This window comes from Rattus rattus, chromosome 4 (genome assembly GCF_011064425.1).
Source record: "Rattus rattus isolate New Zealand chromosome 4, Rrattus_CSIRO_v1, whole genome shotgun sequence".
Lineage (NCBI taxonomy): Eukaryota > Metazoa > Chordata > Mammalia > Rodentia > Muridae > Rattus > Rattus rattus.
In genome coordinates this window covers 13,745,079-13,889,257 of record NC_046157.1, presented here as the reverse complement: position 1 = coordinate 13,889,257, position 144,179 = coordinate 13,745,079, and the positions used below count along the sequence as shown (strand labels likewise).

Sequence of the window (144,179 nt, the reverse complement as noted above, 5' to 3'; positions counted from 1 at the left end):
ACAGGACTGGTTGACAAAGAACAGACATCCTCATTTCTGCAGAGGTGACAAAACTCAGACGGTGGCTGGCCATGGCAGCACATCAGGCATGGCGGCACATCTCTATGACCCCAGCGCTTTGGAGGTAGTCGCGGGAGAGTCAGGAGTTCGAGGTCAGCCTAGGTTACATAGTGAGACCCGGTCTTCATAAGCAAACACATGGGCAAGAGCTGCCGCTTAACACTGCACTGTTCTGCCATCTTGCAAATCTCACCGGCAGCTTGACTCTAAACAAGGCCAGCCCCTTCCTGATGCTCCTTAAGTGACTTGGCTTTGCGATTCTGAGAAGTTCGTTACGTTTCTTCAGCTCAGACTGCGACATTAACCACGAGGAAAACAGGACATATCCCGATCCATACATTGTATTTTAAAATCTTTATACCAAAATAACCATGTAAATTGTCAAGAGAGAGCAAAGCCTTTTTAACATGTTTATTACTTTATCTATTTATGTGTGCATGTGCACATGTGTATTGGCGTGCTGGTGTCATGAGGCACATGGGGAGGTCAAAGGATAACTTGTGGGAGTCGGTTCTTTCCTTCCCTCACGTGGGTTCCAGAGGCTAAACTCCGCTCACCAGCCTTGTTACTAAGCACGTCTACCTGCTGAGCCAGGCCACTTGTCTGAAATCAAAATTCTTGTATATGGTTCAGCTACACGCCTTGCTAATATCCGACCACCACCCTTAGATTAAAAACTGACAGGGATTTCTGATTCATCCTAATACATTTTAAAAGTAACACTTTGCCCCCAAGGAGGTGGGGACTTGAATTAGTGGCTTTTCCTTCCTTTTTTCTTTTCTTATCTCTTTTCTTTATTAATTCCTTCCTTCCTTTTCTTTTCTTTTCTTTTTAATTTTAATTAATTCACTTTTATTATTTATTTATTTATTTATTTGGGTTTTGTTGTTTTGTTTTGTTTTTGAGACAAGGTCTCACTCTGTAGCCCCTGTCTGTCCTGGAACCAGGTCTGTAGACCAGTATGGCGTTGAATCCAGTGATCCACCTGCCTCTGTCTTAGGAGTGCTGGGTGAAAGGCTTGTACCACCCCGGTCTGGCAGACTGGTTGCTTTTCTTGTTGCTGTGACTAATGCTTGAGAAGAGCGAACTTAAGGGAAGGAGGGCTTATTTTGGCTTTTAGGGATAGAATCTATTTTGCTTACAAGGCATGGCAATCGAGTCGGAGGCAGCTAAGCACATCACCTCTACAATCAGAGGTGGACTCTACACACGGCGCAGAGAGGAAACAGAATTTGGCTGCAAAAGCTCAAGGCTCACCCTCAGGAACGCACTTTCTCCAGCAAGGCTCTAGCTCCCAAAGGTTCCACAGCCCTCCAAAACAGTTCAGCAAACTGGGCCGCTAGGCTCCCATTTGACCTTCAAAACTCAACAGGCTGCTCTATTCTTAACCGAGGCATTGGATTTCTCTATGCACGGACATTAGGGATAGCTCAAATAAAGGTTAGAGGGGCAGCGTTCTTCACAACACAGTTTTACTTAGTGGAATCTGGAACGACCGTCTCTAGTTCATGTATGATCACATTTCAAATTAACACCTGATTCTGAGGGTCTAGGGGACATGGTTTGTCGTAGTGTCCTCTTGCTGTGAAGAGACACCCCAACAACATCGACAGAGTTTAACAGGGAACTTGCCTACAATTTCAGAGATTTAATCCATTTTTATTACGGTGGGGAGCATGGTGGCATGGTGCTAGGAAAATATGGTGCTGGAAAAGTACCCGGGGGAGATCTACATCATCAGGCAGCAGGAGGAGACTGAGACACACAGGGCATGGCTCCAGCATCTAAAACCTCAAAGCCCGCCCACAGTGACAGACTTCCTCCAACAAAGCCACGCCCACTCCAGCAAGGTCACACCTCCTAATCCCTCTCAAGCAGCACTACTTGGGACCAAGCATTTAAATATACGAGCCTATGGTGGTCATTCTTATTCAAACCACCACACGGTTGCTTGCTATTTATTTATTTATTTATTTATTTATTTATTTATTTACTTACTTACTTATTTTCAGTTCTCATAATGTCAGCATTTTCTGGGCCATTCGCCTTCTTTTTTTTTTTTTTTTTTTTTTTTTTTTTTTTTTATTAACTTGAGTACTTCTTATGTACATTTTAGTGTTATTCCTTTCCCGGTTTCGGGCAAACATCCTTACCTCCCCCCTTCCTTATGGGTGTTCCTCCCCACCCTCCCCCATTGCCGCCCCTCCCCCCCGACAGTCTAGTTCACTGGGGGTTCAGTCTTAGCAGGACCCAGGGCTTCCCCTTCCACTGGTGCTCTTACTAGGATATTCATTGCTACCTCTGAGGTCAGAGTCCAGGGTCAGTCCATGTATAGTCTTTAGGTAGTGGCTTAGTCCCTGGAAGCTCTGGTTGCTTGGCATTGTTGTACATATGGGGTCTCAAGCCCCTTCAAGCTCTTCCAGTTCATTCTCTGATTCCTTCAACGGGGGTCCCGTTCTCAGTTCAGTGGTTTGCTGCTGGCATTCGCCTCTGTATTTGCTGTATTCTGGCTGTGTCTCTCAGGATCGATCTACATCCGGCTCCTGTCGTCTGCACTTCTTTGCTTCATCCATCTTGTCTAATTGGGTGGCTGTATATATATGGGCCACATGTGGGGCAGGCTCTGAATGGGTGTTCCTTCAGTCTCTGTTTTAATCTTTGCCTCTCTCTTCCCTGCCAAGGGTATTCTTGTTCCCCTTTTAAAGAAGGAGTGAAGCCTTCACATTTTGATCATCCGTCTTGAGTTTCATTTGTTCTAGGCAACTAGGGTAATTCAAGCATTTGGGCTAATAGCCACTTATCAGTGAGTGCATACCATGTAGGTCTTTCTGTGATTGGGTTAGCTCACTCAGGATGATATTTTCCAGGTCCAACCATTTGCCTACGAATTTCATAAAGTCGTTGTTTTTGATAGCTGAGTAATATTCCATTGTGTAGATGTACCACATTTTCTGTATCCATTCCTCTGTTGAAGGGCATCTGGGTTCTTTCCAGCTTCTGGCTATTATAAATAAGGCTGCGATGAACATAGTGGAGCACGTGTCTTTTTTATATGTTGGGGCATCTTTTGGGTATATGCCCAAGAGAGGTATAGCTGGATCCTCAGGCAGTTCAATGTCCAATTTTCTGAGAAACCTCCAGACTGATTTCCAGAATGGTTGTAGCAGTCTGCAACCCCACCAACAATGGAGGAGTGTTCCTCTTTCTCCGAATCCTCGCCAGCATTTGCTGTCACCTGAGTTTTTGATCTTAGCCATTCTCACTGGTGTGAGGTGAAATCTCAGGGTTGTTTTGATTTGCATTTCCCTGATGACTAAAGATGTTGAACATTTCTTTAGGTGTTTCTCAATATTAGCATTCCTCAGCTGTGAATTCTTTGTTTAGCTCTGAACCCCATTTTTTAATAGGGTTATTTGTCTCCCTCTTGGTCTAACTTTTTGAGTTCTTTGTATATTTTGGATATAAGGCCTCTATCTGTTGTAGGATTGGTAAAGATCTTTTCCCAATCTGTTGGTTGCCGTTTTGTCCTGACCACAGTGTCCTTTGCCTTACAGAAGCTTTGTAGTTTTATGAGATCCCATTTGTCGATTCTTGATCTTAGAGCATAAGCCATTGGTGTTTTGTTCAGGAAATTTTTTCCAGTGCCCATGTGTTCCAGATGCTTCCTAGTTTTTCTTCTATTAGTTTGAGTGTGTCTGGTTTGATGTGGAGGTCCTTGATCCACTTGGACTTAAGCTTTGTACAGGGTGATAAGCATGGATCTATCTGCATTCTTCTACATGTTGACCTCCAGTTGAACCAGCACCATTTGCTGAAAATGCTATCTTTTTTCCATTGGATGGTTTGGGCTCCTTTGTCAAAAATCAAGTGACCATAGGTGTGTGGGTTCATTTCTGGGTCTTCAATTCTATTCCATTGGTCTATCTGTCTGTCTCTGTACCAATACCATGCAGTTTTTATCACTATTGCTCTGTAATACTGCTTGAGTTCAGGGATAGCGATTCCCCTGAAGTCCTTTTTTATTGTTGAGGATAGTTTTAGCTATCCTGGGTTTTTGTTATTCCAGATGAATTTGCAAATTGTTCTGTCTAACTCTTTGAAGAATTGGATTGGTATTTTGATGGGGATTGCATTGAATCTGTAGATTGCTTTTGGTAAAATGGCCATTTTTACTATATTAATCCTGCCAATCCATGAGCATGGGAGATCTTTCCATCTTCTGAGGTCTTCTTCAATTTCTTTCTTCAGAGTCTTGAAGTTCTTGTTGTACAAATCTTTTACTTGCTTGGTTAAAGTCACACCGAGGTATTTTATATTATTTGGGTCTATTATGAAGGGTGTCGTTTCCCTAATTTCTTTCTCGCCTGTTTCTCTTTTGTGTAGAGGAAGGCTACTGATTTATTTGAGTTAATTTTATACCCAGCCACTTTGCTGAAGTTGTTTATCAGCTTTAGTAGTTCTCTGGTGGAACTTTTGGGATCACTTAAATATACTATCATATCATCTGCAAATAGTGATATTTTGACTTCTTCTTTTTCGATCTGTATCCCTTGACCTCCTTTTGTTGTCTGATTGTTCTGGCTAGAACTTCAAGAACTATATTGAATAAGTAGGGAGAGAGGGGCAGCCTTGTCGAGTCCCTGATTTTAGTGGGATTGCTTCAAGTTTCTCTCCATTTAGTTTAATGTTAGCCACTGGTTTGCTGTATATGGCTTTTACTATGTTTAGGTATGGGCCTTGGATTCCTATTCTTCCAGGACTTTTATCATGAAGGGTGTTGAATTTTGTCAAATGCTTTCTCAGCATCTAATGAAATGATCATGTGGTTTTGTTCTTTCAGTTTGTTTATATAATGGATCACGTTGATGGTTTTCCAGATATTAAACCATCCCTGCATGCCTGGGATGAAGCCTACTTGATCATGGTGGATGATTGTTTTGATGTGCTCTTGGATTCGGGTTTGCCAGAATTTTGTTCAGTATTTTGGCGCGATGTTCATAAGGGAAATTGGTCTGAAGTTCTCTTTCTTTGTTGGGTCTTTGTGTGGTTTAGGTATAAGAGTAATTGTGGCTTCATAGAAGGAGTTCGGTAGTGCTCCATCTGTTTCAATTTTGTGGAATAGTTTGGATAATATTGGTATGAGGTCTTCTATGAAGGTCTGATAGAATTCTGCACTAAACTCGTCTGGACCTGGGCTCTTTTTGGTTGGGAGACCTTTAATGACTGCTTCTATTTCCTTAGGAGTTATGGGGTTGTTTAACTGGTTTATCTGTTCCTGATTTAACTTCGGTACCTGGTATCTGTCTAGGAAATTGTCCATTTCCTGCAGATTTTCAAGTTTTGTTGAGTATAGGCTTTTATAGTAAGATCTGATGATTTTTTGAATTTCCTCTGAATCTGTAGTTATGTCTCCCTTTTCATTTCTGATTTTGTTTATTTGGACACGCTCTCTGTGTCCTCTCGTTAGTCTGGCTAAGGGTTTATCTATCTTGTTGATTTTCTCAAAGAACCAACTTTTGGTTCTGTTGATTCTTTCTATGGTCCTTTTGTTTCTACTTGGTTGATTTCAGCTCTGAGTTTGATTATTTCCTGCCTTCTACTCCTCCTGGGTGTATTTGCTTCTTTTTGTTCTAGAGCTTTTAGGTGTGCTGTCAAGCTGCTGACATATGCTCTTTCCTGTTTCTTTCTGCAGGCACTCAAGCGCTATGAGTTTTCCTCTTAGCACAGCTTTCATCGTGTCCCATAAGTTTGGGTATGTTGTACCTTCATTTTCATTAAATTCTAAAAGTTTTTAATTTCTTTCTTTATTTCTTCCTTGACCAGGTTATCATTGAGTAGACATTGTTCAATTTCCACGTATGTGGGCATTCTTCCCTTATTGTTATTGAAGACCAGCTTTGGCCGTGGTGGTCCGATAGCACGCATGGGATTATTTCTATCTTTCTGTACCTGTTGAGGCCTGTTTTTTGACCAATTATATGGTCAATTTTGGAGAAAGTACCATGAGGAGCTGAGAAGAAGGTATATCCTTTGCTTAGGGTAGAACGTTCTATAAATATCCTTAAGTCCATTTGGCTCATGACTCCTCTTAGTCTGTCTACGTCTCTGTTTAATTTCTGTTTCCATGATCTGTCCATTGATGAGAGTGGGGTGTTGAAGTCTCCTACTATTATTGTGTGAGGTGCAATATGTGTTTTGAGCTTTAGTAAGGTTTCTTTTACGTATGTAGGTGCCCTTGTATTTGGGGCATAGATATTTAGGATTGAGAGTTCATCTTGGTGGATTTTCCTTTGATAAATATAAAGTGTCCTTCCTTATCTTTTTTGATGACTTTTAGTTGAAAATTGACTTTATTTGATATTAGAATGGCTACTCCAGCTTGCTTCTTCCGACCATTTGCTTGGAAAGTTGTTTTCCAGCCTTTCACTCTGAGGTAGTGTCTGTCTTTGTCTCTGAGGTGTGTTTCCTGTAGGCAGCAGAATGCAGGGTCCTCGTTGCGTATCCAGTTTGTTAATCTATGTCTTTTTATTGGGGAGTTGAGGCCATTGATGTTGAGAGATATTAAGGAATAGTGATTATTGCTTCCTGTTATATTCATACTTGGATGTGTTATGTTTGTGTGCTTTTCTTCTCTTTGTTTTGTTGCCAAGACGATTAGTTTCTTGCCTCTTCTTGGGTATAGCTTGCCTCCTTATGTTGGGCTTTACCATTTATTATCCTTTGTAGCGCTGGATTTGTAGAAAGATATTGTGTAAATTTGGTTTTGTCATGGAATATCTTGGTTTCTCCATCTATGTTAATTGAGAGTTTTGCAGGATACAGTAGCCTGGGCTGGCATTTGTGTTCTCTTAGGGTCTGAATGACATCAGTCCAGGATCTTCTGGCCTTCATAGTTTCTGCATGAAAAGTCTGGTGTGATTCTGATAGGTCTGCCTTTATATGTTACTTTTGACCTTTTTTCCCTTACTGCTTTTAATATTCTTTCTTTATTTTGTGCGTTTGGTGTTTTGACTATTATGTGACGGAGGTGTTTCTTTTCTGGTCCAATCTATTTGGAGTTCTGTAGGCTTCTTTGTATGCATATGGGTATCTCTTTTTTTTTTTTAGGTTAGGGAAGTTTTCTTCTATGATTTTGTTGAAGATATGTACTGGTCCTTTGAGCTGGGAGTCTTCACTCTCTTCTATACCTATTATCCTTAGGTTTGATCTTCTCATTGAGTCCTGGATTTCCTGTATGTTTTGGACCAGTAGCTTTTTCTGCTTTACATTATCTTTGACAGTTGAGTCAATGATTTCTATGGAATCTTCTGCTCCTGAGATTCTCTCTTCCATCTCTTGTATTCTGTTGGTAAAGCTTGTATCTACAGCTCCTTGTCTCTTCTTTTGGTTTTCTATATCCAGGGTTGTTTCCCTGTGTTCTTTCTTGATTGCTTCTATTTCCATTTTTAATTCCTTCCACTGTTTGATTGTGTTTTCCTGGAATTCTTTCAGGGATTTTTGTGTCTCTCTCTATGGGCTTCTACTTGTTTATTTATGTTTTCCTGGAATTCTTTCAGGCATTTTTATGATTCCTCTCTGTAGGCTTCTACTTGTTCTCTAAGGTAGTTCATCATGTCTTTCTTGAAGTTCTCCAGCATCATGGTCAAATATGATTTTGAATCTAGATCTTGCTTTTCTGGTGTGTTTGGATATTCCATGTTTGTTTTGATGGGAGAATTGGGCTCGATGGTGCCATGTAGTCTTGGTTTCTGTTGCTTGGGTTCCTCAAGCGCCTGCTCTCGCCATCAAATTATCTCTAGTCTTACTTTGTTCTGCTATTTCTGACAGTGGCTAAACTGTCCTATAGGCCTGTGTGTCAGGAGTGCTGTAGACCTGTTTTCCTCTCTTTCAGTCAGTTATGGGGACAGAGTGTTCTGCTTTCGGGCCTGTAGTTTTTCCTTTCTACAGGTTTTCAGCTGTTCTTGTGGACCTGTGCCTTGAGTTCACCAGGCAGGTCACTTGCAGCAGATAAGTTAGTCTTACCTGTGGTCCCGAGGCTCAAGTTCGCTCATGGGGTTCTGCCCACGGCTCTCCTCGTGGCAGCAACCAGGAAGATCTCGCCCGCCTCTTCCGGGGCCTCAGTGCACCAGGGTTCCAGATGGCCTCCGTGTTTTCCTCTGAATCAGTAATGTGTGCAGAGAGCAGTCTCTTCTGGTTCATGAGGCCTGTCTGCCTCTCTGAAGGTTTAGCTCTCCCTCCCACGGGATTTGGGTGCAGAGAACTGTTTATCCGGTCTGTTTCCTTCAGGTTCCGGTGGTGTCTCAGGCAGGGCTCCTGCTGCTCCTGGGCCCTCCCCCACAGGAACCCAGAGGCCTTGTACAGTTTCCTCTTGGGTCAGGGATGTGGGCAGGGGTGGGCAGTGTTGGTGGCCTCTTCCGCTCTGCAGCCTCAGGAGTGCCCACCTGACCAGGCGGTAAGGTATCTCTCCCACGGGTTCTGGCGCCATTCGCCTTCTTGACCTGCACTATGCATCTCCCCTCTTCTCTTTCACAGCTCCTGATCTACTCAGCCTTGCTGCTTTTCTTCACGTATCCAGAGTCTAATCGTTGAAAGAGCATTCAAGAATCCTCGTGGTTTCCTGTATCCCTGAGTGGATTTCTACTCCTGCTCCTCTGAGTGAGTGGCTCAGACAGGCTTTCTTAAGGGACTAGAGGAGAAGCCATGGTGGTGAGGGCAAATGTGAATTTGAAGTGAGACACCCATTATCTGAACCTGATTGTCCCACAATGTTCATGCACTGAAACATCACACGACAGCCAGAAGTAAACACAATTATTGTGTGCCAGTTGAAGTGTGTGTGTGTGTGTGTGTGTGTGTGTGTGTGTGTGTGTGTGTGTGTTTTCTTTAAGGGAAATTTTAAGAAACCTGAAAACCTTTTCCATGTTATTAACATCTACATTCTCACGAAGCTTTTACCTGCCTAATGAGGAAGGTAGCACTTTAGGCTTTGGGTCTCAGGTTTCCCTCCTGAAAGATACAGGTATTAAACTGGATGGCAAGACTTTTTCAGCCCTCTAACGTACTACAACTCAAGGGCATCCATATATGTTTTCAAAGCTAAACATAAAATAAAAACACGTCAACTGGAACCACTACCAATGGTAAACATTGGCTGTTTCGTTTGGTTGTGGGACCAACACAAAACATTCTTTTTAAATATTCATATATATGACTATATAGTCACTTATGTATAGGGTGTGTGTGTGTGTGTGTGTGTGTGTGTGTGTGTGTGTGTGTGTGTGTGTGTGTGCTGGGTTTCCAGCCACTTTGCACCAATCATTAATCCACAATAGTCAATCAATACAAAAGCAAGAAAGGTATTTTAAAACGCAGTAAGGGACATAAGATGTAAACATGGTAGGGCATGTTTAAAATTTTACAACAAAACAGTTCATTTGACTGCAGGAAGATATCTGAAGACAAAGAGTCATTTGGGAAGTAGGTGCCAGGACCTGTCTTTTCTTTTGCAATCACTAATACTCACCTGGAGCAGAAGAAACCTGACTCACTAGCCTACACCATATTTGAGCATCAACTATAAGCAGCAGCAGTGTGCCCAGTCAGCAGGCTTCGACTTGGGTAAGTGGTTGGAGGGAAACTTGGTGGTCCTGTCTGTGGAGTGTGCACACTCATAGACAGTTGGTGAGCTCTGGGATCGGAGTGAAGAGACACCGGGTAAAGACACTCTGACTACTGTCTTTATAGTGTACCAGGAATCATCAAGAGAGAGAGAGGTGGCCTGTCTCCGTGGTTTCCAGTGTATGCAATGAGTCGGTTACTGCCGGAAATATGTTAGAGGATAGTATAGCTGTAAGGGGAAGAGAATTTTGGTTTCAAAGCTTTGAAGATCACAAACACTTCATTTTTTGATATTGAGACAGGGTTTTATTGTGTAGACTCACAGAGACCTGTCTGCCTCTGCCTCCTGAGTGCCAGGATTAAAGGTGTGGGCCACCACTGCCTGGTGCCTGGCACAAGTTTATGTGATGAAGTTGAGGATGTAGACAAGAAGATGAACTCCCTCCTTTTTAGTCCTCTTACGAAGAGACTTGTAACTTATTTTGCAGAAAGTGGCTTGTTTGCATATGACAAATGGAGGGACTTCTGTGGAAGGCACTAAAACAGTAGATGTTGTGACTTACACATAAAATAAACGACTGCCCATAAAATAAATGAATAAATAAAAGCAAATGTAAAGGAACAAAGTACGAGGAAAGAAGGACACTGTATCTCAGATTGTAAACGTTTCACCAAGCTGAGGGCTGTTTTGTGTTCGTATGTGTGTTTGAGTGTGTGTGTACGTGTGTGCATGCACGAATGTGTGCTTGTGTGCACGTTCGTACGCCTATGGGTGAGTTAGAGCCCGCCCAGTGCCTCTTCCATTGAGAAACTGCACCATCCTTACGATGCAGCTTACTCGGGTCACGTGGTTAAAGAAGGTTGCGGCATCTAGTTTCATTTTGCTATGTCATGTTTTGCAGAGAACCTGATCCTGGCCTCTGCTTCCTGGTCCCATGGACTTTGGGGGATGAGCACGGAAACCGGACCTGTCGGGGCTCCCAGTGTTATCCTTCCAAATCCCCCTTCTTTGGGCCCGCATTCTCTGGAGCCCACCTAAGCCTGGATCTGTTGCTAGGCATCTTACTGCTACGTGGGCCGGGAGCCGCTGAAGCAGCTGCTAACACAGTATGCTTACCTGAGCACCCATCATCAAGTCACGACGGAAACTTTCCAAGTAAATGAGCCGATATGCTTCTCCGCTAACGACTTTTGTTTCAGCTTTTTTCTTTTTCTAAATCTGAGCTGTGGCCGATAATAAAGTTTTCAAAATTAAAAAGATCCTACTATGGCTCCAGGTGTGAATGCTTCAACTCCTCACCGCATTACTATTCTGTGTTCACGGACACATTGACAGCTCCTAAAACAAATTACGGCTCCTTGCTTCACTTCCGAAGCCTTCCCAGAAAGGGTCCACCTTTCCTAGTCCAAACACATAAAAATGACAACTTGTTTTTTTTATGTAGACGTCTGGTTTTGGTCCGTTTGCCTTAAGCATTTTCCATCTCTGAAAATCCACCCATATTATCATCACCCTGTGGGAATTATTATTACTCTGAGGGCAGGGACTGTGTCTCACAAGCATTAGTACAACATCTGCGTCTGCACCCTATAGCTTGCAACAGTTCAGTACTTAGCATAATGTGGACTCCATAAAACACTCAACCAATGCTTGTTGAATTGCATTTCCACAGTGATATGTCTATGGTAAGCAGACCACTAATTCTGAGTGGGCTCTTTTTTTTTTTCTTTCTTTCTGAGAGAGAGGGGGGAAAAACCTATGTAAACAATTGAGGATTGAATTTACAACTTGCAAAAGGTGCTGAATTCACCAGAGGCTAGCACTAGGTCACTTTTTTTTCCCCTTAAATTTCATTTTCAACACTGTCATAACTTGGGTAGCAATTCAGAGAGGTGTCTGAAAGTGGTGCGTCCTGTGACTTCCCTATAACTGAACTAAGTGGTGAGGTCTTTCCAACGTGAAGTGACCCCAGTCTTCACAGCACAGCTACGGAGAGGTTGGTGCACACCTGTTTCTCATTCCTGCGGACACACACTACTACAGAGTATTCGAGAGAGGAGTACAAGGTTCCTATAGTCCATGGAGTTACTGCTAGCAACTCATGGATGCCCGAGTCACATTAAAAAAAGACAAAAGGCATGAGAGGCCAGTGAGATGCCATGCAAGCCTAATGGCCTGAGCTCTGGGAACCCAGATAAATGTGGGAAGTGAGAACCAAATTTAAAAACCTCCCTCTGAGTGCTATGATGCATGTGTGCATGCTTGTGGACACACACACACACACACAGCACAATCAGGCATACACATAGACACAGGACGCAAATATACATACATATAGACATATAGACACACACAAACACAAACAGGTTTGCACATATACACAAGCACATAAACACATGCATGCACATACAGAAAGTCCAAACAGACAGACAGACAGACACACACACACAGCACAATCAGGCATACACATAGACATGGGACACAAATATACATACATATACACATAGACACAAACACAAACAGGTATGCACATTACACAAATACATATATACATGCATGCACACACAGAGAGTCCAAACAGACAGTCAGACAGGCAGAAACATACACACACTTATATATGTGCTAATAAATAAACTTTTAAAAACAAATATTAAAGAAGACCTGAAATTAAGAAAGGCATCAATCTCTTATACTTTTAACTTACGTCTTATTATTTCTCCATCTTTGTCTATGGCTTCAACAACAACTTTGTACCCAGGAGGAGAAAGTAATGTTCATTCTGTAGGAGAGAAAAAATGAGACTCAGAGAAGCCAAGAAACTTACAATTCACAACTAGCAGATGACAAAAACAGTCTTTCCTCTAAGCCAGCCATGTCCCCTCCCACATGGCTCATCCACTGTGTCTCCCCGCTCTCTCTGAGACGACCAGGAGGGCAGTTCACAGTGTAGTGGTGAAGACCACAGGCTTCCACTCAAGGAGATATAGGTCAAAGTCCAGGTTTGGTCTTTACTCTGTGGTTAGAATTTCTCCTAAAAACAAGTGTACATCCTCAGATATGGTCATCAGCACAGATGCAGGGTCGCAGAAACCAAGGAAAGATTGCCTGGTTGGTGCTTGAGGGATAAGAGGGGCAAAAATCACCTGCAAAAAGTCCGACTTCATGGGGACCAGTGTGGCGTTTTGCCTTCTAAGGTGGCACGGTATCACAAAGTGTGATCAGAAAAGATATAGGTACCTCTTGGTCCTTAAATGATGCTGTAACTGTCATGAGGAAATTGTGCAAAAATCTCAGGTGAAGTGAGTGAGGATACAGGCCTTGGTGTGGCCATCCCAGGGCTGTGGCTGCCTTCCTTGGGACATTGAGGTAGGTTCCCTCAATAATCACGTAAGAATAAGGTGAAATCTGATAAAGAAACTTGTCCCTTGTTAGGATACTCTGTCCTATACTCTCAAATGGGACATTCATTTTAAAGGCCCATGTGGTGGTTTGAATATTCTTGGCCCAGGAAGTGACACTATTAGGGGGTGTGGCCTTGTTGAAGTGGGTGTGGCTTTGTTGGAGGAAGTGTGTGACTATGAGGGTGGTCTTGGAGACCTTTCTCCTAGCTGCTTGTGAGACAATCTTCTCCTCTCTGCCTTCCAATCAAGACATTGAACTCTCAGCTCTTCCAGCGCCATGGCTACCTTGACACTGCCATCTTCCCACCATGATGACAATAGACTGAACCTCAGAACCTGTAAACCAGTCCGATTTAAATGTCGTCCTTTACAGGGATTGCTTTGGTCATGGCGTCTTTTCACAGCAATGGAACCCTAACAAAGACAGGCCATTAGCCTTACTGGGTAGCTGTCTCTCTCCACCATAGTGCCCTCATCTACCCTCTGTCTGCCCTTTTGAGGTGCTCACAGACCTTGTCCGGTGCCGCTTCCTGTTCTGATGTTGCTTTACTTTGTTTCCTGTTGCTCTGATAAACACTGCAATACACCAATATAAATTGGGGAGAAAAGCCTTAATTTCAAGTACACATCTCAGGTCAGAGTGCATCACTGAGGGAAGTCAAGGCAGGAAATCAAGTGAGATCAGAGGCCACAGAAACATGGAGAAAAACAAACTACTAGCTTGCTCTCCAAGGCTCACTTATCTTGCATTTATATCCACCCCAGGCTGGCCTGCTTAGGGATGGTGCCACCTTTGGTGGGCAGGACACTCCCAAATCAATCATTAAGAAAATGACCCACAGATTGTCTATAGGCCAATATGATGTAGGCATTTTTTTTTTCAATTGAGGTTCCCTCTTCTCAGATGACTATAGCTTGTGTCAAGTTGACAAAGCAGCAATTAGCCCGTGTACAATGGAGTGGCAACTCTGATCTCTAAAATGCGGTCCCAACAGCCCATGAGTGTACAGATTTTTCTTACAAAATTGTGGTAGGCTTAGCATTAAAATGGGATGACACACAATAAATCTAAAGCTTTGTATAAATGTGAGGTAATCTTACTCCAAGCCTCTAGACACAATCATCTTTGGAAGAGAATTAAGAGCATCACCACAACAAGACAAATGGTAGCCGGTCACTGAGCAACTTGAACTCGGCTGGCCCTCAAGTGCGCCACGTGTCTGTTAATGTGCGCCCCTAGTGACAATCATTTATGTAATACCACTGATCAATAACCTCATTTCTCGACGGTCTCCCTTTTATTAGCCTCTTTGATAGATTTAATTAAAGTAATGCATTTTATGAGGAGATAGGAAGCCGGGCATTCGATGACGTCACTTCCTGTTTGAGGCCTCAGCTTCCCTTTGATTCTGTGAAAGCAGGATGGGGAAGAGATAAAAGGGTGCGATTTGCTTCTGTTCAATTCATGATGCTGTAAGCCTGAAAAAAAAATCATTCTGGAAAATGTCTGGCTTCCCAATTTTTTATCTTATTTTTTAATTACATCAAGCTTTTATGTTTTGAATGTCATAAAAACGTTGGGTCACGGTGAACACTCATAGCTGTCTCATTCCTTGTTTAAAAGGAAATATGAATTCCGATATAAGCAAAAGAATGATTGAGTTTAAGGCAAGCATGTCAGGGGTTGGTCACAGCGTAAGGAGAAGTGGTTGACTTTCTAACCGTTTGCTAAGGAAACAACAACTATTCCATTAATTGGGGTGGACGTTAGGCTTTGAAACGAGATCATTGAAAAAGAGAATATACCAATAGGGTATTACAAAATTATAGTGTGATTCCCGTATTTCCTCTTTACACCATCCCCCTGAGCACAGCCATTTAATCATTGCACATGCCTGTGTATACACGAAGGCACAGAACTTGCGCACAGTCGGGCGGTACACAAATCGCTGAGCATCTTGTTTGAAGAATCAATAGCCAAGTGTTCGCTAAAGTCAAAGCCTCAGTCATTTTTTCCTCTTATGAAAGGATAACGGAATTTTTTTCAAAGGCAAAGTCGGGGCTGAAGGGATAGCTCAGTGGTTCAGTGCATTTCTTTGGCAGAGGACCTGGCCTTGACTCCCAGCACCCACACAGTGATTCACAAGCCTTAGTAACTTTGGTTTCACAGGACCCAGTGCCTCTTTCTGGAATGGGGTTCATGCACATTCATGTAGAAAAGAAAACGATAAAATAAAGTCTAAAATCAGAAATAATTTTATAAGATAGCGAGCGGCAGTGAAACAGCAGAAACCAGGTTGCTCCCTCCTCAGGGTTGGCCAAGCTCAGTTTGAAAAGCCCTAGCAAAACTTGTGTGAAGAGACCCTCAAAATGGGTCTCCGCGCGACTTTGGAAGCACCTCCTCGCTCTCTGTTTCATCAGCAAACCGCCTAAGGGATGACTATTTGATTAACTGTAGAGTAATCGCGGCTACTGAGCAACCATTCTGATGAATGCTCTGCACATTCAGTGTTTCTATGTTCGCCGCACATTTCCTGACTCCACAGTTTTGCTTAAACCACTCCCTCCCCTCAGGAATGCGGGCCACTCTCCTGTTTTCCCTCCCCCGCTCTAATTTTACCCATCCCCCAAGGACAAGGTGGGTGGTTTCTACGTATGTGTTCAGCTTTTTTCTTAACCTGAAAGGATTGTTTCTTCTTCCAAATCTTCAGAGCGCTCTCTCTCTCTCTCTCTCTCTCTTCTTCTCTCTGTCACGTGTTTTGGTAAATGGCGTAGCTCCACCTTTCCTTTAGGGGACAGAGAGTATGCATGATTCATCTCAGCACTTGCAATGTTTTTTTAGTAAATGGTGCGATGGTAAGTTACCAGGTACGTCGAAGCTGGGCCCAAGAATTTGGTCAAACATTAATCTAAGTGTTTGTTGGATGAGGGTTTTGGAAACATAGTTAACATCTATAATGATTTGAATTCAAGGCAGTTACCCTAGATGATGGCTCTCTCAAACATTTCTGCTATGATCCCCTTTCACTCAAAACATTTTTACGTGAGCTCAGGTATACAAAACAGATATATAAGTCAAGCCTGTACGGATCATAAATTACCAAGAAATTTATTCTAAGGCGACTCTTTCGTATCCATGTAATTTTACCATTTATGAAACATGAAAACAGATTTGCATAGCAATGTGATGGTTGTGCGTGTTGATTTCTACATAAAGAAGTAAATCTTGGCTGAATATTTGATCCTGTAGGTTGTTTTTCAGAGTTAATTGATATTTTGATTTTACAGTCATCAATGCTGAGAACATTGCTTCTCATAAAAACAACACGGCAGAAAGTGTGTTTAGGGACATTTCGGAAATTGTTGGAAATTCTGCCTTAATCCCAAAGCAAAATTCATTTTCACAAGCTTTCAGGAAACCCAAAGTCAGCTGATCAAACAGCAATTTTTAAAATTAAACACTCCAGTCAATCCAATCCCATCCAAAGATACACAAATATGACATTTACAGGCTGAGCCATGGTGGCTGAAAAATATTAAAAAGTCTTTATTTTCTGTAACAAAGCCATTGTAAGAGCAGAAAATTAACTATGAAGTAAAAAACGCCAGAGTTCCTACTATGCAATGGTTGCCAATCTGAGTCCAGGTACTTAGAGCGAGCTCTGTCTGTGTTCCCACCCCTTGCTCAAAGCCTCTGCCACCTCTCCTACTCTCTTGCAGCCCCCTTCCTCGGTGAGCGTATATTTCGGACAAAGACTGTGAACTGGGATCTGCACAGGAAAGAGAAGATGTGATTTTTGTTTTTCTGGCAGAATCTGGATTAACTGTGGACTATAATACTATCCTAAAGTATTATAATACTAAATACCCATCCACTCTCCTGCAAGTTCCACGATTTTATTTTTCCATAAAGCCAAATAAAATCCGATTGCCACTATCACATATTCATTATGTATTATATCCCGGCAATGGTTTTAACGTCTGAGTCAGGGTGTTTCAGGCAGTTTGTCCTTGTTGCTAGGTGTGAAGGCACGCTCAGTGCAAAGTGCTTCTGTGTGCTCAGAACCAAGGGGGAAGTGAGGTGGAATGAGGTAACCTTGGCAAATGCTACCACAAATACCTGGGATTTAGTATGTGTTTGATTTTGAACTTAGTTGTGGTTGCTCTGCACTCAGAAACACTTCATTGTCATGGCACCCCATTTAGTTACACATTCCATGTAGGAGTGCAGCTCTCAGTGTGAAGAGCTAGACCTACACAGTGTAGATGGGTCATTATCCAGTCAGCTGATAGGTCCTGAGGACAATGCCTGAGATTTGTGGCAGGGATCACACAGTGTGCAGAGTGGCTTGAGTTTCCAGCCTGCCTCCGCCCCGTCAGTTCCAGACTTACCTGTATACCTGTTGGATTCGTTAGTCCTCACAACTGAGATGAACCAACTTTTTAAATAAATAAATAAATAAATAAATAAATAAATAAATCGCTTCGGGTAAATGTATATTATTGATGTGGCTTTCCGGAGGACCCCGTTAAAGACAGAGGTAGATTTAGTAAAATATACCAATTTGTGATTAAACAATTGACCTGGCGTGTGGGATCCAGGAAGACAAGAATGTCTTGTGTCCTCAATGTCAAGTAAAGAGCCTGCATATGATACGGTCTCAGTAAGCATTTGTTGCAGTAAAGAGGCATAAAAAAACGAATGCTGTTGCACTCGGGAGGCAGAGGTAGGTGGATCTCTGTGAGTTCCAGGCCAGCCTGGTCTACAGAGCAAGTTCCAGGCCAGTTATGGCTCCATGGGTTTTGTTATTTGCTTTGAAGATCCAGCCTGCTTCCCTCTTTGCCTGAAAAGCCATCTTGTAGCTAAGTCCAGCTAGGTTCGTGATTAAACCTGTTCCTCAAGGATTAGGCTATGCCTCACCTGTAACCTGTACCACTGGTACCTGTACCATTTGTGCCTGCCCTAGGAATGGCAAGCATGTGTGTGTTTCAAGAAGTTAATAACCGTCTGGCAAACCTGCCTTTGTTTCAAAGGTTGTTATAGCTTCCTTAGTAGGATGAACCATTGTTCCGACTGTCTTGTTATCACTACCTTGCAGCCATGTCTTTGTTTCAGGAGGTCCTTATGACTAACTTGCTGTGCTTATCTTCTGCTCCTGTCTCTTGCCTGCCAGCCCTGCCCCCATCCCAACCCCAATTGGAAATCCCCCATCCCTGAGCTATCAAAACCTTGTCTTTCTCAATGCTGACCTCCTCAACCCCACCTTGGCGGGAGGGGGGGAACGCAGCTCATGTGCACAAATAAAAACCTTGCCTTAATTAATTTAGGCATGATGATTTGGGCTGATGGCCTTTCTTCTCCCACCCTTGGGACTAACAGCTTACTTAAAATTTGAAACACGTGTTGACCGAGTGCTCGAAAGCTCGCCCATAGACCCTCAGATTGCTGGCTTCTGTTGTGTAGGTATTGCCTCTGAATTAAAACCTTCCTTCCTATATGGAGAAGGATAGCTCCTGAGATTCCAAGAAGCTCTGGAAGCAACATGATTCATGGGGATTCTCAGGCTAACATTACAAAGGCAGGAAACACATGCTGGAAAAGAGACTTACTGCAAACTGACCAGAAAACTCCATAGATGCAGCTTTCACAGGTAGTCGCCCATATCAAGGGGGGCTTTTTTGGTGATGCAACTGCTTTTGAGACACCCATGGCTTTGTAGGCATCCCCTCGGCCACGCTCAAGTAACCTCAAGGGACTCATTCATTCATCAAGTTAGAGTTGGGCAGTCAACTGTTGGTGCCCTATCTGGAGTGAATAGACATTTGTGCTTCCCCTGCCCCCAAACAGCCACACAGCTAGTGTATAGGAGGGAAACAAAAGCAAAAAGCAAAAAACACCACGGTGGCTCCGTGTGTCCCCAGAGGCAAGTCTGTTCTGTCACATGTCCATCTGTAAGATGGACCTGGATGTACTAAAGTTTAGGACCTCTTCCTCATTTCTTCCTTAATGACTTCTGCTCCTGCCGGATCCTTAATTTTGCACCTGGATTTGATAATTGATGCATTCAGGCGTTACTTACTGTACAATGGTTTTTCTTTCTTTGTGAATCAGTCTACGATCAAATTAATACCTAAGCTTGCTCCCTAGCCTCCCCCGCCCCGTGTGTGTGTGTGTGTGTGTGTGTGTGTGTGTGTGCGTGGGCGTGTGAGTTTGTGAATTGCTCTTCTCAAAGTACATAAGCCACAGGCCAGATTTGCCAGGACTTTTACCACATCTAGGTTGCGAAGGAATCCGCCTCAGCTTCATAAAAACATCCATCCTGCATTTGGGCTTCAGAACACTAACCAACCATTGCTTTTAATTTCAGGGCCCAAAATTTACAACTGTTTTGTAGCCTTTTGTAAATTCTCCTAGGGTCCTTCCTTCAGTTTCCTCTCACCTTGTGGAGAGAGGGGTGTCTGGACTCAGGTACACCTGCTGTGCCCCACAGGGTCCTGAGGCCCCATTTGCAAGCCCAGGACTGACCTTCAGAGTGAGTATCAGCAGCAAACTTCCCTCATCCTCCCCACCCCCCACCCACAGTTGAATTAAGAGGCAATTAGCCAGGATGTGCCAAGCAAGGGGGGGTGGTGGTTAATGCACTTGTAGATTCATTTTGCTTTGGTTTCAGGCTAAGAGTAAAGATCTGGAGGGCGGGTACGGCAAGGAGGGAAGTCCAGCTATGGATCATCAAGCTCTGACAAGGATAGTCTGGGGGAAATAAACAGAGGAAAGGTGTTAGGAATGTGTAGGAGCCCAACACTGTGTTATCTGTCTTCACGTGTTAGAGGTACAGTCTGAGTGTCACGCCCAGTGACACCTCATTCTCTTCATTTACACAAGAGGACAGGGCGATTGGGTGGGGAAGGTTGTCCTATGATCATGGAACCACCTAATGCATAAACCTGGTCTAGAACGGACACCTCCTGACTTGCAGATCGCTGCCTTTGTTTGAATTTATTCATTCTCAGCGTGTATGCCGGCTCCCCTGCCTCTTAAAAGAGGAAGGCAAGCTTCAATAAAATGCACAAAATGGTGTTCAGAATTAGACTTGGGACGTGTGCTTTTCTTCTTTTCTGTATTCTCATTCTTTCATTTCAATTTTTTCTCTTTCCTCCCACTATGAAAAACAAACAAACAAACAAACAAACAAACAAACAAAACAGGGAGAAATGCATAGCATGTGAGAGCAAAATCTTCATGTTGGTTTGTTCCTGTTTGTTTTTGCTTAGACAGTGCTAAGAGAAAACTCAGAATTAGAAGGCATGGTCCAGGAACTATATTTATGGCTGTGTTTGATAATGTTGTTAGAGCTAAAGGATGTCAGCATTTCCTCAAATGCCCTCTCTCCAGGTCTTGAAACTTGGAATTGAAAATGAGCTCTGGACCATAATGCAGCACACCAGGTCTCAAATGAGGCGAGACAACTCCTTCTATTCACAACTGCACTGGGCATTGTTGGGGTAGGAGGAAGCCAGGGTTTTCAATAAACTTGTTACAATGTGGGTTTAGAGAACCTCCCTTTGACAGGGGCTGGAAAACAAAGCAGGTATTTCTATGATTCCCTTGTCAGCAGAATAGATCGGTTCAGCCAACTGCCGACTGACCACCTCTGTCATAAAGTGAGTTCGTGAATGTGCTACGGGAAGAAACTCTCTTTTCCCCAAGATCCTTTCTAAATACAAATCAAGGTAGGGTGTGTGTCTGTATGTGTGTATGTGTGTATGTGTGTGTCTGTCTGTGTCTGTCTGTATTAATATGTGCATGTGTGTATATGTGTATATGTCTGTGTATTGCATGTCTATATATGTGTATGAATGTATATGTGTGTATGTGTTTGTATGTCTGTATTTATGTGTATATATGTGTGTATATATGTATGTGTGTCTGTATTTATGTGTATATATGTGTGTATATATGTATGTGTGTCTGTATTTATGTGTATATATCTGTGTATATGTCTGTATTTATGTGTATATATGTATGTGTGTCTGTATGTATATATAAGTGTGTATATGTGTGTATGTGTATGTCTGTATTTATGTGTTATATGTGTGTATATATGTAAGCATGTCTGTATTTATGTGTGTATATGTGCATCTGTGTGTCTGTATTTATGTGTGTATGTATGTTATATATCTATGACTGTGTATTGCATATCTGTATAGTGAATATATATATATATACATACACACACATATATATATGTGTGTGTGTGTGTGAATGTCTGAACATGTGTGTGTGTATTTATGTGAGTATGTGTGTATATGTCTGTTTGTATATGTTTGTATTTATGTGTGTATGTGTGTCTATATTTATGTGTGTATATATATGTATGCATTTCTGAGTATATTTGTGTGTGTCTGTGCCTGTATTTACATGTGTGTGTATGTCTGTGTGTCTCTCTGTCTGCAAAATCTAGAGAAGACAACACAGGACAGAATGCTTGATCCTGAGGTTCTTGTGAAAATGGCTGCCTACTGCCGAGTGTCTAGTGCAGTGCATCATCTAAGTGAGGTTCGACCTTTCAGGAAGGTGGCTCTCAGTTGTCCTGTACTTGAAAGAGTATGAGTCCTAGAGCAGGAGCTTCTCCGTGCTGAAGGGCGCTTCAGGGACGATATTCTGGCTCCTCGTCTGCTCAGGAGCCTGCAAAGGCGTATTAGCACAGCTCTGAATACATGTCACGGGGAGCTCACTCCTCTGTCAGGCAGTGCAGGATGTCATACAGGTGAAGCAGGTACAAGATAGAACGAGGCCTGTCATTGGACAAGAAGGAAGGATGGGCAGGAGAAAAGTTTTAGAGAGAGGAGGGGATTGGAGGAGGCAGGAGAAGCAGCAGAGAGAACACAGAGGCCGATGCTAAGATTCCTCTCTGCACATTTACAGGTTGTTATGAATGTTCTTAAGGGATGGATGTGTACAGGGCTTTGATGTTTAGGTGAGCAATTATATCTTATCAATTGGATCAGAGGTTATTGTGTTGTGTGTTTTTTCATGTGGTGATTTAAGTTCAAGAGAGTTTGTAGTGACCGGAGACATTAGGCTGCCATGGAATTGGGATGTGTTTGTCTGGCATGATGGCAGCCTGCCTTGGGAACTAGATGGGTAGAGAGATTGCTGCCAGGCTCAGAGAGAAGCCATCAGCAGTGTGATAGGGGATGGAGCAAAGCAGGTGAGACACTTTGCTGACTGAGATGAAGATGTCTACCAGATATCTTGGGGCACTGCGGTGCCGGATCTAGTATGGGGTAAAAGAAAGCTTTTTTTTTTTTTTTTAAATAATGTTACAGCAACAAGGCAGTATAAGTTCTTTTATTTAGAAAACCCTTCCATGCCTCTAGCTTCATCTCTGAAGCACATTTCTGTGCTTTCTGTCCACCTCTCCTGTTTCTGAACTTCTGACTCACACATGTATGTGAAAGAATAAAGATTTTAAACTATCCCCCACTGACCCTGCTGTGAGGACAAGTGCACCTCACAGCAAAGAATAACATAGCATGTTTTGGGGATGTAGCCTGGCCATAGTCACCACAAACCATCTGGCCTCGATAAGCCCTGACTCAACAGTCCTGAGGAAAACGAGAACTAGGGTCAGCTCGCCCCAGGAGCAGGGTGGCCTAGAGTTGAACTGAGCCCAAGTTACAAACCAATGAAATTGCTTTGTGTGACTGTTGCCAACTACCTATGTAATTTTCCCTATAAATACCTTCCCCTAATTGGGCTCGGGGTCGACTCCTCTGTCTCCTGTGTGAGATACGTGTCATCCCCAGAGCTCTGGTTCCTCAAATACACCTCTTGTTCATTACATCAAGACCAGTTTCTCGTGAGTTCTTGAGGGTTGAGTCGTCTTGAGATTTGAGTGGGGGTCTTCCCCATCCCGGTGGTCTTTCATATGCACACACGCAAGCTCACACACACACACACACACACACACACACACACACACACACACTCCAAAGTAATTTCCCTTTACTTCAGTAGTTGTGCACGATAGAAAAAGCTGTACATTTGCACTCTTCTCATGGCAAGGTATCATGCTCCCCTGAGGACATTCAGCAAGCACTCAAAAGTAAGACAGCCTGTGTGCTGCCATAGGAGACCTAGAATTGGGTTTCTGAGGTAGCTCATGGGCTAGAAGATGATGTATATAACAGTGATAGAGATTAGTTGGTCATGAAGGCACCCCAATTTTGTTGTTTGTTTCTTAAATGTCCCCCAGTAGGTCACACATGCTGACCAGAAAGCCCCATGGATAAGGCATTCATGAGTTGTGATGCAAACCAACGTGGACTTCTTTTACGTGCAGCTGCTTGAGACACCCATGGCTTTGTAGGGGACCTCTCATTTATGTCACCTGTAAGGAACCCCAATAAACGTATTGGTTATCTGGGAAATGCATGAGGAATCTTGAAGAGATGGGGTGCAACTGGAGCAGAAGGCTGGGCCCTGCTCCCTGTGCTTCCAGTCTGCCTCATATGACGACCTCCCACTGCTGCACAAAGCGATGTCCTTAGACCACAGGCCCACGTGTGCTTTTCCCAGAAGTTGTTCTCTCAGTTATTCCGACATGAAAGTAAGCAGCACAGCATCTATGTGCAAAGACTATACCCAGAGCCATTTATAATTGTCTGCAATCAATCTCTCTGCCTTTCTCCCCTGATGTGTAGAAGCGACGTCAAGCAGGTTTCACTAGGAGAAGAAAGAAATAAAACCGACATAATTTTTTTCCAAGTTATTGTGTCAATAATTCATTGGGCAAATGGCCTATGCTTATATTTTAAAGTAGGTGGATGGGAGTGGGAGACCACAGAAAACCACTTTCGCAGGCGATTCCTGACTGGGCAGGAGACTTGCTCAAGGGACAGGGGTGGGGGAGTGGGAGGGTGTCAGGTAATGTATCAAATGCTAGGTAAAGTATTTGCAAGCTCCAAGCTGTAAGAGATTACTAGTGCTTTTCTCTGTGTTCAGTAGTTGCCACCAGCTGAGACAGGCTAGGCTGACTCCATGACAGACTTCAAATTGGCAGTTCAGGAGATCAGCCCTAGGTCTCTGTTTCCAAGAACTGGGCAAGTCCAGGCCCCACCACCTGGCCTGAAGCAAGGACAATGGTTTAGCAGCAGTTTCCAGACTTACCCAGCAACAGTTTCCAGCCCCCCACCCCCCATTCCCCAGCAGTGGTTCTGGAATGTCCCTGGAGGTAGAGATAGAGGTCACCTACAGCTCCCCTGAATTCCTCTAATGTGCTTTAAATCAGGCCTGCGAGCTCACCGGTGTGTCTCCATCTTGGAAATGGGAGACCCCAGCATGCTGAACTCCTGCAGACTAACATGCTCTTTGCTTTTGTATACTGCTTGAATCTGGGGAATCATTCTTCAGTGAATCATGGACCCTTGCACCACAGAGCCAGTGGAATTTGAAGGAAAGAATGTGTATTGGGGGGCCTGAGCAGGCTACTTGTCTTTACTTAAAAATCTCAGCATTTACTGAACACCTTCTTGTGCTTTGGATTCTGTGTGGTGACTGGGGATGAAATACATACTGTCATCATGCATAAGACAAAGACTTTATTTATTTATTTATTTATTTATTTATTTATTTATTTATTTATTTTCTTATGACGGAGACATGAAAGACGCCTTGGAGCCGAGATGAAGCCTGAGCAACGAGACTGTGGTAGAAAATATGAGGGCAGTGAGAGGTGAGAGACACGTCCAAGACTGAGGTGAAGGGGAGAGGAGTTGGAGAGCCAGAAAGGGTTGCCTTCAGGAAACAGCATGGCAGTTCCGGCGCCATCTTGCTGAGCTGTAACTTATCTCAAAAAATGGGAATAGTAACCGTAGCCCAGAGTGACAGTCTTTAGCAGGAGGTGAAGAGAAACCGGCTGCTTTTCCTCAGCAGTGTTTGGTTGAACCGCGATGTCCTCCACCATGTAAGGAGTGTTAATCAATGCTATCCGCATGCATTTCGATTTCGGCATCCGCATTCTAGAGAGTTTGCACCTTTTCCTGCGGTAACAGCTTCTCCCTCTCCCTCCTCTAACCCCAGTACAGCAGGAAGAGAGATTGAAGCTACAGGCTGGGGTGAAAGTTGTACAGTTGTAGAGGGTTTTTCTGTTTGTTTGCTTGTTTTGTTTTTCATGGCTAGATGGGCCCATAGATACATTTGACAAAGAAGTGGAGGAGGGTGGGCAAAGGCTCATGGGAACAGGAGCACAGCCAAGGGGGTGGAGCTCACTGAGCACCCCGCCCCCTTACCCAAATCAAGTATTAGGGAGAAGCTGTAGCCATATTTTCGGTGGGCAGGGGTTTTGTTGACCATACAGTGGCCTGTTTCACCAGAGACAAGCCTGCCTAGTTTTTCCCAAGTAGAGACTTGACTGCTTGTTTCGTTTTACAATAGTTTACAGCATAGCTCCCGGCACTTTCACGTGTATTGAGTCATGGCGAAGCTTCCTCTTCCCCTGTCTTATCTCACTCCTTCTTCCCGTCCCTGGCTTTCCTCAGGCACTTCCACCCTCAGAGTTTCCCTTTCTCTTCCTCATCCCTTGCTGTTTCCTCCTCTCTCTGCCCTCCTATCTTACGGCCTCTTCCCTCTCATGGGCTCCTTTCTAGCTTCCTGGCCTCTATACACAATCATCCCTGTGTAAACGCAGACATCAAAATTAGAAGCTAGAATCCATACATGAGAGAAGACATACATTTCTGAGCCTACACGATCCTACTCACGTAATACTTTCCAGTTCCATCCATTTTCTGAAATTTTTGTTTTATTTTTTCTTCTTTTTTAAAAAGTTTTTTTAATTATTCATTTTATTTTTAAGAATTCTCTCTCTCTCTCTCTCTCTCTCTCTCTCTCTCTCTCTCTGTGTGTGTGTGTGTGTGTGTGTGTGTGTGTGTGTGTGTGTGTGTGTCCTGGCTCACCAGGAATGAGTTACAGGAGGTTGTGAGCCACCTGATATGGGTGCTGGGTCTGAAATCGTGTCCTCTGCAAGAGCCATGTATACTTTTAAAGACTTTACCTTTAGGTGCATTGTTGTTTCACCTGCACCCATGTCTGTTGGAAGGTGTCAGATCTCCTGGAACTGACGTTATAGACAGTTATGAACAGCCATGTGGGTATTGAGAATTGAACCTGGATCCTCTGGGTCATTGAAAGAACTGCCAGTGAGTTTAACCTCTAGGCCATCTATATCTCCGGCCCTGCAGTATGCACTCTTAACTTTTGGGCTATCCTACCAGTCCCTTTATTATTATTCTTTCTTTATGGCTGACTATAATCCCATTGTGTGTCTGCACGTTTTTATTATCTACTCATTAGCTGATGGACAGACATCTCAGCTGAGTCTGCTATTGTGTCTAAAACACACAAATCCAGAGGAGTCTCTGTGTTAGGATATAGTGACCTTTACATTTATATCGAGGGGTGGTATAGATGGGTCCTATAGTAATTCTAATTTTAGCCTTTTAAGAAACCTCCACACTGACTACACCAACGTATACTCCCTCCAACAATAAATAAGGACCCCTCTTTCTCCACAGGACTCACCGGCGTCCTTGTCATTTCTTGGTGATAACCATGGACGGATTTTGTAAATTCAAGAGATTGAGTTATGGCTGGCACGCTCTTATAATCCCAACTACTCAGGAGGTTGAGGCAGGAGGATTACCATTCAAGACCTCTCTGGGGAAATACCAAAGCCTTCTATCTCACTATAAAGCATACAAATAAGACTGAGACTATGCCTAGCTTTCTGTAAGACTTTGAGTTCAATTCCCTGTCTCGAGTAAGAGAGAGAGAGGAGATGGGGAGGTAGGGGGAGGATCGTGCATTAGTTACGTTCCTGTTCCAAAATACACGATCGTGGCAATTTATAGAAGACTTCGCTTATGGTTCCAGAGGGCATGGTCCAAGAGTAGAAGGCTCACACCTTTAACTGAAAAATTGAAGCAGAAAGAGGAGAGAGAGAGAGAGAGAGAGAGAGAGAGAGAGAGAGAGAGAGAGAGAGAGAGATGAGAGAACTGGAAGTAGAGCGAGGTGATATACCGACATACTCTCAGAGCTGGTCCCTGGTGATGCATTTCTTCCAGCAAGGCTGTACTGTCTAAGCTTCCTCAAACAGGGCCAACGCTTGGGAACCCAATGTTCAAATACTTAAGTCCATAGGGAACATTTCTCACGGAAACCACCATAGGTTGGTTTAGCTTTAGCCCTAATTATGCATCCATGATATGAAAACATAAACAGATGATTCCAAACTTCATTAATTCCTGGTTTATTGGTATTTAAGTCTCCTGTGAACTCCCCAAGGGTATTTATGTTCCCTCCTTCCTTTCTTCCTCATCCTCCTTAGTCAGGATTGTGTAATTGGGCGGAGACATCCATGACCCCTGACAATAGGGAAATGCAATAATTACTAAGTTTGAAATTAGTATGAAAAATACGGACGGTGCCGTTTCCATCCACCACAGAAGACTCTTTCCCAATGTTCTGATTTTCCCACCTACAATATAAAGATGGCGGTGGATGGACTCTTATCTTCCAAGGCCCTTCTGCCATCAACCTTCTGCCTGTGACCTTTGCTTCTCGTTTTTCTGTACATATTCGCAAATCATAAGAAACCTGGGTCATTCCCATTTGCTAGACTTTTACTGAACAACTGCCTGGCCAATGGGGTGGCGGGGGGGCGGGGCGCATCTCTGTGGCCTAGGCTGCTATTTAAATCCCTGTCAGGCCAGACAAACTTTGGTTAAAATTATATTCCGTTGCTTCATCACGTGAGCGTGAAGCTTGCTATTTTTAATACACACTCGGCACAATCTAGCTATTCATGGCTGAGGGTTTACTACGAACCCTCACAAACAGCTCCAGAGAGGCAATGTGGTCTCTTCCTTGAGGTGCTCATGACAACAGGAAAATGGACAAGCTCCCTTCCCCAGTGGGAAACATGGAGTTCCTCTGGTTGCTTTGAAGCTGGAAGTCTGCTTGAGCGTTTACTTAGATGGTAGCCCTCCAGTCCTCTGTGCTCAATTATTACAAGGCTCACATATTAATGACTTGGATAGGAACCTTTCTTCCTCTTCACCTTTTCCGGTTCCGTTTCTTCTCTGACTTCCTATAGCGTGCATAGGAGATGAAAAAGGATGCACGAAAACAGTATTTAATTTGACTTAAAGAACAGTCCGTCCATTTATAGTAACTCTTAAGCAGTGATGGAATACGGGGGGTGGGGCATGGGGGGCTGACATTGCCCGGAGTGGTTGCTGTCACCTAAACAATGACCCCTGAGACTTTACAGGATGATGTCTGTCCACTCACATACACTAATTAAGACCACAACATGGCTTAGCTTAGCGGTCCATACCTGTAATCTCAGCACCCAGGAGGCAGAGGTAGGAGGGTTCTGAGTTCCAGACCAGCCTTGCTTCCAGAGTTCTATGGCAGCCTCACTACATAGTGAGTTCAGAGCAACATAGTGAGACCCCGTCCTTAAAAAAAAATCACGGAAAAAAAAAAGGGACATAAAGAGGGGTCAGGAACTATTAAATACAGCTGCCTGCAAAAGCGAGGACATAGTCTCCTAGGACGCAGAGGACAAAACATGATCCAGAAATACATTCCCTATCGTTTTTTTTCTCTAATTTTTTTCTTTTTTGCAATTCAGAGATGGTTGTGCCATCCTGTCACCGATCTATAAGGCATTTATCATTCAGTAACATTCTCGGTATAAATAGGTTCCTTGGAGGTCTATTATTCATGGAATTCTGATCTGGCTGACAAGAAAGAAGTGTCCACAATGAAGATCCCATGCATGGGCCCTGCCATTCGAAAGCACCAAGTTCAGAGGTGGTTCCCACTGAGAGTGATTTCTGCTGGGAACCTGATGACTTCTACGATGGAGCCGTCGTAAGAAAAGGCAGAGAGAAAAGGGAGGAGCAATGACTGACTGCTGGTTTTGGAAACTAGGAGAGAAAGATGTCTTGGCTATTTCCTATAGACTCTGCCTCTGTGTCCTGTGTTTTATGTTAGGGACTAGGGGTCCAGCATGCCAGGGGTACAGTGTACGCCAGGAAACACACAATGTGGGACTTGCAATAACAAGGAGAAAGCAAGCTGGACTCACAGGGGCCGCATGCAAGCTTCCGTGAAGAGTGCAATAGGGTTTCAAAGAAAGAACGGTGGCTGCTCAGCTATGGAGGCAAAGGTTGAGGCGGTCCTGGAGAGGCTGTCATAACAAGGAAGGATGGGGTTGGCTTTGGTTGGGCATACAGCTGAGACCAGAAAGGAGAGACAGAGAAAATTCCAGAGGTGTCAGTGCAGATGTGTGTTTTGTAAAGACCCTGTGGGAGGGGCTGCTTGGCAATTAAGCGCACCTGGGTTGTAGAGGACCTGGGTTCAGCTTCCAGTATCCATAAGGCAGCTCCCATTTGTCTGGAATGTCAGTTCCAGGGGACCTGATGTCCTCTTGTGACCTCTGCAGGCACCAGATAACAATGCAGTGTATGTACAAGCAGGGACACACACACACACACACACACACACACACACACACACACACACACACACACTGCGCGCACGAGTGCACTCACACCTCAACCCTAAAGTTTCTACCAACAGCCAAAGCTGATAAAGCTAATCGCTACTTAACATGTCATTCCTTATACTAAATGCTGGTCATCCAGTCTTATCGCACCTAATTCTTAAAGCAGCCTATGACGATGTAATTATTATCCTATTTCACACAGGTAAGTATGGCAGAACCTGGATGTCCTTTCTAGGTCTTACAAAATAATGTGAGGTTTCAGTGATGAAAATTCAGGTAAGAAAATTAAAAGGACTCGATAAGATCACAGGCTGGGATAGAGGGCAGTTAGTTCACCATTGTTTCTAGGGGTCAACGGGCTTCCTTCAGTGTGTGAATCACGTGAACATTAAAATCACATCTGCCATTCGCTGTAGACGAACTAGATCTGGACTACAGTAGTCTTGTCGTGAAAGCCCTAGTTCCAGTGGGGACGTGGGTGTGGGTGAGGGGCGAGTCCTTGAACTCATCCCTGTCCACCAACATCCTGTCATTTCGTTCTGGCTAACAGTGAGTGCTCAAATTCTATTAGCCAAATGGGAGACTCTTTCCCTTTCCCACTCCCATCTTCCTCAAACCCTGGGGCAATTCATTGTTTTCCTTCCCCCACATCCGCCTTTGGATCCCTATCTGTCTGAGAGCAGGTTGGCTCTCATTAAGGCACTGTGTGTAAAGTTGAATCAGTTGTAATCCAGGCAAACTAATTACTAAGGGCAAAGGTAAGGATACTTGAGTGGTTAATTGGAAGTGCCTAGACGCGGCAGGATTGGCATCCCTTCTTGATTCTCTAATTTTACCATTCTTGGCAATCTAGGCGACAAAGGACAGAAGGTACATTTTATATTTTTCCACCATCTAAAGGTACTGAAGTTCTTGGAACGGGCGTTGGAAACGCGCCCACAGACACGTTCTCGCCCGGGACACCGCCCTAAGATCAGAGTAGGGAGACTCCTTTCTCCTTGGATGCGCTTGGCAAGCCCTGCCCCTAAAGAGGGGCGGGGGCGGAGGTGGAGAAAGAAAGCATCCACACCACGCGCGTCAGCCGGAGTACGGACTGGCAAGTGATCCGGGCGCGCGAACCTCTGCCATTTATTTATTTATTTTTCTCCCCACCGGGTGCGCTGTCCCTTTAAATGGGAATGCTGCTGCTGGCTCCGTAACACCGGAGCCGGCAGCTTGTTGATTTCGGCGCTGGTGAATTTCACATTGTTTCCACTTCACTTTCCTTGCCCCGGGGGAGGCTCGGGTCGGCTCCCGGACGCCGCCGCAGATCCCGGGCAGGGTTCGAGGAGGCCAGGGGCCCGCAGCGGCGCAGCAGGCGGGGGCGGGAGGACCGGGGGCCGGGGCCACACGCTCACCTCGCCGCAGTCGGGCTCCTCCCGCGAAGGAGCGCAGCCGCCTGGAGCGCAGCGCGGCGCGGGCCCGCCCAGAAGCCAGCCCGCCCACGGGCCGGGCTGCCCAGCCGCGCCGGGAGGCCGGGCCGGGGGGGGGCGGGGTGGTGCCGCGGCCGCCGCGGAGCCGCCGCTCGGCGCGTTTGCATGAAGATGGCGGCTCCCACCGCCAGCAAGGCAGCCTCCATGGGCTGCAACAACAAGCCTGCCTTCCCGGAGCTGGATTTCAGGTCTGGAGCTCGGGTAGAGGAACTGAACAAACTCATCCAGGAATTCACCAGGCACGACCAGCGGGAATACGACGACCAGAGAGCGCTGGAGATCCACACTGCCAAGGATTTCATCTTTTCCATGCTGGGTAAGGAGAACCGGGAGGATGTGTGAGTATGCGTGTGTGCGCGGGTGTGATGGAGCGGGTGGGAGCTCTGGTCCCTGCTCTGGCGTTTGCCCGGGGTGTCACCCCTGGTTCCGTGAGGTCCCCTTTCCTCTCCAACGCCAGCGCAGCCGCCCCCTCTGTTCCTGCCTGCTGCGCTGGACGCGGGGTGCTCCTCCTTCCCGATCGCCCGCTCTTTTGTTGGTTTCTCGGCCCCGGGGCTGGCGGGCAGGTGAGGCGGCGGCGGGATACGCCTCCGGGCTCAGGGAGTCTCCGAAGCGGCTTGAGCTAGGTGACACCGGGTGCCCTGCAAGCCCGGGCGGCCCTGGCGGAGGCCGACCCGTGCCGGAGCGACAAGTTGCTTCTGCCGTGGTTGCGGCGCGGCGCTGTCACGCCGAGCCCGGGGTGGCCAAACTTGTTGGGTGTTCCAGAGTAACCCGCGGAAGTAGTCCGGGCGCCCGGAGTTGCCTGCAACTTTGATTTGCAAATCGACTTCCCTTCGAAAGGGTCGGAAGCATTTCCGGTGCTTCTCCCGGTTGTTGCTGAGCCTGGAATTCCTAATTCCTTGCTGGAACATGACCTAGCTCAGAGCTCTGGCCGCGGAGGAGCGCTGTCCCCCTCGTCTTTGTGTATTGTCCTACTGCTGGCTAAGAGGTGCTCAAGTTTCCCACTCCGAGCAACCCTGGGTTAGAAAAATTTCCCCCACCGTATTCCCCGGCTCTTCACCTACCGGTCTGGAAAGGTAAAGAAAAATAATGGGTTCCAGGGATCCAACCCCATCCCTGGCGTCCTGCAGTGAGATTATTGCTTCTGAGTTGTAGAATGAGCATCCGCTGCTGGGAGCCTCGAGTGTAGCGCTGTCGTGCAGCAGTGGTGGCCCCGTGGTTTACATTCAGCAGGGCTGGACCGGAGGAGCCGTGCTCCAAAGGTTTCCACAGTCAATTTTTTCAGATAGTGATAAATGTGATTGACAAAGGCCTTTTAACTGCAGGACAGAGTCCTGCATTCTCTTGGGCTCTCACGAGATTGTAGCCGGCCCACTGTTGCTGTTTCTCCATGGGGGTACCTTATTCCCTCCAGATTTCTTGCCCCTCTAGCTCAAATCGAAGTGATACAGATTGAACGTGATCCACCGGTCCTATGAAGAATTAGGCAAGTTGGAGGGGCCGTGTTCAACACTGGAGTATGTTTTCCTTCTGCTTCTCAGCCCACACGTGTATTCTAGGTATTCTAGGTGGTTGAACGATCCTTCTTTGGGTGTTTGACTGTTTAACTGAATTATTATTTTAATTCACTATGTGGTGGGAGTCAGCGTTCAGAAGGGAGGAGGGTAAAAGCCCTTCCTTACAAAGCCTCCACATCTTAGAACCAAACCAGTGATTGTCAGGAAGACAGGGCATTGGGGTGGGGGTAGGCACGCACGCGGAAAGCTCAAGGCAGTTATTTAAGTTGCTTAACCATGGCCTTTCTCTTTGGCATAGCCAACCACTGCCTGCCATTATGGCATAATAGCCCCCCTTGTCCGTGTCTAGAGATAGTGGTGAGGATGGTCGTGGATCAGACAGCGGGAGAGTAAGATAGAGAGAGTAAGTTTAAATGCCTGACTCAGTGGGAACTTGTGCACCGTCCCCCTTAAGACGATCCAGTGAATTAGTCAGGTCTAAAGCCATATACAAAGGGTAAGTTATTCCAGGGCACTTGATTTATGCATGTGTTTAATGTCACCAGCCGCACCGTGCTGACAGGTAAACACGATTTGCTTCTCTTCCTTCTCAGTCCTTTGACCTTGGAAGAGTTGGTTGCTATCTCTCCCCTGGGACTTTGGCATTTTCACCTGCCGGGCGAGAGAGACTTCAGGAGTGTCATCTAAGCCCTTTGCCCCTCTGGATAGTACCAGGCAGATGGCAGTGAGCTTGCCTGTGTGTGGTGCTGCATTCATTTTCGAATCCCTTGGTTTCCTTTAATGAGGTGCTGGCTTTTCTAGACCAGTGAAGGTTTGGCGACAGCCAGGGTCCCCATGTGGATTTACTTTTTTTCTAAAGCAGATTTTCGCTTGGCTTCAGAAACAAAATCTCTCTCTCTCTCTCTCTCTCTCTCTCTCTCTCTCTCTCTCGTACTCTTTCTTTCACTTGCTATGGCCTAGAGTCTTTCGTGAATCTGCAGAGGAGGTGTCTGGATGACCCCCAAGCTTGTTAGGGTGTCACTTGGGTGGCATCAGGCCCTGGGTTTAGGGAGTTGTTAGGGGGTAGTTCTCCTGGCATTGTTCTGTCTCTGTCTGAACTGCACCTGAGGATTGTCCGTGGCTTAAAAGAAAATGTTATCCTCTCAGTCAGGATGAAATGGCAAAGGCGCTTGTCCAATCTCTTTATGGAAATGGGGATAATGCTTCATCTGTGCACAGGCAGTTGGGGACCAGGGTTGATGGCTGGGCAAGTCCCTATCTGTGCCACTACAAGGTCGTTAGCTTGGACCAAGGCCCTTGTAGCTTCCCACCTTTTCGTTTTATTTAGTTGTGGGGCAGGGGAGGTTCTGCAGATGAGTGAAGGAAGCAGACAGTGTACTCACACCCCCAGTACTTGGAAAGCAGGATCTGCACAGGCTGAGCCCATTGAGGGTCATGGAAGACCCTGGGTTCTATGTGCAGGGAACCCAGTTCCTCTGGAGGCCAAGCATCAGCTGGAATCAAGTATCACTTCTGTTTCTCTCGACCTTGTTCTTTTAGGAGAGCGATTGCTGTTATTATCTAGTTAATATCTGAGAGACCGGAGTGTGTCGAGAGGCTGGAAGGACATAATGAACGCCATTTATCAAAATTCATAGGAATCGCCGGAGTTCATTAATGTTTTAATAATATTTGATATTTGCATGCTCTCTCTGCTGGATCTTTTGTTACCTTCATTCCCTAGTGAAGTCGGACGGGAGAGTTGTGGTCTTTCCGTGTGGAACATCCGTGGAAGAGAAGGTGTGCAGGAGATGGACAAGGCACTTGATGATTTGTAGTCACTGACAGACAAGGGTTCAGTGTCACGGCCTGGTCACGAGCGTACCTGTCACTTGCTGACCACCTTCTCAGGGCAGGAGCTCCCTGGGGTCTTTTTGAGCAGGGGCTTCATTCCCAACTCACAGGCGAGGGTGCTGAGAGTTCGTGGGATAAAGAGACACAAAACACGAGTGGTTGATAAATAAGTCACAGAGACTCATACACATTCCTCTGCTGCTTGAGTGCATTAAATGGGAAAGCAAAGGATTCGGGGAAGAGAGAGCTTTGTTTTGAGAAAGCACTTGTTTCGGGGTTTCTGCTGCTGCTTTGAGCTGAGAGGAGCCTTCACACAGAGGCAGCCTCTGCAGCGGTTGCTCGAAGCACTCTGAGCTCAAGTGTTTTATCCCATGACAAGATCACCTATTTGAATTCTTGATTGGGAAAAATCACGGCGGCTGTCGCACAGACTGTAGCTCTAGCCCCACTCTGCCCCTTGCTGGCTGCGTGGTATTAGTTTTGTAAATCTTTTATACACGGGTAACAATGACGCACCCTTTCAGCATGACTGTCTGGAATGCTAGCTAGAAAAGAAACGTAACGTGGTTTCATTTATTCATTATTTATTTTGAAGAAGGGTGCTGTATTAGAGAGCACAGTGAATCTCATCAGAAATCACTCCTACAGCTTCACTTCGGAAAGAAGTATGGCGTACAGTTCGCAGTAGCCTTGAGGGTATTGGCTGTGGCCGAAGGGAGCACGGCTAATTCCAACACTCAACTTTCGTCTGTCAAGCTTATCATGTGTGCCTGCTATGAAGTTAGCCTCTTTGCCTCAGTCTGTCAGCTCCTGTATTCCGACAGTCTTAGGATGTGTCCCGCCCACCTATTCTGAAGATAAAGCACAGGTCGTGCAGATGATGGACCACTGAGGGGTGCAGAGAGGACAAGCTTGCCCTTCTGCCAGGGTCACATAGAGCTTGAGTTCTCCCCGGCTGCTTGTTTGCTGCTCTGTTAGACTCAGGTGTTTTCAGTGCAAACGCCTGCCTCCCTTTTACTTTCCTCACTCTTCGCTCAGACAGCTGGAGGGACCTACATCCTGGGGAGTATTCCACTCACTGACCTGCGTTGCCAGTAAGAGCAGGGCGATTTCTCTTGGCCCACTGGTTGCAACTGTCTGTCCTTTCCTGTACCTTTTCTCTCCCCTCCCACCCAGCAAGCTCTGTCTGCCTCGGCAGGAATCTTAGAATAAAACAGGGAGCAAAAACTCTGAGAAATGCCCATGGGTCTAATTTGACCCCATCCCTCCCTCAACCCCTGCATTGGACACTGGCTCTAAGAACAGGTTGTCCCCAACCAGCCCAGTAAACGCCATGTGGCCCCTTCAAAGTGCTTCTAAGTGAGTGCTCCTGACCCTTCAAAGTGCTTCTAAGTGCTCTGGGACCTGCCACGTTTCTAGGCCATCTATAGACCTCCTGAGGGGCTCATTTGGAAGCAGTGACTTTCTGATCTATGAATGCGCAGTTCCCCCCAGCAGCATTTACTGCAGATGTCGCCATAGCAGACCCCCTGTGCTTGGTTTAGTGTTGTATTCACTAATGTGCTATTCCCTTATACATTCTAAGATGGTTTCTGGTTTGTTCTGTTTCTGGAAACATCAGAAAGTTAGGGCAGCAGGGCCCCTCTAACCTTTTTTTTTCTTTTTTTTTTTTGCTACATTCAGTTGGTTCTCAGCAATGGACCTTTCATCCTCCCTAGGCGAGTGTTGGGAGCTGCTGTGAGTCCCGGGTCTTATGGTACCAGTGCCATCCTTGGACACTGCACGGCTCCTGATTAAGCTAAGCCTCTTTTGTATTCTCCCAGCCTATTAGAGTCCCTCTTGTCAAACTGAGAACTTGTCATCTAATGCTAAGCCCTTTCCATTCTCCTGGGGGAGCTTTAGAAAAACTCAGACTTTCTGGTCCCATTTCAAATGTATTGATTCGGAATCTCCAGAGATCTCCAAACTGGGGGTTCATCACGTCTGTCTGTCTGCCTTAAAGCCTGAGGTTGTTCATTATCTGTCTACTAGAACTGTCCCCAAGCGTTCTGAGTGTCTTCCTGGCTATCTTTGGAGACTAGATCCATGCTGCTGAGTCCACTGAGTATAAAACCTCAGAAATTTGCCCAGGTTTACCACCAGCAAGTAGGCAACAGAGCTGCAATCAAAGGTCAGGCCGGTGCACAGCTTTTGACTTTAGCAAGGGCCAACTCTCCCGCACTCACCTGGGCTAGGGTCCCAACGTCTCCATCGGGGCTTCTGGAGTCTCGCTGTGTGATTTTGGGCAAGGCTTTTTTGGAAGTTTGGTCTCTAAGAACACACCACATGGGGTTAATGACTGCACCTACTTCCTGTGTTTGATCGCTTTGGGATCGGGTGTCTTTTGTGCAACCCAAGAGAAGGGAAATGTGGAGTTCTGTTTTGTAGTTTCGTGTCTGGGTGACCCTGTGTCTTCTAGCCTCCGCCAGTCTTCTTTCTGTCCGTTTTCTATAACTGGAACACAAAAGCAGCAAAGCCATTCTGCCTGCTAATCACTAATGGTGATTCCACGTACACTCTACTAGACATCGAGTTTACACCCAGCTTATACCTAGCTTATACCTGTAGGTACTTACGTGCGTGATACCGTCTTTGTATGACAGAGATTCTGTGGTTTACTAATTAAGGGTGATGAACCTCTGGCTTGTGTGACCTTGAGGGCGTCGTCACCTTTCAGTGTATCTCCTGTCCCACGTTGCAGGTTCTGTGCAGACGATTCATGTTTCTTTTTTTCTTCCCATCTCTCGAGTTGCTTTCTTGATTGGCTTCCTCCTTGGCTCCATGGTAGCGATTAATGGGGAGTCTGAACTTGAATGAGAAGAAAGGACGTCTTTATTTCTATTAACCTCAACCACTATAAATACAGTTGATAAACTATAGTATTATTAATAAGTAGCACCTACGTTTTTGTTGCTAATAGAAATCATGGGTACTTTTTTTTTTAAATTTTTTTTACGTGCATTGATATTTTGCCTGAATGTTTATCTTTCTGAGGATGCCAGGTAGATGCCTTGGATCTGGGAGTTATAGACAGTTGTGAGCTGCCTTGTGGGTGCTAGGAATTGAACCCAGATCCTCTGAAAGAGCAGCCAGTGCTCTTAATCACTAAACCATTTCTCCAGCCCTTGTATTTTAGTTCACAATACAATGTCACATGTATTCCCGAAGGAAGAGGGCCAGTGAGATAACTTAATGAACCTGATGACCCTCGTTCAGTTCCTGGCACTCACATGGTCGAAGGCCAACTTGCTTCAAAAGTTGTCGTCTGACTTCTACATGAATGCCGGGACACGTTCATGTAGGCACATACACAAAATAAATACAGACAATAATCACCTACTGTTGTCTCACAATAAAGGCAGACACCTGCCTGTTATTTATTTTATTTATTGGGTTAACAAAGACTCACGTGATCTGTCTTAGCTTTATTTTAAAATGTGTATTTTAACGCTGATCTTTGAAAATCCCTGTAACATTGCTGAGGATGTCTTCATTTAAATGCACCGTTCTTGCCAGGCAGGTGGGAGCATACCAGTGATCCCAGAACTTGGGAGGTAGGAGAATCATGAGTTCGAGACCAGCCTGGGTGATAGAAACTAGCCTGGTCCAAGAAGTAACACCCTGTCTCAAAAACCTCCGAGGTAAATGATACATATGGTTCCTCACAGGAATTCATAGACTAGGCTGGACTGTAAAAAGGATCTATGCTGTAAAAATAGTTAAGGATCCCAGTTGGACATGTTGCCTGTGCTTAGATAAAATCTTCAAAAAAGGAAATGAACTCTTTTCTGCAATTGCTGCAAGATTATTCTCATCTGTCAGGCCACAGTCAACCATCTCTGGAGCTGTGAGATCTTGGTCTTACTTTCTTATGTGGTAGAGGAATGTAGGTGACTTTGTCTACGTAAGACATTTCTGTCTTCCTTAAGACGTTCCCAAGAGCAGCATAAGAAAGGCCCAGTGCGTCTGCTGTGACCACTTTCCAAGAGCAGCGGGCAGTGCCTTGTAAACTCACGGGCATGGGTCCCCTGTTATGGCCCTTGGTTTTTCTTCTCTGCGTCTTACGGTGCTCCTGTACTGGTCCCCTGTCGCTGCTGGTGGTTTGTACTAGTTATCTTTCCCGGTGGTTTATCATTTATGTTCCAAACGGTTATATGCTTCCTCTGGGACTCCAATTACAGCCACTCTTTGTTATAAATGGACTATTTTCAGTCAATAATAATTTATCTTTGCACAGTGAACGAAGTGTTTTATAGACTGCAGTCCACGTTCTTGTATCGTATCACAGGGTTAGGCTAGGCCTTCGTGAGAGATTGTGTACGATATAGGCAGCTTTCACCACCATTTGTGCACGAGGTCACCAAGACGAGGAGACAATGGGACTTGATTCGGGGTTGCAGGTTCAGTTGTGGAGTAAGACTCAGTCCAGCTACTAGTGTCTCTCGTTGCAGGGTATAGCAAAGAGCTTACAGGGCCTTTGACCCTCAGACATCTTCCACAGGTTTGGGGACAATTCTGTCTTCTCAGGCAAAACCAGGGCCACAGGTGTCATCCACCTGAGGGCCTCTCGTTTTCCTCCTGAGCTGAGGATTTGTTCTAGACAGCTTAGCTGAGAGTATGCGCTGGTTTAAACCCCGTGGCCATACATTTTCCTGATCGCTTGGCCCTGCTCAGCTTTTTCTTAAGGTCCGTGGCACTGTTTGCAATGAACTTTGGGTAAGTCCTGTCGGCTCAGTGATCGGGTAAGGACAATTCAAAATTAATGCTATCATGTGAGGTCCTGTCTCTCGGGAGGAGCTGTCTGTGTTTCATCCTCTTCAGTGCCCGTTTGTGAATTCCCTCTGCACAAGATAGAGAACCAGAGACAGAACCACTGTAAATAAACAGGTGTAAGGAACTGCCACTCAGTTCGTTTTTTATGTTTTTTTTTTTTTTAATATTTTTTTCCTCAGTACAGAAGACTTGATTGTTTGCGAGCTAAATGGAGCCCAGAGTGGGAGTTGGTCTAGATGGTGTTTGTTTTTGTTTCTTCTAACTAGGGTTTGAATGTTTGCCACGCACACACAGCGGATGGCGCTAAGCGTTCATTCATTAATTCATGGTTGGCGTGGCAACCACGTGCTAGTATAGCTACTATGGTCTTGCAATTACCGTGTGAGAACATCGAGTAGTGTCTACGAGCAGCGAGGCTACCTCTCAGGCCTCTGTTCCCTGGAGGGTGGAGGGGACTGTGATTAAACTTGCCAATGCATAGAGATTTGATCATAAAGAAAACATAGCCGATCACCGCGAGGGAGATCTGGCTAGACAGAGAGCAGGCGATAAGGAAGGCTTCCGTGAAACAGACAGAGCCAGGCTGCTTGAAGCCCGGGCTCAGGTATCTTCCAGAAGACAGAACAGCACAAGCATTTTCAGGGCTACTTAAATGACAATCAATCTTGCTTCATTTTCTGTAGGTGGAGGCTTTCCAGGTGGGACCACCCTTGGCCAAAGCTCTTGTTTTTGACATGGAAATAGTCAAGATGAGGGGAACCTAAAAATTTAGGTTACAGGGCCTTTATGATTGCTTATTGGTACCATTCTGGAAACAGGAGCTTGTAGCTTTATAGCCCAGGAGAGACTTGAACTCGCTGTGTAGCCCAGGCTGCTGGCGAATTTGTGGGAATCAGCCTCCCTTGTGGCGAGCCTCCAATTGTCAGGATTCCAGACTTGTAGTAAGTACCATGCCCAGCAGGACAACAGATGTCAGGGAGGTCCTTTGCGCTCCTGTTATTCTCTGATTTCACTTCCGATAACCCTAGGGCTAGAAGAGAAGAAACCCTGGGTTGGTTTGTGAGCACTGCCCTGTCCCGGGGATGGCAGTGAGCCTTTTGTTTTTCTCTAGTCCTCTCACATTTACAAAAATATCCTCACATGCAGGTTATCCTCCACCTGACTTACCTAAATTCCCATGAAACAGGAGGACAATTCTCCCACTTTGCTGAAGGTCATGGACCAAGGCTAGGGGGAGGGGAGCATCAGACTCTAGTCCTTTGAAGAACACCCGGTTATCTGGCCTTATATGCCAGCTCTGTCCCAGGCTGTCTTGGGAGTGTGGAAGGGTGCAGGCTTCTGGATCCCAGTGAGGTCAGAGGTCAGAGACAGCATAAAGCCCAGAGCCTGTGGGGTCCGCCTGGATCTTAGTCAACTTTTAAGCACTTTCCTAGGCTGCTTCAGGAACGCCCTTCTAGCAGCCACAGCTGTCCCTAATAGCAGCTGCGTGTGCAGCTCACGTTGTGATTAATGAAGGAAGCTCAACAGTTTGCTCTGGAAACAGCGCCCTCGCTGAGCACAGCCTGCTTGCACGCAGGCCGCTTCTGGTTTTGAACAACACGGTCCAACTGGCGTACGATGCGAAAGGGTCTCACATCCTTGCTGTGAGAGGCAGGGTCCATCCGGAGCAGCGGTTTCCACCCTTCCTAAGGCTGTGACCCTTTAATCCAGTTCCTCAGCGGTGACCCCCATCCATTAAATTACTTCATCGCCACTTTATAACCCTAATGTTGCTACTGCTCTTTAAAACATCTGATGTGCAGGATATCTTAATATCGGACCCTATGGGGGAGGGCGGTGGGAGTGGTGGAGACCCAGAGGTTGAAAATGACTTGTCTAGAGCAAAGCGGGTGCCCTGAAAGGCCCTGGGCAGATTGGATGGTGAGGGGACAATTCTGTGGGTGGAACAAGGCTCACAAATGATATCCAGCCCTCCCTGTCAGTCAAGGAGAGAGTGTGTGTGTTGGGGGCAGGGTGAAAGAACCCCACTGTTTCCCGTTTGGCTGCTGGGTGGTTTCAGAGCTTGAGTGTGTATTGGTCTCTGGATTTTAACAGAGACCTCTGGCTTCATTCCCAGTGCCTGGCGTGTAGGTATGGGATGGGGTCTTGCATTTGCGGTTCTATACGTCTGGTCAGGGACCGTACTTTCCAGAGCTACTGCTTCAAGACCCAGGGTTGATAGCATTGGCATGCTTGGGGTTTTTTAATGAGAAACACGCAGCTTTTTAGATACTGAGAACAAAGTAAAACTTTAAAGAAATACAGTGAGGGGCTGGAGAGATAAGAGCACTGACTGCTCTTCCAGAGGTCCTGAGTTCAATTCCCAGCACCACACGGTGGCTCACAGACATCTGTAATGGGATCCGATGCCCTCTTCTGTGTGTCTGGAGAAAGTGACAGTGTACTCACATACAGAAAATAAATAAATCTTACAAAAAAAAAAGAAAAGAAATACAGTGAGGATTGAAGCTATAGGTCAGGCAGTATGTGAGCTTTTAGTCAATCCTCTTTGGACTAAATATATTAAGAAGCATTTGGGCTCTCTGCTTTGGAGACCGAGAGTATCTGGCCACATTGGGGCAGAATCGTGTCCCCGTGTGTGTGTGTGTGTGTGTGTGTGTGTGTGTGTGTGTGTGTGTGTGTGTTCATCTACCTTAGCTTGCTGTCCTGCTTTTCTTTTAAAATTGAAATTCTAGTTGTGTAGCATTGGGAATCATAATAACCGCACTAAATAATGTTTACTGTGTCCCGGGCACAATTCTAAGTATTTTGTATTTGGTTTTTATTGACTAAATCAATACTTATCATGCTGCGAGGAAGGTAGTAGTAACCCGTATTCGCTCATAAGAACTCCGAATCGAAAAGCAGTAATGCCACACATTACCAATCTATGGATGGACTGGGGATTTGAACCTGAGAAGTCTGTTTCACGCAGAGAACAAATACGTTGCTGTGATTTGAATGGGTTTGGTCCCCATAGACTCATGTGGTTTGAATGCTTGGCCACAGTGAGTGGCACTACTGTGCGCCTTTACGAGAGTTGCCTTGGTCATGGCGTCTCTTCACGGTTATAAACCCCTAAGACAACTGTGCTGGGGGGTTTTTGTCAACCCAGTCAAGCCAGAGTCATCCGGGAAGACGGAACCTCAATTGGGCAAATGTCTCCATCTGACTGGCCTGTAGACGTCTTAATCTTTGAGACTTATTAACGGTGGAGAACTCAGCCCACTGTGGGTGGCGCCCCCCGGGGCAGGTGGTTCTGGGCTTTATGAACGTGAGGGCTGAGCGAGGCCTGAGAAACCACTAGGAAGCAGCATTCTTCATGGTCTCTGCTTCATCCCTTGCTCCAGGTCCTGTCTTCGCTTCCCTCAGCGATGCACTGCAGCTTCCAAGCCGAAATAAATCCCTCCCTGTCCTAGTTGCATTTGACCACGGCGTTTTTCAAACTAAGGCATAAGCTTCTTTATTTTATTTATTTATTTTTCTTTGTGCGTATGAATGTTTGGCCTCCGTGTATGTGTGTGGATCACACTTTAGGCCTAGTGCTGGCAGAGAGCAGAAGGCAGCACCAGATCCCTTGGGACCGAGGTTAAAGACAGTCGTGAGTTACCAAGTGGATGCTGGGACTTGAAGCCTAAGTCCTCCAGGAGAGCAGCCATCGCTTCAGCCCCAATATACCATTTTTCTTAACCTTTTTTTTTTTCTTTACAAAAACACAGTTAAAGAAACCTTTCTCACGCAAAGTGGAATCCACCGAAAGATTCATGCTATTTAATATTTCGTCTGGTGGCTGGATCCCACCCCCAACCCCCTTCGTTTTACAGTCATGGAGACTGAGGACCACAAGGGAGGGACTCCATGACCTTGTGCTCCAGCTTCACTTTCGGGTAGAGCGGGAGATTCGCAGAATGTTGGGCCAGAGCTGATGCAGAACCAGGCGCTTGCACACAAGCCAGTTGTCTCTGTGGAGTTTGCTCCCTAGGGAAGACTGCCTGGCTTTGAAGTTGTTTCAGGAGGACTCTGCTTCAAGGTAGGGGACATTTCTCTGCTACAAAGCCTCCTTGTGCTTTGAAGTTCTCTTAGTAGCTCTTAGAGGAAGGATGCTCAAAAGAGAACCTCATGGGCAGAGTGTATTTTGGTCTGTCGTGTTTGCTTTGGTCTTTTGGACTGTTCCCCGTCTCCTCGGTTCCTCTGAATCCTGTGCTTTTACAACCTGAACAGTTTTCATAACCGGGATGGATACTTTGATCTCAGAACAGTGCAAATGTGGGGTAAGGAGGCCTGGCTCGTCTTCCCTATGGTTGGCAGAGTGGGCGCTCCATAGGCTGGCCTACATCTTGGGGAGGAGGAGAGGGTACACTACTCTCTCTTTGGGTTGGTGGTCTAGGAGTTGAGTCCTGAGGATTTAGCACGGTAGGTAACAGGACGGAAAAAGTTAGGAAGCAGTGAACCGGAGGTGGTCCTGAGACTCGTGTGTGGACCCCATCACTGTACTGATGGACTTAACTCCAGTGGTGGATTATGACTTCTTCAAGGCCAGGCGATAGCAGCACTGTGGATGCTCTCAGGGAACACTTGCCCCATTGTTTCCGGTGCTTTGGAATCCGTAATCCATTTGATTCTGGTGTTTACCACCCTCGCTTTGCAGCTGAGGGAATCAGTGTCTTGAAGTCAGGTGATTAAGCCCGCACGTAGGGCTTCTTTATTCCTTCCCTACACCTTCAGGAAGCTATCCCAGGGTCTGTGTGGTAGAAGATGGACAACTCTGGCTCGTGACAGACGTTCCGGGGCAGGTGGAAGTGAGGAGTAGCAGGTAAAATGGAGAACAGAGCAACTTTGCTGTTCTAGGAGCTGGGGCGGTCACAGTCCTGTCTCTTGATGTTTTTTGGCTGCCCTCAGGACCAGCATTTCTTCGAAGCTGTGGTTTTATGCGTTGAATAGCCTTTTGTGTGAGACGTCATCCTGTTCCCAGGTAAGAAGGTGGACTCTGGCTAACTGATTGCTATAAGCCCTAAAGAAGTCAACTGGGCTTCTGGTGCTGAATAAATCAGGACAGTTTTGTGAGGGTCCTTTCCCCACACCAGTAAGTTTCACTCCAGATTAGAAGATTTAATGAGGGTATGGTTAAAATTAGTTGGTCCTGGGGTGATGGGGAGCAGATGATTTTCCCAGTGAAAGGTTGATGGCAGAGTTCTGTTTAAAAGCACACTGTAATTTTGCAAGTAAAATTTATTAGCTGAATTAGATTTCATGTGAATGAAAGGATCTGTCCCCTTGCCCCTGCCCTGAGACAGGGTTTCTCTGTGTAGCTTTGGCTGTCCTAGAACTCACTCTGTAGACCAGGCTGGCCTCAAACTCAGATATCCACCAGCCAGCCTCTGCTCCCTGAGTGCTGGGATTAAAGATGTGCACCACTAACTCCTGGCTGTTGTGACCACTTTTGAAGAGAGCCTAGTGCCTTTTTAAAGTCCATAGCCTGCCTATTTCCCCAATTGTATGGGCCTGCGTTTGTACATGGTCTTGTCGTAAAGCACTGAATATATTGGTCTATGCCACCGAGTCCTGGTGTTGATGTCAGCTTGACAGAATCTGGAATGACATGGGAGATGAGCCTCTCCGGGCATGACCCTGAGAGATCATCTCAGTTACATTAACTCAGACGTGGGAAAACCCACGCACTGTGGGTGGTACCATTTCCTGGTCTAATTCCAGGCAGTGTCAGTCGTGGAAAGGGAGCCAGCACTGTCCTGTGTTTGATGCTCTGCCTTTTGACTGAGGGTGCAATATGACCCCAAGCTCTGGCTTCTGTGATTTCTCCACCATGGTGGCTAACTGAACTGTCAGCTGGAACAAGCTTTTTCTCCTGTAGGTTCCTGAAGAATATTTTATCACAGCCACAGGCAAAGAAACCAAGGCACAGTCCTTGGGATGTTGCTTTCTGCGGTCTTGGCATTGATGATGTCAGACCGTTGGGCTTAGAATCTGCAGAGAAGCCCGACCTATCCCACAAAACAAAAAAATGTGGGTGGCCTTGAACCACAGATCTTTCCCAACAAAGTAGATGCTCATGGGAAAACTTCGTTAAATTTCTGTAGCCATTCGGTTTCTGTGTGATTTTGTTTGGGGTAGCCCAGGCTGGCTCAAATTTCTGAACCTTCTCTCCTTCTCCGTCATCCTTATTAGTTCTGGGATTACAGATGTGTACCACATGTGTGACTGGCACAGGTGAGAGAGGCACTGTATGAGGTACTGAGTTTCCTTGTATGACGTTTAAGGTAGAAACTCAGCTCAGTGCCTCTCCCCCAACTCTAGTTTCCCACGCATCATGTACTCCTACACTCAGGCTTCAGGAAGTGAGATTTTCTTGAGAGGCGGCCACTGATAATCTCATAGGTCCTAGCTGGCCTGAATTTCTAATTGTTTGTGACCAGCGTCTGATGTTTCCCACCACCATAACATCTCAAAGATGTTACATGTGTAAGCTTTTGTTTCTCTTTGTCTGTCTGGAACACAGTTCAGTGAAGAGTCGAGAGGGCCTTAAGAAATCTTGCTAGTAGTAGTAATGATTTTGTTTTTGTTCTGAATGTGGGCCGTTTGATGTTTGCCGTTGATGACTACCTATCCCTCTATACCGGTTCCAACAGTGGCCCAAGACACCCTAATGTGAGGAAATTTCCCAACTGTGAAAGACTGATGTTCAGATGATTGCCTGTTGACGCAGAACTTTGGCGACTAAGGAATTGTGCTGTTGCTAAGTTTTGCTAATGGGAACAAGGCTGGCTTGGCTGATTTGGTTTTTAGCTGTGGTTTAGGCAAAACCTGTAGTTCCTGTATTAAGTTCCGTTATCTGAGGTAAACAACACCATGGTATCCATCCTTCTCTGCCTGGACAGGAGGGATAGGGTTGTCATGGAAGAGGTGGGGGTGTGGTGAGAAGGGAGAATGTGGCCCTGGGGATAGGCAGACTGGGGATAGGATAGTCTGCCTGGGGACAGACACTGGGCGAGTGTTGGCTTCATCATTCCATAGCCTGTTGTAGGTCCTAAAGATTTCGAAGGGCAAAGCTAAGCGTATAGGCTTGTGTTAAAGACAGACAGTGATTCTGTGAGTATTACCTGAGGTACACAGGAAGTGAGCCACTTTCCATGCAAGGGAATCTCCATATTCCCTTCTTTCAAGCTGGGATCAGTGTTGCAGCCTGAGCACAAAGGAGCGAGTGCTTGGGGTCTCCTCAATTCTCTGTGGAAACATTTGTTAACACATTGTTGGCTACACAGGATAGAAACGCCTCCTGTCTTTTTGTAAATAAGAAAAAGCTAGGTGATTTTCAAGGATTCTTCCTTTCCTTTCCTTTCCTTTCCTTTCCTTTCCTTTCCCTCCTCTTCTCCTTCTTTCTCTTCCTTTTCCTCTTCTTTCTTTTCTTCTTTAATAGTTTCTCAGACATTTCCCAGTGTAGAATCGGCCGGTCGAGGACCCTTATTCTGGCTGTTCTAGCAGCCTTCTCTGGGGCCTACAGGATGGAGAAGTGCCTCTCCGTCTCACTCAACTAGATTAAAAGCTCCTTGCCAAGGCTTAGGCAGCTCAGTCAGCACAAAAATGAATACCTGAGTTTGAATTTCCAGAGCTTACGTAAGAAGTTAGCCCAGCGGCACAGGCCTGTAATCCCAGCATCGAGGCAGAGATCCTGCAATCCTTGGAGCTTCCTGGCCCCATGAGCTTAGCCGAATCTGTGAGCTTCAGGGTCAGTGAGAGACCCTGTCTTAAGAAGCAAGGTGGAGAATGTTTGAGGAAGCCACCGAAGGTCGACGTCTAGCCTCCACAGCCATGGATCTGTGCACTAATATCCGTACCGCACATGCACATGCATGAACACACATGCATGCCACACACACTGACGCATCTTGGCCTCACTGGGTTGGAGGAATTCACATTAGCTGATGCTTATGTTAATACTTTTGCTACCACAGATGACAGAGGGACAACTCAGAGGAGTGCTGGGTCTCATGTGTGATTGGATGAGGAGATCTCAGCAGTGCTGGGTCTTGTGTGTGATTGGATGGGGAGATGGAGCTCCCACCCAGGCTTCCTGTGAAGCCCTGGATTGCCCTGGTCCTCTCCAGGACACCAAGGAACTGCTCCGTTACAGGGATTCAACTGAGGTTGCCTGGCTTGAATGGCACACGCCTTTCACAGCCGGACCAGTTTACCAGCCCCTCAAAGAGGAGATTTCATATCTGTCTTTTCTCGGTTGTCATTTCTAATCCTTGTGTCTGACCAGGTGAGGAAAAGCCTAATGCTGGTCTTTCCCTGAAGGAATGGCTGTCGTATGCCTGGGGTAACCTCCCACTTGGTATATGTGTTAGTTCCTTTTCTGTTGCTGTGATTAAAGCCATTCAAAGGTGGAAGGATGTTTTAGGCTTGTAGTTACAGAGGGATAGAACCCCTGGGTGGAGAACGTGCAGCAGACAGGGAAGGTAGAGTAGCAGAAGGAGGAAGCTGGCCAATCACATGGCATTTGTACTCAGGAAACAAGAGGGACCTGACTGTAAAACCTCAAAGTCCACCCTCAGTGATGGGCTGAGTCTCTAGCAAGACTCTTCTTAAAGGTTCTGCAACCTTCCCAAATAGTGCCCTCCGCTGGGGACCACGTATTCCAACACGAGGAACCTGGGGGTGGGGTGGGGTACATTTTATAGTTAAACCACAACAAAATGCATGTTGCCATTGTTCAGGTGAATGGTGGAAGATGAACTCTGGGGTGCCTGAAGACAGGAACTTCCTAAGGGATAGGTCAAGGGTCGATGGGGGGTGGGAGGCACACCTTCAGCTCTGTTTCAGAAATAGTAGAATTCCAAACTGCATCTCAGAAAGAATTAGGCGACACTTCCGTTTGTATTACCAGTAAAACGTTTGTAGAATTCTAGGTCTGTACAAGCATATGTGTGCACAAATAGCAGGCTCTCTCTCTCTCTCTCCCTCCCACCCTCCCTCTCTGCTGTCTTCCTTTCAGGGGAGGGGGTGAAGATTTCAAAGGGAAAATAGCTGTATGCTTCTCTCCAGGACAGGTCAGATAGAGGGGCTGTGCAAAGGGCTGGGAAGCCGTGCCCTGTTTGACTCCAATCAGGAGAAGAGAGCCTGACAGGGTAGAATGGGGACTAGGGTATTTCAGAACAAAGAAAACAAGCCCTGGGGTTGGTGGGGATAGCCTGGGCTATCCCCTGAGCAGCATCTGGGTCTGCTGTTTCTATAGTGCCAACAGTTGCTAGGGATGTTCCGGGAAAACCAGATTTTCCTCAGAAAACCACTGGGTTGGATGCCAGCCAGCCACTTCCTCTCTGCAGCCCTTAGGTCCCCTTCTGTGCAAGTAGGAAGCTCTGCTTCCCTTCCTGGTCAGTGATTTAGGATTCTGTAGACAGTATGTTCTCTCTGGTTAATATGACGGTTGTTAAGTATAAATATAAATAAGATGCTAAATTCCCGGTCTGCGGGGAATTTTGTTGTGGTTTGACAAGCGGGGATTCACTTTCTATGCTTATGGTCTCATTTGAGGAAGTGATGACATCACACACAACACACTTCCTTGATGGCCAGTGACTCAGCTCCAGGAGAGCCCAGGCCCTCATTGGGCAACCAGTACCCTGGTTGCTGCTCTTGGTGGCTTGATAGCTCTGGGCCATGTTTGACAGTGTGTTAATTGCACCCAGGATCAGAAGTCACCGGGAAGGCCCTGAGTCCTTGACACTAGCGCTGACAGCCAAATATTGTCCTGCAAATTAAGTAGGACACCAAATGGAGAATTCGTCTTAATCTTCTTTAAATACTTACTGCTCTTTTGCCAAGGTTCCAAGTAATGCAGTTTCTAAGGTTCAGAGGTGTCTGATACAGTTCTCCCCCTCTGTACCTAATTCTCTGCCCATTGTGTAACTCTATTAGGAACATTAGGGTAATTACAGAGCTGTGTTCCGCTTTTGGATTACTGTTATATTTGCCCCGAGTCTGTCTGTGCCGGTCGTATTAACAAGCATTGACTAAGAATTAAAGAGACTCTAGAAACAAGATGCCTGAATTAAGACGATTTAAGAAAACCTTTGTCTTTCTTCTCGGGAGGTAGCAGGGTGCAGTGTGGGTTTGGAGGCCCAGTGTCTTAACGGACACCATCTCGAGCCCTAGGCCCTGGAGGATGTGACAACATGCTGGGGGAGGATGGTTGTACAAGCACAAGGTAGAGCACTCAGAAGTGACCTGCAGGGATGGGCGCAGTGCAGTTCCCAGTGTGGGCACCCAGGGGCTGCTGCAAGAGCCTCCCTATGCTCTCAGGAGTGTTTCTGTGGAAGGAGCGTCATGCGTCATGTCTGAGCGAATGATGGCTAGCTGTGGCATGAGTGGTCTACATGGTGCTTTAGTTCTCAGTCTTATAAAATAAACGGCGTTTACGTGTTTTCTTACTCTGCACACTAAGCAGAGAAGGTACAGACCACGTAAATGTTAAGCCTGAAATCCAACTAGAGGGTGACTCGTTAAACCTTTCGGCTTGAGTTGACAGCTTGGGAAGTTGATCTCATGTTCAGTGTCTCAGGTTGGGCTGGGCTTCCTTTCACCTGTGCAGCAACAGAGCTTGGAGTGTCGTAGCGGATCCGAGAGATACTGATGCTGAAGTAGAGTGACCCTGTAAGCACAGTGACCCTCGCTATCCACGAGGATGGGTTCAAGAACCGCAAAGACACCAAAATCTTCAGATGCTCAAGTCCCTTCTGTAACGTGGTGTACACTTTGCACGTAATGTCCCCCTCCCCAACCCTCACCCCCAGTGCTTTATCCTCACGTCATTTAATAGTAGCTGTCTGTGGAGCGGAGGAGCTGGTTTGATGAGCAAAGTACTTGCTGCTCAAGCGTGCGGAGTTCCATTCCCCAGCCGCCGTGTGAGTATTGGTGACGCAGGAAACAGACATAGGAACCTTTGGAGTTCTGAGTCAAGGAAGCAACTCTGCCTCCATCTATAAGGTAGAGAACAAGCGAAGAAGATGAAGGGTGGCCTCCACATGCATGATGCACACTCATGTGTGTGTATGCTCATCCCTGTGCTACCACACTTGAAAATACATACATGCGTGTATGTATGTCTCTGTCTCTCTCTGTCTCTGTCTTTCTCTCTGTCTCTCTGTTTCTCTGTCTCTCTATTTCTCTGTCTCTCTATCCATCTCTCTATTTCTCTGTCTTTCTCTCTGTCTCTCTCTCTGTCTCTGTCTTTCTGTCTCTCTGTCTCTGTCTTTCTGTCTCTCTGTCTCTGTCTTTCTGTCTCTCTGTCTCTGTCTGTCTCTCTCTCTGTCTGTCTCTCACACATGCACACACAGACACACACAGACACAGACACAGACACACACACACACACACACATACACGTGAGTGAGGAGGTGTGAATGCTGATGGTACAGGTTCAGGGCAGATACAGTGTTTGTATTTTTCATATGTGTTGGTCCCCACTAGTTGAATCCGTGCATACAAACTCTGAGGATACAGAGGGCCAAGCGTTAGCCTGCCAGCGGTTATTCCGCTGATGAGGCAGGGTCCTGGGCTTTTCTTGTCTTAATATCAATAGAATTAACAAGAGGGAGTTTGATTGTAAACTGGGTGCTGGGGGCTACGTTGGTGTGGTACTACCCTCGTGTATTAGAGATGTTCTGCAGCTAGGGAGTGCCTCTTATCACCCCGTCTCCCAGGCATTGACCTATACCCCTGTGCTGCTTTCTCTTGATTTTTGGAAACAGCAAAAGTCAGTATTTCTTGTGATGTTTTTCTTGCTTGTCCTCTATTACATCTGGTATTCTAATCCACATGTCAGGAGTCGGCCATCTGCACCCCTGAATGTAGCTTGCAAATCCATCTTGTTTTGCCCTCGTTATATTAAATACAAATACATGATTGAATGTGATGGTAACATCTAAAAATCCGTGAGCGTATATGAAAATGTGCATTTATGGTTTATCATGAAAAATTACGGCTGCGCGGGCCTCTCTCGATGTTCTAACACCAAATGGCTCCCTGTAGATTGGAAATGTTTTTCCTCTTCTACTCCTAATTCCAAGTCCCTCGGAGGGTTACGTTAGGAAGACAGAGAATAAGCCTTGGAACAGGGAAGACAATTGGTAAATGTATACAAGATGGCAGCTTAGGAGGCAGGCTTAGTTTGGTGGTTGGGTATTTCCTTTTCGTAAGGTGACTTTCTTTCTTGGCATTTGCAGATAGACATGTTAGACGTAACTCTGTTATACAGGGGAAGAAGGGTAGATAACTTGTGTTATCTAGCGTTTCCTGAAGCAAGCCGTCGGTTCTAATGAGTTGAACGGGACGACGCGCGTACTGAAGGCCCTTGCAATGGTACCGAGTTTATAAGTTACTAGAGGTATTTGGAGATCATTGTCACGCATGGTTCTGATTAGCCTTCTCAACTGTTTGAGTTGGCACCGGTGCGACAAGCCACTTACCCTTGCTGAGACTTTGCTGTACTCACACACTCATGTGGCTAATCCCAGTGTCCTCTCCAGTGTCTGGCTGAGAGCGGGCGCCAGTATTGACGTTGAGCACATAGGGAAACGTGGAACTCATCGAGCGCTATCGAGTGGATGTGTGTAAGGGGTCCAGCGGAGTGCCTTCGTGTTTTACAGTTTGCTGGAGTTGTGTTCCCTATTGAAAAGATACTGTTTCTGTGTGCTCCAGGCTCAAATATGGGTGACAGGCATTGTTTGTAGGGTTAGTTCTGGTTTCAGAAATAGCCTTAGTATTTGTTAAAACCTGCCCTTCAGAAAGGAGATGCTTCTGGATTCCTTCCTTGCATTTCGCTGAACTACATTTTTATTGCTCTATTTTGGGAAACTCTGTGAACTCGGGATGCGAGAATTCGGGGCCTTAGTTCTTTCAATAGAAATTCTTGGGGCTGAGTTTGATCCTAGAAGTAAGGCTTTTCTAATTATGGGGGGCGGGGGCAATTCCTGTCATGGTATTTTTACAGTCATGTTGTGTGCTATCCAGAAAGTTCACTTACGTCTTTGTACTTGGAACGCACAGTTTTTACTTCCCCATTAAATAACTGGAAATATATTTGGCTTGGGTTTGAGACGTCTTGACAGAAGCCCCTGGAAGGTATTTATGGAACTATATATAATCAGCCTGTGATAAACTCCAAGGCCAGAGCAGATGTGTTAAATTTACCTACAGGCTGTAGCTGTTAGAAAATGCTTTTAGGACTAGTCATAAAGAAACTTATTTATTGTTTTAAAGAATATTGCCTATTAAGTGAAGATTAAATGTAAAATTAGCAGTTCCGAGCCAGCTGACTTCTCAGAATAGCTACTGAATTCTTCTGTTAGAAGCCCAACTTTGTAGGTAACTGCATTCCGGCCATTCCAGACTCTATCTCTGGAATGGGCCCTTACATGCTTCCGTGCCTTAGTGCATATTTCCCTTCATGCATTGTATGTACGTGTCTTGTTATCACTTGCCAGAAGGATGATCTCTGCTTGCACAAGTGTGTGTGTGTGTGTGTGTGTGTGTGTGTGTGTGTGTGTGTGTGCACAAATAAATAGATTAGGGGGATACATAGGTCAATAGGTTGATAAATTAAATGAAGATCGATCATGCATACCCATTTAGTAAATTATACAATATTAAAAATCTTTAAAAGTTTCTTTCTTGGCAATATTTCCGGTGGGAATTGTGTGTCGAAGGTGGGAAATTGTATACATTTTCCCCACACTACTTCTGGTCCTAGCCGCCTGCTTCTCCACATCTGTGTGAATGCAGAGGTCTCGGGTTCTCCCTGGCACTGTGGATGGCTTTAACGTGCAGTTCTCAGCAGAGAATGGCATTTGTATGTCATTCCTGTCAGGTGAGTGAGGCCTATGCAAGCCTGAACAGGGACGGGGCCTGGTGAGTAGGGGTGAGGTAGTGTAAATGAGGTGGTTCCTTAGGGTGCAGACTGCTCACCTCGATCCTGTGTGAGCTCACCAAATGTGTCTGAGGGGAACAGGGTTGCCTGCTGATGGTCTGAGAAACTCAAGTTTTGACCCTGTGCTCTGAGCATGCCCAGTATAAAATAGAGACACCTCTGCTCAGAAGACAAGTTAAGTCCACCTGGGGACTGTAATTCTTTGGGAGAAATTATTGTCCTTAGCAGGCAGTTTTTTTCCAATGGGTAGAAATACTTGATTTCTTTTGAAGATTGCCTCAATTAGAGCGTTCATGCTTAAGTAAGTTTTATTTCTTCATTCTGTGAAATGTGTTGGGTCTTATGTTACCTTTTCGTTATCTTGACAGAACCAGGGTTTACTTAGCCTCACACTTGCTGAGATTTTAGCCTGCGGGTAGCTTGCTCCATGGCTGAGGGCGTGAGGCAAACGTGAGGGTAGGGCCTGGTGAAGAAAGCTCAGCGATCAGGGAGCAGAGAGCAGCAGGCGTTAGAAGCCGGATGTGTCCTTTAGAATGTGCCTCCAGTGACCCACTTCTGCCCTCTTCACTGCCCCTCCTAGGACACTTATTATCTCCTAGTAATAAAATCTAAATGCGCCCCAGTCAGTGACTTACTCCATCGGCAGGGTCAGAACCCTCACTCACAATTTGGCCATCTCCAAAAAGCTCCACCAGCTGCCAGCCAAGCCTTTGCTTGCTTTAGGGAGTTGGTATTTAGACGGGAACCACAAAACTTCTCTGAGATAGTTTGCTCTTTCAAACTTCTTTTCCTTTCTTTTAATCTCCTCACAGTCTGTTAATGATTCGCAGGACTTATCCTGGGCGCTGAACTTTGACTTTTGGACGCGCGTACCAGATTAGGTCATCACGTACCAGATTAGAAGCAGAGTCTGTTTGGTCAGAAGGTCTTATTTTTGTTTAGTGAGTTTAAATATAGGAGGCCAGCCCCAAAGGAATGGACCTGATGCTAGGGTTGTTCCTGGTTTTCGTGTCCTGCGTGTGGTCTGATGCTGTGCACAGTACGCCACGGCAGTTTCCGTCTTGCACAGACCACTCTGTCGCTCAAAGTAGTGCCTCCCCTTTCTTAAGGCAACCATAGCACCAGTATCAAGAGACGTAGCCTTGATGAGGTGTGGTGGTACACTTAACCCCAGCACTGGGGAGGCAAAGGCAGTTCTCTGAGTTTAAAGTTAGCCTGGTGTACATAGTGAGGTCCAAGCCAGCCTGGGATACATACATGCGGCGCGCGCGCGCGCGCACGCACACACACACACACACACACACACACACACACACACACACATCCATACACACACATACACGCATACATATACACACGTACATATATACATACACATACACACACAAATATACACACACATACACATATATACATACACATGTACATATACACACATACACACATACATACATATACACACACATATATACACACATACACATGTACACACACATACACACATACATGCATACTTATACACACATACATATATACACATACACACACAAATATACACACACATACACATATACACATACACATGTACATATACACACATACACACATACATATACACACATGCATACACATACACACATATATACACATACACATCTATACACACATGCATGCATACATATACACACATACATGCATACATATACACACATGCATGCATACTTATACACACATACATACACACAAATATACACACACATACACATATACACATACACATATACACACATACATATACACACATGCAAACATATACACACATATATATACACGTACACATATACACACATACAAATACATACACACATATATATGTATATAGTGAGACCCTGTCTCACAATAAATACCATTGTTTGTTTCATTGAGCAAATGCCACGTCCCCCACACCAGTGTTGAACTTGAAGTAATCGGGGAGCTGAGTTCAGTACCTTCACCCTCCGGTCCTTTGGATAGTAAATAATATGGAGCTGGGGGGAGAGCGAGGCTTTTGTTTTCTCAGTGTGCAGTGCGGTGGGATCTCGAGTGAGGAGTTTGTAGACTGCTGCCTTCTCACTCCAGCAGTCCATGGAGAGCTACAGCAGGAAGAGCACAGCCTACCAGATATGAAGTCTGAGCCACTCGTGTCTTCAAGTTTGTGGTTTATTTACTTAATCAGCTGCTACTGGGAATGTCGAAGGGAACGGAGAGAGTAGACATTGTACGATCTCAGAAAGCTGGGAAAGCGTGTTGCAGGATGCTCAGCCCTACAGGGCCTACCTACCTAATTAAACCGCAGCGCCTGTGAGCACACACAGAGCAAAGGTACGTGAGTGTACTGGAGAATGCATCCCGTGCCTTTCAGTATGGCAGCCACCTCTGTGGAGACAGGAGAGGCGAACAGAATAATTATTACTATAGATATTTATTTTTTGATATGTGGAGGAAGTACAAAATGTCAGGGTGAGGGGAAGCCAGTGAACGTGCACATGGTATGTATGACATCATTTCTGCTATGTATGACATCATTTCTGGTATGTATGTGTGCTCTGAAATACAAGAGAAATGCTTTTAAGAAACTGGTCACTTTATTTATATTTAGGTTTTGGTGATGGGGTTCGCACTAAGGCTCTTGCATTGGCTTAACATATGCACTGCCACTGGGAGGTTACACCTCTGGCCCCTTGTTTTCCTTTCCTCTTTTGAAAACCTGATAGAAATTGTTTCGTGTGAAAATAGTTGGTGAACTGAAATTCTCAAAAAACGTTATTAAAATGCCTTTTTATATATTTACTTACTGAGAGTGGGTTTCATTGTGTAGCCCTCGTTGTTCTAGAACTCATTATGTAGACCAGGCTGGCCCCCAAACTCACAGAGCCCCACACCCTGCTTCTACTACCCCAGTACTGTAATTGGATGGTGTGTTATCACATATGGCCAAAATGTGATTTTTTTTTTTTAATTCTCACCTCATCACAGAAAGATCAAGATGACACATGAACATTCTGAAAAGCATCTAGGTGGCAGGGCTCCTGGTTCAGTGAAAGACCCAAAAAACAATTCCTAGAGGTGTGGAGAGTACCAGGATTTGAGCCTGTCTTCTCTTACTGTTCAAGTGACCTGGTGTCCTTACCACTGTAGATGGAGACAGCGTTTCAAAGGCTTTCGGTGGTGGCCTGGGACAGGTTTCATTTCTGTTGGTAGTCACAGCTCTGCTACTTCCAAGAAATGTTTGGTATGGCACTGTCCCAGCTTGCTGTGGCCTTTCAAACCTATCAACAGTCATAGCTACACACTGAGTGGCCATTTGTTCCTGACCCATCTCCAGACGGTTCCTCTTCTGAGCCATTTGAAGGGACCAGGATGTGTAAAAAAAAATCTCCTTCCTGGGGAGTCCAGGGACCCTGGAGGAACCGTTGTCTCCCTTAATTACCTTTCCCTTTAGGAAGTCTGTTCTTGCTTCAGTGTCTGCCTGCCGTGAGCACCCAGGGAACTGATCAGTGTCCCCATTATAATAATCCCTGCCTAGAGGGCATGGTAAAGGCCACACATTTTATATTTATTCATGAGAGTAGAACGGAAACCAGTCACCGTGGATGCTCTTTCTGGCAATGGGGAAGACATGGGCTTTCAAACCAATGTGCTTTTGCTGGGGTGCGGAATAGAAACGGTGTTAATAAGCCATGGTGACAGAGATGGTTAAAGGTGCCTTCCCAGACCGCCGGTACTGTGCTGTTTGTCCAGCATCAAGACCTCTTGGTTGTGCATGCTTTATTGTGAACAATGGAGTGACGCCTACCACGGCAGCTATGCCCCGACTGTGCAGACAGTCCCAAGGGTGCCTCTAGTCTAATCTAACCCTGGCTAGGATAATGTTATTTCTTACCCAGAGCTGGTTTTTGTCCCCTTTAATCATATTTATTGCCCTTACCTCAACTCGCAAATATTTCTAATTTCCTAGAAACAGAGATAATTATCTTTCGAGGGTCTGAACCGTGCCAGGTGAGGCAGAAGAATTGCATCTAGGCTGTTAGATGCGGCACTAAATCTTTTTGAGTCAGGTTTCACTTCTCAGGAATGGGAACGGTATTCAGTCCTTTCCCGTCTGAGTGATTCATGGGTTTGTCCTCTTATTCAAATACTCACCAGATACTTACTGGTTTCCTCCCATGAGGAGGGTGCCATGGTGGACGTGTGAGGAAGGCAGAGCCAGGGTAAGAGAAGTGTACACACACAGTCTCACACACACACACACACATACATACATACACACACACACATACACGGACACACATACACACATACGGACACACACAGTCTCACACACACATACATACATACATACATACATACACACACATACATACACACACATACATACACACACACACGGACACACACAGTCTCACACACACATACATACATACATACATACATACACACATACATACACACACATACATACACACACACACACACGGACACACACACAGACACACACAGAGAGCTACACATACAGAAATTCACACAGAGACACACATACAAACACACACACACACACATAAAACACACACACAGAGATACACATACAGAAACATACACAGAGAGACATAGACAGACACACACAGAGATACACATACAGAAATACACACAGAGACACACACATGCAAACACACACAAACACAGATACACATACAGAAACACACATAGACACACACACAGAGATACACATACAGAAATATACACAGAGACACACACATACAAACACACACACATACAAACACACACACAGATACACATACACACAGATACACACACACAGATACACACACAGATACACATACAGAAACACACACAGACATACACACACACACATACGCAGAAACACACAGACACAGAAGAAACACACAGACATATGTGCGGAGAGACAAGATCCCCACTCAGTCTCTGAATTACTTGACGTTTTAGAGGACAGAGTAACCGATCCACGTATTTATCTGTTTACACCTCCATCTGCAAGACTGTTGTAGTTCACTGGCATCGTACGGCGGTGTGCAGTGAGAAGAGAAGGAGAGTTAGCACAAAGGTGGGAGAGCTACAGAGCAGCTGACCCAGAATTGACTGGTTTAGGAAATAGACACGAACCGAGGTGCAGTAAAATGTAGCAGTGCGGTCTTTGGTTTATTTTTCATTTTATTTGTTTCTCGCTTAGGGTCTGTTTACGATCTGGGACCAAGCCACTCGTCTCTCCCCAGCCTTCTGGGGAGGTGCCATGGGCAGGTGCCACCGTTCCCAGTCCTAAAACACAGTTTTAATGGTACGCGCGGGCAGTGCACTCTGACTTCGAAAACCGAGGGAGTATCCCAATATATAGTTCTAAAGCCGCAAGGACTTCGCACTTGACTCTCGTGTGTGAAGCTTTGTCTTTGTGACCCTTAGGGGCATCGAGTCCCATCAGGGTCTTTTGCTATCACAGTGAGTCTCAGATGAGTCTCAGATTGCAGAAACAGACCAAGTCAGTTATAGTTAGAGGAATTCATCACTATTGCTTTTTCTTTAAAAACCACACAGGCGGTTCCTGCTCTTGTAGCACGATGTTTCTGAGGGGGACAGAGGAAGCCATGTGGGACTGGCCTTTCTGCAGTCAGGGGGCTGCTTAGGAATCCTGTAACTTTGGAGCTACAAACTAGCATCCAGACAGAGGGACCCTCATAGCTTTTTCCAGAAGCTTTCAGGGACTGGAAGTTTGGTCAGTGGCCCCCATGTGGCAGAGATCGAGTCTTCTGAGTACATCCCTAGGGACCACGTGTAGGTTCCCTTCTGTCGAGGTGTACAGGAGGATTTATGTTCTGAAGGTGAGTACCAAACCCAGCTCTGAAGTGAGCTGAGGACACTTTTGGATTCTCTGCACTTCGGTAGCTCATATTGGGCCTTCTGTTCAATAGCTCACGTTCAATAGCTATATTTGCCTTTCTTATTTAAACAATGCATGTTCTCATCCGGGTCTTAAACACACTATGCTACAAGCTAGAGTTTCTATTTTGTATTCGGCTTGTCAGTATAGTTTTTTTTTTTTTTTAAATTATAGATGAAAAAATAATGTAAAAGCAAGCACATGTCAGAGATTTAATTCGTGGACTGGGAACTGGTAGAGGAGAAGGAGAAAGAAAGAGAAAGAAAGAGAAAGAAAGAGAAGGATGTATTTGAGTGGCCCAGGTAGCAGCACGCCCTGGTCTGGGGCAGACACAGGGCTACTTGCTGTCCTTACAGGGCAATGAAACAGTACTGAGGGCTCTCATTTCCACCAGTCAGGAACATCATATATACCCATAGATCTCCAGGTTGACGTGTGAGTATACAAGGTCCACGGCGTGCGCTACATCTCTCAAATGGTGCTCCCGTGTGTCTTCTATGCTGTAGGGCTGCTGTCTGGTCTTGAAAGGACACACTGCCTTCCTTTTGTCTCCTTTTCAAGTGTTGCCTGATGCATTCTGGTATCCACGGTTCCCTTGGACTTAGCCTAGCAGGATGTGCAGTCATTCATTTGGTCCTTTAGTTTCTGTTGTGGCAAGCGGCGAGGGAGGCATTAGAGGTACAAAATGGTGGGGAGCAGAGGGTAAACAGTCTCCCCAGAAGGCAAGGAAACCGCTCCATTTGACTCACAGCTCCCATGGCTTATAAAGCCAGGAGAAACACGGAAATGTCACACAGAATGACAGACAACCAGAGGCCAGGACTTCCAGGGGACAGTCACAGACGCTGATCGTTTGTGTTTGAAGTTCCTCAGTGGTAAAGTATCACAGGGGCATTTGCAGCCCGGGCTTGCTGATCCTGGTAGGCTACCACGGACGCCTCCCTGTATACCCATCGTGTCGCGTGTACGGGACGGATGCGTTCATCTCTGGTTTGGTCAGTGAGCAGCATCACCTACTCCAGATTCTGTGCGGAGACCTGCAGAGCACCTGCTTCTCACCTGAAGCTTCGGAAATGGGCCGAGAGCTCCCACTGCATCGCTGCCAGCACGTTTTCCTTACCACTGCAAACCTGTGCATTTATTCCGGGAATTTCGCGTATTATTAGTTAAGTTTAATTCCCCTGTTTCCGCAGTGAGGGTGGTGGCAGCTGCCATTTTCCTTAGAACTGTAAACCATTGAACTGGAAGGAGCCTTAGGCACACCTCTCCCGGCCCCCACTGCAGCTGACGTGGGGAAGCTTAGCTCCAGAGCATCCAGCCATCAGTCTGTGGTGTGTGGTGAGACGGTGGGTCTAGGGCTTGTCTAGGCTTGGGTGTCTCCCTCTACAGTAACAGTTCTCACCGCTGTCTGTGGGACATGCGTGTGTATGTCCTTCCAACGCTCAGTGAACGAGAAGAGCCGGCCTCCCCCTCACACTTGTTTCTCTTTCATTTGAGAAGTGATTTTTTTTTCAAGTCGGGTGCAAATGGAAAATATTCCTACTTGTATTTTACATATATTAGATGATGCCTAACAATGCGGTTTAAACTTTTAACCTTGTAAGACTGAATTATAAATGTAATGACAGGTTGTGCCAGTGGAATAAAGGCTGGGTGAGTGCACAGATGTGCCACCCAGGGTTCCCTTGACAGGAGGGCTGGGTGACAGTTGGTGCACCAACAGACAGACACTTCTGCTAGCTGTCAGCTCCCCGGGGGGTCTGCCGTTGAGAGCCGCTTGCCCTGGGCCATCCCTTTTCTGAGAGACCAGCAGGTAGAGATATCTGGTGCCAGTCAAGGTTGAGGAGGAAGGCCTGTTGGCTAGGCTTTTTTCTGGCCCTCTTTCTCCTCTCTTTAAGGGAGAATCCCCCTCTTCAACCCCAGCTCAGCCTCCCAGTGGGAAACCACCATGCTGCAGTGTGTTTTGTGTTTATTCCTACTGCAGCCCCTTGCTGGTGCAGCCTGGGATACCAGTGGGATGGGGATGCTCCGAGTCTTCAGATTTCCTCTCCAGTCTCTACCCCGTGAAAGGTTTGGCCTGTGAAGAATTTGGCCTACAGCCAGGTGTCAGTGCTTGACTGCCTTGGGGATTTAAGAGGAAGTTTTAAAAGTCTTCCTTGCTGCGGGTATCCTTTGCAATGAAAACCTGTTTTAATTGTTTATGACATTAATCAATTAAAGATTTATTTGCTCGGGGAGCAGTGCCTCTGAGCAGCGGAAGCTCCTCAGGGTTGATGAGGTAGGAATTCTGCTCTCTGCTTCCAACCGCCCTTCGCGCTGCCGTTTCTGACCCTCCGTGAGATGGCTGGCGTCCTTCTGAGCTGTGCTTGGCACAGCGCCTCCAGTCCGTGGCTTTCTAGCAGAAGTGATTATGCGGCTAATGGATGAGACAGGGGCAGTAGATAGAGAGGGAAGCCTGAAGGAGGAGGAAAGGAAGGCCCTTCCGAGGCCTAAGAGGGCTTTGGTTTCAGTCCTGTTGGCTGAAATGCTTTCCACCTTGGCCATTTCTGAGAGCAACAGCAGTGTAGCTTATCCCTCCCTACCGCTAGGCCCCCTTAGAGACCTTGGTTCAAGCTGTTGGTACTGGCTGTCTCTAGCACGACTTCAGCCTACAGAGTGCCCATGAGCTGTGTTCCAGTGGAATGTGCCCGGAAAGGGAACATTGGAACCTTCAAGTGGGGAACAGGACACAGAAGTATTTCAGCTAAGTGCACTGCCCTCCCCAGGGCGCAGCGTGTTTCAGTCTTCCACCCTAACCAGTCAGCACAGTGCGATTCAGGCACATTGGAGGCCTGCAAATGGACAGCACGCTTCTTTTGCACCTCTGTCCTTTTGGGGAGAAGGGGTTCCTTTAGAATCCTGGTGTTCAGCACATTGCTCACCATGGGATTCGTATGAAGCCCGCCGTTGGCTTTTCAGAGGGAGGTTTATAGTTCCTATAAACACAGACATTCAAAGCCCTCATTTACTGGAGGTTTTCAAAGCTACAATAACTAGTGTGTGTGTGTGTTTGTTTGTGTAAGGGCAGACTAGGCGCAGCTGAATTAGTCTGGCAGCAGGCAAAGCCCTGATACCAAAGAAATTGTTCAGCGCTATTTCTTGTCCCATTTTCTCACTAAGAGGAGAGAGATCTATAAAGGCGTTCATCTGTGTCCGTTTTTTTAAAATGACTTAGTCCTGCCACTGAATTTGCCTAGGGGAAGAGGAGTTAGAAGCGGACAATATACCACAGAGGCAAAAAGCCTTTTAGAATAATTCAGTTCACGGCTCTCCATTCTGGGTGTTGGAAAGAATGAGAGGAAACTACTTGAGGCCTTTGTGTAGAGGCAGACAGATCCCACCGAGCCCAGGACTTTGCCCACCACTGTGCTGTGTCAGACTTTCCTATAAGGTAGTTTTGTTTCCAGCTGTGATGTGAAGGGTGTGTGTGTGTATGTGTGTGTTAGCTAGCTTTCTGTTACTGTGATTAAATGCCAAAACTAATCAGCTTAAAGGGAAGAAAGGTTATTATAACCCATAGGTTCAGAACCATCAGAGGTTTCAGCCATTCGATTCTGTTGACCTAGTCGGGGAGCCTGGTCTTCTCGTGTCGTGCAAGAAGTAAAGTGAGACAGAAAGGGGTCTGGATTCTCATCTCCCCTACAAAAGGCGTATCCCCTCTGCTCTCAGTTCTTTCTGTGGGTCCCCTATCCTAAAGATTCCAGAAGTTCCCCATAGTGGTACAGTTTCATATCCAGCTTATAGCAGGAAGTAATTATCTATTTTTGGGAGCCCCAGATTTTCAAGAATTTGTATCTTTGCCCTTCAGTGTTTTGGCCGCAAGCGTTAACTCCAGATCTTAGATGGGGTAACTTCTGGAGAGGAAGAAATGTATGTATCAGTCTGTTGTTTTTGTTGTTGAATAGATTAGATGCGGCCCAAACCCCACCCCACGTCTGAGTGGCTGTGGTGTCACCCAATGATTAATCGCGCTAGTTTTTAATAAACACACATCTCCCAGGAGTTTGAGGTAGATTTCTTATGACTGTGCATGCACACAGTATGTGACTACACACAGAGGTCACTGAAGAGCTGCATAGACCCTGAGATGCCCGTATGGAGTCTTTGGGGGAGACAGTGAAGCAGCCAGGATGTGTCACAGATGAGCTGGTCTCTGGAATAGGCAGAGATTAGGGAAGAGGGAGAGGTGTGAACTCCCTCACATGATGCTAGTTCAGGCGTTCCGAGAACACACATGACCCTCTTTGTGAAGGGCAGCTAGTTTGGAATGATTCTCATCTTAGGGTGATTATCAGATAGCTTTGCTTTGAAAGTGTATTCCATTTATTTTTAAGATTATGACCTAGATAGTGACAGATGTTCCTTTAGTGAGGACTTTATAACCCTCTGGAATGATTGGAAAAGTAATCATGCTTTATGCAAGAAAATAGATATAATTATCTGTGGGGATTTACTCCATATCCTAAGTTAGAAAACCAAGAATATGTGTCTAGCAGAGACCATGTGCAGTCCTCAGGGTCCTGGCTGACAGTTCCTTTGTAGGATAGGGTTTTGTTCTTTACCCCCCCAACCCCCAACCACCACTATTACCCCTCTCTTCATGGTGTTATTCATAAACAAGTCCTGACCATTCACCATAGGCATTACTTTGTATGCTGGGACTCAGGGTAACCCTTTACCCTCAGTTTGCACCCCGAAAACATAGAATTTTCAGTATTAAATGTCAGCTGCTTAGAGGGCTCAGAAGAGTTCTTCATTAGTCACAAAATTGCTGACAGAAGCGACTTGACGGAGGGAGGACAGGAGAGGGGATATAGCTTATCATGGCATGACGTCATGGCAACTGGAGTCAAGAGCACCCATCACATCTCACATCCTGGCGGGGCAGGAAGCAGAGTTGACAGGCTGGAGGTACCTTACGGCCTCCTCATTGGCTCTCCTCACCAGCCGTCCCTCTTCCCCTAAAGTTCCCACAACTTCCCAAAGCACCACCGCTGGCTAAAGATCGAGTCTTCACGCACATGAGCATGCAGAAGACATTTTTCTATTCAAGCCATGGTAAGCAGTTACTCTGATTGGGATCCGGAGGAAGAGAAATGTAGAGTTAGAGGGACCAGTGGATGGTGGAGAACAGCCTGAGTAAGCGCCAAGACTGGGTCGTGTTCACAAGCCGTGAGGCCCAGGGATGATGGCTTTTTGGTGGGGAGGGGAGAAGCAAGAGCCTTGTGTGCCAACCTGGGATATGGGGCAGTACCCTGACAGCAATGTCTGCTAAAGGAGTTTAGTAAAGACACGCTCTAGAAGGTGGAACAGATCCAGGCGATAAGTAGAAGGTAAAAACGAGCAGAGTTGATGTTTGACATGAAGGAGAGGCAGAAACTCAAGGTTTCTCTTGGGTCCCAGATCAGGTGGGGGAGCTGTCCTCAGAGGAGTGTGGTTAGCCAGGAGCAGGTCTCAGGAGGAGAGAGAAGGTAGCAGTGGAACCTGGGGAACCCTGGGGTGTGATTTCCCACTCCTTTCCCATGGGCTGATCTGCTGCTAGACATAGAGACATCACACAGCAGTAAGGTGGGGACTTGTGGTTTGACAGGGACCTTCCATTTCACCTGTGAGGGAAGGCGAACAGAGCGCTGAACCATCTGCTGAGGAAACATGGACACCCAGCCAGTCCTGGGTCCCATGTCACCAGCCTCCTGGGAGGGTTTCTTCTCCGATTGTTGTCTTAGTAGCTTCTGGAAACACATGGGAAGCAGACCCGTGTGCCTGCTGTCCTCTTCTGGGGAAGAACTGCTGATAGGCCATAAATCCATGTGGGGACTGTGCCCCATTTGCATCTCGTTTGGTCCCATCTGCCCCGTTTTCACGCGATTACGGCAACTTTGTTAGGCAAGTGCTTGCTTAACTCAGTGGAAAGTCTTAATTACTCTTTAATAGCTCTGTGCAGAGGGAAAGTCAGCTTTAATGTTTAATCATTTGGTTGTCTCTTGAAGTTTATTTTAGTATTCTGTTTGCGCATCCATAAAGTATCATATGAATGTATATTTGTTTCGTTTCCATTTTCACTCCAGATTTCAGTGAAACAAAAATATTTTTCTTTTTATGTATTATTGCTATATAAACAGCAACTTTAATGAAAAATTAAAAATTTACAAACCACCCACGGTTTTTCTGTAACAACAACAGCAATTCAAGCTTTAGATACTTATGATCCTCTCTTGACACGTCCATATGGTAATTCCAATTTGCCTTTTCTCTTCCTTTTAAAAAAGATTTATTTGTATTTTATGTATATGGGTGCTGTACCTCTATGTATGGCTGGGTACAGTTGTACATGCAATGCCTACAGGGTCCAGAAGAGGCCCTCCGATAGCCCTGGATCTAGAGTTACAGCCCATTGGAAGCTACCATATTGGTGCTGGAATTGTAGGTTCTCCCCAAGGGGCAGCCAGTGCTCTTACTGCTGAGCCGTCTCTCCAGCCCTTGCATTTTCTTTATTTTTGTTTTTCTTCCATTAAATCTTTCCATATTGTCTACCTGTCCATCCATCTGCCTGTCCGTCTATCTGTCCGTTCCTCCATCCATCCGTCCATCCGTCCGTCCATCCATTTAAGCATTGTCAGACTTCTGGGTACCTTCTAAATGCTAGCTAGGTGCTATGGAGCTGGTTTTCACAGATTAAACTCTAACCAGTGGCTCTCAATCTTTGGGTCTCTGCCCCTTTGGCAAACCTCTGTTTCAAAAAATATTTAAATTATGATTCATGACAGTAGCAAAATCACAATTATGAAAATAATTTTATGATTGGTGGTCACCACAACATGAGGAACTGTATCAAAGGGTCGCAGCATTGGGAAGGTTGAGAACCACTATGTTATAGGTGCTTGGGTAGGGAGTTGCTAAGCAGGTAACAGATCTAGTAGGAGAAAAAAAAAATGGTGTCTCTCAGGGCTTGGTCTTTCCATGTTGTGAATGGAATACGGCGCTTTGTTGTGAAACATGGAGGTCTCAGAGGGAAGTGGGTCAGCCTAGTGAGGGTGGATGGACGAGGGTTCTCCAGGGGTGATTTACAAATGACCATAGCGCAGGGAAACTACCAGCCTGTTACCTCCCCTGCCCTAAAGGCTGTCAGGCACCTTTAGACCCAACAAAGCCAGAGGAAGAAGAGGTTTGGGGTACTCTGGGCATCCTTAGAGGTGGATGGACATATGGAGAAGTTGGGAGAAACACTGGTTTCAGTGACCTTGATGGGTGTGGGGATAGGAGAATGTGTCCTCCTGCTTCTGTTGTGTCCCCCTCCCCAGCTGCAGACCCAGCCAGAAGCCAGTGGTCAAGACAGTCTTCAGTGTAAGCCATAGCTTCGGCTGTTAAGTTTCTGATTAGTCATGGTCTCTCCCATGATTGTTTAAACAGTGGCTTTCCTAACGATTGTTTTGTCTCCCACGTGGCAGTTGTCTGTTGCCATGGTTCCCGTGATCATTAGCTTAAAATGACCCATAACTGCGAAGGCAGGAGCACAAGGCCAGAGCAGGGAGGTAGATGCTTTGGAGGGACACTGCTTGCTGGCTTACTCTTCATGCGTCACCCAGCTTGCTTTCTTACCCAGCCTGCCCTGGGGTAGCACCACCCACAGTGGACTGGACCCTCTCCCATCAGTTGTTTCTCAGTAAAATGCTCTACGGACCTGCCCGCAGGCCGGTTTGATGGAGGCATTTTTCTCAATTGAGCTTTCTCCTTCCCATATGATCTTAGCTTGTGCCAAGGTGACAAAAAATTAGCCAGTGTTGTGTTCTGCATCGGCTCCGGTGTGCTGGGAAGGCACCCGCTCAGTGCTGAGGAGATCTCTTCCCGCTGCTAGGGACAGAAGCTCACCAAGGATGAGAAGTGGTGGGAACGGAAGAGGGCTGGTGGGAGGGATCCGGGCAGACTCACGCCTTTGATGCTTTGAGAAGGAAGAAGTGGGAAAAAGGAAAAGCCGAACTGAGTTATGGTCCAGACAGAGCTTCCAGTGAGGCTGGGCCTGGGGCGTTTTGATAGAGTAGTGTGTTCCCTTAGGCTGGTTAATTTAGCCTCTTCCTCTTCACCCCAGCATCATAAATATCATCATAGTTTTGTGTATGATAGGGATTTTCGAGCTGTTGATTTTGCCACTCGCGTGGTTGTGTCTGTATGTACAGACTTGAGGGTTCCTGACCACTGCTCACCGCAGAGTAATGATGCCAGCAGTAACTACAGCCTTTGCTTTATCATTATCGTAAGGGGCTGGGGATGGGGGAGGCACATGAAGCCAGAAGTAAACGTGCCCTGGGGCAGGGTGCCCAGGGGAGGGAGCACACGTGTACTCCTGGCCAGATAGACCAGGTAGTATTGGGTTGTGCAGCTTTCTGGGTTGCTTTCGTGAAGATTCTAAAGAACTCAACAGCGAAATCACCTGTTGAGCCCCGCTAATGTCAGAACTTGGCTACCCTCTCGGACGATGGGCCAAGAGGTAGAGAGTCACAGAGAGGTGGGTATCACAGAACGGAGTCGTTGGGACTAGAAGGGTGTGACACTCAGCTTTCTGCCCCTGAGACCAAGGAGGGAAGGGCTGCACAATTTTATAGGGGTCCTAGTGTGTGGTCATGTGGCCCCATGCCTGTGGGCGGCACCGTGGCAGAAGCACATGGTGGTAGAAACTTAATGGCAGGTTGGAGAGGCACAGAAATAGACAGATGAGAGGAGGGTGAGAGGAAGGAGCTAGCTAGCATCTGGAGTTTCTGATAGCTCTCTCAGGGTGGGACATGCTCACAGGACCCACCTTCCTTCTACCTTCCACTAGACCCTACCTGTCAAAGGTGTCCCACATCTGCAGCTACAGTCGGCAGCTGGGGACCAGACACGTAAGGCCACTTAAGATTGAAACAGTAACACAGTCCTTACTCAAGTCCCCATTAAGTTACTGCTTAAAAGCTAACTCAAGACCTAACGGTCATAGGATGGGGCAGTCATTTATCCAGACACAAGGAACGGCGGCCTGTCATTATTCTCCTCAGGTGGACTGGCCAGGCTTCTCTGCCCTGCAGGCTTCCAGTCTCCTTCCCACCCATCCTTGCCATTGGCCTCTCTTGATAGCCCAGCAGCCTAATTCAGAATCCGTACGTACATGGACTCTCTGGGCTCTCCAAGAAGTAACTAGAAACGGACAGTCTCTTAAGTCTGGAGCCTGAAAACCAGCCGGACAATCCCGGCACATTACTCAGACCCTCGGGCAGACATGGAGCCTACTGGCTCCAGAGCATAGAGAATTTCACCTCTCCCCTTGAAGGGAGCTCTCTCAGAGAGTGGGTAGCCGGCTACCTACCTATCATCTGCCACAGTTCTATGGCTGTTTCTGCTCACTGATTAGAACCCAAGGCCTCCCAGCAGAGCAGTGATTGGTCCAGTGTTTTGGAACCTCTTTCAGAAATAAAATGAAAACAGCCACGCTCAGACACCCAGGGTTCCTGCCTTTGCACCTCTGGTGACCTCTGCTTTGTTCTGAATCCCTGAGGCCCTCTTCCCCTCCCTGACCCCCACCCCAGTGGATGAGCCAATGGGGAGCTGTTTGCTCCTGTCAGTAAGATACTGACAAGATGCTGTTCTTCAGCACGGAGGGGGCTGTTTTGCGTCAGCCTCAGGCTCTGGTGCTGTCTCAGAGCTCATAGGGAGGGGGGGAGGGGGGAGGAGACCCTTGCTCTTGGAGCATCTGTACTTCAGGGAGAGGCTGGGATCTTCGTTGCTTGAGCTGCCTGTCCCTGTCACCTTGTACTCCTGCTGCTGATCACGAGGCCATGTTTGAAAGTCAGTTGGTTTCTAACCTGATCTGTGGTGGTTTCTGGGTTTATTACATTCCTCCAACCTGAGGCTTCAGGCCATCTGTGTGCATGCGTGCACAAAAGGCAGAGAGAAGGGGAGCAGCCCTCTCCACTCCCTCTTCATTTCCTCTCCCTTCTGGGAGGAAGGGAAATGTGCAGCCTCTCTTCACAAGGGACTTGATGTCTGCCTCTGAGTGTCTGAGGCAAGAGGTAGGAGGTATGAGGAGAGCACAGCCGTGCAGCAGGGCCAATCAACTCTTCCAGAGATAAGGGCTCTCTTCTCTCCCGAGTTCCCCAATGCTTGACACGACAACAGATTGTTTTTCTATCCCGTGTTTTCACGTGATCGGGCCTCAAAAAACAAGCAGTCTTCATGGACAGGCAAAACAATTTCGTTAATTGAGAATTCATTGATGGCCTAGCCACCTGGAAAAAAGAAATTACTCTATAATTTAGAGTTAAATGTGCAAGCGCGTGCATGTGCGTGCATGCATGCCAAGAAGCACTGTGCTTTTAGCATAGCAGATCTGGCTGAAGGGATCAGTTAGGAGCTGGGTTCGGGGGAAGAGGCTTCTGTTCAATTACTCCTTGTATCTAGACTCTTTAGTCAGAGAAAGAGGGATTCCTCCTCTCCTTAATTCCAGCAAATCGAAGAGGCAGCCAGTCGTTATCAGTATCTTCTTAAGTATTTATATTTTACATATTTGTTTATTTTGTGTGTCTGTGTGATTGTGTACCACACTCATGCAGGTGCCTTGTGGCAGCCAGAAGAGGGTTTTAGGTGCCCTGGATCTGGAGTTATGGATGTGAGCTGCCTCATGTGCGTGCTGGGAACTGAACCTAGGTTCTCTGCAAGGATTGTCCGAGCTCCTAGCCAAGGCGCCATCTCTCCAGGCCTTGTTTTCAGTAGCATGTGAAGTCACACATGGCAGTTTTAGCACATATGTACAGTTTGCAGTTGGGGCTGGAGAAGAGATGGCTAGTGACTCATCATTTGTTGTTCCTTTAGAGGACCCGGGTTCAGTTCCTAGCAACTACAAAGTGTCTCAAAACAGTCCCTAATTTTAGTTCTAGCAGACCTGATGCTCTCTTCTGGCCTCTCCGGGCTTCAGGCATGCACGTGATGCGAGCAAAACACCCATGCGTGCAATATAAAAATAATTTAAAAATTTTAAAAAGAGTTTGCCCTTGCCTTATTTGGACACAGGCTCTTGCTGTATTTGAAGCCTAGCCTGGTCATGAACTTATGCCCCTTGTAACAGGTTGTCGGTTGCTGTAAGTAGAAGCAGGCGCTGCCCCAGTTGGCTCCCCAATTGCTTTCGGTTTTAAGGTTTATTTGTAATTTTTAATTATGTGTACGTATGTGTGTGACTGTGATTGTGCTTGTATGTGACTGTGTGAGATTGTGTGTGACTGTGCATTTGTGACTATGTGTGAATGTGTGACTGTTGTGAGATTGTGTATAACTGTATGTGTGACTTGTGTATGTGTGTGTATGTATGTATGTATGTATGTATGTATGTATGTGTAAGTATGGATGCATGTGTGACTGTGTGTGATTGTGAGTACAGGAGCCTGGAGAGGCCAGAAGAGGGCGTCAGATTCTCCAGAGCTGGCGGTGCAGGTGGCCGTGAGCCACCCAGTGTAGGTACTGGGAACTGAACTTGCGGCCTTTGCAAGGGCGTGCGAGCGTGTGTGAGTGTGTGTGTGTGTGTGTGTGTGTGTGTGTTAACTGCTCCCCCGCTCCTCTGCCTTGCAGTTGGTGTGTTTGCTAGTTTTTTGTCTTTTTTAAAAAGTATCTATTTATGCTCTATGTATATGTACTTAGATGACTTTATGTTCTGATGACTGCAGTTCAAGGCGTTGAGCCCTCAGGAACTGGGGTTACAGTGGCTTTGAGCCACCAGATGGCTAGGTCCTCTGCACTAGAAAGAGGATAAGCGGCCTCTCCAGCTGCTGAGGGTGCTTTCTTAATCCATTAGAGGGAAATTCTGAGTTCCGGAGACGAACATTTAATGATGGTATCTGTGGAAAAGGCCAGTGGTACACAAGGGTCAGCCTCTCTCTTGTTGGTCTCTGATGGATTGATTTCACCACCATCGCTATCAGAAACTTCTTCAAGGTGGCAGACCCAGGCAGCCCTACACTAAACCAAGAGGAACCTTTGGGTTGGAAGGATGGGGTGGGTGCAGTAAAGAACAGAGTAGTAGACCGGATTTGCTCTCCAAGCTCCATTGCCCCTGTGTGGTCCTCCAGCTTCAGTTCCTGCCTGGTCCTTAAGTCCAGAGACCGGCACACCAGATGCTCCTGCATAAGGTGCTTGTTTCTGTGAGGGGAAGGGAAGACAGCTCCTGTTCTTGTTCTCCATCGGTAGAACCTTCATCCTTGTAACTGGGATGCTTTTCTTTTACTTCTGTTGGACATATTCCTAGGCACCGTTGATGTGTTTCAAGAGAAACTCTGAAACTGCAGGGTGTGAGCTGCTGTCTTGCCGTAACCTCTGGGCATCCTTTCAGCCCTCTTGAAGATGCCCAGCTGCCTCCGTTGCTATGGGAATGAAAGCCAGTGGCACGCGAGACTGCTCTGGGAGGCCCAGGAACTCCATAGGCGAGATGTTACATAGTAACATTTGAAAACTCACAGCTACCGGGTGTCTCATGGCGGGAAGGGGCTAGACAACAGATAACTTCGTTCTCATAGTTCTGAGGGACTGGGAGATAGAGGATTTAATACAGGGGAAGTTCTGATTTCCTGGCTTAATGGTGGCCATTTTTTGTTGTGTTCTTGCATATCCTAAGGGACCAAGATTCTCGATGGTTCTCTCATTTAGGCACTAATCCCCCCACCCCACCCCATCCCTCCCACTCAGGCTCTGTTCTTGTGATCTAGTGGTATTCCTGAGGCTCCTAATACAATCACCATCATAGCCTTGACTTTGTATGATCTGAATGTTTGTGGCCCCTTCTCCCATGTTCAAGTGTTGAAAATCTCATTCCCCAATGCATCTTACAGAGGCACTTTTAGGTAGTATCCGGGTCACGAGAACTCCATTTACTTTATAAGTGGGATGAAGATTCATGTAAAAGGGACCCCAGGGAACTGGTTTTAACATTCAGTGTATGAAAAACCAGCAACAAGGCACTGATATGGAGCAGTGAGCACCGCCCCCGCACTCCCCACCTCACACATCTGCTAATCCTTTGCTGTGGGATTTTGCCTTCTTCAGAGCTGTAAGCAATACCTGTTTGCTTAAGGAATATTTTGTGAGTGTATGTTTTATGCTAGCATTCCAAATGGTTCAAGTCAGCCATCTTCCTTCTGGACAATATTTCCTGTTCGTTTTATGTTGCCTGGCATTGGATGTGCAGCCTTTCTTAGTTTAATGTGCCAGCATCTTACCTGGATCATTTCTGTGGAGACCGTTTCCAAAGAATAGCGCACTGGAGAGTTTTAGGGCAACTTTGCAACTTTGTTGCAAGTCAGCAGCTGAAATACCTAGAAGCTGGACTCCTTAACTCTTTAGTCTTTCCTCGCCAAGCAGCTACCTCATCTTTGAGAAGCATCTCAGGTTGCTTTCCCAAAAGCAACGTTTTATAACTAGACAGCAGCTTTGGGAAAATTAAAAAGGAATTTATTGTGCAGGGCTTGTGTCTGGAAATTTTCCTGGAATATCGAGGGTCTGAAAAAAGGACACACAATGCATAGGAAAACTTATTATTCCTTTGAGTTGGGCAGGGGTGGAGGTAAGAGAGCTTCAGATTTCTGAAAATGCCATTTCTGGCCTCTTCAGTAATTCTAGTTCCAGTGTCTGGAGTGTAGTTTCCTCCAAGCTGAGGACCTTCTGGGCTCTTTATGACTTGGGACAAATAATTTTGCAAAATGAGGTTAACAGGCACATGCATGTAGACCATGGTTTTTGTAAAGCCCAACGAACCCCGTTTTTGAAGAAACTCCATTTTGTAAAAGATCAGGGGCTAAACTCCAATTCCGAGAGGAAAATCCCAGAGTCCCCCTGAGCAAGCATCCTATGGCACCCACCCCCTTAGCCACAGCCAGTCAGGCTGCTTTAGCAGGGTCAAGGGACATTTGGATAACTGAAGACATCCTGCAGAGAATAGGTAACTCAGACATCCTGTTTGTCCCATGGTTTTATCTCAGTGTCCGGTTCCTGCAGATTATGCCAGAAATGACCTATATGGAAACTCCCCAAGTTCGATGTAACCACCAAACCAAACCAAACCAAACCAAACTAAACCAAACCAAACCAAACCAGAAACCCTGAACTCCTATACCCAGGCCTCTCACTCTGACCTGCTGCGACAGCGAGGGCCTGAGAGACATCGCTTGTGAGTTCCTAATAAAGACCCTTATGTGTTTTACATCAGGATTGGCTCCTTGGTGGTCTTTGGGTACCTGTGACTTGGGCCTAACAGTGATAACCAAAGTGGATGCCCACGCCGTGTTTGCTGAGGTGCATTTCAGAGGGAAGCTGAAGGAAGTCAAATGCCTCTGCTCGGAAAGTCGTCTGTGTGCCCACAGTGTTCCGCCTCTGTGTGTCTGTCCCAGTGCTTTCTTCTCCGAGCCACTTGACACTTTAGAAATCATTAACTTCGGCCATTTATCCAGCAGCCTGCTTTTGTTAACAGAATAAAGGACGAGAAACAGACAGAATTGGCGTGTTCAATCTTTCTCCCTAGAATATTGATCGAGTCCCCCCCTGTCATGCCTGTGGATTTATTTCAGATGTGTCTGGGTCACCTGGGAAACTCTGCTGCCCTCCTACAGAGGGGCATGACTGGAAAAGATTGCCCTATCCCTTGCTTTCTCCCCAGACTTGGTCCTGTCTGTCTAGGGCTCCTGGGTGGTGCTTTCCGAGTTGCCTCCTGGGCAGGCTGGCACCGTGCAAGGCCTAGCTTGTGCAGTCAGCAGCTGTCTGCTTGCCAAAACCATGCGACCTGCATTTAATATGCCGTGTGGATTATATTTTATCTCAATTTCTGTGAACTGCCGAGGCATCCTGTGCTGCCACAATCAATAACCTATGGCCTTTGTTTGTTATGTATAGTAATGGCTTTTCTCCCTTTGAAATGTATTTGTTTCCTAGATCAGCCTCTGCAATATTAAGAGAGGTAAATAAAATGACTTAAGAGAAAGAAAACCTACAGAGCCAACTCACCTGGGCCCATGTGCGCCCAGAGAGACTAAATCACCAACCAGAGATCGTGCATGGACTGACTGGACCTAGGCCCCCTAACTCATATGGAGCAGACACGTAGCTTGGTCTTTATGTGGATCCCCTGACAGTTGGGATAGGGGCTGTCTCTGACTTGGACTTTGATGCCTGCTTCTGGATTCCTTACCCCTGGCTGGGCTGTCTTGTCTGGCCTCAGTGGAAGAGGATGCAGTTAGTCCTGATGGGACTTAATGTGCCTGGGTGGGTGGGTACTCAGGACGGGAGGGGGGAGCAAACCGAGGGGGTTAAGAGGGTGGGACTGGGAGGAGAGGAAGGAAGGGGTCTGTGATCAGGAAGTAGAGTGAATAGGTAAGTAAATAGAAAGGAAGGAAGGAAAAGAGAAAAGTAAAGAAAAGAAAGAGGAAAATTCTTCTCTATCAGGGTGAGTTTCTGTCCAGAGTTTGTAGCATGTCTGGACCTGAGGTGGAAAATACTGGAGTGCTGTGCTGGCGAGGCCCTGCTGCCCTCTCCGGGCATGTCAAGGCAGAGTCCGGAGTGAAGAGAGGGGCATGGCCTTGGCTCAGAGAACCCCTATGCTGTGTGAGGAACCGCTTCATTCATTGGCCCCCAGGAATTATCCCAGCTTCTAGGAGAATATTGCCCTCCATCAGGGCTCCTGTCACTTAGGTGATGCCCAGCTGAGTTCTCCACGATGCCCCCACCCCCATTTATGCAATCCAAGGGTCACAGGGGCTGCCAGACCTTTTTCTGTCTCTATTCTGCATTCTCTGCTTGAGTCTCATTGAAAACCGGCTTTCAAACAAGCAGCCCCTCCACAGCGTTTCCTAGCCCCTATTTTCTTTCACATTGTCCCCTCCACCCTTGATGTCTCATCTGGCCCCTCCTCTCATCCTTATTTTCTGTTTTTTCTGAATACCACCCATCATTTAAGGACAAATGTCTTCTTGAAACCTTCTCTCATTTCCCTTTTTATTCATTTAATTTTTTCCTCTCTGGGTCCCAGTGTGCCTGGGGTTCTGAGCTTAGGCCTGGGCTCACTGCCCGTGGTCCTCACATTCTGCTGGGGGAAGACAGGAGGAAAGGTGCCCGCAGAATGTCAGGTAGTAGAGCAGAGCCTGGGGCCTGTTGTATCTTTGAGCAGGCTGGCTCAGGAGGAGGAGGTCGGCATGTGGTTTGTGTCCGTGCTTAATTTGTATTTGGGGAGCGAATTTCACCGCCCAGGCTTGTTTGATTGCTGATCCCAATGAGACGAAGCCAGATTTATCCTGAACTGTATCGTGTCACTCAAGGATCAATCCGGGATGGCTCTGGGACCGTGGTCTTACTGGCGATGGTGCTGGGGTCTGCTGACGTGCTTTGTCTGTGGAGATCGTGATGCCTGTGGGAGGAACCAAGGCCAGAAGCCAGGCAAAAGTCCACACCAGAAGGGTTAATTAAAGAGCGGTTTCCCCTTGGGTCTTCAGCAGCTCTGGGCAGCCATGGACTCCTTTCGGCATCGGTTGGAGGCACTTGTTCAGAAATCTGTATCGACTTCAACTCTGGCACCTAATGAGTTCTGACCGACTGAATGTTCTCCGACTTGCTGGTGGCCCTTTAAAGCCCATCTTGCTCATAGAATTGGCAGGTTCCTTTAATTGTCTAGAATTCAGATAAAAATGCTTTGTTCTTTGTTCCCACACGACATCATTTCTGAGTATCTCTTCTCCCACAGATTGCCGAGGCTGTTCAATTTGGACCTTAAATTGCTTCTCTTTGAGCAGGCCTTTCAGTTTAAATTGCAAAGGCCGCTCCTTTTGATTAGACATTTAGGGCATCTGCTAGGTTTCCTGATCCAGTCGCTCCTGCTGCCTCCTGCTTTTCACTTGTGTCCCCTTAATTCCCTTCCACTTAATGTGCCATCGCGAAGGCTGCAAAGAAGTCAATTCTTACACTTTATTTTCTCGTCTGTTTTCTCTAGCGTGTATGATCTGTTACCAGCATCGTGATTGACTTAGGCTCTTCTGTGATAATAATACTCCCTCCCCCACCCCCACCCTTGCTCTATGGAACTACTGGCCTTGAACCTGTAACCTTTTCATCTCAGCCTAGAGTCCTGTGATTACAGTTGTGCACTACTATTTACCGGTCTACCTGGCAGCGGGAACCTGGGAGGGTGGGGTCTGAAAATGAGGCAGACTGAAGTCTCATGCCGATTTTATTCAGAGCATCAGACAGTTTATACTTTGAGGGTTAAGAAGACTCACGTGACCAGCCACATGTGGCAAAACATGTTTTTCCATAGAGGTGCATGAGTAACAACAGCTGAAGTAAACTCATCTCTGTTCCACCACACCTGGGAGAAGCAGGAAAACACATTCCAAGAACAGCCCTGCGTTTTGAAGCAGCCGATGTCTCTAGACTCTTGTGTTCTTGGGTTTTTCTCACAGGCAGCCAGAGTCCTCACACAACTGCATTCTCGGACTGTCCCAACGTACCACCATATCCAGCTTGCTGTTTCTCAGTTTGAACCAGTTCCCGTGCATACGTCTGAAGTAGAGGGAAGGCTATCAGAAAAGATAGACACCCAGGGGACCAGCCAGTAATGCAGTGAGGATCGCTGCCTCTGTTCTTAGGGCTTTCGTCATCTGGTCCCCCACACCCTCCTGGTTTTCCTCGCAGCAGTCCTGTGAGGTGGGCTTGGAGTGATAAAACCACCTGTTGAAGGTTGCCTGGGTTTGCAGACATGGTGTGCAGATGTGGGTGTGCAGATGTGGGTTTGCAGATGTGGGTGTGCAGACTGGGTTTGCAGACTGGGTGTGCAGACTGGGTGTGCAGACTGGGTGTGCAGATGTGGGTTTGCAGACTGGGTTTGCAGACTGGGTGTGCAGATGTGGGTTTGCAGACTGGGTTTGCAGACTGGGTTTGCAGACGTGGGTCAGGAGCTGCTGATGAGTGCGTAGAGCGATGGATGCTCCCCTTTGAGGACAAACTACTCCTGACTAACTTGCTCAGAACTTTGGAAACATTGTGGCGGAGGATCTGTGGGTCTTCCCCTTGCTTTACAACTTCTCTGCCGTGGGTTACTTTCTGTCCTTTCAATGGAAGGGTAGAGCTGGAGAGAGGGAAGAGTCTTTAATATTGAAGAGTTAACAGATCTGAGTTTTAATCCTGGTGTCTCTCCTCCCCGCTCCTTGTTTACTCTGGGATCTCAGAAATTCGAAAGTCGGTGTTCATTTGAAAGTTCATTTGAGGATTAAAAAAAAAAATAGCTCAAAGATGTGCATAAGTCATTTAGCATACTTAAAAATATCTCCAGGTAGAGTTTTCTTGTAGAATCATTGAGTCTTGTCTTGCAGTATTTTATTGGCATCCAGGAAGGCATGGCAGGCGAGGTGGCTCTGTCTGCCGTGAGCTTCTCAGCTGTCAGATGCTTAAAGTCCCACTGCATTGAATGCTACCATGGTGTAGACTAGTGCTCGGCACAGCACTGCCTGGGGTACTGATGTCATCGCAGAAAATAGAAGCCGCCGTCCGGGAGCGTGGGATGTGGGAGGGTGTGGAGCTCCTGGAAGGGGACACATGGGTGTGGTGATCTTGAAGGCAGGCTGAAGAGGTCAGCCAGGCTTTGTTCATCATTTGTGCGTTCACAGTGCTGGGCCTGGGTTGAAGAGGGATGAGAGTAAATAAGTGGGAGATAAACCAGATAAGCCAAAGGCAGTGGGAGTGGTCTGGGGTGGGGCGGGGTGATGGTTAGGGCTCAGGACAGTGATAAAGGAAAGAGTCATAGACAAAAGGAATTAGAGATGATCTCGGGGTCTCCCCTCTCCCTGCAACCCTCAATCCTAGAGGAGTCAAGGGAGTCCGCTTTTTCAGATAGTCACGGAATTAGCAGGCACACGCACAGACATTCCCGAAGGCATCGAGGCCATCGCGGATCCTGGGCAGCGAGCACTGTGGGCAAGTGGCTGGAAATGTGCAGTTTTTCTGTGCAGTTTTTCTCCTTCAATTATGTCACCTTTCCTGACAAACGGGCATTGGCTTTTACCTTGCACTCATTGGTCTAAATTTTCTTTGTTGACAGTGAAAGGGACAATCCAGTGCTTCCTCTTTGCCGCCAAAAGAGACCCATTTGTAAACTCTCCCTCACTTCTTCCTCCTCTGTCTTCTCCCCTTTTCTGCTGAGTGAATGACTCAGAGAGCGTGCATATGGGACGGGTTTCAAGGATGGCTCAGCCAAGCGCTGGGGTGTCTTTAAGAATTCTTTACTGGCTGCCAATTCAAGCAAAGAAACTGTTGCTTTGAAATAAGAGCCCGGTTTGTCTTTGCGCACAGCCCTCCTTCCCAGTTCATTCACATTCTTAGCGGGCTCCTTGACTGCAGAGACCACGTGAGTGGGCCTGCCCAGTGGACCTACTGCAGGACGAACCCTCGCTGTCCCTGACTGTGAACTCTGGAGAGATGGGGGGAGGTTTGTTCCCTCCCTGGACTACTTTGACCTTGTTCTGCTTTGATCATTCTCGCTGTTGGCAGAATCTGTCCCCGACCCCAGCCGTAGTGAATCAATGTGGGTTGGCGCTCCTCCAAACGCCTGGGGGGGATAAAACTTGGCCCGTACCGGCCGCACATTCCTCTGAGCTGCTCCATAGTTCCAGTCTGTTGATGTTTCCTAGAAAACTCTGCCTCCACATCTGTCACAGGATACTTGATTTGTTTGACATTCAGTTTGTCCTGCTTTGCATCGGACACTTCCGGGCGTACTGGGAGAAGGTTTTAATATTGTCCTCATGTAGCTCATAGGAGAATACTACCTTCAAAGGCATCTCTTTATTTTAAAGCTTCCAACAGTAGCTTCAGCATATCCACGAAAGTGTTGCTGTGAACACTGCATTCCTATTAGTGTCTTTTTCCCCTCTCCCCTCCTTCCCCCAGCCGTCCTTGGTAACAACCACTGTCAGTTCCTAGTCCACTTTTTAAGACAGAATCCCTCTATTTGAATGAACGTCTTGCCCACTAGACTCAGGATTCTGTGTGGTTTGCCTTCTTTGACTTGGCCTGGTGTTCCTGGTTTATCTGGTAATGGACCACATTTTGTTTGCCGGAATGGTATTTCAAACGGTTTTCGTGTCTCACAGGAGCCTGAGATTTGCGGGAGGTTCGTGGATCCTCGCAATGTCCCTGCTTGGTAGGCGTACTCACTGTCACCTGTTTGGGATAAGGGAGAAGGCGTGGTCGGGTTATATAGCTAACTGTGGGTTGACAAGCTTGGTTCAACGGCAGACTCCGCTCTTGGAACATCACACCATGACCTCACAAGCCAGAGTGTCCAAGAGAGTTTATGTGGCTTACGGTTACAAAGTCACGGTGGTCCCAAGTAAACCACCGTGGTGTTCCTTAGCTCAGACCTATGGTTTAGACACTCTGGGGGCTGCGTTCTGTTGCAGTTGACTCATTCTTACCACCTTTGGGTTACTGTATTAGAGCAGCAGACTTTGGGCTGCTGGAGTAAGGCAGAGCTGGGTGGAGCCCCCACTGCTCGGTCAGGCCACATGCAGATCTGACTCAACACTGGGAGGGGCCGAGCAGGAGGCCAAAGGTTTCCAGACATTATGTGCACCTGGGTGGGATGAGGTGAGCAGAGACTTGAGAGCAAGGCAGCATTTTCCTCTGGAATGTAGATGTGCTCACGCCCATCATTAAAACACGCCCAGGTCCTCACACACAAGATTCGTGATTAGTGACTGAGCTGTATGGTTGGTGGACGCCATGTTTGAGAGCTTTGCCCCTCTACTAGAAGAGTCCCCAGGAGGGATCCCTTGGGGTCTGTGTTGTAACACACCCTGCCCGTGTCTATTTATGTCTCTGTGGTTTTGCTTACTCACATGGGGTCATCTCAGCCCTTTCTATAGCATGATGTCTACCTCCAGGAGACGTTATCTCGGTACCCAGGCTGGTTCAGTGGAGTCCAGGAAGGTATTTTGTGATCTAATAGTTCTGTGGGTGTCAGTTCAGTTATTCACTCAGCAAATATTTAAAGGCCTCCTTTGTGCTAGGAACTTTTATTGCTTTATGTGTACACAGACATGTGTGTGCACATGTATGAGGAGGCCAGAGCACAACCTTAATGACCATTCCTCACGGAGGCCTCAGGGCAGCTTGCCTGTTCTTCCAGACGCTTTGTTTCTTGATCGCTTTGTTTCTCCAGACAGGGTCTCTGTCTGGCTTGATCCTGGATTATGCGGAACTGGGCTAGACAGCCCTCCTCCTCTGTAGGCGTGCGTCACCATGCCTGGCTTTCTCATGGAGTCTAGGGATTGGACCCAGCTCCCTGTGTATGCAGTTCATATCCCCACTGACTGAGCTATCCCCAGCCCTGTGCCTGGTATTGTTCTATGCTCCGGAGAACAAAGTAGAGAAGGACCTTCTGTTGTCTTGGATCTTAGTCATTTTAGGATAGGAAATAAGCAGTAAGAATAGCACAGGAATTATGGTTTTAAAATGTAATACAACAAATATTATGAGTAAAAGGCAAAACTGTAAAGGGAGCATAGTCTGGCTAAAAAGTTAAAATAGTTTTTATTCTTTGAAAAAAATCTTACACATGTATACAATGGATGGTCACACACATGTATACTATGGATGATCACACATGTATACAATGGATGATCACACATGTATACAATGGATGATCACACATGTATACAATGGATGGTCACACACATGTATACAATGGATGATCACACATGTATACAATGGATGATCACACACATGTATACAATGGATGATCACACACATGTATACAATGGATGATCACACACATGTATACGATGGATGATCACACACATGTATACGATGGATGATCACACATGTATACAATGGATGATCACACATGTATACAATGGATGATCACACATATGTATACAATGGATGGTCACCAATGTATACAATGGATGATCACACATGTATACAATGGATGATCACACATGTATACAATGGATGATCACACATATGTATACAATGGATGGTCACAAATGTATACAATGGATGATCACACATGTATACAATGGATGATCACACATGTATACAATGGATGATCACACATATATACAATGGATGATCACACATATGTATACAATGGATGGTCACCAATGTATACAATGGATGATCACACATGTATACAATGGATGATCACACATGTATACAATGGATGATCACACATATATACAATGGATGATCACACACATGTATACAATGGATGATCACACATGTATACAATGGATGATCACACACATGTATACAATGGATGATCACACACATGTATACAATGGATGATCACACACATGTATACAATGGATGATCACACACATGTATACAATGGATGATCACACACATGTATACAATGGATGATCACACATGTATACAATGGATGATCACACATGTATACAATGGATGATCACACATATATACAATGGATGATCACACACATGTATACAATGGATGGTCACAAATGTATACAATGGATGATCACACATGTATACAATGGATGATCACACATATATACAATGGATGATCACACATATGTATACAATGGATGGTCACCAATGTATACAATGGATGATCACACATGTATACAATGGATGATCACACATATATACAATGGATGATCACACATATATACAATGTATGATCACACATGTATACAATGGATGATCACACATATATACAATGGATGATCACACACATGTATACAATGGATGATCACACACATGTATACAATGGATGATCACACACATGTATACAATGGATGATCACACACATGTATACGATGGATGATCACACACATGTATACGATGGATGATCACACATGTATACAATGGATGATCACACATGTATACAATGGATGATCACACATATGTATACAATGGATGGTCACCAATGTATACAATGGATGATCACACATGTATACAATGGATGATCACACATGTATACAATGGATGATCACACATATATACAATGGATGATCACACACATGTATACAATGGATGATCACACACATGTATACAATGGATGGTCACACACATTTATACAGTGGGTGGTCACACACATGTATACCATGGATGGTCACACAATGTATACAATGAATGATCACACACATGTATACAATGGATGATCACACATGTATTCAATGGATAATCACACACATGTATACAATGGATGATCACACACATGTGTACAATGGATGGTCACATTCATGTATACCATGGATGGTCACACACATTTATACAGTGGGTGGTCACACACATTTATACTATGGATGGTCTCACATGTGTATACAATGGATGGTCACACACATGTATACAATGGATGGTCATAGCTTACCCTAGCTATCCACCATTACCTCCCTCCAACTTCCCTAATGATTCCTACTCTGTGGCCATCCCAAGTTCATGTCCTCTGTGACTTCTTCTTTTTTCTCTATTTCTTTCTCCTTCCTTCCTTCTTTCCTTCCTTCCTTCCCTTTCCCTCCTCTCTACCTACCCCCTTTCTCTCTTTTTTTCCTTTAGTTTTTTTAAAGACAGGGTTTCTCTGTGTAGCCCTGTCTGTCCCTGAACTTGCTCTGTAGACCAGGCTGGCTTCAGACTCCGATATCCACCTGCCTCTGCCTCCCAAGTGCTGAATTAAAGGTGTGCACCACTACTGGCTATTTTTTCTTATTAATAATCCCTGGAGTCCTGCTACTGCTTCTCATATGTGCAAAGGTTTGGAATGATCACTGAGGCATGGGCAAGCTATTAACAACCGTGTCCCCAAAGGAGAAAGGCTTTCTGTCCCTCAGCATCCATCAGTTGACAAGAGCTCTCCTGCCAAGGGTGGGGCTTTGGGGGCTACTCCCCATTTATACTGGAATTTTGACAGGCTTCATCCTGTGGAGGTAACAGTTGTATGAGTGGATGTGTACAACCGCCATGCCGTGCCCAGAAGCCAGCATTTTATGTCTCCTCCCTGTGTGCAAACATGTACTCTTTCTGTCTGCTCCTCCCCAGGACTGCGAGGTTGGTTGGGAGAGGTTACTCCAGATGGCCCACCCATAGCTAGCACTTATGTACTTATTCTCGAGTCTTTGATCAGATGTGAGTCTGCAGTAACTGCTTCACAATGTAGAAAAGAACCCTCTCTGACCGAAACTGAGAGCAACACAAGACATAGATATTTAGAAGGCATTTTGACAGCATGGCCATTTAACATGACAACAGTGGCTTTTCCCTAACCCTAGGGCCTATGATCTCCCCAACCATGGACTTTTGTTCACGTTTACAGTACCAGCCATGAACTCCCTTCTGTGGAACACGCCTAGTTGTGTTCTCCCATAACGGTTATGCTACCTGTCAGTTAGTTAGATCAGTCTGTCCGTCTTGCCAGGCATGCAGGGTACAGTGGTGGATGAGACCATGGATTCCTCTCCCCCCAAACAATCTGCATTGCACCTAATTACATCATGTAAACTAGCAGTGTCCTGCCTTGGAAGTGAGCGGCTTCCTGCTTCCCGCTCCCCTCTCCATCAGGGATTTGTAAGATAGCGCTTTCCGCAAAATGTCAGCACATGGGTTTGCAGAAGTGTATGAATGCATTAAGAAGCGGAATAGGCATTTAACTGTCAGGCTGGAAGGGAAAAAAATGTCACTCTCGCGGGTTAAACAGGGGCTCTGTAGCATATTTAACACTCAGCTTCTCCCAAAGTTGCCTACATGGAATAACCTCTCTGTTTTCACGAATGAAATATTTGAATAACCTTAAAATATATGTGTCGTGCTGGCTATGTGACCAGATGGAGGAGCGCTTCTTGGCTGATGAAAGTACACGTTCTGCCACCAACGTTAATGCTGCAGCTGTAGACACATTTTGTAGACACAATTGTAGACAATTTGGTTGATTATATTTTATTTTTTGAGTGTTCAGTGTCTCCAACTTAAGCTCAAATTGAGTTTGCATTTGAAGTTTTTTTTTAGGAGTATGAAATTTACTTGCCCTTATTGGCTGGAGTTTTAAAATCTCATATAAGATGCATAAAGTTGTTTATATTTCTTCGGATAGTTTCCAAGAAGTCATTTCCACTTCTGGTTCCCCAGGGGAAAGTTCTATGCAAACAGCCTTCGGGTGTTACACACAGTTTAGAGTAAGTTATCCGCCAGGTTGAGGGGCTGCTAAGCTCCTGACGAATCTGGGCAGCTGTGCTGGAGATCTTTATGCTTTTAATTGTATAGAATAGAGTTTATTTAGGGCATGGGGAGGGGAGTTGGGGGGGTAGTAGAGACAGAGAAAGCCAGAGAGGGAGAGAGAGAGGGAGAGGGAGTGGGAAGGAGAGGAGAGGAGAGGAGTAGAGATTGGCCATGAGCACCAGGAGAGAGGGGGAGGGAATGAAGAGAGAGGGGACAGATGGGGAAGAGAGCAAGAGTTGCAAAAGGGGCAAGAGCAGGCATATACTGGAGATTGGGGATCCTGCAAGACGGTTATGGCGAATGGTGCTCTGTTATTGTACCTGTGTGTGCATTGAAGACATTGCTGCCACATGACAGCTTATATAAAGCTCAGTGTGTGTGTGTGTGTGTGTGTGTGTGTGTGTGTGTGTGTGTGTGTGTGTGTGTGTGTGTGTTGGGGTTGGGGGCAGGGGAGAATTGATTTTAATCCTTCATTATAGTAGTGGAAAATTATCCTTTGAGTTACAGCATTTCCAAGACCCTGTCTGGTGCTATTGGCAGAGCCAAGATGTGGACCCCACCTCAGCCTCCAGCCCACATGCTTTCTGTGTCCAGTTGACTTTAAGGAAGGAGCGGGGTGACACTTGTTTGGCATGGATATCAGAGCGTGGCTTGTCCAGAGTTCTGAAGATCTGGGTCATTCCTTGGAGAACCTGTGTCTTTCTACCTGCTGATGAGTTGATTTCAACAAATGCTCAGTAAAACGATGCTGATGTCTGAGAACAGAGCTTAGTTTGACAAGGGATCATGTGACAACTTGAAGCCTAATGAGGATCTAGGTCCTTCCCAACTCCCTTGACACGGAGCAGGAAGCCTCAGAGTAGCTGCTTCCAGGGCAGATCCTCTGCTCCAAAGTGGGGGTAAATTTTGCCCAATTGGGGTCAGTCAGGGAATCCTTAAACCCATTTAATGAAAGATCTTAAACTAATTGATGTTCACGGAGAGTTCACAGGAATCAGTGTGCAGGCTCACACTTGGCATTAGTAAAAGATGGGAAGGTCCAGGAAGCCTGCAAACTCAGGAAGGGAAAATGGCCTCTGGTTTTGCGGTTCTGGGGGCACTTCTGTGTGGTGTGCCTATGTTCTGAGCTCTGGACTCCATGCTCTTGAATACTTAATGCTCTGTGCATGGCTTAGTCCCAAGTGAAACCATGTTGGTGTGTTTTTGTCTTAGGGTTTTACTGCTGTGAGCAGACACCATGACTAAGGCAACTCTTATAGGGATGACATTTAATTGGGGCAGGCTTACAGGTTCAGAGGCTCAGTCCATTATCATCACGGTGGGAACATGGCAGCATCCAGGCAGGCATGGTGCAGGAGGAGCTGAGAGTTCTACATCTTCATCTGAAGGCAGCTAGCAGAAAACTGACTTCCAGACAGCTAGGAGTCTTAAAGCCAACACCCACAGTGACACATCTACTCCAAAAAGGCCACACTCACTCCAACAGGACCACACCTTCTAATAGTGCCACTCCCTGGGCCTAGTATATACAAACCATCACAGTTTCTAATGCAAAAACAAACAACAAACAAAACAAAACAGTTCCCCCAACCCCTACTTTCAGGAGAGGTAATCCTGTGGATTTGGTGTGGGAATTGCAATGGAGTAGCCCATCGGAGGGGTTTGTAGTTTGGACAGAGGAAAAAAGGAACAGACTAGGTACTTAGATACAAAAGCAAACTAAACCAAAACAGTGTGCACATATCATGTAGTCTTTATGAATATTTGTTGAAATGATGTATATGAAATACCTTCGGCCTCAAATAATAAATACTCTTTCTGTGTTATTACTACATCTTTTTGCTACTATTGTATGTATATAACACACGCATAGGAATGCCTATGTGAATTTGTTAGAGATGCTATGAGTTTTTATGACATTGATAAATCAGAATTATATGGCAACTATGATAGCACGTGAAGCAGGCTAAAGGCTTGATCATCTAATCAGAATGTTAAGGTGATTTAAGGAAAAGCACTGCACTAGAGAGAAGAATGCGTACGGGCTGTCACTCTGCCCTTTCTTAGCTTCTGGCATGGGGCAGAGGAAGAGGGGGTAGCGTGGGACTTGACTTTCCCATCTCTGTGCTTTCCTTCCTGGGGAGCCCTTCGGAATGCTTTGTGGGAAGGAAGGCCGAAGCCATCAGCCTGCAAGGCCATGGGGACATTAACAGGTGAAGGAGAGGCAGGGAATAGGGGTTTCCCTACCTATAACCCTGTGTCTGGGGACAGGGGTTCGTGGTGGGGCTCAGGCAGGGATACTGGCTGGCAAGAAGGCATGGTCTAATTGGTTGTGGTGCCTGGTCAAAAATCGTGTCTTGCAGGAAACTCTTAAGGGTGAGTGAGTCAGAGGTGAGAGTCTGGGGGTTTGGAATGTCCACTGTTCTCACAGTCGTAACCGATGAAAGTATCATTTAAGTTCCTTTAGCCTGACTCTCAAATACCGAGGGGAAAACGCGTTACTTGGCGGATAATTCCTGCAAAGATTAGGTGCTGGCGGTCCTTCCTTTACCATTGATTGGGTTTCTTTCTTTCTTAGTATGAACTTCCGAGTTTCCCAAGGACTTGGGACATTGAAGACACGTTTCTTTTGAATTTGAATCAGATGTACTTAGTGATCTGTAGTGAGGAGAGAGCCAGTCTTGTTTAAGAGGCTGTTAATCACCAGCTGTACACGTTCCAAATGGCAATAAGAGGGCCTGAGCTTTATTCTTAGCGCCCTTCAGAAGGAAAGGAGGTATAGAAGCCGCCAACTGAATGAGAGATGGGAGCCCTGGACAGAGACTGTCGCCTTCACATCAGAGGGGTGTTGTCTTGTTTCCAGTTTCTTTTCCTTGAATAAAACATGGATGTATAGGAAGGGACAGTTGGGATGAGCTTGAGTGCAGGTGGAGAAGGGTCACGTGTTGGCAGGCTGTGCTGAGGCGTTCCCACTGGCTTCCCAGTCTACTGAGTCTGGATACTTTGTTGCAGAAATGTCTCTCTAGGGAGTTCTCACTGGTTCTGTGGGCCAGGGGTGACCTCGGGGCAGCTGTGCTTGTAGACAGGAGCACAGGCGATGCGCGCCATCCTGAGGTGTTTCTGCTGCTAGGTTCACCAATCTGTGGAAGTGGGCTATGGGGACTGTAGTAGAGGAGACACTGGGAGCCTAGGGTGGGACTCAGAGAAAGGCACTCAAGCATCTGAAACAGCCAAGGTGGGAGAGCCACCCTACCAAAGCAGAGTTAGGAACAGTAAACCGTAGGAGCTCTGCCTAACATGTAGGAGAGCGGAAAACAAGAACATTCGCCTTAGATATCCAAAACCTCTGAATGTATGAATACACGTCAATGTCGATGGGTTGTGCCAGGCCCCATCATCATGGAGGCAGGGCATGGAGTAAATGAGAGGGCCTGCCCATGTCCCCTGGAGCTGTTTCAGGGTAGCTCTCTGACCAGGGAGGTATGATGAGAAAGGATTAAGCAAAATCAAACCCCGGCCAGCAATAGCATATTTCATAATCAGCAGGTGAAATGGTGTAAACCCAGCAGGAGAGGAGTGAGTGCTGACAGAGCTGGGACACTAGGAGGCCCCTGTAGGTCCTGGGGACTCAGCATATAAATGGCCTGGGGGTCTTGGGAAGTTCCTGATGTTTGGAGGGTGGCCATGGCTGCTTCCAAACCAAGGCTCAGCAAGGTGACATGCTGTCTAGGTGCCAGGGCTAACAACTGGCCAAGCCGGGAGCTGAATACAGGGTTTCTGTTGCAACCTAGAGCATGAGAGACTCCGGCCGAGCTTTCTTGTTTGTATGTCCATGCTGTATGCACTTCCCGTGATAGATGACACCGTTCCCCAAATAGAAATGTTTATATTTCTGTGAGTTTGTCACAGCCAGCTTTCATCAGCAAATGTTCCTTCTTCAATTACTCAGGATTCTCAGTTGCTCTGTGGTCTAACACAAATGATGATGGCAGAGAAAAAAGCTAATTCATACCCTGTCTCTGTTTCTCTGTCTGTCTGTCTCTCCCCCTCTCTCTGTCTCTCTGTGTCTCTGTCTGTCTGTCTCTCTCTGTGTGTCTCTGTCTCTGTCTGTCTGTCTGTCTGTCTGTCTCTCTGTGTGTGTGTGTGTGTGTGTGTGTGTGTGTGTGTGTGCGTGCGCGCGTTGGTTGTGTTTCTTAACACAGGGTCTCATGTAGTCGACGGTGTCCTTGAATGCACTTTATAAAGAAGGCATTGAACCCTGGTTCCTGCTGCTTCTACTCTCCAAGTACTAGGGTTACAGGCGCGAGCCTCCGTGCCCGACTGCTAAGGCGGTTCCTGGCGCTCTCCCACCCCTGGAAGGTTGATCAGCCTTCTCTCAGGACAACAGTGAGGTGTTTTCTTTCCCTAGTACATTTTGTAGAGCCTTTAACAGGTCTAATAAATAGATTCCTTCAAAAGCTCCGGCTGTCTTGGCTGGGCTTCTACTCACCTGGGGCTGAATCAGTCCATTCTTTTTCTCAGCTGCACACTAATCTTGCTCAGACCTCCCGGCTTTGAGACTTGAGTGAGCAGGGTCAATCTTTCCAGCCTCAGTTTCCCCAACTGTTAAAGGAGTAATGCCAGTTAGACCAAATGGGCTCTGACATATACAGAAGTCTACGGGAAGGACTGGCTACCTGTGCTCTTTTTACCTTGGTGGCTCCTTCCGGTACCAAAGGCTTCTGTTAGGCAAAGACAGTGTGCCAAAGGTCAGGGTCCTTTTGTCAATTGTCCGGTCCAACGTCGTCCACAGAATGGCCTTAATTGAACTCAACAGGAGCAGCAGAACCCACAGCCTCTGAGAACCTGGACAGATCCTGAACGTTTCAGGCCCCAAATGGCTTTAGACTTTGCGTTGGCTTTTCGGTGGAGTTTCCCGTGGACCTCTCAATGAGATTGATACTGCTAATTTCATCCCTCGGTGCTTGCTCTCCCCTCCCCCGCCTCTGTTGTCCAGGACAGTGCTCGGTATTTTCTTCTGCATTCTGCAGCTTGTCCTCTTTTATTACCATGATTTGATTTTGCTTTATTAGAGATAACAGTGTGGTTTGGACGCAGTTCTTGTGGTTAGGGCCATTTAAGAAGAAACAAAGTTTACGTTATTTGCTGCGATTTTCTGCCTATAAAGTCCACCCTATTTATGGCATTAATTTTGTAGCACCACGACACTGGGTACCAGAACAGCACGTTATGTACATGATAGCGGTGATTTGACTGAAAAATATGTCCCATGGCAACAGTATCCTTAGGCATGTAACTAAATATGCTCAGATTAAATGAGTTCCTGGACGCCCAAGGCCTCCGGTTCTGCAGGCAGCTGCAGGCTGGGAGGTTGGTGCTTGGTTGAAGAGCAGGGGCCACATGGCTCTTACCCCTGTTCTCTGCTGCTTCTTGGCCAAACTCCACTTCAGAGATCTCCCCAGCTTCTAGAAGCTTCCTGCTTGACTTTGCTTCTGCTTTGGTGTGGGCAGCACCGGTGTGTACCCTAGGGGCACTCTCGGTTGAGGTCACAGCCCAGTTCTCTCAGTGCGCAGGGGAGTTCTGTGCTCACCACTGCGTGATCTCCACTGCCGTGGTGTTGGTCATTTTTCTCACTGTACAGAAACAACTTTACGAGGAAGGATTAATTCTGGCCGTGGCCTCAGGGCCTGCTGGGTCATCATAGCAGGGAAGGAGTGGTAGGAGAACAGGTCAGTCTGTGGCAGCAGGGGTGTGAGGCACCAGATCCTTACGCTTGACTCATCTGGGTGCAGAGACAAGGGAACAGAGATAGGACCATGCTGTTCCTATCAGAGACCTAGCCCTGGTGGTCTTCATCAGCTCCGTGCCATGCTCAGAATGTTTCACAACCTTCCAGAACAGTGTTTAGAGCTCGTTCCACTTAGCCTATAAAAATGGCAGCCCCACCTTTACTTCGTTACTCATATCTGCAGCACATCACGGCCCCCAAACTCCCCTTCTTTCAACAGCCCTCACCTTCTTGGATAAACACCCTACCCGACCTCACATGACTGCCCATATCATGTTAAAACAAAACCAAAATCCCTCTACTCCTGTGGTTTCGGAGAGCCAGGGAGAGACCAGGGAGTGGCTTGGCTCTGGGACCCTGTCTCGGTGCAGGTTACCCAAGCTGTCCCCTGGCATAGCCTTCCCTCAGGAAGCCCTGGAGCTGTAACCTCAGCCCCACCTCTTGGTCATGGTGATGGGGTTGCATAGCCACTGGCTTCCTAAGGTGGAAGATACAGCACCTTTTGTGACATCATCTTGGATGCAGAAACGATTTCTTCCACCAGGCCACAGCAGCCAGCCTCCATATACACGGGAGGTATCTCTTACTAGAAAGTGGGGGCCCGGGGACCGTGCTAGAGCCTGGCAGCACCTGCCTTGTTATGCACGCATAGGGTCTGTCGTGGAGGTCAGCTATGCCTCTCACCTGTTAAGGCTCTCTATTCCGTGCTCTGCCCCCCCACCCCCCATAACAATCTGTCGACGTTCTAATTATTTTAAACAGATTGAGCAATTCAGGTCTAGAGCGGCTGCTAATCTAAGCCATGCAGCCACTGTATAGTACAATCAGAAAGCCATTCCTAGGTCTTTCTATCTTAAAAACCTGTGTTCTTTCTGGATAAAACTGATGGCCTGATTATTTATTTATTTATTTATTTATTTATTTTATTATTTTTTTTCTCGGAGCTGAGGACCAAACCCAGGGCCTTGCGCTTGCTAGGCAAGTGCTCTACCACTGAGCTAAACCCCCATCCCTGCTGATTTTTATTTTATAAAGTGCTTTCTACAGTGTGCTTCTTGTCTGTCCGTTTTGTTGATGATTAAGAGGGTCAACATTGCGACAGCCAATCCTTACTCGGTCCGGGTATGCAATATTCACATTTAATGATTCCAAGACCTGGATGCCGTGAGATGTTCTGGCCACCCAAGGAAGGCCTTTCTCTCTTTATTCAGGAGACGCCACCCCAAGGCCTCCGATTGACTTGAGTATTGTACTGGACATGGATGCCTAGGAGGCCCACGAGGAACGCACGTACTTTAGCAATCCTCCCCTCCTGGGGTGATTCGTCTGTCTCCTCCCCTTATGAGAAACTTTCTACTGAAACGCTTATGGGTAAGAACAGGCTGTAGGCTTCCAGCTTGATGGTTATTATGCCGTGTGGTGATTTCTCTGCAGCCTGTACCACAGGTGGGGAAAACTGATCAGGGTGAGGCGAGAATGAAACCCCACTCATCCTGATTTTATTGTAACCACAACCGAACCAGGACTTCTAGAGTCTGGCCCAGAGCATTTGCCTTTAGGCAGTGTTTAAGTACAGCACAGTTTTGAGACAGCAAAGCATGCAGGTGACAATTCATTCAGTCCCAAGTGCACAACAGTTTAAGGTGTGCTTGCTTTGAGGTTCTTTACAGAGTACAACATCCAGCTTCTTTCACAAGAATGGGTCTAGAGAGCTTGGCTGAGGTAAACATAAGACCCGTGTTATCAGGGTTGGCCTGGCCCTAAGATAACATAAGTTAGGCTGTGGTAAAGTACACATGATATCACTCATAAGAGTGGCTTTTATGGTCTGAAGACTCGGGGTTTTAAGGGAAGGGGTCTGGGACAAGTAAAAACAGAGACTCTGCAAGATCTGGGCAGAGGCTATCTCATCGGGGGAGCAAGGGTTAGAACTCCATCATTCCTGGCATTCCAGAAAGAGCAGCTGCACACCTCATTCCATGGAAGAGATAAGCCAGGGGTTTAACTTTCCTGGCTTCTCCAGGGTCTCTCTGTGTGCACAAGGCCTTTTTGTCCTCTCCAGTGCTCTAAAGTAAACTTCCCCAGTAAATGGTTCCAGAGACAGAGCCTTAGCTTCAGAGGGAGGAAAAAGGCCTGCCCCCACCCCCCCAGCCTAGCCCGACATTCTGTGGGCTGACTTCAGGAAAGGGGCTTTGATTTTCCTTTTCATTTTGAACAAAGTTCTTCTGGCCCTGCGTTTGTCTTTGAAAGTGTTGGGTGAATCTGTGTTTCTAATTTCAGTCTTTCTCCCCTTTTCGCTCTTTCAAAAGGGGAGCACTGCAGGTGGCCCCTCTCAAACTCTGCGCCTTGACTCTTCACCCTTCTCGCCACCACTTTGGTGTCCGCAGGGGACTCTCGTACTTATTCTTGCAAGGCTTCTTGGAGTTTCACAAAACTCATCGGCTCAAGATAACATTAAAAAGATTCTTATCGAGAAAAAGAATGTTTTCTGTCTCCAGTTCTCTGCATGACTAGAGGTTTATGGAGCATGGTGGGTTCCCCCCCCCCAAGCTCTTATGGTGTGCGTGTGTGTGTGTGTGTGTGTGTGTGTGTGTGTGTGTGTGTGTGTGTGTGTGTGTACATGTTCATGCATGTATTTGTATAGATATCTGGAGAAGCACAGTAGAAAGGAGATGCTGGGAAGTGGGTGAGATAAAGAATCAAGAGTGGGCTTTTTCAAATGCCTTCCTGCTCCTGGGAAACAGCAGAGGCTTCCTATGTCGAACTTTCCTTAACCGTTACCCTTGGAAGCAGATGAGTTTCTCCATTGACCTGGGGGTGCTCCTTCCTGATGCTAGAATCCTGTATCCGTATGAATCATGCTCGAATATCTTTGTATAAATGTCTCTTTACATGCATAAGCTGTTTCTAGAAACTTCCATGTTTGTTTTCAGGGCCTTCTTCACACCCTCAGGTTCAGTCCTCGGTAGAGTTCTTCTTTGCCCTGCTTTTGAGTTGTTCGGGTCCCATATGAAAGTCCCATCTGGTTCTCATCGTCAGGAACACAAAAGGTACAGAAAGGAAACAGAGTTTGGAAGAGGGAGCTAGAACGCATGCCCTGTGGGTGGAACTTACTCACCATGCAGTAGAGTGCTGTTTTGCATCTAGAATCCAGAAGCACATGCCTGCTAAGGGAACGAGGGTCACTTGGAGTCACCAGTCTCTTCAGCTTCTGAGAGGTGTGCTATGAGAAGTGCATGCTCTAACAGTCGGCATGGTAGTAACCAGAACGGCGGATCAGTCAGCTTCGTCCAGCGTTGCTGTGCGTCTTCCCGGCACTCAGAGTCCTTGTCCCGCCCCCACCCTACCATGAGGCTCAGGTCATTTTCACCCTAAAAGGAGTAAAGTAGTTTAGGAGCTCAGTAACATGAAAGAAATCAGGGACTCAGCCTTTCATTCGCTCTCAGCACATGGGCGATAGGTTTCTGCCTCAGACAAACTGGGTATTCTCAGCTTGACCTCAGAAAAGGAGTATGATAATCGAATTTTCTGGTTCTTTTCTGCTCCCACTGCTGCTTAGATCCCACAAGACTGTTTGTGGGAGGGGTTGAGTATATAGACGTGAGAGTGTGTGTGTGTGTGTGTGGAGTGTCTGTGTGTGTGGAGTGTCTGTGTGTGTGGAGTGTCTGTGTGTGGAGTGTCTGTGTGTATGTGTGTGTGTGGTATCTCTGTGGTGTCTCTGTGTGTGTTGTCTCTCTCTGTGTATGATATGTGTGTGTTTGTCTAGGTAGGGTGAGTATGCATGTGTGTGTGTGTGTGTGTGAATGTGTGTGTGTGTGTTTGGGGGAGGTATGTGAGTATTCATGCATGAGGAGTGTCTGTGGTGTATGTGTGTGTTCGTCTGGGTGGAATATGTGAGTGTGTGTGTGTGTGTGTGTATGTGTGTGGTGTGCACGTATTTCTCTGTGTATGATCTTTGTGGGGTTGTGGATACTGTGTGTTTATTTCTATTTTACTTTCCCCTTTGTATGTCACAGAAACAGGGAACATTAAGTTATTATTCTACCTGTTCTTAATTCAGATGGACTTACTTTCTTGTTTGTAATGGACCAGAATTGAAGGTGACCATGTGAAACCTGAGAAAGCCAATCTCAGCAGAGCCCGGCTTTCCCATGCAGCTCTTGCATGGCTTGCCCTGTGGGAAGACCTCTGCCATCCCGTGGACAGCGCACTCTTCCCTCATGGAAACCCCTGCAGTGAAGAACTAAGACTTCAGCCAGCAGCAGCAGGAAGCTTTGCTCCAAGAATCATGAGTGGATGTCTCTCCCAGCAAGGCCTTCAGATGACAGGAGTCCCAGACTAAGACTCAACGGCAGTCTCACGAGAAAGCGTAAATAAGAAACGCCTCAGGCTGGCAGCGGTGGTGCACGCCTTTAGTCCCATCACTCAGGAGGCAGACAGAGGCAGGGGGATCTCAGATGTTGAGGCCAGCCTGGTCTACAGGCTGTGTTCTCGGATAGCCAGGGCTACACAGAAAATCCCTGTCTCAGCAAAACCGAAAAGGAAGAGAGAGACAGAGAGAGAGACAGAGACAGAGAGAGAGACAGAGACAGAGACAGAGAGAGAGACAGAGACATAAGAAAGAAAGAAAAGCGATCTCTCCCACCCTCCCTCCATCTCCTCCCCCACCAGGCTGATCGCCTGAAATTACAAGTTAGAGAAATTGAAGGACAAGAGATATTCATGGTTCACAGGTTACTAAGGTGGGGACTTTACTCTGCTGTGGTAGGTGGCTGACCTCAGAATGGCTGAAGAGTACCTCAAATTGCCTCAGTTTTCTGACTGCTCTGGTGGTCCAAGGCTGTGAATCAATGTCAGCTTCTGGGATTTATGAATACCAGCTACCCCTCAGACGCTTTCTCTCAAATCTGGAAAGCGTGCAGTGTGCTTCCCAAACTAGATAACTTAAGGATCGTTGGGAACACGGAGAACCAAGTCACCCGACTCGGGGGATGTAAGATTCTCTTCCCTTTTCACAGTTCAGGTCTAACCATTGTGCTCACTTAGGGGCGTCGACTTTTCATTCTCTTGGGAGCTCTCGTGCCTTCTGTTGTTGGGGTGCCTCAGGGTAATGAACTGTTTTGTTCTTGCCTTTGAGCCCAACTTCCAAGGCCTCATCCAAGGACTGAGCATTGGCTGTGGCCAGCAGTCAAGAACAGAGACACACTGCAGTGCCAGCATTTGAGCTGTCGCCTGCTATCATTCTTAAACAACTGGCATGTTTATGTATGAGAGTCTCTCGGTGTATACAGACTTCAGAGGCTCCTTGGGGAAAGAAAAAGAACCCAGGAGGGAGTAAGTAGCTATGGAGAATGCTCTCAGGAGGAAACTTGTTGACTGTCTAGAGTAATGGAGCAGGGGCCTTGTGGAGTCTTTCCTTAACAGATACAGGCAGAGTTTTTTGGTACAAACAAGGCATATTTTAAATGTGCTTTTTAATTTACCAGTAAAGCGCCATCATCCTGATTTAAAATAGTTTCTGCAAGCATCATAACTGCTCAGTGTGGTCTGTGATATGTCGTTTAGGATGCCCGTTTCAACCACCTATGTCAGTGTGTCGTGTTATAGGATCTGTGTTAAAGGGAAATGGTAGAGGGAAAGACTGAGAGCTTTTATATCCCTTACAGTGAGATATCTCCATGTCACTGTTTTGGGTGCTAAGTGACACCGTCTTCTGGTGTGCTGACTTGATACAAGCTAGCTCATCAGAGGGGAGAGAGCTTCAATTAAGAAAATATCTCCATCGGGCTGGAGAGATGGCTCAGCCATTAAAGGCCAGGCTCACAACCAAAAATATAAGAAAATGCCTCCATAAAATGGGGCTCTGGGCAGGCTGATAGGGCATTTTCTTAATTAGTGATTGACGTGGGAAGGTCCAGCTTTGTGGGTGGTGCCCTCGCTGGGCTGGTGCTTCTGGGTTCTACGAGGAAGCAGGCTGAGAAAGCCATGGTTTGCACGCAGTGAGCAACGCCCCTCCATAGCCTCTCAGCCTCTGCTCCTAGGTTTCTGCCCCCCTTGAGTTCCTTTCCTGACTTCCTTCAATGGTGGACTGTGATCTGGAAGCGTAAGTCAAATAAACCTTTTCCTCCCCAAGTGGCTTAGGTCATGGTGTTTCATCACGGCAATAATAAACTTATCTCATCTCGGAAACCTTGCAGGACAGCTTTGGAGCGAGGGCCATTAGAGAAAGGAGAGACCCGGGCAAGGGAGAGCGTCCCGGTCTCATCTAAGGAGGCATTTCTTTCCCAGTTTTGTATTTATTTGCTAAGTTGTCATAATAAAACATGGGCACGGCGGAGTAAGTGACACAAATTTATTTCCTCATATTTCTGGAGGCTAGAAGTATTAGATTAAGGCGTCGGTGATGCCTGTCCCTGGCTTACTGACAGCCTCTTTCACACCGTGTCTTCATGGGTCTTTCCTTTATGCGTACCCGGTATTTCAGTGTGTCTGTTTTTTTTCTGCTATAGGGACACTGGTCAGATTGGACCGGAGTCCACCCAGTTGGCTTCACGTTTCCCTCAGGCTTGTCCTCTCAAGTCCTTATCTTCAAACACAGCCACATTCTAAGGTACCGTGAGTTGGGGCTTCAGAACGAATTCTTGGGTGACACAGACTACCTCACTTCAAGCAGCCCCTCAAATGTTAGAGGTTCTTGCGAAGCAAGGTTTAAGTCTACAGTGGGGGTGAAACAGGGCGACCTCTAAAGAGACTGGGTCCATTTTTTTTTTTTTTTTTTTTTGCCATTCTAGAAATAAGTTCTGAGACGCTTTCTGTGGCTTTCGTGGTTAAAGTAAGAGATGCCAACAGTGATCAAGGCCCCTTTGAATGACACCCTGATTTACTGTGAAAGCAGCTGAGAGCCAGGGAGTGACTTAGCCAGGTTTATAATTAGGCCTTTTGGGTTAAAACCCTGTTCTACCCACTCCAAGACAAATGAGAACAGTGACCAGACGTGCTGACCTCGCCCGCTGCCCGCTGCCTTCCTAGCGATGCTCAACACAAGAGCAGAGTGACATTCTTTTCAAGCGTGAAGGAGGGGGCCCGCAATGAATACCTCGCGGGGAATGTGCTGAGAACATTGTGTCATCAAAGCTTCATCTCCAAAGAAAGACTTTTTTAAAAAAAAAATCCCTTCTTCTTTTTGATCTCCGAAAGGAGGATGGGTTTGTCACCGTGAGTTGAGGATCAAGGCTGGTGAGTCTGTAGCAGAATGGGGTTCAGCAAGAGACCGTAGGCAGAGTGTTCCACTTAGGGCTTTAATTTGGAAGGAAGGCAGGAAATGGTTTTGAGTGTTTAAGATAGCCGCCATGTTTTGTGACATCACGTCAGGTTGTCGCTGTTTGAGTTTGGAATCTGTGCAGTGACACGGTAAGCTGAGGTGTGAGTGGCTCCTCTCTAAGTGGAGATAAAGTTTGCAGATGTGTGTTTTAAGGAAACCTTCTGAAAACCACACAATCAGATACAAGTAACGGCCTAAAAGCCATACCCTGAAGGAAGCTGCTGTCCACACGGCCCAGGGAGGATTTCAACCCAGCTCTGGGAAGAGGCCTGGTAACAGCCCAGTGGCTTCCCAGTTAGGCTCACTCCTGAAGGGCGGCTGGACACCTCTCAGGAAGTCATTAAAAGAGAATGGAATTCCGGGCGTTTCCTAGTCTGAAGCCTTGGCTGGACTCTCAGCCCTGGCTACAGGTTGTTTATAAATTAAGTTGTCCTAATGCATAAACAGAGATGTCTTTTAACTCACAAGAGCGCTTTGCTGGGCATATCGTATCTGTGTTAATTGTGAGGTGGAATATTTGTACTGTAGATCCACTGTATTCCAACAGAAGATTTGGTAATGAGAATGGAGACACACCTCCTACGTAGAGCAGGAGGAATGAACGGTCATAAGGTAATGGTTTCGATTCTCAGGGAGTTTGTATCCTAGTAAGAAGAAAGCAGACTTTAATATTATAATTTTGGTTTTCGAATGCACCCTGCTTCAAATAAGTTCCCCAGAGGAAGGAATAGATTCTCATCCACAATGAAAGCAGGGGGAAAGAAAGCCTTCGCCAGGCTTGAAGGATCTGCTGGCAAGAATTAAGGTTGAGGAATTAATGAAGTTTGCTGGGGAGGGCTGGAGAGAATGTGGTAAAGTCCAGAAGACCAGGACATTAACAGACTGAGCAGCCTGTGCAAAGAGCTGGTGTAAGGGATAGGAGGGGAAAGACTGGTTTGTGTGTGTGTGTGTGTGTGTGTGTGTGTGTGTGTGTGTGTGTTGTTTCTTTTTTTTGGTGTAACTGGGACAAATCACCCTCTTGGGCTCAGGACCCTTATTTATGTCATGACTGAATTTGAGTGTCTTGGATCCCTTATTTGTATAAATTGCCAGCACACGTACCATGGACTGGGCCGTACTGCAACCTGAGGTGAATTACCTGAGGTCATTGACCTCCAGTAGTCAGGTCCGGCAGTAGAGAAAAAGAAACACGGTGGCCCACTGGCTCTATGTCCTGGGAATTTGAAGGAGGAGGGGCTTAAGTAACCTTCGCAGGAGGAGAGAAGACTGGGGGCTTTATCCAAGAAAGCTTTCTACCAGAAGGTGGTGAAGAAGTACAGCCAGCATAAACGTCCTAGGATGAACCTAAAACTACTCACCAGAACAATAATGGCTCCGGGCAGCACTTTGAAGAAGCAGCTCCCAGCCTGTGGGTCGCAACCTCATTGGGCTAGGCCCATAGCGAGAAAACAAATATTTATATTACGATTTATATCGCTAAGCAAAATTACAGTAACGAAGTAGCAGCAAAAATAATTTTATGGTTGGGGGTCCTCCCAACACGAGGGACTCTAGCTGCATAAAAACGATCACAGTGTCAGGAAGGTCGAGAACCACAGCTCCGAAGAATCATATTCTTTAGAAATCCACAGCTCCCGCCTGTGTGTCTCAGTGTGCTGCACACAGAAGGGGGGGAGAAAGGTCCTCTTGGTTCTTGTTTGGTTAACAGCCTATGAGGAAATGCCCTTTCTACAGCAGGGGTCCTGCCTGTGCTGTAGCTGCCATCTATGGGAGATTTAGAAGTTCAGGTCAAGGACAGATTTCAGTCTGAAAGCCAAATGAAATGGAAGGCTCCTGAGTGAGGTGTTTAAAAGTCGGAGGTGTTTTTAGAGTTGTTTATTTGAGAAAGATACCTCAGAGCCTTTTTGATGGAAAGGGGCCTTTGAAGAGTCGTGCTGACGTCATTTATTATTTGTTTGCTTGCTTACTGTTTTCATGCATTTAATGATTTTGTGCAGAGCCTGACTCTAGCCCAAGCTGGTCTTGAACTTGAAGTGATCCCCTTGCCTTAGAGTTCTGAGTGCTGAATGAAATTACTGGTGTGTGCCCCCACACCTGGTGTAAAGATACCTTCTGTGTATCCTCGTGTGTCTTTTCCTAGGGAGATGTCAACAAATGTCCACTTACCCCCAGGACTCACGGCAAGGACCCAGTTCACCTCGGTGGGCGGTGTAGTCTTTAATACCACCCCCCCCCCCGCCCCCGGCGTGGTATTTATAGTCAGCGTGAAGTGATATAATCTGCCATCACACTACTGAGATTGTCACTTGATGGCAAACTGTCCTTGGAGACATACGTGTTCTTGTGCTAAGGACAGTAAGGCCATTCACTTAGTCGGAGGTGTTTGGAGAGGCAAACATTAACTGAGGAGTTCAGGATGTGGGTTTCCATGACAATCTGATGACAAGAACAAATGTCACTAAGCACGGTCATTATGTTGCTCAGATCAGTGTTCCAAAATTTATATGTTCAACAGCAGACATCTGTGGGGCTCTGGTTAATATACATCTCCACGCCCTCCCCAGAATTAATATGTCAAAGTCTCTGCGGTCTCTGTGGGTCTTAACAATTGCACCAAGTGGTTTCTGGTGCCGAAACAAGTTGAAGGAACACAAAGACTGTAGATGCCTTTTTCCTGGCCTGTTTTTCCCTCTCAGCTGGGCTTTGTAGCAGCCTTTTCAAATAGTAATGGCTATAGGAGCCTGAGGCAGTAGCATTCAGAGTGAGAAGTCGGAGCCCAACAGAGCCAGTTTAATTAGCTGGCCTGGATAGTCAGGACAGCATTTCCCTTCCTCAGTGCTATGCTGCTCGCCTCAGGATGCTGCTGCCTGTCTCTGCTTCCAGGTTCCTTCTTACCTGGGACTGTGTGTCTCTCCACAGCATCCCAGTGTAGGGGGAAACATTTAATAACAATGATTTATTGATTTCCGTGTGTGCCTCCCCTCAATTTCACATCTCTTGAATTAGTGCGATCATAGAATTTATGACGTGTTTTTACTCTTTTTTAATTTTTTTTTTTTTTACAACTTTTGAGAAGTGGCGACTCTTGGGTTCAGTAAGAGACGAAGGTTTGGTTAGCTGACTTGCTTCATTTACAGTCTGAAGTGCTGGGGCGCTGTCCTAACGGGGGGGGGGGTCATCACCATGCATCATGGAACTGGTTCCAGATGAACTCGCTGCCCTTCTTTATATTAGTGATTGATAGCTAAGCAAACTCTTACCTCCAAGCACTGTGGGTTATCGAGTGAACATTATCTCACGTAGTCTTGGGACCAAGTGTTAGGAGGAGGCTTAGCCATGTGGTTCTGATTTGGCATTGCCTGGAAAGTTTATGCTTAGCTGGTTTTGCTGTCACCCAGATACTTGACTGCTGCTGAGGGAGCCATAGTGCCAACGTAGACGTCTTCACAGAGCAGCAACTGGTTTTCTCCAAAGATTCCAGGGACCAAGGCAAGCACAGTGCTGTTAATGCCTTGGCTTTAGAAGCCTCCTGCCAGCTCTTCCGTGCACACATTTGGCACACACACTAGCCTTGGCTCACGGGGAGGCGTTGCACATGGCATGGGTGTCTGGAGGTGAAGGGCCCTTCTGCTGTAGGGTCTTCCCAGCTTAGATTTGTCTTCATCATCATGGCCATTCTTCCCCTTAATACTGTTTCTTAAAACGAGAATTCTCCGACAATCCTCTGTGACTTCTGCCCCGTTCTCGCATTTTTTGAAATTTTAATGAGTCCACAGATCTCCGGTGTCTGTGGTTAAAGCACCACATCTGATTCTGTAGGTCTTGGCTCAGTCAGTCATGAATCAGCCTGAGACTTGGCATAGTCACTCGCTCATGGTTTTATTTGTAATGTCCTCAGCGCCAAAGCAGGTAGAGCCAACAAGCCTTCTGCAGCATGGTCTCCAATCCCCCTCCCCGCTGCCGCCTCTATTTCTTTGGAAGGCAAACGGGTCTGCCGGAAGGAAGTAGAGAAACAGTGCTCCCTCTGAGAAGGTAGTTGACATGGAGGTATGGAGAGGAGCAGAGTCCACAGTGTGAGGGAGGCAGCAGACTGCGGCTGGGAGCTTCTTCACAGTGAAGGTCAAGTTTCAGGCAGCAACAGATGGGTGCTCCAAATGGAAAGATAATTAGCTAGCAGGGGCGGAGGGGACTTGGGCAGGGAAGAGACGGAACTCAGAACAGTGCTTAAAATGAGGTGTGCCCAGCGATGCTTTAGCCCGACCATAGATGTCTGCTGGTGGATCCGCAGTCCTCCAGTCTCACTCTGCTCGTAGACAGACAGACAGACAGGTGACAGACAGACACGTGCACATGCACACAGACACAGATACACACACACACAAAGACACATAGACACACAGACATGCATGCACACACGCACGCTGGCTCACGTGAAACATTAGCAATCAGAAAAACTTCTGGGCTCAGAAGTGTTTCTTCTGCAGATAAAATTACAGCTGAAATGGTCCCATGAGAGCCGCATACTTTAAATCTACTTAAACAGAAGCTGAAACGCTGGCCTGAGAACCCGCTCTTCTCGCCTCTGGTAAACCCTCTCTCCCGTGTGCTTAACACATCTCTTAAGAGGAAGATATCGAGTGCCATGAGAATGGAGCAGTGTCTGCCGTATATCCGACTTACAGCCCTGTGTAATATAGAACAGGGAGGCCAACAGTACTTGTAGGGAGAGCGAACTCTGGACCTGTGAGGCAAACAGAAAGCATGGTGGGCTCTTCATGCAGTGCAGGGGGAGTCCTGCTTTCACATCCAGTGATATTTGGAGGAGCATACCAAAGCTGGAAAGGCTCTCGGCATGGCGTCCAGCATCTGTTTTGCATGTGTCCCTCGTGCTATGAAGGTGGGTGTGGATCTGTACTGGCTACAGTCTCCGCTGTAGGTCCATTTGATAGATAGAAGGGACAGTCCCTTGCAGCGACACAGCTGTCCTTTGGTGAGGTACTCAACTGAACGTTAGCCAGCGAGTACGCACGTGCCTGGCAGGAATGCAAAGTACTATAACCACTTTGAAAACTAACGTGACACGCTGTTAAGAAAAGAAATTAAAGCGCCACACACTGAATTACCACACCAGTCACACTCCCAAGGATTTACCAGGGGAAGATGGAATATATATGCACACAAAGACCTGCACAGGAACGTTCACAGCAGCTTTATTCAAAATGGCAAGAGATTAGAAAGTGGTGAACAGATAGGATCATGTTCTGGGCATACAATGGGCCACTGCCCTTGCAAAAAATGTCAGTGAAGCAGCTTTGATGATTCAACCAGGGGTGTGAAACCTAAAAGCTTCATGCTAAACAGAAGAAGGCAACAAGGCAAGGTTACCCGCTGTTCCATTCAGGTTTTAATTCAGTAAATCCCAAAGTTATCCGCACAAATGAGACAGGAGATTGGCTGGGTCTTAAGAAGGGCATTGACTATAAAAAGCAATAAGAGAAGTTTGAGAGATAATAGAAATAATTTCCCCATTTCCCTCCCGCCCGCCTATGAGGAAATGACTCAACATAGCATATCACCCTTGTGTTTAGGGACTCAGGCTTCCCTGACTCAACCCTGGAGTGACCTGGAGCCTTGGCCTGTCCATGGAACATACATTCTAGGTGTGAGTCAAGTGTTCACCCTCCCTTCTCAGCCTGTGTTCAACTCTAGCACCCGTCAGATTTAACCTACCACTGGCCGAGGGTGTCCTCATTAGAAAATGAAGTGGGTTTGTTATCCATATGATAACCCCCAGAGAATTTGTGCGTACACATACTATTTTGCCTTTATGTAGGTGCGGGGGAGGGGGGCTATCGGGGGGATGGGGGGTTGGGGGGAGGTTATTTAGGGGTGGGCAACTCATGCCTTGTAGGTGGCTTCCAGCCAGTCAGGAAGAAACAAAGGCTTCACACTGGGCTTCTCAAAATACAAAGCATCCAAGATTCTTTCCCTGCCAACTCCACTTCTTGAATATTCCACGAGCCATGCTGATTCCTCCCATCAGGGTCTCTGGGGCCTTAAGGACAGTAAGGGTAGACTACTAGTGTGACCATACTGGGCTTCCTATAACACATATCTTGTGTTTGACTTTGTCCTCTTTTTAGCAGCCTGGAGGTGCTAAGCCCAGGGACATTAGCTATCAGCAGTCATGGCCAGAGCCGTTGAAATACCTGTAGATATAAGTGAATGCTCATGGTGTGAATGAAACTTCACTAGGTTTATGGTTGACTCCGGAGAGAAGGAAGCCCTTCCTTTGCAGCTGTGATAATATTCTAAGTAAACCCTCCTCCTTCCTTTGAGAACATCCCTCCGGTTACACAATCGTGTGTCAGATTTGCACAACAACAGCTAGCTTCAATGCAAAGACAGCTAGCAAAACGTCCACTGTCAAACATACCTACGACAACCGAAGGGCTTCCTCTCTTGCATCACATGCTCTCGTGCTCCGTGCACCCTGACCCAGTTTTGCTTTCTAACCTTTGCCCTCCAGCAGTCAGCGGTGACTTAGACGCAGGGTTCTAATGTGTCCTTTCTGGCTCCTGGGACCATCGCATGTCACATTTTTCTGTACTTAAGGGGCATGATCTGAATTGAGAGTAAGCATGCTGGTTTCCAGGTCTGCAGAGGATGTATGGGCAGGAAAGCACCTGCTGTTTGGGGTGATAAAAGATTTCCCCGCTGCCCAACACAGAATTGCTGTCTTCTTGAATAGTTTCAGGGCCTGCCAGTTAAAGAAACTGGAGCCAAGACGACTGGCCGTGGTGGGAGATGAGGAGGACGGGATCCCAACCCCGTCCTGGAGCTGTTTCCTCCAGCCCCTGGCACACTCTCTTTGTGTGGGTTATTTAATAAATTCATTTCACAACCCATAGAGCACAGTAGGAAACAATGCAATTACTGAACCATAGGAACACAGCTGCCAACACCGTGTTGATTCAGAATTGTCCAAACACTTCCATGAGGGGGCGGGACGGATGCAATTTGCTGGTTCAACAGTTGACATTGATAAATTGGAGTTTCGTTTCCTCTGCCTTCTGTCGGAGGTACTAATGAACATTGAAAGGCTAGAGAAACAGAGAGGGAAGGGAGACTCTCGCCTCATCTGCATACTAAGTAATTGGGCCTCGGGAAACGCGACACCAGTAGGTAATGAGTGGACATATTCGAAGCCACTAATAAAAGCCAAATAAAATTAGACTTGTGAAATATTAATTCTGCCTGCACATGGAGTGGTCTGAGAGTCTTTATCCTCGGGAGAAAGTATTGCTTTTTCCTAATATCCTTTCATATGTTTTGTGAAATGTTCTTTTATGTTAAATGAGGCATTGGCCAAGAATCCTTGGCTTCTGGAAAATGATCTTTTAAGGTCTCTTCCAAGCTCTGTTTTTTTTTTTTTTTTCTCTCCCCCTTCTGTGGCATAAGAATTTGCCTGAGACAGTCTGCTCGCCCTCACAGGCTTCTGTTTTGTACAACATTCAGCTCCTCGCTCGTTCAACAAGTGTGCGGTGTGCCAGAAATAAAGGAGGTGGCCATCTGGAAGCATCCTCCGGGCCCCTCTCAGGAGCTGCCAGTCTAGCAGGGACATGGGTAGGTAGAGGGACTGGGGCATGTGCTAGAGGGCCACAAGACAGGATGGACGCCCAGAGGAAGCTGCTTACTAACCTGGGGACCGCCAGTGGCTGCTGCTGGCAGCTCCCAGTATTTTCAGGTGGATACCTGAAATAGATCCGTAGAGGCTGGGCATGGGAAGGGTCCTGGGGGCTGTGCTGGGTGCCTCGCAGGCTCTCTGAGCTCTTCTCGGTATGGGAAAGATTGTGGAGTGCACCCAAAACCGTGGATGATTACTGGGATGAGAACATACAGGGAGAGAAAAGAGGGTGATTTAGGAAGGACGGAGGGAACAGGATTGATGGAGATCTGACAAGCAAGGATTAAAGCCTTTAAATGGAAAACCTTAATCATATAATTTCCTATTTCCCTTCTTACATAGAGGCTGCGGGGCCCCAAATGCACTTCAGAGCACCTTTAAGGAGTCACCTCTTTTAATCAAGTCATGGCGTTTGGAAACTATGTAACGGGGTTTTCTGTTCTCCTTGTTCACGTGAGATAAGGGATGGCCACAGATGTGAGTTTCTGCTTCTCTCCGAACTAATTTGGGCAGGGGTGGAGCTCAGTGGGAGAGAGCCAGGCCCTACCTCTGGATGCTCACTCACCAGCCTCCAGGGGCTAGGAGGCCTCTTTGCATGTGGCACCTGTCATCTCTGTTATCAGCCAGCCCCTATTTTGTCCCCGAGGTCTTCCTCTTACCTAAGCCTCCTTTAGTCATTTGGCTTTTTTTTTTTTTTTTTTAAAATCGGGCAAATCAGATGTTCGCAAAGGCTCAAGTGTGAAGATTCCCGTTGCTTTAAAGGACGAAGTCTTCTGGAGTAAAGTCGCTCTCTGATCTGAGTTTATTCTTACATCCAAAACTCTTTCCGTAAATCCGGATATATCCTGACAAGAGATTTCTTCTCCTCTCTCTCTCTCTCTCTCTTTTTTTTTCCTCACAAAGGCAAATCCCTGCTGTCCCTGAGCAGAGACTCGCTATGGTGATCTTGTCTTCCTAGGAAAGGTCATTTAGCTGTCAATGGGATGTCCTCAGTGGAAAAGAAACGGGGCTTGTTTTTAGGGCTTATAATTCGGCGTTAATTTTTTTTTCACGTGTCAGTTTTATTCACAGATAGACACCACGAGGGTTTTTAATATCTTTATGTATGTATGTATGTATGTATGTATGTATGTATGTATGTATGTATGTATGCATGTATGTCGAAGGGCCATGGTGTCATGTGGAGGCAGGAAGATAATGCAGGTGTCTATTCTCTCCTACTATGTGGATTCATGGGATCGAACTTGGGTCATTAGACTTGGCAGCAAGCACCTCTACCCCCTGAGTCATCCCCTTCAGCCTACCACTTCCCCTTTAATAAAACAAAGGCGTATGGGCAGTGGACTTTGATTTACTTATTTTATGTGTATGAATACAGCGTAGCTCTCTTCAGACACACCAGGAGAGGGCATCAGCTTTCATTACAGATGGTTGTGAGCCACCATGTGGTCACTGGAAATTGAACTCAGGATCTCTGGAAGAGCAGTCAGTGCTCTCCTGTTCTGAGCCATCTCTCCAGCCCTCGGGCACTGGTCTTTTTCATTGACCATTTGTATCATGACTGGTCCCAGAGTTCAAGCCATGCTGAGTATTATTTTCTTGTCTGTGCCGCCCTTGGGCAGAGTTGACTTGGAAAAAAAAACCTCATTGTTTGCTTATGTTATTTTATTTTACTTTGCTTGAGGCAGGGTCTTACAATGTAGAAGAGGCTGGACTTGAAGTCTCAGGGCCACATCCCCCTGCCTCCTAAGTGCTAGGATTAAAAGTGTATTGCATCTGCTAGACTCTGTGTGTTTTTTGTTTTTGTTTTATGAGAAGGTGGTTTTTGTTGGCCACGACAGCCTTGAATTTGGCTCAGTGGTCTTCGAGCTTTGCCTTTGTAAATAGTTGGGATTACAGGACTACCCCACCATGCCTACCTCATGCTCTGAAAGTAAGCCAGATTCGTTTCAGCTTAATCCTGTTCTAAAGAGGATTTCAGTGTAATCTTGACTTTATTTTAAATGTGTTTTGTTCAAGCCATTTGGATAGTTTAGGATATTCAGTTTTGAAATTCAGATATGAAATTTGACTTTAATTTTGAATGTGTACTTACAATGTTTCAGATAGGACTAGATAGGACTTCTGTCACATTGTACCGCTCTATCATACCTGCTGGGCAGAGGCTTGTGGAAAGCAGAAGGCAGCTGGATACCGTTATCAGTATGATGCCATGGGAACACTATAAAGTCTGTCAGCTCAGCACTTTATCAGTTGACTCCGAGTAGAGTAGTCCTGGCTGAAGAATTAAGAGGACCATGATCTACTCCTGGCTCAGGCACTGCCTTACTTAGGGTTTTATTGCTGTAAAGAGACACCATGACGAAGGCAACTTTTATAATGGACAACATTGAATTGGGGCTGGCTTAGAGTTTCAGAGGTTCAGTCCATTATCATCATGGCAGGAAGCATGGCAGTGTCCAGGCAGACATGGTGGTGGATGAGCTAAGAGTTTTATATCTAGATCCAAAGGCAACCAGAAGAGTCTATCTCCCATAGGCAGCCTGGCACGAGGGTCTCTTCCACACTGGGTGGAGCTCAAACATAGTACCTCAAAGCCCACCCCCATCATGATACATTTCCTCCAACAAGGCCATACCTAATAGTGCCACTCCCTGGGCCAAGCATATTCAAACCACCACATTCTCCTCCCTGGCCCCCATAGGCTTCTTCAAACATATGAATGAGTCTATGGGGGGACCATATTTCTCTATAACATAATACAAAATACTCAGTCCAACTTCTAAAGTCCCCGTGGTCTATCACAGTCTCAACAATGTTTAAAAGTCCAAAGTTCAAAGTCTCTTCTGAGGTCCATGCAATCTCTGAACTGCAGGCCCCTATAAAATCAAAATCAAAAAGACAGATCGCATCCTTCCAACACGCGTGAGCTGGGTGACCTTCAGTCTGCTCCATGGTCTTCAGTGTTCTCATCTCTAGAGCAGAGCCATCAGACAAGATGCTCTGAGGGCGAATGTTAGCATTGATCTCCTCCCTGCAGAATTTGCCCTCAGAAAAGCAAAAGCCGTAAGCCATATGGGGCTCCCCATAGCTGCAGGAGAAGCACTGACTTTGCAGGGATAGCCCACTCTTGATCCCAGTCCTTATGAATGAGTTCGCCTTTGCTGTTGAATGTTAGTTGCTGTGGGAAAACCGCTGGTTGAAAGTAGACCATTGTGAGCGACTCACCCGCTCTCTGGGAGAAGATACACATTCCCTTCCATCATCTGAAAGCTGGCTCACAGCCGGTGTTTTCTGGCCTCCATCGGCTCTTACACACACATGGCATACACACACACTGGGGTCCACACATACACACATAAAAGAAACAATTTTTCTTTTTTGCTTTTGTTTGTTTGTTTTTGTAAGCATTGTTTCTCTGTTGTGGCCCTGGCTGTCCTGGAATTCACTCTGTAGACCAGGCTGGCCTTGAACTCATAGATCAGCCTGCTTCTGCCAATGGGAACTTTGCTGGGATTAAAAGCATGTGCCACCACTGTCTAACCAAAATAATTTTTTAAAATTTAACTTTTTTTCCCTCTTTATCACTTAATGTCCCACTCAGTACTGGGTGGGACACCCACCTCCTCCCACATTCCTTCACCCCATACCCCCTCCCCTTCTCTGAACCTGTATCGTGCCCCTGGATATTCCCCCACCCTGGCACTTCAAGTTTCTGCAAGGCTAGGTGCTTTCCTTCCCACCGAGGCCAGACAAGGCAGCCCAACTAGAACAACATGTCCCATGTACAGGCAACAGCTTTTGGGATAGCCTCTACTCCAGTTGTTCAGGACCCACATGAAGGCCAAGCTGTCTATCTGCTACATATGAGTGGAGAGGCCTAGGTCCAGTCCACTTATGTTCTTTGGTTGGTGGTTCAGACCCTGAGAGCCCCAGGGGTCCAGGTGAGTTGATCTGTTGGTCTTCCTGTGGAGTTTTATCCCCTTCAGGACCTACAATTCTTTCTCCTATTCTTTTGTAAGAATCCCTAAGCTCCATCCACTGTCTGGCTGTGGTGTCTGCATCTGTTTGGGACAGCTGCTGCATGGGAGCCTCTCAGAGGTCAACATGGTCCTGTCTGCAAGCATAACGTATTATCATTAATAGTGTCAGGGATTGGTGCTTGCCCATGGGATGGGTCGTTACTGGTCGGCCATTCCCTTAGTCCCTGTTCTCTACCCTGTGCCTGCATTTCTTACAGATAGGGTTAATTTTGGCTTGAAAGTTTTGTGGGCGGGTTGGTGTCTCTATCCCTCTACCAGGTTTCCTGTCTGGATATAGGAGGTGGCCTCTTCAGGTTCCCCAGTGTAGTGAGTCACAGCTAAGGACACCCTCATTGATTCTTTGGTACCTTGTCTTACCATGGAGTTGACCCCCCACTTCTGTCAGTTGCAGATTTCCATTAATTTTCATGGCCTTCTAGCCGTTGCTTCTGCCCTTCCCCATACCTGATTCTGAATGCCCCATTCCCCTCCCGATCCCCCAAATAGCTTTCGAAACAAAAAGTAAATGACTCTAGGTGTCCTGAGCTCTCCTCTTCAACTACATTTGGAACCTGCGTCCATTAAGAGCAGGCAGTTTGGACATAGTTGCCTCCAGCCGTCCCCTGGGCCAGTTCTGTTTCAGGACATGTAATTTGTTTCGTGCTAGCTTTACATTTAGAAGCACGGTGGATGTAAATTTACAAGGAGATCATCTTCCCACGGAAAATCATTGCCTACGGTGCCTAGTCTCACAGCTGCCACTGCTCGGCAAGCGACTACTAATACCATATTACCCTGGTATGGGGGATTAGAAGCTACATGTGCGGGAGGGAGAGAAAGGGGAGAGAAACAAACCACCCAGGCATCTCAGTGGTGCTCAGCACTTCCTGTCCGCCTCTCCGATCGGTCTCTTAGCTGATGTCCCGCCTGGATACCAGTTACTCTCTGGGCATTCAGTTCTCATTCCACACAAGGACAGGTGCTCTCTGCTGCGAGTGAGTGAGTGAGCGTGTGACACTCCAGTTGACAGAATTTGGGGATTAAATGCTGATCGGTGTTTTTCAATTCCAAGAGATGATTTCCACTTTCTTAATTGTGAACTTGGGGGTTGGGGATTTAGCTCAGTGGTAGAGCGCTTGCCTAGCAAGCACAAGGCCCTGGGTTCGGTCCCCAGCTCCGGAAAAAAAAAAAAAGAAAAGAAAAGAAAAAGAAACTTAATTGTGAACTTGGTAGAATTTAAGGCAAGGGGGACAAAACCAGGAAATTAAGCTTGAGATAATTTCTTTCTGTAGGCTTACCTCTCCTTGCTTACCAGCCGGTTCCTGCTTCTTTCATTTTGGGACCCCTGGCTTGGGCAGCTCTCTCATCTCCTAGGGCATCCATGGGGTTACGAGTGGCAGCGAGGAATGGGAAGGCAGGGAAGGAGGTTCACACCACCGGGCCCGTGTGAGGTACTTGTGAGCCAGTGTATGCTTTGGAGTTGGACATTTGCGTTCTAACAGAAAATCCCCAGGGTATATAGCGTGGGTAATCATTTAGTCTTCTGTGCCCCATTTCTTCACATTGGCTGGGATACCAAGAAGACGGTGGCAGTATGCGGTCAGCAAGAGTTCAGGGGTGGATGGACAGTGAGGGTAACCTCTGGAGGCCGCAGCAGCCAGAGAGATAAATGTGCGTTGTTGTTTGGGCGGTGCATGCTTGAGATTTATTCGTTGTCAAGTGGATTATGGGGTGGACAGCAGGCGGTGGGGTTGGGACACGAGCCCCTCCTCTTCGTATGTACAGATAAAGCCAAGGGAGCTGCTTAGAGAAGGGTCTGCTTTGCAGGGGCAGCCTGGGGCCGGATGCTGGAGGGATGCTCTTGGGAAACTTTTATCAGCAACCATGCATCGTCTAGCTGAGGCGACAGTCAATACCGGAAGGGGAAGGTAACATAACCTTCACTGCCCTGAGATGGCTATAAATCCTGTGCCCATCGAGAGCATCGTCTCTGGATTTTGAACGTCTTACAGAGAGGGCTGAACTCACCGTTCACGTTGTCAGGAGTCATGGGGCCGTCGGGCCAGCTCTGTTCCTCCGACGTAGGTTATGCAGCGGCACTCAGATGGCTCTGCTTTCTGACTTCCAGTGTGTTCATGGGCACTTGTGAGTTTTAGGGAAACAACCTGTCTGAAGAGTCGGCGTCCGAGTCTGTGATTTCTACAAACACCTTGTTGACAGTTGCGTTATTGTTTAATTGAGGATTCAACGGAGCTTGGTCTTAGGAAAGAAATGAGTGTGCGGCTGGGACCTGAACGTGGCTCCCACCTGAACTTTGTCAGGAATCTTATGTTTGTTTTGTTCATTTGTTTGCTTTTGTAACCATTGTTCCTGTGTAATGGACTTTTAAATTACCGAAAGGTCATTGTCCACTTACAGCTGGGGGTATGCCCAGCACGTGTGGAACACGAGGTTCAAGCCCCACCACCATAACAACAATTAATTGATGTATTTATTTTAATACACTGGCACTCTCGATAGGTTGCAATATTCACAAAGCTGTCGTGCATATTTATCATGGGGGCGTGGCTTTTTAAGCCATTGAGACTCTGTCAGTTAAATCATAACTACTCAGCGTCACCTGCTCTATCCCAGACACAAAGAGCCAGCTGTTTAATGTCATCTATCTGGTCATTAATGTCATCTATCTGGTCATTAATATCATCTATCTGGTCATTAATATCATCTATCTGGTCGTTAGCCGACGTCTCTCTGAATGGTCTCTGTGGCTCAGGCCTGAATACCTGGAATGGCTTCTTGGGAGCCCCAGCCCCATCTGTGCTGCCCACACTTCCTCCTTGCTCACGTCTTTCCTCACTCATTTTCCAACCTTTTCCGTGGCGTCTCGGCCACAGGCCTTCTTTCCGCCACAAAAAGAGAGCCGGCAACACTTGGCATTTGGACCTCTACCTTCATCAGTAACTTGCTGGCCTCCTTTACACACACTATCCTTGCTCGGTGTTTCGTGTTTTGGCCTTAGGTGTGGAGGTGTGGACTTTGCACGGAGCGTGCAAGTTCTCTAGAAGTGAGCCTTGTCCCTTACTTTCTTTCACTTTTGCTTTGAGACTGACTCCCGATAAAATGCCCAGGCAGGCCTTGAACTAGCAATCCTCTTTGCCCAGCCTCCTGACCTGTGCCAACCAGCCTGCCGAAGTATTTTTTTTTTAAGATTTGGTTTCCAGTGAGTTTATATGTCTCTGTGTAGATACGCACCTGTGCGCGGGTGTCTGTGAGACTCGGATCCTCTGGGGTTGAGCTTATAGGTGGCTGTGAACTGCCAGTGTGGATGCTGGGAACTGAGCTTGGCTCCCTTTGGGAGAGCAGTATTCCCTAGACCATCTCTCCACCCCACCCCACCTCCACCCAGGGTTATTTTTTTTTTTCCCACAGCATCTCCCCCCATTTCTCGTAACACAAACACATATTTTTATTTGTAGACTGTTGAAAGTCAGAGAGCATGACAGACCACTTAGCAATCAGTTACTTTGTAATTAAAGAAGCAGAGGCCGGTGTAGGGGAGGTGACAGCAGTCCTGCAGGCGAGGGATAGGCCCCAGGTGTCCTGCCTTGGACCCAGGACTTATCTGTAGATCACTGGCTGAAAAGGGCCTGCATTCCCACTGCTGTGCTCCCAGGGGTGGATGTCAGGCCCTGCCCAAACTCCTTACCTGCCTTGGAATGTCTGGGTGAGGGCAGGAGTAGTTTAGCGAAGGGGGAAGCCCTTTTAGAAAGCTTGCAAATGATTACAGGGAGGTAGGGAGTTGAGGCCTCGCTGGAGTTGTGTATATGGTAGGGTAGATCTTTCTGTAAGCACTGATTTAGTTTTCTGCTGAAGGCCAGCCCCGGGCAGAATTGGGAAATAGGCAGCTTGGTATGGTGCAGTGATTTGCAAACGTGATTTCTCTGAAAACAAAACACCCTCCCTTCTATCCCCACCCTCCAAGAAAAGAAAGAAAGAAAGAAAAACCGGCTGACTTCAAATGCAAACCTCGGAGGACACCTCTGATAGAAAGTGGTCAGGAGTGGGTAAGGCGCTCCGAATCTCTCGTTCACTTCCTTCAGCATCCACCCCCACTCATCGGGCTCCAGAGACCGTGTTTCTGGGCGCTGTTTGGAAATCATACTGCCATGGATTCAGAGCTCTGTAGGTGAACTCCATAACTGCTAAGCCTTTTCCTGTTTTGTTTTGTTTTTTTTTAAATCCCTTCTGCCAATGTATTTAAAGATTTACTTATTTTATATATGTGAGTACACTATGGCTGTCTTCAGACACACCAGAAGAGGGCATCAGATCTCTTTACAGATGGTTGTGAGCCACCATGTGGTTGCTGGGAATCGAACTCAGGACCTCTGGAAGAGCAGTCAGTGCTCTAACCACTGCTCTCTCCCTAGCCCCAAGCCTGAGTTTCTTAAAGTCAGAGTCAAATGTGAGACTTTGGTATCCACTATGTCAGGTGGCCTATAATCTGCCTGAGCCATAGGAAATACTCAGGAGCTCCTCCACACCCCATTTTCCCCCTTTCTCCCTTTGTCTCTTCTCCCATGCCTTCTTCAGGAGCCTGGGGTGGGGCTGGCGGTGGGAGGGATGCTCAGGCACTCTTCAAACACTGAGCTCCCCAGCCACTCTGTGGCCCTCCAACTTAGGTTAGTCTGTCCAGCTCCAGATCCTACTCTTTGGAAACTTAAGCGTTTAGTAGAGAGGCTTGGTCCCTACCACCAGCTACTCTACACAACCCACAGGCAAGGCCATTTCACTGAGGAGCCCCATAATCACTGAGTGAGGAGAGGCGGCCTGCCTATGTAGAGCGTAGTCCAGGCATTGTCATGATGCCCACACCCAGCCCTCTGGCAGTCCTCCATCTGCAAACCTGTACTCCTAAGCCAGTGCAACTGTTAGAAAGATGGGGTTATGGGCATCATCCCAAAACGGTTAAAACTTAGAACCAGAGAACCAGCAAAAGCAATTAGTCAGACTAAGAAATAAATGTCACTCCAACATGGGTCTTTACCTTGAAAACTGGTTGAAGCTTCAGGAGGCAGACACAGTTGGATCTCTGTAACTTCAAGGCCAACCTGGTCTATGCAGTGAGTTCCCAGACCAGCCACAATTGTATACTATGATCCTGTCTTTAGTACACAGACACACACACTACAGACACACAGAGACAGACAGACAGACACATGCACACACAGACACACACAGATAGACACATACACACATGCACACATACACATTTTCTATGCCCTAATGGTTGTAGGAAAGAGATTAAGAGGTTGATGTTGGAATTTGGTGACAAGGACAGAATTCAGGAAAACCACAGGATGCAATGGAGACTCAGTTCCTTGAGCCTCACCTGCAGTCTGGTCAGGGAGATCGTAGGTGTCACTCTCTGGGGTGTTGTGTTCTGTTGTGAATGAGTGCATTTTGCTTACTGTTGCTTCTTAGTTTATAAAAGATTGTTATCTTTGAAAGAACAGTCTTTGATGTGTGTCACTATAACTCCCCAGCCTTATACATGTCAGTTCATGTATGAACACAGTGACCCCGACACTTAAAAACATAAGGGGACCCGGAACAGAGGTCCCTAGGTCCCTATGCTGCTGAAATTCATGGTTTTGTGTAAGTCACACTGTGACTCTTGTAAATTAGCACCCTGCAGAGTCTTGTGCAGAGAGGGGGAGGAAGTGACTGTGTACAGCGGTGGACCGTCAGGAGGCAAAGGCTTTAAAACTGGTAGGACAGCATCCTTTCTGTAGTTAAGGACACGGGCCAAACACAAACTACAAACCAGGTTTGATTGGGCGGTGGATTTGGGGGAATCCTTTCTGGGAGAGACGTTCACGAGGAGTGGAACGTAAGGTGCGATCTAAGACCAGGATTGAAAGAAGATTGGCCTGAATGTGGACGGTCTTGGCTGTGCAAGGCTGGGGGCAAGGCCAGAGGACTTTGTGCAGGCTGCCAAGGTGACTGCTCCTGTCCTTAAGAAGCCCCTTTAGTGGTGACGGGACGAGAGGTCAATCAGGAGGCACTGCCATTATCCGTGGTGTGATGGTGTGATGTGTTAGCTGGTTGTGACAGGGACCCACAACAACAGACTCTGTAGGGAAGACTCCGCACCAGGCAGTTTAGAGACAGGATGTCAAACATTTGACAACTGAATTGATGGTGCCCGACTCTGCCGTACCTGCCTAACGATGACAGATGTGCTGTTTTCAGCGGCAACCTTCACTGCTTCGAAGCTGGCCGGATTTAAGTACTTCAGAAGCTTGGGAAGGAGGCAGAAGCTGGGCTCACCTGATGCCTGTGACTGGTCTGTGCTAACTTGTGGGCAAGAAGGCTGGTGGCCCTCAGGCCACTGCTGGGCACTCTCTTGAAGCAGAATGGAAGTGCCTTGTTCTTGTCCCCGGGTGGGAAGATGGCTCTGTTGTCTGCTCAAGTGCTAGTGTGAGGGCCAGGGCATGACTTTATTAGGTACGGTGTTTTAGCTAAATAAGTTAGTGGGCAGAATACAGCTAAGAACGCTCTGGTCTTTAGACAGTCTATTGAAGTAATGGGTATTTCTCCTCTCCATCTGTCCCCTCATTCCTTCCCCCGTCTTTGCATTCCTCCTTCTTTTCCTCTTCTGAGATAGGGTTGACTTCCTACTCAAATAAGAGGATGACCTCATGCCCCCCTCTCCCCAGGGCTGAGAAGTACTGTGCGAGCCATTGTTCTGAGTGTTCTTACAGGGAATTGTCTGATTATTTTTGAGCCTTAGTTTATCCCCTTCCTTCTTCCACCCTCATTCGACCTCATCTCTAGATACTGTCCCTTTGTACAGAAGAGTGGAGGAGGAAACGGGTGGCCAAGCACGCCCTTGTCATGGTGAATGGATCCCGCCTGTCACACCATTGATGCTAACCTCTGTGGCTCTGCTCCTTTCCGAGTGTGTGGTCCTCGCCTGGCAGCCTCTGCCACCTGGGAAATTACTGGAAATGCAAATTATTCAGGCCGGCCAAAGCAGATAGTATAGGGGCAGGCCCAGTAAGTCAGATAGATCATCGTAACAAGTTCGCCTGCACCACCACTTGGCCCAAGCCAGGCAGGCTCATGCACCCCCTAAGGGAAGGGAATGGATTGAACAGAAAGAAAATGAATATATTAAAAGACAAAACAAAACACCGCATGTTCAACCAGTGCTAAAAGTCAGTGTTGTTCACTGACCCAGAGCCTTGTGAACAGAATTCTATTGTACAGAGGAGGACTATACTTTCCAAGTTCCGGAAATGGTCCTAGCTCTAGTGAATTCTTACAGGAGCCATGTGCCATACTATCCCCTCCCCCGCCCCCGTTTTTTTGTTTTTTGTTTTTTTTTTTTTTTAAAGAAACGACAAAACTGAAGTTTCAGAAACCCCGTAGGGCTCAGGGAGAAGGCTCAGCCTGTAATGTGCCTTGCATGCTACGCCCACGTCCAGGTCCCTTGCACCCACGTAGAAAGAAAGCCGGGTGTGGTCACACATCTGTAACTCCAGCATGAAAGCTGGAGACAGCAGGTTCCAGGAGCCCACGAGTCAGCTGATCAGTTAAGTCCAAGGGCAGCAGGAGACCCCGTCTCAACATACTTACAGTGGAGAGTGACTGAACAGTACACCTGATTCGCTAACCCGCCAACCTCTGACCTCCACGCACGCGTACCTGTGCGCCTGCACGCACCGCGGCCCCCACACCTGCAGTCAGATTTCCAGATGTTGCAGAGCCTGTACATTGTGAGGCTCGTCTGTATCCTGAATTCACAACGTTCGGATCACACTATCTCCGTTATCTGTTTGGGCATCTTCCTTCCCTCGGTTTCTTTTCCTCGGGATACCGTGGAATTTTATCAGTGACCTGTGACATCCCATTAAGTGGGGTTACTGCAAACTGTATGCCGGTATCAGGGATTCTCCAGCGTGAAGCACAGTGTCCTGACCCATCTTCAGAGCATATCAGTAGATCAGATATGAATTATACAGAAATTATGTCAAACCTTCAGGCTTTTTTAGGCTACTCTTGCGGTAGAAAAAGTTGGGGAGGTGCGCTCTCTAGTGGAGAGTAAGGAAAATATGCGCTCAGACCCAGAACCGTTCTGGGGTTTGCTGGAAGTTTCTCCCTAGCCAGCTTTCTTCATAAGACTGAAAGTTTCAAGGCTGAATTTTTCATCCCAAAGTTGGAAGCTGTTCCTTTTATAGCAAACTTTGGGTCTGCGTCCTCTAGTCATTCTCTTGAGTATTGGACTTCTGCATCACAGTCAGACACACTAGGGTCCATCAATGCCTTTTCCCAACCCTGTCATCATTTCCCTATTTAACTGTGAAATCTGATCTACACCGGCGCTTGAAAGGTGTGCAGTGGGAATGTTCATGCCTGTGTTGACTGCCGATACCCTCGGAAATTGTATACCTGTGTGGATCTGGACCATAGCATCTTTGGTTTCAAGGCTGTCACCGAAGGCTATTGCTGTGCCACTTGATACTCCTTGACCCACCTACAGGGTAGGGTGTTTGGTCAGTTCTCTCCTCGAGGACTTTCAGCGTAAGCACACTGTCCAGCCCCTCTCCGGTGGGTGAAGGAGATGCAGGCCTGAGCAAATGACCGTCAGAGAAATCTTAGCAAAACACATGGTTTTCTTTCTTTTTAAAGTAAAATGGATGCCTGCCTGGGAAGTAAGAGATAAGAATGTGTTCCAAGTTGGGAAGAATAAAAGATGTTCTGTTTTACCTGGAATTTAACCACACTTGTGCATCCAAGAGTCTCACCAAAGTTGTGCCTTCAGTAATTCAAACCATAGCTATTCTGCTCTTCAGACTTTAGAATTTCCCAGTAGTAAACCCGGTCATGAAGCAGTTAAATTGGGGGAGAAATCTCAATGTTGACAGTTTGAAACACACATCTCCAGGAAGGTTGGTTCAGCCCTTTGAGGTGAGAAACAGAGATACAAACACACACACACACACACACACACACACACACACACACACACACACACACACACACACACACACACACACAGAAAGAGCACTGTGTTGAAAATCAGAGACTCTGGGATTCGTTCCCAAAGCTTCTGGCTTTGGGCTTTGACGTTCTAATCTGTACCGTGGCAGTTGAATTAATAAAACTGGCAGTCAGATTTGGCTCCAGTAATCTTACTCACCCATTCTTTGTGTGGTGAACACACTCAGAGTTGAAGCTTCATTCCCCAGAGTCCAGGATCTACGGTGAGTAGCTGACTCATATGACAAGAGTGTTGAAAGGGCTGCAGGTATGGGCTCCTCTCTGATTGTTAGTGTCCGGCTGGAACAGTGGCTGCAGCTCTTCACCCACTGGGGAGCACAGGCCAGAGGAGCTAGCTTCAAATGACACTTTCCCATGAAAATAGCAGGAGGGTGACCTTCCAGTGACTTTCAGGGTGGCCTTTGCTGTCGTGGGGTAGATGTGGATTTGAGACACTGCAGGATGCTTTCTTCAGGCTACCCACCTCACCTCTATCCTGCACAAGGGCACCTCCACAGAGGGCTTTGTTGATTGTATTCTGTAGTCTAGTTTTCTTTGATACGAACATCTTCAAGCTCAACAATAGACTATGTTTTGTTCCTGATATTAAGATTTATTTTCAGGTAACTGATTATGACTTGAAAGTAATTCTATTCTTTATCATCGGTAAGAATGCTGGCACCTTTTCCGGTGACTACTTTCCTTGGGAGCTTCGTCTGACCATCCTCTCTCCCCACTTAACTTAAAAATGTGGGTTTGCGTGCAGCAGACTGAATTTAACTATGGAACGTTATGTTAGCCCCTGCTCAGTGTGGATGAACTGTAGCTCCACACTAGGCTTTTCTAGTCTCTGGGTTGCAAAGGCAGAGTTACGAATCAGGAGGCATCTAGATGATCTGAGGTAGACCAGTAGGCTGGTCGAGGGTGATGGTTTTAATGTGTCTCCCGGAGGCCTCTCCCTCTACCAAGCATCCTATTGTCCACAGCTTTTAGGGTTTGATGACTTTGGAGCCTTGCACAGTTAGTGAATGATGGAGCACAGGTGCCATCTATTGGCAGCGACTGGGAATCTGACCTCAGCTCCTGTGGTAACCATCACACTCCTTGCTAGGCCTGAGGGTTGCAAAGGGTACTTTGAACTGTCCCAGAGTAGAATTTTTATCACAGAACAAGAGGTGCTGCCCCCAGCTCTAGACTGTTTCACAGCCACCCCGGTCCCAGGCTCCTTTGTCTGTCTGGAGCCTTTGCTTGGGCACATGGACTAGACATAGTTTCTTAGGGAGTATCAAAAGGACAGCATGACAGGATCAGCTTGTCACCTTCATTCTAAGTGCCTTACCCACCAATTTCATCCTCTGCGAAGACAGCTGTCCCAGGAAACGTGGTCTGTTTGCTTATTTGGTTTTTGTCTACTCAACTTCCATTGTTTGATGATACACAAGTTCTCAGACAGAGGGGAGCCAACACGTAGTTGCACAAGTAATAACTAGTGGACAGGGAGATGGAATGTGCATTTGGAATTGGTTCCATACACTTCAGAGGGGAGGGATGGTCCAAGCCAAAGCAGAAGCTACCTCCTTAATTACACACACACACACACACACACTCTCTCTCTCTCTCTCTCTCTCTCTCTCTCTCTCTCTCTAAAGGCCTCATCATCCCCTGTTCAGTCCATACTTAAGAATGACCTGTATACCAAAGGCAGACACAAGACCCATACCTAAGGAGGACACGGGTTCATCATGGCTCTGAAAAGAGATTGAGAAGAGGTGGACCAGCAGAATTAGGTAACCAGCAAGGCAGTGAAAAACCAGACAAGACGAAGACTGTACGCACACTTGCTGATCTGAGAGCCCAGTGACCCTTGGGGGCAGTTTTGCATAGATCTTGTTTTATAAGGCATAGAACAGGGACACATTATACATGTAATTATACATATAACTGGATATAACAAGTAGGCCATTATTGCTGGCCTGTAGGGCTCTTGTCATGGTCAGTTGGGCCTCTGAGCTGGGTCCGTTCATCGCTAAGAACATGGCAGAGAGCAGCCGAGCCCATCATCAGAGAAGGAAGCAAAGCGAGCAGAGGTCTGTGTAAGCGGAGCGGGGCAGACTCTCCGGGATGCTATGGGAACCCATCGTGGTTGTCACAGCTGGGGCCTTTGCCCAGATTCTGCTTCCTCTCTCACATGGCTAAGGACTATGCCCAGAGCGCCCTTTCTGCATGTGCTCCTGAACTATCAGGTCGTGGTTGGAGCAGTGGGTGGCACTGGATGTAGGAAACTGTCCTGCTGCAGGAATTGCCTGTCATAGCTGTAGATCGACTGGGGGCCAGGCTAGGACACAGTAGGCCATCAAGAGCACCCCTCTCCCAAGCTCACACACATGCAATACTGTGTCTTGTCTTCACACATACATATTGGAGAAAAAGTAAAATCAAGTCTATAGTAAAAGGCTGGCTGTGGCATTGTAGGGTCATTATTCACTAGGTGTCTTGAAGTGTCTGTGATAGTATGTTACCCTTGGGCTGTGCTTTAACGTATTGTAGCATAAGACGAGATAGCAAGTGATAATTGACGAATATGATTCTCGAAACATTCTTCACCATTGCATATATTCGAAAAACATCCACAGTAAATTGACGTTAAGACTAAGTCTTTGACTAGCCAATGGTAGTTTTAAATTTCTTTAGAGGACCCTCTCCCCCAACCCCAGACTCACATAGCCCGGAACTCGGTCTACTGACCCAGCCTCTGTGACGGGGTAATGGTGGAGCCACCCATAGGCACAGTGGCAAACCTGGCACTGCTTCGCCAGCGCGGCTGCCTTTTAGATGAACGTGACCTCTTTGCCTAGGCAGCATGGGATGTCCTGTTCAGGCTTCCTTGTTCTTGTCCTTCCAGTCTCCTCCTAGTGTCTGTGTGGCTTCCTTTCCTTCACAGCACCTAGAGGAGCCTCCTGGTTTTTTTTCTCCTCAGAGTACCTGACTGGCGTTGTGTACTCAGGTATGACTGTGTTAGACACTGTCCACAGAGGAAGGAGGCTACCTTCCAGAGCTGGGGCAGGGCTTCTGTGTGGTTAGTGCTTTGGGTAATCTGACACCTAGCCCAGCTCTTTAACCATGTGGTGGAAGCTTCGAGGTTGGGGTGGGGGATCTTTCCTATGACCCCTGACTCATTTACCTCATATTGTTGATTTTCTAGGCATACGTAACTAACCAGTTTTTTTTTGTTGTTGTTGTTGTTTTGTTTTGTTTTAACTTATAAGCTGATTGAAAGTAATCCCCCATCTCTTTTCATTTTGGGGTAGAAAAGTAATCTTACTGTCGTGTACTGTGGTCACCTTTTAAAGGCTTGAACATCTGCGAGTGTTTGGATCCCCTATGAGGGTAATAGCAAAAGTAGCGTGGGCTAGGAGATTGGGGAGTCAACCTGAATTTAAATCCCTCTTAAACTCCCCTCTAAAAGCCAGGCACAGTTTCCTCCTCTGGTGTCCACTTGATTTCCCCAGCTGTAAAGGGGGGAACGACCACCTTCTTGGAAGGGTCAGGCAGGCCGACGAGTTGATAGAGGTGAGGAATTCAACCTCCACCTTAGTACCCAGCGGTCCTGTCAGTGCAGCATCTTTCCCAGCCCGCAGACTTTCAGAAGCGTGAGCTCTACATTCAACACCCCTACCCCAACCGCTGTGGTGCAGTGTGTGCTGTCTTCAACGTTGAAGAGGTAGCCTGGAGGGCAAAATAGAAATGACACTCCAGTGCTCCCACGGGAGCAGCACAAAGTACCCAAGCCCTTGACCCCAGTGGTCCCTGGGTATTTCACCGCCCCTGTCATCAGAACTGCACTGGGCCATCAGAAGGATGTTGGAGTCAGCGTTGGCGTCTGTGTTTAGTAGCAGGCTCTCGTGTTGGCCAACTCCCTTGGGAGACATTTACCCACGTCCTGCCACATGCTTTCAATTGTAGTACTTATCTCTGCTGATTGTTATGACTGGTCATCCCTTGAAGAGCCCACTGCTTTCAGTCAGCACGGTTACAACCCTGTGCCTGCTGGGGATGCATCCCACAATAGTGGGCTTGCTTTTTTATCCCTGTACATGCTACCTACACCAGTGGCAGGTAGAACACATTGCTCCTTTATTAGTCCAATACGAAAGGATCCTGTGGCCTTCTTGACTTGTCCATTCCCCAGGGCAAGCATCTTCCTTCTCTTCCTCCTATGTTTTGGCTAGGACCCTTAATTATTTCTCTTCATTTTTTAAATTTCAATGTATAATCGTATGTTCATTGTACGTGATTTATTTGTTTGTGCTGCTGGTCAAATATTCCTGGATCCCTTCCATCCCAACGTGCTGGAAGGATGTACTTTCCTTTCCGTGGTTAGCGGGAACACTGTACTAGTTGGGGACCCTGAATTGAGAATGAAATGATGTTTCATTTCTAGCCAGATCTCTCACTTCTGTGCCAAAATTCAAGAGCTTCCTTTTACTACAGCAGAAGGACTGTGAAAATTCCGGGTGGGGTCGCTTCCTTTGCTCTTGTCCTGGGTTAAGGGAAGGAGAACCCTCAGTTTACCTCCCTTTGGCGGGCTGTAACACTTTGTTCGAATCACTGAAATGTCAGGTTTGTTACTCAGCACGGTCCTCCTTCCCTGACTGATACAGCTGACTCTCACTCCCTCTCACAACGCTATGCCTTGCGCGTGGGAGACCATCTCTCTTCACCTGGGGATCACCAGTGTCTGTGGGTGTAAACACTTATATCCTGTGCGCGAATAAATTAACCAGGTTTTGAGTCCTTTTCCTTCCTTAATAAAGGCTACGTTCCTGTTCAGAGTGACTTAACTAATTTGCGTTTACACCCCAAATGAGAAAACAAATAGAAACTAGCCTCCCCTCTGCCCCCTGTCTCCCCCACCCTTAAGTTTGATGGTCTCCATGAAAAGAGTTTTGGCTGTTTTATGTGTGGCTTCCCACCCATCTTCCTGTTTTAACACCCCCCACCCACCCCACCCCTTTCTTGGGCATGACTGTGTGAGGCCACAAGCTTGTGAGTTATGGAAACCAGGCTTTGCGAGCATCCTCAGAACCTGAGCACAGTGTTCCTAAGTGGGAACTGCGTTGCTACCCTGTGTCCTTCTCACAAGTCTGGACTCCTAGGGTAGAGACTGGCAGTTCAGCAACCAACTGCTACCATGGCTACCTTACACACTTGCAGTCGTTACTCTGCAGTTTTTGTTCAAGGGAAGCAAGGCATAGAGAGCTTAAGTGTGTTCCTTGGCGGTGTCTCTGACTCAACCCTCATGTTGTCCACAACGGCTTGGTAGACTTTGACAGGGCCATTGACTTTTAGAACTTGTTCGAAAGGAAAATGATGAAATCCCAAGGCTTTTTGTTTCTTGTTTTCCTACTTGACTTTTTGACAACCATTTTATACCGTATGCTGCCAGCCCTTCTGTGATCCCCATGTACTTAATGGGGTTTTAAGAATGATTGAAATGCACGATACATTGTACAAAGCAGTTACCTTCCAATCCCCAAGTCTGTTCTAGATGGGGGAGACGGAAACAATGGCTACAAGGAGCCCACAGGCTATGCCTGAGATGGTATAGCTTTCATTGGCTGAGCCTCTGCTTGCCACGGGCGGGCTTGCTATCACCCGATTTAGGAGGGAGAGGACACCTCAGAACCATCAAGCAACTATGGTAGGTGGTGAAAGGGCTCTCGTTAGTCCAGGGCAAGGCCTCTAAGGAGCCGCAGGAGCTGTTCACTCCTCAGAGCACGGGGAATGGCAGAATCCAGCTTACCCCTGCTTGCCAAACTGTGCTCCGCACAACATGCTGCCACCCCAGGACGTGTCCCTGGGCCAGCAGAGGTCTTGTTACCTCCAAAGGAGAGGGCCCTCTATTCATGTCACCCCATGGAATGTTTCGTGGGCCTTGAATGTGCTAGAGGCCCTTAGTGGATCGCTTTAATTAGATCTCCAAACCACTCTGCAGTGAGTCTAGTTTAGAGGAAAGGGAAGAGGAGATGAGCAGAATGAATGGCCTTTGTCATGTGCTTAGACACTTGGTGGCCACTCTGGGATGACGATGGTTTATTTATTTGCTTAAATGAGGAACCGGAAGCTCAGGAAGGTTAAACACGTTCTCGGGCTCATCTAAATTGTAAATGGCAAACCCAGGACACCCTCCCAAGGCCTCTTGTTCTGGTCCCAGAACTCATGTATATTGATCAGGGTCAAAATGGACAAAGACCAAGCAAGTTCTTTGAGGGGACATCTTTCAGCCTTTCCCACTCCTGTATACCCAGACTGAATAGTCACGACCCTTGCCATGCCTTGATTTTTAATCAGATTTTCAAAGTGTTAAGTAAAAACTACACACAGTTGTCTAAACTGTTGTGCAAAACTAAAACCGACTCACTGGCTTATAAAATGTTACCATAATGTAGACGTTGATGGTGACTAGGAGCTTACTGGACAGCCAGGTGCCCGGCTCGTGCTGCCCTGTGTTTCCAGCATTGTGCTGTCTATTTATCTGGGCATATTAATGGCATTTTCCCAAGGCTGATTGGGTCCATTACGTCTTGATAAATGTAGGTAGCTAGATATGATCTGTTACTGGGCCAAGGTCACATTAAGCTTCCAGCAACAAAAGCACAAAGCTAGTGCTTTGTCCGGAGAGCCTAGCTTCCTCTCTAAGCCATTTTACATTCAGGTCAGGCCAGGTGATCCTCACAGAGAGAACAGTGTTATGTGACATGCTGACCTCTGCAGTGTGTATGAGAATAGGGCAGTGCTCTTACTGTGTCACCAAAGCTCTGAAACCTGTGAGTTATTTCTCCTCAGAATCTTCGGTGCTCGTTTCCGTACCCCACCCACCCGCACAGGCATAGTGAGAGGCTCCAGAGAGATGATTTTTTTTTTTTATTTATTTAAGTATGAATGAGGGAATGCCAAAACCTACAAATTGGGGCCATTAAGAATTCTGTAGATGGTGCTGTTCTTAGAAAAAGAGAGCCCTGCCCACATCTAAGGATGCTTCTTGGAATCTTGAGTAAGCATAACATCTCTTTCTGTAAAGTGGAGACCATGATATCTTTACAACAACGTTTGCATTTTTTTTTTATCAGCCAAGGACACTGTCACCTGAGTGTACATCAGAGTCACAGAGGACTTTTACACTGCCATCCCTTACTGTACCCATCATTAAGAATCTCTACCAGAAGGCTCTGTTTGTTAAGTGTGTGTGAGTGTGTGTGTGTGTGTGTGTGTGTGTGTGTGTGTGTGTGTACATTTCTGTGTATTTAAAAGAATCTCTCCACGTACACTTAGCCACCAAGTATGTATTAAGTGGGGTCTCTGAAGATGGGGTGTTTACATCTTGCGTGTGATATTAACAGTCTACTATTATGTTTGTAGTGACAGAGTTAATTTGGGTTCATGGCTTAGTTTCAGCAGGCGCTGTCTCTCAACTGATTTACCTCTTAAAATAGTCTGGCAGGGCAAGGTTTGTTCCCTAGGACTCAGAGATGAGCACCCCTCTGGTCTTTGGCTGGATCTTCTGAAGACCCACAAAGTTGTAAGGGATGGATGGCTTGGAGCTCGGCCCCTAACCTTGAGGCCCAGTGTCTAAAATATTAAGGTCTTTGACAGTAGAAATTCTGCAGTAGAGCAAATTCAAAGCCTAGAACAGCCGTTCTTAACCTGTGGGTCATGACCCCCTTGGCAAACTTCTCTCTCTAAAAATATTTACATTATGATTCATAAACAGTAGCAAAATTACAGTTAGGAAGTAGCGACAAAAATAATTTTATGGTTAGAGGTCACCATAGCATGGGAGCTGTGTTAAAGGATCGTAGCACTAGGGAAGCTAGTGCATGGAGGATTATGGGAAGATGGCTTTACTAGTGAGCTTGTGGGTTGGTGCATTCTCTGGTGCTCTGTCCCTGACTTCAGACGTGGCTGGTGGCAAAGCAAATCCATTCAGAAACTAACTTGTTGCAGCCACCTGAGCCTTGAACTCCCTGTCCCTCTGTGTTCTCTTCCAGCCCCTGGTAATCCATCTGCCATGACAGCTAAATGTCAGCTCAGCCTGGCTTAAACTGAAGCCAGACAAGTCTGCAAGGAGGATGTCTCGGGGTAGATCGAGCTGGGGAAGGCTCCGTTTGTCACCACAGTTTTATGCAACTGCAGACCAGTGGGCCAGAGGGAGTGTGGGCATTGCTGGAGGAACATGGTCTTAGCAACTAAGTTCCCAGCTTCTGAGAGCGTAACAAAAGAACGTCTGAGAAGTTCTGTTTGAGAGAACCGGTGTTCGAAATCAGCCTAACTCCTGAATTCTAGGATTTGACCAAACACTTTATCACATGGCCCCTTGAAAAGCTAATTCTAACTAGGCATGGAAGGGGCACTGAGAAGGCATACTGTGTAGCAGGCATGGATGTTTCTTTTTGTGGGGTTGGTAAAAGTGGCCACTTCTCCAGACCAGCAGAGAGAGGGAGTTTTTAGCTCTCCTCACCCACCCCAGGATGGTTTATTACACCAAGTGAAGGTGACCACGGCTTCTCTAATTCCGCAGAGGGAGAAGGGAATTTTGAGCTATTTTTCACCCAAGTCTGCCTAAAAGAAAGCCGTTAGGAGAATCCAAAGCAGGACTCATGGTACTTTACAGACAAATAGTTAATGTTGTCAGATGATGTGCTAGACTTAGGAACACAGTGTCCTTTGAAAACCTCTGCGGTCACACGGAGGACTTCGGGTTCAGAGAAGTGTTCACGCTGGGAGGAGAAGCTGGGTAAATGAGGAGGCTGCCTTGGCAAAAACCCTAGGCCTGACTTCTCACGTGATGGCATCAGATGGCTTCAGCACGAAAACAGGGACAGTAGAGACACAGAGGGGACGAGATGCGGGTAAGACTCGGCAGGACAAGGTCAAGGAGAGTTGGAGCATACAGAAGCTCTCTGACTGAATGACTGAGTGTGTGGAGAGTCTGTTACTCGAGGGGCAGCGTTGGGGAGAGGATCGTGGTGAAAACAGTTTTCACGCTAGTGCTCTATCAGAGCCTTTCCACCTGGGAAAGGGCAGACCCTGGTGCTGGTAAGAAAGAACAGCGTCGCCGTCATCATCATCATCATCGTGAGCTGGGTCTGTGAAGCACCTGAGATCTGGTTTTGTACTGGTGTGTTTTATTCTTGGAAGCCAGAGCTCTCCTTAATAACACACATGGCCGTGTGCTCCCTGTGACGGTGTTTTCTCTTTTTGTTCCTAGGAATGGTGCAAAAGCTCGATCAAAAACTCCCCGTGGCGAACGAGTATCTGCTGCTCTCTGGAGGGGTCCGAGAAGGCGTGGTGGACCTGGACCTAGATGAGTTAAACGTCTATGCCCGGGGCACTGATTACGACATGGACTTCACCCTTCTGGTGCCGGCCCTTAAGCTGCATGACCGTAACCAGCCTGTGACCCTCGACATGCGCCACTCAGCCTTGTGCCACTCCTGGCTGAGCCTCCGGCTCTTTGACGAGGGGACAATCAGTAAGTGGAAAGACTGCTGCACCATCGCCGACCACATCAACGGGGCCACCAACTACTTCTTCTCTCCCACCAAAGTGGCCGACTGGTTCTACGACTCCATCAGCATCGTCCTCTCCGAGATACAGAAGAAACCCCAGAGGGGGATGCCGAAGGTGGAAAAGGTAGAGAAGAACGGGACCATCATCTCCATCATCCTGGGCGTGGGGAGCAGCCGCATGCTGTACGACATCGTCCCCGTGGTGTCCTTCAAAGGCTGGCCCGCGGTGGCTCAGAGCTGGCTCATGGAGAACCACTTCTGGGATGGGAAGATCACCGAGGAGGAGGTCATCAGCGGCTTCTACCTGGTGCCGGCATGCTCCTATAAGGGCAAGAAGGACAACGAGTGGCGACTGTCCTTCGCCAGGAGCGAGGTGCAGTTGAAGAAGTGCATTTCGGGCAGTCTCATGCAGGCCTACCAAGCCTGCAAAGCCATCATCATCAAACTCCTGTCAAGGCCCAAGGCGATCAGCCCCTATCACCTGAGGAGCATGATGCTCTGGGCCTGTGACCGGCTCCCCGCCAGCTACCTGGCTCAAGATGACTATGCAGCCCACTTTCTGCTGGGCCTCATTGACGACCTGCAGCACTGCCTGGTCAACAAGATGTGCCCTAACTATTTCATCCCCCAGTGCAACATGCTGGAGCACCTGTCGGAGGAGACCGTCATGCTCCACGCCCGGAAGCTGTCCTCCGTCCGCTCCGATCCCGCAGAGCACCTGCGCACCGCCATCGAGCACGTGAAGGCGGCCAATCGGCTGACGCTGAAGCTCCAGCGTCGGGGCAGCACCACCAGCCTCCCCTCCCCGCAGTCGGACGGAGGGGACCCCAATCAGCCCGATGACCGTCTGGCAAAAAAACTGCAGCAGCTAGTAACTGAGAATCCAGGGAAGTCCATCTCGGTCTTTATTAACCCCGATGACGTCACGCGGCCCCATTTCAGAATCGATGATAAATTTTTCTGAGTGTTTTGTTGACTTTTCTCTCCCCTCCCCCCGCCCCGTATCTTGGTTCTAAAACTTACATAGTGTGATTTGTGACTGTCATTCTGTTTTTACACATCCAGATGACATTGGATTTGGTAAGAACACGTCTTAAGTTTCCTGGTTCTGCAGGATGGTGTGGGCTCTGAGACAGTATTAACTACTATTTCACCTTCTGCCTGACTTTGCTGTTTGTTTTCTAGTTATTTGTGGACTTCGATTTTCCTTGGTGTTCATTTTTTTAAGGAGAACTTGAGCCATAGACGACACTGCCCATGACTCCTCTTGCTTGCTTTCTATCTCACACCCAGTGTAGATTTGGTGGTGGGTTTGGGGGGACACATTTCATCCTGGCATATGCAAACGTACTCTCTTCGGCTTTTGTTCTGTCTTTGACCTTGTTCTTCTCCTGTGTTTCCACTGAGAGTCCTAAGAACCTGCAGGCCCTGGGTGTGCTGGCTGCATTTATTTCTTTGCACCAGCAGTCAGAAGAGTTTCCCCTTTTCTACGAGACGGAAACTTCAAGAGAGAGAGAGAGAGTGTGTGTGATGTGCATTGTGTTTCCAAGCAACCTCATTGAATGTAATTGTCCTCGAATCAGCAAACATTGGATGGTTTGGAGGGAGGGTTTGATAGCTTTCCAAACAGAATTAAGGTTTCCAAATGTTAGTTTTAGTGTTTGTAATTATTTGAAGCCTTATTTAAATCCTATTAAGGAGCACACCATTCTAATTGTTATTTGCACTAATGCAGTCTTTGCCATTGTCATAGCTGCGACGTGTGTTTGAGCACCCATTAACATCCCTCTGGAAAATACCATCGTTGTTTCTCATGTAATCTAGTTCTCCCGGTCAGTAGGGTGAGTCTCTGCATTTGTCTAGTTCTCCTTTAATTGTGGTTCCCGTTTTGCCCTCTTTGATAGCTCTGGTTTCTGCCTTATCGTGGGGAGTTCTTAAAGCTTTATACCTATTCACCGAACATCTGAAGCTGGGGGAGATAATACTTGATAAAGTGGGTATCTTTGTATTTATTTCTGTGTGGGGGGGGAGGGGGTCCTAGAGATCTTCTCTTCCCCTTTCCTTTTATAAAGTCTCTTTACTTCTCCTGAGATCTGACAGGCAGAATTATCCCCAGATTGAAGATAACCGTGCCTGTCCAAAGCAGGTTTCACTGTAGAGCAGGAACCAGGAAATACCTAAATTGCTCTGTCGGAGTAAGGGAGTCCTATTATCTGACAGAAACCATTTGCCAGGCTTAGGTGCTTCAGGGCGTGCTGGCCCCTGTTTTGGTGTGAATTCAAGGCAAACCGTGGTGCTTGAGCCGTGGACGGACCTGCTGATCTAGATGACGCCGATGACCCCATGCCTGCTAATGGAAGCGTCAAGCAAGCCACGGTGGCTGTTTCGGTCTTGCACGTCCAGACTCATCAGTTGGATTTTGGCCAGTTGGAGTCAGGCTCTTGGAGTTTTGCATGGGAATTAATGTAATGCTTATAAATCACTCAACAATCTCAAGTCATACACAAAAATAAAAAAGAAACATACTGGCCTTGGAACGCTGTTGTCATGGTTACTTTTTAATCCTAAAGCCCCTCCCCACCCCTTCTTCTTCTTTTTCTCCCGTTTTCACTGTACAGTCGCTTGATTTCAGCCTGGAACTCTAGAATTTTCTGCCTGGACCGAGTGCTGGGATATCAAGTACGTATCTTGTGGCATGCATTTTGGGGACTAGCTATGGTTCTGTGTCCTCCGTTCCCTCCGTCAGGGTGTCCTGGCGCTGCTGCACACCGGGCTGGAAGAATGTGGCCAAGTCCAGAATGTCGAGGTCTGCAGGATCCCGGTCTGGCAAAGTGAGTACTGGGAGTAGCTAGGGGGACCTCTCCGGTGATTTTAGTGTTACAGCCCTCTTAGACGATACTTCGTGAAACAGCTCTCTCAGACGCTCTTCAGTGAAACAGCTGGTGAGCATACACACATTAGGGGTGGACAGAGACTATAGATGAACCTGCTCGGAGAGTGGGAAGGAGTTTCCAGAGTGAGTGTAAATGATTGGCCAGGGTTTAAAATACTGGGAACACCTCATCTGCATGGAGAGGCATTCCAGGAATCCCGGGTACTTGCTGGGCTGATTCTTAAGGATTTGGGGTGGGGAGGGAGGGAGGGAGGTTGAACTTGTAGGTTTGACAGGGACTATGTGATCGGCATTCCTCTGATAGAAGATTTTGGGGTTGGGAACTCAGAGGAGTCATCTCGACATGGTAGACTGTAATCTTAGTAGCATGTGTCTCCACACCCAGCTTTGAAAATGATTTCTTGGCCATATAGTCGTGGTCAGTAAGTACAGACACCACCTTAGTCTAGTGGTCCATGGAGTGAGCAGCCTGTGTTCTTTCCTCCTGTTTTCCTATGGGCATATACTTATCTTCCACTAGAGTGTGACCTTATTAAACAACTGTTTCCCAGGTCCAGTTGTACCTCCTGAAAAGCCAGTGGATACAAACCCACACTTCATTGGCCTTGGTCACAAACACCAACGAGGGCTATGCAATCCCAGTTCTTCCAACTGGGGACATGCCCTGTGGAACACCAGGACAGAAGCACATACTCATCCTGGATATGGAGGGAACACATTTGGTTTATATTGGTACTGAGAGATAACCTTTACCCAGTCATGGCAACTGACATCAGATGGCACTGTGGGAGATGGAAGGGAAAGCATGTGTCCCCAGAACCCAGACCCTGAGGCGTCCCCTCTTACTGGACTACGTAGCTACTCTGACCATTTTGGTATATTGTATATATTAAAATAAAGTCAAGTGTACTGTTGAGGTGGGCAGTTATATTTCAAAAACTGTTGCTCTGAGGTCAGATCAACTGTCAGAACAGACCCAGAACCAACATCTCAAATAGTTAGCCACACTGTACTTTAAATGCCTCATGTTCACCCAAAATTTTATTACAGGTGTAATAAGGTTTTAGCACATTAATTATGCTTCCCCCTGCCCCTGTTTGTCACACCTCGTCATGGTGGAGAACACAGAATGTACATTTCACATAGAAATGTGTAAAGACCTGGGGGTTGGTGATTTTGACACCCATTGTTTAATCCCCAGAATTCTGTCCAGGCCACAAATCTAAGACGCTCTGAGGTAAGGGTAAATGTATAGAACGTAGCTTAATACCTTCCCCTCAAGCTCATATTCCATTGAGTTCTTTCCAGTTTGTCCTTCCACGGTCTGGAAAATCGCTTTACATCATTTGTGCTCCAAATAAAAGATAAAGTGCCTTAAGGCTGGAGGCATAATTTCAAAATTGCATGTGTCTGATTTTTTAAAGACATTTACAGGCTACCATTCAGCAGGCTCTGAGCTCTTTATTGGCCTGGGTCTCACTTAACATCGAGTATGTATTTTCCTCTGCCCTCTACCTTTCTCTTCTGAGGTGGATAATCTACAGATCGCAGGTAAAAGTTGGTTTCAGAGTTAATGGGGCCACTCAAGTCGAAACACTTTAAAAGTGAAAATATTTCTGAAGTCATTTTGCAGACCATTAAATAGAAAATAGTGGGGCTACATGAGTGTGTTTTGGGTGGGGACATTGGGACCAAGGAGGAGGCACTGGGGCGAGTGCAAACCTCTGGCTCACTTCCACATCGCCTGTGCACACCCACCTTTTCCTCCAGATTGGCTTTGTAACACTTTCTGGTGCAGGTCAGGCTGCTGGCCACAAGTCAGAGTTGGTTCATTGGTTCAGATGTCAATCCTGCTGAGGGAAATTTCCTTTTTTTTTTTTTTTAGGAATTCTGCTTTGCAAAAAGATATATTTTTAACTTGTGTGTATATGCATGTGTTTGTGCATGCAAGTGATGTCTGTGGAGATCAGAGGCATTGGGTCTTGCTGGAGCTGGAGAGAACCAGTAGAAGTGAGTCACCTCAGGGCTACTGGGGTCTGCCCTCTGCTCTTTGGGAAGAGCAGCAGCAAGTGCTCTTAACCATGGAGCCATCTCTCTCGACTCCCAAGGTTGGAGGGTTTTGTGTGTGTGTGTGTGCGTGTGTGTGTGTGTGTGTGTGTGTGTGTGTGTGTGTGTGTGTGTGTGTGTGTGTGTGGTGTTTGTGTATAGTTGCAAAGACTTAAGGGCCATAGTGGAGTTCATGGAATCCGAAAAAGGCCTCACTGAGAGGCAGAAACCAGACGCTGATAGGGATGTAAGGCAATTTCTTAGGGATAGGGGAGATGAGATCATTAACTCTGGTGGGCAGCTGTTGCAGATGCTCTATAATTAAGCCATAGGACCCGAGCCGAGCTGAACCTCAGACTTGAGTCAAGCTGTAGAGGGGAGTTCCCCATGGAGCTGTGAAGGTGAAAGACAGAGCTGGGTCCGATTGAATGAACTGGAAGGTAAACAAATGGCAGCCTGAATTGGCTATGTCGGCTGTGTCAACAGTGGGGACTCAGCAGAGCTGAAGCTGGGGATGGGTGGGAGATCTGTCTGTCCCTTGAAGCACACACCAGGTGCTTGGTTGACAGGTCAGTTGGGACCTTCACCATCATGGTTTTGAGTGTCCTTGGGTCCAGATGAAAGAGTTAGAACCTTTTCCTTGGTCTGGCTTGTTCAATAAATCCTCAAGCCTGGTTCTGAGTATATATTCATGTCCTTCTACAGTTTAGCTTTTGGTGATAAGTTTATAGTTGGACTATTCTTTTTAAGAACAAGTTGTTTATTAGCCTCATGGGCGGCACTGGATGCTGTTCACGTGTCCAGTGGGTCTAAAGCCACCCTGCCTCTGACATGCACTTAAAATAGGGCTAAAAGCCGCTTGTCAGATGGAGTTGCCTAGGGCAAGGCACAGCCAGAGGAGCCACTGTTTTACCCAATATGGCTGCACAGCCCGACAACAGTCACCCAGAAGGATGATTGTCTCGCTGTTTGGCATCCGACAACAAAGGACCCATTATTGCATGACCCTTAAAAACCACGATTCATCTAATGCTGGTGTGGCTAAGATGGGGACTTGTTCTCTGCCTAGGATCCATGGATTGTTACCTGGGCTCTAATAAGAAGTCAGTGATCTAGTTTTCTTTGCTGTCAACCTCATCGTTTAGTTAAGGAAAAGAGGGTTAAGTGGGAGAACATAAAACAATCCTTAAGACTTTATTTTGCTTTCATGCCCGTAACATAGGGGATTGGAGGAGCTGTTTTCTTCCTTACTGGCTTTTACTACCTGGCTCAAATTTCCTCAGTCTCCAAAGACATCGCAATTTTAGATCTATAAACCCGGTTCTTTACAAGCTTGAAGTCTTCATTTTCCCAGCTCTTTATTGTTAAGAATCTCATTAAGTTGCAGCAATATGTCTGCTGGGCAGCACAGGTACCTCAGGGACACTTGTAACAGCAACTCTTGATTGATTCCTTGCATTTGCCATTAATTACCACAGACGTCTAAACACAGGAAATCTCAATGTTAAGTCAACTTAGGTAACTTGTTTAAAGTTATAGATAGGTATGAAGAAGAGTTAGGGCTTGAACCCATTTGTCTGTCTCAGAAATTTCCAACTTTTGGGACTGGGGAGATGACTCATCTTTTAACACGTGCTGCTTCTGTAGAGGACCAGAATTCAGTGCCCACCACCCACATTGGGCTGTTCGTGACTGTAATCCCAGTTCCAGGACATCCAATGAATGCAACCGCTTGTGGGGCAATGAGAGGTAGCCTGGTTCTCAGTTGAACAAGGCTTGGAAGGCTCGGAGATCCTTAAGGGATGGAGACCCTTAAGGGATGGTAGAAGCTTCACCTGCTCCTAGGCACCAAGCTCCTGTCACTAGCTGCAGCCTCTCATAGATGTGTGGCCATCAGTCACTTAAGGGCAATGCCCCAAGCCCCTCTATATGTAGATGAGGAAAAGGACATGACCTCTGGTCACATAGGCTCAAGACAGAGATCACCATTCTAATGAGGTAACTAGAGTCCCAGAGGGCTTAGCCAATAAGCTTCCCTTCCCAGACATGCAAAAGGTATTTAATCCCAGGCTCACCCTGAGAAGTGGGGCATGGCTGTACACATCCACTTTCCACCACGGCAATAAATGATTTGGAACCACAGGCTGTCTCTTTTCACTGGGATCTGCCATGAGGAGCCATGGAGAAGGCCTTTGCCTACAGAGCCGCTGCCCAGTCTCCCGTGGAAGGTCTCTCAGCACTCCTAGCCACAACCTCCACCAAGCCCAAACCTGTAGTCAAGCCAAGGACCCTCCCCTTGGGACAAGCCAGAGGTCCCTCATCCTGCCCCTCCCACCTGTTTTGGCTATATCCAGCTGAAAGGCCCAGATTCTATTCTCAGCTCTTTCTCAATTTCCAGCGGTGCCCGGGTGTCCAAGAGCCTGAGAACTCCATGGCCCCAGCCTCCTTACAGGCCTGAGGACCCCTGAGCCAGCTCCAGCTGTCCCTTGCCTCAGACTGCGCTTTCCCATCCCTGGAGTGGTATCCCTACAGCCCAACACCTACCTGGTGACAGTGTAGGGTACGCACAGTCAAACTCCCCTTGTCCTGCCTTGCCAAGTGGCAGAGCCCTGTGGCAGAGCAGACTTGGGACTCACAACCCTATAGCTTCAATACACATGCACAAGCATACACACACACACACACACACACACACACACACACACACACACACACACACACACACACTGTTACCTTCTAAAAAGAAATTTAAAGCTTCCCTGTGGGGTTGGAATCTAGTCTTGCTACTTACATTTGCATATGTTATTCCTAGGGACCTGCATTCAGATAACGGAAGTCTTGGACAAACTGTCAAGAATGTTTTCGTCAACAAAACAGATGGATCTCTAGAGAACTTTATCACTGAAAGATTCAGGATGAGGAGAAATAACCACTTACAGGAAGTTCTTGGTGGATGGAAGTGACCCTATGGTCACTCTAGTTCTTGGACTGAGTTAGACGAAGTGAAATCAAAAAGATTTCTGCCAAGAAATCATCATTCCTTTCAAAATGTAAGAGGAGGGGAGTTTTTGGAAAAAGGTATAATTGAGGGTCTTCATTACATTTGAGAATTGAGTGCAGTTGGAGGCAGCCAATAGCTTGGTATGTGACTTGACATGTGAATATATGGCCTTGTATTTTTAAAATTATGAGTTTATAATTTTAAGGCTTAAAAATAGGATATCTTAACAATTGGCAGGCATTTATTTAAAACATTGAGAGACTATACTCTACTCTAAATTCTTTTCCTTGACACTGTATACATCTATTTTTACATTTATTACTTTAAATACCCCAATCCAAATTAAAGAGTATGTGATTTTTTTCATAATTACTTTGTTAAAAAATATTTTTATTTATTTTATGTATATGAGTACACTGTAGCTATCCTCAGACACACCAGAAGAAAGCGTTGGATCCCATTACAAATGTTTGTGAGCCACCATGTGGTTGCTGGGAATTGAACTCAGGACCTCTGGAAGAGCAGTCAGTGCTCTAACCACTGAGCCATCTCTTCAACCTGGGATATGGTTTTGATGACAGCATATGCAAGAGTTGACCCACCTTAAGATGACTATTGCCGTCTTGAAAAACAGACTTTTGCTTTTGACATTTGTTTCTTTCATCCTCTACACAGCCTCTTCTCGGAAGACTTAAATACCTATTCTACGAATGTCCTTGCTTAAGGGACACATTTCAATAAAATCGATTGCACCCGATCCTTTGTGTGCGATGGGCAGATACTTTCAAAAGATTTATTATATTTCCCAGATCGGTGTCCTGAGAATGGGAAGCTGGTGAGAAAGGAGAATTGTTCAGTAGCTGGGAAGGTCAGAGAAGATGGCCCTGTGCACACTACAGCACAGATGAGTGGCTCCACACCGATTATGGCTTGTCCCTTCATCACCTATGTGACTTTGAGGAAATCGTTTCCTTTCTCTGGGACTCATTTGCTCTTTGTAAGCCAAGTGGTGAGATTCGTGGACTCTAAAGCTCCCACTCCTGTGGATAACTGTTGGCCTCAGAGGAACACTGTTCACCCAGACAGAAGATGGACAGAGGAGAAGATTAAACAATAGCAGTCTATGGGTAGAATTTGCAGACTCGGGCATGGGCTCTAGGTGAATTGAGAAGGAAGAAGGCGGTAGGTCCCTCTCAGATAGGACATAGGTATGGGAAGCCATTGCTTCAGTCTGTATTCTGTGGTGGCGAATGGTTGTGAGGCCTCTCCAGAGGCAGACTCACTGTCACAGGTACAGGTAGATCTCTGTACTTTAATTATGTGTGGCATTTTTAAAGTTGTCGCTTACAAAAGGATTTTACTGGAAAACTGAAGGTAAATAGCTAAAGCCTTGACCCTGACCAACTCACAAGTCAGTTTTGTTTAGCTTAATACGGGAATTCTGAAAGAGAAAGAAAGTACCATCTGGGATCCGGTGACAGTGACTAGATTGTATATATAATTTACTTAAATTTGATCTTTATCTCGCATGTGTTCACCTTGTGGCGGAAACCTCTGGGGACAATGTCTCCCATCAAAGCCGTGTGACTCTGACAAGATCACAGCGTGAGTCCAGCCCGGACATTCCTTCCTCTGGGTCATATTCACGTCCTGACCTTCTCCTCTATGCTAATGCCTTCGGGAGGAAAGCTACAAAGAACCGCAGAAGAAGTCAAAAGAGCCAGGCAGGTCTGAGAAGCCAGGCTTCTTCGTCTTGAAAAAAATCTTAGCCTGACAAATACTGAACTCTCGTCCCAATTGCTTGATGTTTCCCTAACCCCAAAAGGGACCTGTGTGACCTTGGGACCTCCAAGACTGAGTTTACAGCACTTAGGAGATACATTTGCCTTAGAGGGACAAAGGGCAGGGAATAAGAGACAAAGACAAGAGATGGAGGGCAAGCGAAAGGGGGAGGGAAGCACAGAGGACTGCCTCAGGACAGTGAGGAGACGGACAGCCTGAAGGCAAATGGCGGTTTAAAAAGGTAAAGAGGAAACCCCAGATTAGGATGAGGTGTTTAATCTTAATTGGGCATGTTTAATTGGGTGAGCCAGAGGGAGTTTCTGATTGCTGGATTTAAATGCTCTGATAGCTGGATCTCGGTAGTCAGCCTTAGAAGGAAGTGGCTAAGTAAGCGAGTTGATCTTGGTACCTAGCTTCAGAAATGTAATCTAATGTTTTTGTTGTTTGTTTGTTTGTTTGTTTGTTTGCTTGCTTGCTTTGGTTGCTTGTTTTTTTTTTTTTTTTTTTTTTTTTTTTTTAGCAAGGTTGAGAATAGGAGAGAAGGGCAAGGCCTGCTAGGGCCATGTTTGCCTTGTTCAGACTCACCAGAGTCCTTTTAATGTCTATGCCCAGTCACACTTCTTTATCGTATTTTTAGGTAATGGGCACACTAGACATGGGATGAGCTAAGAGGCCCCTCTCAGGTCTGTACACGAAATGACCTGTTTTCTGTTTCTCGCTCTAATAACCTGCAATCTTTTGATAAATCCCAAACTCTCACGTTTCAACTTTTTGATCCCTCCACACACTCCCAACCATCCCTACCCCACCCAGTTTCCCGACTTCTTAGAAAAAATTGCCCTCTAAGCATTTCCATTACCCCAAAGTATCCTGGCAAGCCCTGGGAGGTGTGTGTGTGCGAACTGCAGGTGCTGGGGTTTTAAGTGGATGCACAGATTGTTTTCACAGTGCCTAGTTCCAAACGCAGCGGCCCGAACCATCAACAGTCACCTGTCTGGCAGGGCAAGGGGATGATGAAGAGAATTTCTGACTTTCCTTTTCCTAATCGGTGATTCTTAACCAATTGGTTTCAATCCCTTCGGGGGAGGGATACTGAATGACCCTTTCACAGGGGTTGAATACCAGATATTTATATTACAATTCCTAACAGTAGCAAAATTACAGCTATGAAATAAGCAACACTGATAATGTTATGGTTGGAGTCATTACCACACGAGGAACTGTATTAAAGGGGCACAGCACTAGGAAGGTTGAGAACCCCTGGTTTAAGATGCTCAGAGCAGACTGCCGTGGAAGACAGTGATTCAAAAAGAGCTACCGGGGCTGGGGATTTAGCTCAGCGGTAGAGCGCTTACCTAGGAAGCGAAAGGCCCGGGGTTCGGTCCCCAGCTCCAAAAAAAAAAAAAAACAAAAAACAAAAAAAACAAAAAGAGCTACCTACCCAGTTCATCCATGTAGCTTGTTCCAGCCTTGAATGAATTTCCCATAAAACTGGACAGCGATTGGAGCCTCGTGGAACATTAATCCTGTTGGAGTGAGGCAAAAATGTGGGGGAAGAAATCAGCCCTGGGGATAGATAGCCGCACCGACATCTTTAGCCACATGCACATAAAAAGTAGTGTGGCACCAGCTTATGTCAACCAAACAGGAGCCTTTGTCCTGTGTCTGCGTTTCAGACTACTGGGTGAATGAAAGTAGCCATTGTTCCGTCCAGCCATGCATCGTGTCTGTCTCTTTGCTCTCTAGGCCAGCTTTGGCCATAGATGTTTCAGTGTGTGGGTTTGCAGTCCTGGGGATAGGACCCCCACAGTGTGCTGCTTCGACTCAGTGAAGCGCTGCACTGTTGTTGAAAATATTTAATCTCAATCCTGGGTTTCCACCCACCTTTGACCATTTAGTTCCCGGATAAAAGACACACAACCTTTATATTTATAATAAACTTTAACCAGCATAAGAGCTGGGCATCTGAGCAGATATCTATCTTCTATGCTATTATGTCTATTTCCCAGTCAATAATCCCGTTATATAATTTGCCATGTTTCATCTGGGCTGCTCTTAACTCCAATTAGCCAACCCACATGACCGTTACTTTAAGATTTTTACCCCATGGTGGTTTCTCCTCTCTCCACCTTCTTCTCTCTCTCCTGTGTTTCCCTCTGACCCCAAGGCTGAGAACACCAAGCCCCACCTAACTCTATTCTGTGCACCTATAGGCTGTAGGCACCTTTATTCACCAATCAGGAATAACGTGGGGGGGAGGGTCACACAGCATCGTTTGGGTCTACATGCGGACGTTCTCATCTCTGGAGCAACAAGGTCTTGGGGTCTCACACTTAGCATTGCAATGCATCGCAACAGGCCAAACCTGAACACTGCATTTAATCTGGCCTTAGATACGAGAAGTTCCTATAGGAACTTTTTGGAAAAACAAAAACAAAAAAAAAAATCCAAGTCACTATCAATGACCGTTAAAAGATAGGAGATAAAGTGAAAATTTCTGGCTTCCTTGGAGACTCAGGTTATAATGGTTTACTGGAGCAGACAAGTGAGACAATGTTTTGATAAAGCAGGTAGAGATAAAACAATGCTTGTCTATGGCAAACACGTGAGAGGACACATGTTTAGGAAGAATACAAACATGACCCCTCTCTAGTGTTCAGTGATCACACGCATGTACTGGTTGGCCTTGCATTGCCTTGCTGTGCTTCACCTGTGATGACTTCATAGTGAGAAACTCAGCAAAAAACATTATTTAAAAAATAATGTGGCAGATGTACAATTTTTATTTTATTTTTCTGGATATTTTCTTTATTTGCATTTCAAATGTTATCCCCTATCCCATTTCCCCTCCCCCTGCTGTGAGGGTGATCCCCTACCCACCCACCAACTCCCTCCTGCCTCCCTGCCCTGGCATTCCCTTACACTGAGGCATCGAGCCTTCACAGGACCAAGGGCCTCTCCTCCCACTGATACCTGACAAGGCCATTCTCTGCTATGTATGCGGCTGGAGCCATGGGTTGCTCCATGTGTACTCTTTGGTTGGTGGTTTAGTCCTTGAGAGCTCTGAGGGGTCTGACTAATAGATATTGTTGTTTTTCCTACGGGTTGCAAGCCCCTTCAGCTCCTTCAGTCCTTTTTCTAACTCCTCCATTGGAGACCCCGTGCTCAGTTCCATGGTTGGCTGTGAGCGTCCGCCTCTGTATTTGTCAGGCTCTGGCAGAGCCTCTCAAGAGACAGTTATATCAGGCTCCTGTCAGCATGCACTTGTTGGCGTCTGCAATAATGTCTGGGTTTGGTGGCTGCATATGGGCTGGATCCCCAGGTGGGGCACTCTCTAGATGACCTTTCTGCTCCACAATTTGTCTATTTCCTGTGAGTATTTTATTCCCCCTTCTAAGAAGGACTGAAGCATTCACACTTTGGTCTTCCTTCTTCTTGAGCCTCATGTGGTCTGTGAATTGTGTCTTGAGAGTCCTGAGGCTTCTTGCTGCTTCCTCAAACCTGAGTCAATTGGCAAGCCTCTGGTTTCTTCTGGATTGAACTGCCCTTGCTGATTCTTGTGTGGTGTCTCCCAAGTGGACTGAGCTCAGCTGCTGCCTCGTGTTTGGTGTTTGCTAGTGGACTGGACTGAGAACAAGGAAGATTGGAATAACCCCAAAGAACTATTTCTAAAGAGGTCCATTTCCCTCATATCCTAATAACTTTTCTTTTCCACTACCTCTGGTGGGTGGTGGGCTAGAGGGAAGGTTAGACTCTTACTAAAGTAGGAAGTAAAACTATATGCCTATGATGAGATGATCTGCAAAGGTATTCATTCTAGCCAGGGCTGGTAGTGCTAACCTACAGTCCCAGTTGCTCCAGAGGCTAAGGCAGGAGGATCAAAATTTCATGCTGGGAAACATGGCAGCATCCAGGCAGGCATGGTGCTGGAGGAGCTGAGAGTTCTCCATCTTGACACAAAGGCAGTCAGGAAAAGGCTACTGTTTTCCAGGCAACTAGGAGGAGGATCTCAAAGCCTACCCCCACAGTGACACACTTCCTTCAACAAGGCCACACCCACTCCAACAAGGCCAAGCCTCCTAGTTGTGCCATTCCTTGGGCCAAGCATATTCAAACCAGCACACCACCCAATGCCACCATCACCAGGAGGCAAGGTCAACTCTCCTGTTCTTGTGCCCTCTGGCCAGCTCACCTACACCCATTCCTTCAGACCCAGCTCTACTCTGTTGCCCAGTCAAGGTATGAGATCCACTCTCCCAATTGTTGCAGCCTGCAAGGTTCTTGGATAGCCCTCCTCTTTTATATCCTTAGGGCTGACTCAACCTTGTCTTCAACATCAGAGCCAGCTCTATTGTGTTGCTCAGGCAAAGTACAGGGCCTGGCTCTCCCAAGTACCACAGCCTGTGAGGGGGCAGGGACAACTTTTCTGTTCTCATGCACTGGCGCTAGCTCTCCTAACTAGGGAAGGTGACAAGGGAAGGGTTGGGGAGGGCTGGGGCTAGCTCACCTGATCCCCCTCAACCAGAGCCAGCCCTACTGAGCTACCCAGGTGAGGTGCAGGGCCCACTCTCCTGAGTGCTGCAGCTGGTGAGGGACAGAGGCAGCTCACCTGCTCTCATGACCCTGGGAACCAGCTCTCCTTACTGCTACAGGTGTCGAAGGACAAGGGTGGGGAGGGCATAACCCCCTGTACCCACACCGCCTCATGACAGATGATTAGCAGGGCCATCTCTCCCATGTGGCCTGAGGGCCAGCTCACCTCCTCCTCAACCCCCCACCACGGTCAGTTCTACTGTGCTGTCCAGGTGCAGGGCCTGCTCTACCCAGTGCTACACAGGGATAGCTCTCCCCAGCTCATGACCCTCTAGACAGATTTTTCTGATTGCTGGAGGTGGCAAGGGCTGGGGGAGAGGAGAAATCTCTGCACCATGCCACCCAGTGGCAGACAAGTGACAGGGTCAGCTCTCCCACACTCCCACCTCTAGGACCTGTTTAACCATACCTCTGCCATCAGGGTCATCAGCTCCACTCTGCTTCCTAGGAGAAGTGCAGGGCCAGCTCTCCTGAGTGCTGCCACAGGTGAAAGATAAGGGCAGCTCTCTAGAGTACCACAGCCACTGAGGGGAGGGGCCAATACTGCGCAGCCCCTGAACATCCACATGGTCCCCTGCTGCTGCACTGACCAGGGTCATCCCCATGTTCTCTAGTATGAGCCACAGGGCCATGGACCCAGTCTTGGCCCTTAGCAGCGGCTCAGGCTGGGACCTCACTATGGCCCCAGGTGGCAGGGCTAGCCACTCACAACAGGATACTCCTCTCCAGCCATGAGTCTCCAGTCCTGTCTCTCTTCATAACGCTCAAACCATTCCACTTCTCTTTCTCCTTTCTGACTACCACATACTCGAACATGTGGTAGCTCCCACTGCAGGCTGGCCACGCAGCTGGTGAGTACCTGACTGACTTCCTCCGGCTGTGCTATATGGTGTGGAAGCAAGTGGGTGTCTACAGCCTGCCTGTGGCACGCACCAGAAGGCAGGGTCTGTGGGTGGCGTGGCCATTTGCAGGTCTCTGTCTGACTTTGTCCTCCCAGGCTGCACTGTGTGGCGGCAGGCCCATCTCTCTGTGTCTATGGCTCACCCTTGCTGTGGGGGCAGAGGGAAGGTCTGTGGACATCTCTCCCAGGCCACATTGCAAGGAGTAGCAGAAAGTGTCTGTCTTCCTCCTCTTGAGCTGTACTGCCTGGATTTGATTTGATTTGATTTTTATGTGTCCTAGGTATATAACTGCTTGGGCCACCAAGCCAGGCATCGAGTCACGATAAGCAAAGGACAGTCAGTCATTGGTTCTGCCCCTGACTGATATCAGAGAAACACCACCACCACCATGTTTCTTTACCCATTGCTGGGCGGGAGCGGGATGGGGAGCGATGATGATGATGGTTATTTTTCAAAGCAGGGTTTCTCTTTATAGCCCCAGTTGGCTGTTCCCGAACTAGTTCTGTAAATCAGGCTGGCCTCCAACTCAGAGATTCACTTGTGTTGCTGTAAAATTATAAAAAAAGGCTGTCTTTTATCCTGTACTAGATCCAGCACTATAGTGCCTCAAGATATCTGGTAGATATCGTCATCTCAGTCAGCAAAGCGTCTCACCTGCTCTGCTCCATCCCATATCACATTGTTGATAGCTTCTCTCTGAGCCTGGCAGCAATCTCTCTACCCGTCCAGTTCTCAAGGCAGGTTGCCACCATGCCAGACATACACATCTCAATTCAGTGGGAGCCTAGTGTCTCCAGCCACTACACACTCTCTTGAACTCAAATCGTCACATGAAAGAACACACAACACAATAACCTCTGATCCAATTGATAAGATATAATTGCCCACCTAGACACACAAAGCCCTATGCACATCCATCCCTTAAGAACATTCATAACAACCTGTAAATACGCAGAACGGAATCTTGTCTCCATGTTCTCTCTGCTGCTTCTCCGGCCTCCTCCAGTCTCCTCCTCTCTCTAAAACTTTTCTCCAACCATCCTTCCTTC

The 144,179-nt window shown here is 46.8% G+C and overlaps 1 protein-coding gene across 1 annotated transcript; it reads left to right on the top strand.

Annotated features, from left to right (window-relative positions):
- The first annotated feature begins 31,189 nt into the window (after positions 1–31,189).
- On the top strand, positions 31,190–130,450 carry Mb21d2 (Mab-21 domain containing 2). The gene is made up of 2 exons (XM_032900051.1): positions 31,190–31,448; positions 127,613–130,450. Exons 1-2 carry the CDS (start codon positions 31,238–31,240, stop codon positions 128,875–128,877), a joined length of 1,476 nt encoding a protein of 491 aa, XP_032755942.1. The 5' UTR covers positions 31,190–31,237; the 3' UTR covers positions 128,878–130,450.
- The last annotated feature ends 13,729 nt before the right edge of the window (positions 130,451–144,179 follow it).

Excerpts from the sequence above, each read along its gene's own strand:
- Mb21d2 (XM_032900051.1), top strand. The coding sequence starts at position 31,238 with ATGAAGATGGCGGCTCCCACCGCCAGCAAGGCAGCCTCCATGGGCTGC. Across the intron at positions 31,449-127,612 it reads TTTCATCTTTTCCATGCTGG|GAATGGTGCAAAAGCTCGAT; the intron begins GTAAGGAGAACC and ends TTTTGTTCCTAG.